This window comes from Myodes glareolus, chromosome 2, assembly GCF_982192425.1.
Source record: "Myodes glareolus chromosome 2, mMyoGla1.1, whole genome shotgun sequence".
Classification (NCBI taxonomy): Eukaryota; Metazoa; Chordata; class Mammalia; order Rodentia; family Cricetidae; genus Myodes; species Myodes glareolus.
Window position 1 is genome coordinate 116762000 of NC_142027.1, and position 144179 is coordinate 116906178.

At 47.8% G+C, this 144179-nt stretch overlaps 2 protein-coding genes across 11 annotated transcripts; both read right to left on the minus strand.

Annotated features, from left to right (window-relative positions):
• Nucleotides 1-11186: 11186 nt before the first annotated feature.
• Mmp17 (matrix metallopeptidase 17) lies at nt 11187-34453 on the minus strand. 2 transcript variants are annotated; one of them, XM_085681726.2, is made up of 11 exons: nt 34222-34453; nt 24132-24264; nt 23731-23860; nt 23135-23418; nt 22221-22397; nt 20229-20328; nt 16856-16938; nt 16612-16764; nt 14470-14720; nt 13666-13786; nt 11187-13113 (listed from the first exon to the last, which is right to left on the minus strand). In XM_085681726.2, the coding sequence occupies exons 1-11, from the start codon at nt 34375-34377 to the stop codon at nt 12824-12826; spliced, it is 1878 nt and encodes a 625-aa protein (XP_085537852.1). In that variant the 5' UTR covers nt 34378-34453; the 3' UTR covers nt 11187-12823. The 2 variants fall into 2 exon arrangements, with proteins under 2 accessions (XP_085537852.1, XP_048289961.2); XM_048434004.3 differs by lacking the exon at nt 14470-14720 and having other exon boundaries at nt 13666-13923; nt 34222-34449.
• A 9989-nt stretch (nt 34454-44442) lies between these two features.
• On the minus strand, nt 44443-119630 carry Sfswap (splicing factor SWAP). 9 transcript variants are annotated; one of them, XM_048433715.3, is made up of 19 exons: nt 119266-119630; nt 116723-116892; nt 116007-116138; nt 110585-110670; nt 103634-103859; nt 101673-101785; nt 100369-100504; nt 76681-76921; nt 75051-75179; nt 74393-74486; nt 73327-73408; nt 66590-66820; nt 65336-65526; nt 60293-60558; nt 55531-55683; nt 54405-54530; nt 46382-46555; nt 45250-45322; nt 44443-44832 (listed from the first exon to the last, which is right to left on the minus strand). In XM_048433715.3, exons 1-19 carry the CDS (start codon nt 119481-119483, stop codon nt 44767-44769), a joined length of 2907 nt encoding a protein of 968 aa, XP_048289672.3. In that variant the 5' UTR covers nt 119484-119630; the 3' UTR covers nt 44443-44766. The 9 variants fall into 9 exon arrangements, with proteins under 9 accessions (XP_048289672.3, XP_048289671.3, XP_048289670.3 ...); XM_048433714.3 differs by having other exon boundaries at nt 66590-66823; XM_048433713.3 differs by having other exon boundaries at nt 73243-73408.
• Between the last annotated feature and the right edge of the window lie 24549 nt (nt 119631-144179).

Genomic DNA, 144179 nt, shown 5'->3' on the forward strand with positions numbered 1-144179 from the left:
CCCTGCAAGAGCAATACACACTCTTTAATGGCTGAGCCATCTCCCTAGATTCCTGGCCTTGAACACTTGATCCTCCTGCCTCTAACTCACAAATACTGGGCTTTCAGGTGTGTGCCACCACACCGTGGGAAAAAGCACACCCAGAGCTCTGCGGTCAGGAGAGTTCTGCTTCCCAAACTGTCCCACGACAAAAGACGGGGCTGCGGCCTTGCGCCAAGCCCCTGACAGAACACATTAAAGATCAAAGAGGAGACACCAGGCTGAGACAGTTGGCGGCTTGGCCTTCCCAGAAGTCAGGATCAGATCAGAATGATAACCCCCAAAGTCCCCAACAGGCCTCACAAATGGTTCAACTGGCCTCACAATGAGGCTCTCCTGGTCTCCGTCTGTGTTGCTTCCAGCTTACCAGCAGCGGTCAATCGGTGACTTGCAGCGTTCCGTCCCCGCCTCCAGTAGAGAAGAACTTTGAGAGGTACAGTTCAGTTGGAATACAGTACTTGTCTAGTAGGCGTGAAGCCCTGGGCTTCATCCCCAGCACAGCATAAACTGGGCATGGTGATGCGCATCACAGATTTTATCACTTAGACCAGTGGTTCCTAACCTCCCGAATGCTAGAACCCTTTAATACAGTTCATCGTGCTGTGGTGACCCCCAACCGTAAAATTATTTTTGTTGATACTTCATAACTGTAGTTTTTGCTACTGTTATGAGTCGTAATGAAAATATCTGTTTGCTGAGGGTCTCAGGTGATCAAAGTGTCTTTTGATTCCGAAAGGGTCATGACCCACAGGTTGAGAAATGCTGACTTCGGGGTTAGAGGAAGGAAGATGGGGAGATCAAGGTCATCTGGCCAGCCTGGGTTACAAAGTGAGACCCTTCTAAAACACCAACACAAAACAAAACAAAAATACAATTCTCTGGAGGAGGGGGCGGAGCCTGATGTGGGGAGAGTGGTTACTAGGGCCCTGGAAAGAAGGACACTGACAACAGTGGCTTCCTGGGCTCCAGGAAATATTCCAGAGGCCGAATCAGTCACAGTCACGATAATAGGACACAGAGGACACATAGGAGCCGGAAGGACCAAGGGACAAGGCACAGAGCTGGACCGGATGCCTCCTGGGGATGCTCTGTGCTGGGATGGAAGTTATGATGTAAAAACAAGAGCCAGGGGCCTGGTTTCCAGCCTCTGGAGATGAGAGCGAGAGTCTCCTGTCCTGTCCTGGGCTTGGAACAAACAGGGCGGTCATGTTAGCCACACCTGTGTGCATCAGGACGTCGGGCGTGGCCATTTCACTTTTGTGAGCTTCGTCCTCAGTGGGGGTCACTCAGAGACTCCCGTCACCCAGAGACAGTTACTCCCACTTCCTGCTCAACAATGGCAACTTAACTTTTCTCCCCATTGAAATGATTTCCTCATCCACAGGGCGCTCCAGCTGTAGGCATTTCCCAGCTCTCCAGCCTCAGTGTTAGTGGCCTATGCTGCCTGTTCCTCAACGGCTGGGGTTACATGGGATCAGAAACAATAGGATACATGGCGTCCAGGCTCTGGCTCCCAGAGTCCCCATTTCAGGACCCAGCAGAGCCTCCGCCAGCCCTGCAGGGTCTTGGCTTCTGAAGCAGGACTAGGCTTGCTGGGATTTGGGGAAATGTTTGTTACAGCCACGTAACTCTGCCCATGCAGTTGGATACACTTAGGACCTCTTGGCTTGTCCTGTAGAGAGACAGAGCTGCCAAGGTAAAATATGCAGAGAGAGGCGCTCAGCCTGTAGTACATGGCTAACCCATGACTCGGAGACCCGGAGGTCACTCAGCAGAAATGTCCAGGCGAGCTCTGTTCCTTCGTTCATCCATCTCCTTCATGGTCTGGCTCCTATCGGTGTTTTGGCTTCACTCCTAACCACCCTCACATGCTCCCAGCACCATCCATGCTGGCCTCCAGCATCTCCTTCCAGAGGTGCCGGGCTTGCGCTTTACATCGGTGGGGCATAGGCTCTCTAGAGCTTTACAAGGCTGATTCTTTTTTTGTGTTTTTTTGGGATCTGGTTCAGGTATGGCCTGTCTGAGAAGCCTGCCTCGCCACACTACTCAGCTGTTGTCTGTCTTATTACTTTGTTCCTGTTGGTTTAACATACCTATTACCAGATTTGACAGTGAAAGGTCCGGGAGAGAGTGGGAATGTGGGGCCGGTGGAACTGGGTGATTTCCAAATGCAGCCTACAGTTACACATCAGAAGGCACTGGAAGACACTAGAAGGGTATGCTGCGAGGCATCCGCCAGAGAAGACTGCTTGAACACAGATTCAAGCCGATGGATAGTTTTTATTAGCTGACTGGTGACTACCCTGGGTATATGAAATCCCAGTGTAGCACTGAACCTTTCTCAGAGTGAGTTTTGAGCACAAAAACACATGTCCTGGGCCGACATACTTTAGTTTAACACAGACAGTTAGCCAGAAAAGGAACCACAGGAGCCAAAAAGCAAGGTTGGTACATTCAGAGACTTTCCCAGAATGATGGACTTTGGTGGATTAGGTCTTTGTTTTTGTTTTTGCAGGTGGTGCTGTCTACATGCTGAGTTGTCTGGCCTGAATGGTACTTCCACCATGGAGTCCATTGTGCTAAGGTCTAGGGGTTACTAAGGTCTGGGGCCCTGTTACATCCCCTACTGGTCTTAGTGAGTGAGTCAAATCATGGACTTATCATCCTGGGGTTGGTCCTAAGGACCATTAATTTTACCGAACTGATAAACAACTGGCTACATAGTTTGATGAAGGCTCCTGTTGTCCCGATCAATGAGAATTAAAGGTCCAGCCAGTGTTGATAGCAGAGTAGTTAGCCAAGTGTGTGTGGCAGGGTGGTGGGGGGGAAAGACTGGCATCTTTGATTTATGTCTCTTTCTCTTTTTGAGGTTTTCCCCAACCACGGCCAGATTTTCTTTAATCACTCCTGATCAATTGGCATAGAAGCAACAGGTGTCTCATTAAAGCCATTCATAGCCCCCGTTATCTCATGAGAAGTCAGGCTAATCCTCTCCAATTCTGTAGACCATTTCTGCAAGCAACTCTGTTGTTTCCATTCAGAAATGGCAGCTTTTAATACCCCTAGGTCTTCATCAACCTGTCTACTTAGTTTGGAATACATCAGAAGAGGCACATTTAGTCAAAACATTAGTACATGCCCTTCCTGTGTGTAGTCTCGGGGGCTCTGGCAATATTGCTGTTGTCCGGATGAAGTAACCCATAGCGGGCATCAGAATAAGAGGAGGTACCTAGTTTAAAGGTTTTGGATGTGAGACAAGTTCCGGACCCTGAGTAAGTCTTCTGATGCTAATTTGAGCTGTTCCCATTCACAAGGAATTTGCCACTCAATGGGCCGACAGTCTGTTAGTCCCTATTCCTATGTGGTATGGTGGCCGGGGATCTAAGCATAACTAGTAAGCCTTGCTGGTTTCTGGCTGGGAATGGTTAACTCTCTCCCTAGGGCTCTTCCTGTGGCATAGTCGGATTCCCCAGGTTTCCCGTTTTCTAAAAGCTGGAATCTTTCTTAGTGAATGTCCAGATTGTTAATTTTATGGCCACTGGATTACATTTTCCTATTGTGTATTTCTTGGGGGGGACTGTCTTTCAATATATTTATCTGTGTATTTTCAGGAAGCCTCTGTTTTACAATCCCCACTTTTGCAATAGAAACTATCTTGTTCTTGGTCACTAAGGGGCCAAGTCTTAGGGCAGGCATAGAATTGTAAACTCCAGAGACAAAGCCCCCCATCTTTCCTTTCTCCAGTGCAAGCAGATATTTAGAGTGGGCGTCAGGGAGCAAAGGTCAAGATGAGGATGGGTTGCTGGTCTGTAGTCACATTAGACCCCGCCTCTGTCTTCCTCGGTTCCCAAGTCTACACCCAAGGGTCATGGGGTTAGACCATGATGATGACGATGATGATGATGATGGTGATGATTCATACCAAACATGAGGCTTAGGAGGAGGTAGAGGGGCTGAGAGTGGAGGGCCTGGGGCCCGATGAAACCTTAATGGGCCCACAGTCTGGAGACAGTCACTGATCATTGTCACCCGTGGCTTCCCCGTTCTCAACCTGGGTGTAGCAGACCGTGGTACAATTCCAGCTGCCTTCACAGCTGCAATCATAGAGGGTCCTTTTCAAGTCGGTTTCAGTGCCTCCTTGGCTACCTGCCTGACCCAGATGGTATCACTGGACACAAACCGTTGGAGTCAGCAGGGTCTCTCCCACAATCTGAGGCAGTACCTACAGTTAGTGAGCTCTGCCAACCAGGGGTCTCTGAGCGGTGAAAGCAGTGGGGCAGGTCTTCCATACTTGATGTCACAAGAGGTAAATTCTTCCTTGTGTGGGGTGCAGCAGGCCCAAAGCAAAGCAAAGGGAGGAGGTCTTTCCACCGTTCCCTGTGTGCTAATGAGAGCTTTGGTACAGTTTCTTTTTTAATATTTATTTATTCATTATGTATACAATATTCTGTCTGTGAGTATGCTTGCGCAGACCCCATTACAGATGGTTTTGAGCCACCATGTGGTTGCTGGGAATTGAACTCAGAACCTTTGGGAGAGCAGGCAATGCTCTTAACCTCTGTGCCATCTCTCCAGCCCGGTATAGTTTCTTTTAATGTCAGGTTTTTTGTTTTGTTTTGTTTTGTTTTGTTTTGTTTTTAAACCTGCCCCGAACTCTGACATCTCTATGCACAGTGAAGTTTCCAATCTATCCCTAAAGATTCTATTATTAACTGAGAGGCTTTAGCTGTGAAAGCCAGGCCATTGCCAGAGCCTCTTGCTATCTGGGAGGCCAAATCAGGGGACCAGTTTCGGGAGGAGCGTCTAAGCTACCGTTTGAGCACTTTCAGTGAGTGGGGAATGTTTCTACCCGCCTGGAAAGGCACCTTTAAAAACTAGCAGGTACTTTTATTCTCTCCTAGCGGGCCAGATCTCTTTGAAGTTAGCTTCCTAGAGTTTGCCAGGGTGTTGGTATCTCAATTGGACCCCTTCCTGGGGAAGGGCTCTACGTCTTGAATTTACTTGAGCACAAACCTGGCACCTGGCTGAGACATCCCATGCCAGTCTGTCCAGTCCAGGTATAGTATAACTTGGTCTGAGCAGCTCAGAAGGGTTTGTGGACCCCAGATGGGTAGCCTTGGGAAGGTCAGTTACCTAAGTCCTGCCAGGTGTTTCTGGGAGAATGATCTTTCCTTGTGGTATCCTCCACTAACTGTGGGTTTGATCTGTTCATTCCTCTCGGCTGTACCATGGAGTCTCAGTCAGTAACAGGTCAGGGTGTGTCATCAGAGTATCAGCTGACTCACTGTCCTGAGGGCCATTTGTCAGGCAGGCCAAGTCAGTGACCCAGTTACACCCCTCTCTCCGGGATGTCACCGTTTTGATGTCCTCAGCAGTGGAGGAGAGCAATTCATGGGGGAACCCAAATATCATATCCTTTCCCCATTCTGAGAGGCCCTCTGTCTCTGTAGATAACCAAGAACATGAATAGCAGTAGAAGGCCAGCGACTGTCCATGTCCATGGTGGAAGATTTTCCTTACTCCCATCTGAGAGCCTGGGTCAGGTTGATTAGCTCTGCTTTCCAGGCTGAGGTACCTGACTTCGGCCCAAATCATTCCGGTTAAAGTAGCTACTGTGGCCCCCACAAACCTGGTTCTGGCTTTTATCTCATGACAGTCATAGAAGGGCACTCGCAGGTCATCATCAGGCGGGACAGTAGCAGGATTGATGGTGACAGGTTCCTCAGATCAGACTCAAGGGTGGTGAAGGAGTAGGGCTTGGTGCTGGGTCACACAGGCATCAGATGGCCAGCGTCCTGGTGTTCCTCTGAGGACAGGGCCTCAACAGTGTGGGATGCTGGTTGTGTAAGATCCTGACCCAGAGTTGTTGCAAGGAGGGGCTGTTTGTTTGTCCCGGCTGTCCGGCTAGCTTAACCCTGAAATAACCACACAGAAATTGTATTAATTAAAACACTGCTTGGCTCATTAGCTCTAACTTCCTATTGACTAATTCTTACATCTCAATTTAACCCATTTCTATTAATCTGTGTATCGCCACGTGGCAGTGGCTTACCGAGTAAAATTCCCAGTGTCTGTCTCTGGTGGATCCATGGTGGCTCTCTGACTTTGCTTTCTTCCTCCCAGCATTCCATTTAATATCCCCTGCCTACCTAAGTTCTGCCCTATCAACAGGCCCAAAGCAGTTTCTTTATTAACCAATGAAAGCAACACAAAGATAGAAGGACCTCCTACACCATTTCCCCTTTTCTGTTGAAACTATGCCCATATTTCCAAATATTGTTTATAATTGTTTGTTTACATTTAAAGGGGGATATGCTATAGAGATGAATAATTTGCTTTGGTATAGATCTTGGTTTATTGATACAAATTTAAGGTCACTTTTGCTATATGTATATGTATTTCTAATCTTGATTAAGGTAATGTGATTGTGTAGCTCATTTAAAAAATGTAGTGTATAATTACAAAATATAGGTTATATTTAATAGTCAAGCTTGTAGTCATGTTAGTTAGATTTTCTAGATATTTCAGTTAGATAGATATTCTTCAAATCTTTCAGAGGCCTTCAGAATATGGCATTTAAGATGTTTTAAGGAATTTTCATGACAATAAGACACATCTGCTCCTGGCAGCATCAATTAGTTTAAGAGGAAGATGGGCACTGAAGAGGCTCCTTAGATATTTGGGCAAGAAACTGCTTTTGCCTGGAGGACTGGTTCACTGGACATGTAGGACCCACAGAGAGATGACTGATGAACTTGCCTAAAGGTGAGATTGTCCTTCGGGGTTCCTGCTTCATGAAAGTCTGTGAGACATTCTGCAGGACACAGAAGAAATTGACTGAACTGTCTTTGAAATTTCCTGCTTCGTGGAGGAAAAGTCTGCTGGATACTATGGGCCTGCAGGCTGAAGATGGATGCCCCAACATTACAGAAAAACCTTGGGTGACTGTCCAGGCAGTGAGATGTCTCTGTTAATTCTAGAGTTTTGGAAGTTACTTACAATGCACTTCCTGTTTACTTAGATAATATTATATCCTTATGGAGTCTTTGATGGAGTTGAAGAATAGATAGTTATAGTTTTCCTTAGTTATGATAAAAGATAAAATAGATCTAAATATCGTAACTGCAATTCTTGCTTGATAACAGTTTTGTTATAGGTAATGTTACTATGTTAAAACCTTCCTTTTTGTTTAAACAGAAAAGGGGAAATGGTGTAGGAGGTCCTTCTGTATTTGTGTTGTTTTTATTGGTTAATAAAGAAACTGCTTTGGGCCTGCTGATAGGGCAGAATTTAGGTACGTGAGGAAAATTAAACAGAATGCTGGGAGAAAAGAAAGCAGAGTCAGAGAGATGCCATGGACCCGGCACTGAAGATAGGTGTGCTGAGACTTTGCTAGTAGGCCACGACTTCGTGGTGACATACAGATTAATAGAAATGGGTTAAACTCATATGTAAGAGTTAGCCAATAAGAAGTTAGAGCTAATGGGCCAAGCAGTGTTTTAATTAATACAATTTCTGTGTGATTATTTCAGGGCTAAGCTAGCCAGGCAGCCGGGACGAACAAGCAGGCCCTCTTCCTACACAGAGTCACCTTGTTTGCTTGTTTTCATTATATAAGCATTAGCTGCCACAGTTCTTAGATAGGTGGGCCATCCTGTGCTACAGGGTCCAGTCATTCAGGGAACACTGGGTGTTTTCCATGGCCCCAAAGTTTGGGTTAGAACCCCTTTTCTGGTATCTTTTGTTTCATAGACAAACATGAAAAGTTTCGAGACATCTGGAAGTGTTAGGGCCAGAGCTGAACTCGGAGCTGTTTCTAAAACTTCAAATGTCTTTTGTTTAGTCTCGTTCCAGATTAGGGGCTCAGTGTTCCTCTTCGCCAGACCCTGTGGGCTGGTGTAGAGAGGCCTTGCTGGTGTAGAGAGGCCTTGCTATTTCTGCAAATTCTGCTATTCAGAGGCAGCAATCACCTCCAGGAACTCTTGAACCTGTCTCTGAGTCTTTGGAGTTAGGAGCTGACGAATGGCAGCCATCCTACTCCGAGGAAGGCTCATTTTACCTCCCCACACCTGGGAGCCGGTAGCCTCTGATGCACAAAGTTAGGCTTTCTTACTACTATTATGTAGCCCAAGGCCTGTGACTCTTGCAGCAATCCCTTAGTGGCCCTTTTATAGTTTATTTTAGGTTTAGAGGCTAGAAGGAGGTTAATAGCAGTCCTGGTTGTCCTGGAACTTGCTCTGTAGACCACACTGGCCTTGAACTCACAGACATCTGCCTGCCTCTGCCTCCTGAGTACTGGGATTAAAGATCTGCACCACCACTGCCTGGTGTTATTTATATATTTTAAGAGTATAGTCTTGGAAAACCTCTGATGGAAGGGCAGGAGGTCAGCATTTAGGGCTTCATCAAGCAGGGTTGGAGAATCTTTTTTAAATCCTTGGGACAACCTGGTTCAGGTTAAGTTGCCTGCTGCAACCTCCCTCTGGGTCTGTTCATTTAAAAGCAAAGACGGGTTGACCTCTCTGTCAGTGGGAGGCTGAAGAATGCATCATTCTGGTCCATGACAGTGAACATCTGTTTCTCTCAGTCAGTTCTCTATTGTTAGACACCTTTTGAGCTGCCTCCAGCAACTGGAACTTACCTATACCTTTTTCCTTTAACCTTTATAACTTTTCTTCTAATATCTGGGACCAATTGGATGACAAAGGAAATCTTTTTAGCCGCTGTCTTTAATCATTCTTAAAAGGACTTAGCAAGGGTTGTTTAAAGTCTGCTTGGTGAGTGGACTTTAGTGGAACTGTGCCTCAGTTTGTCACTGGAACCTCCAGACAAGGACAGACATTGCTTACGTAGCCCCCACCAGGAAGGAATTTTAGCAACACTCTGCTAGTCCAGCTCTCAGGCACTGGGTACTTCAGGAGCCAAGGCTGACAGTTCTGGGGAGCTGTTTGCTTGCTCTGAGTAGAGTGGAAGGACCCAGACACCCGAACGGAAACAAGCATGCTGGGTCTACCTGAGTTTATTCAAGGCTGGTCCCTCAAATGACCACTCTTGAAGCAGAGTGACAGTGGCTGGCACAGGTGTCTAGCTCCTAATTGCCTTTCTCACCTTCCACATGCTGGCCCTGGATGCCCAGGAGATCTTGGACCCCAACTGTTGGGACTAGCAGATCTACAAGAAGACAAAAGTCCCCCAGAATCTCTGGGTGAGAAAACACAAGTTTTCAGGAGATGCCAGTGTCCAGCCAGCATGAGTCCTGACTCTCCACAGCCTGGAGTCACCTGCATCCTTGGAGCCTCGGAGGAATCAGGTTCTGGATCTATGGATTTTAATATGGCTGGGAGTCCATGTCTCTAACAAGCTCCGGGCAATGCCTTGTCAGTCTGCCAATGGACCCTATGGAGGAGTGAGGCCTCAGAGCATCCTAAAGGGATTGGAACGCCTATTTTGGAGGCACCATGCATTTTGAATACATTTCTGGACATTTGGAACTGTGAAAACAACTTAACAGTCGAGAGGAGTAAACACAAACCATTGTAGAAACCCTTGTGCTACTTGGCACACATTACAAGGCTCTCCAGGGAAGGGCAGAGGGGGCCATGCATGCTCAGGTACTGGGGGCGGGGCAAAAGCTGAGGAACCGCCATGTATAAGGTGTCCTGACCTCCCCACAGGAAGCTTGGACAAAACAATAAACTGTCCTGTTATTACCTCCTTGGTCTCTCTAGCATCTCAGGATGCCCGTGGGGACCCACAGAAGTGAGGAACAAGCCTCAGGGTCCGTCAGACTCCAGTTCCTGCCAGATGAGACCACGTGTTACACAGAGCTGGCCCTTCTTGCAGGTCTCAGCACCTGAGCTGATCGCCAGCAGATGCGCAGCTCTGAGGCCTTGAGCCACCAGGGAGGGTGTCACAGCTGGTTCTCAAGTGGTGCGGACTGTGGTGATGGTTCTGGGGGGTTCTGCTTATAGTGGTACGGAGAGAGGCGGAGCGCAGTGAGGGTCTCCAGGGTGTGTGCTTATCATCAAACCCAAGTTCACATGTTAACTGAACACAGCTATTCACATCTCAATCCTTTTATAAACATCTTTAAAATGCTAAGTGTCAGCCTGGCAGTGTGGTGCACGCCTTTAACCCCAGCACTCAGAAGGCAGATGCAGGTGAATCTCTGAGTTCGAGGCCAGCCTGGTCTACAAAGCGAGTCCCAGGACAGCCAGGGCTACACAGAGAAACAGGTCTTGAAAAACAAAAAAAAGTTGCTATATCCTTTCTATGAGGTAAAATGGGAGTTGGATTGGCTGTAACCTGGCCCTTGCAGTGACATGGTGGGGTACCTTGAACTTTTCCCCAAGCACAGAGCACACATTTGTTCTTAAGGCCAAAGCAGGCCCAAGAGTCCATGACTACTATTGTTGGGTACTGGACCCTCACTGGGGGGTAACAGGCCTCAGACCTTCCTAGGGTTTCCCCATGGTCACGGGCTGGTCATCACATGAGTGCTGACAGTCAGTTCAGCCTAGGACTCAGAGCACACAAATCAGAATCACAAGGGATATGTGTTTTGTTTTGTTGTTGTTGTTTTAACCAGCGATTTGTCTAGAAAAGGACACCATATGGTGTCATGCTGGATGCTGCTGCAGGACAAGAGCTGGATGTGACCTTAGGAAGCTTCAGGAATGTTGACCAGGACCTACAGTGTCAGCCTCCAGGGAGCAGTGCCTGGTTGGCAGGCAACTGAGTAGGAAATGTGGCACTGGGTTGGCTCCTTGCCCAGAGAGGGTGTGGTTGGGACACATGGAGACCATGAGGGAGTCTCAAAATGTGATGGCCTGGAATTTGATGACCCCCAGGAGTCATGTTCTATAGGACGCACGAGACAGTGTGAGCCTAGAGACCTCATCACAGGGGTCCAGCTACCCACACTGCCCAGGAGCCAGCACACTGGCACCTCCCCCCTTTTCTCTCCCTGGGAGACCCCCTGGCTGCAGCAATGGAGGGAGGAAGGGAGGCAGGGGTGGTTCTGAGAACTCTATGCCCACTGACTATTTCACTCAGGACTAGAGGTACACACAAGTGTTTGTACTGGTGATCAAGCCCAAAGCCTTGGGCACACTAGCCAAGCGCCCACCATTGAACTGTCACCTGTCCAGTGTAGAAAAAATTTTTATTAGCGTTTGGGTTTTTAAAATGAGTGAGACACCAGCCTCGGGACAGCTCCAGCCTGCAGGCCTGACTTTCAGTGCTGTGTGACAAGGGCCCTTGGGACTCTTCTCGCTACCGTACTGGACAGCTGTGGCCTGCAGGCTGGTGGACGACATGGGACATCATAGGAGCGTGCTGTGATACAGGGTAGAGTGGGGTGGCCCCTATGACACCGCAGACCCCCCACTCTGTCCTGTCTAGCCTGGCAGGTGGGTGTAGGATGGGGCAGGCTGCTCACTCCTCCCGATGATGCTTGAACCTGGGCTAGGAGGGAATGGCGCCAGCGTCGCGTCTGGGAAGTGTGAGCCGGGGTGTGCAGAAGCCTTTCTTACCTGAGGAGGGACCAGTTGCAGAGGGGCGTGTCATCACATGTCCAATGGCAGAAGCTGCCTACTATAATCCATGCCTACACGGGTGGCTCTGCCCCTGGACTGTATGTGTCCCTCAAGCCCATCCTACCCCAGAACCAGCTCCCAGTAGCTGATGGCTCCTTGGTCCTAGCTCATAAGTCCTTTCTGGACCATGAAGGTCTGTCACTCAGAGCAGCAATTCTTCCACAGCTCCTCCATCTCCAAGGCCAGGTTGGATCAGGAGGCGATATCGTCACGGCCCTGCACGACACCGCTATTAACCTGGCCGTGCATCCCCGCAGCTGCCCCTTTCCAGTCCCCTCTGTGCGCCACCTGCCAGGTTGCCATTTCCCTACTCAGGGCCTGGGGTAACCCAGCCACCCTTCCTTAACTGAACCCCCGCTTTGATTTCTGGTGGCAGAAGTCCCTCCCCAGCTGGGGAGGGGACAGGTACAAGTCTAAGTTGCAGGGTCTCAGCCCAGAACCAGATGGGGGCACCCTGCGGAAGCAATGGGCAGGAGAGAAGAGAGATGTCTCTACAGGCACAACCCCAAGCCACAGCACCCCGGGGAGACCCACAGTTCTCTCCGGGCCACGCAGAGGGAGATAACAGGACATCGCCTCCACTTGAGAACAGGTAAGATGAGGCGAGGCGAGTGCTCCCTGATGGTTGGAGCGAGGCGCCTGGCCGGCATCTGTAGATCCTGAGTATGACTGGTCCTCTGCAGCAGCAGACACGGCTCTAGCTGCTGCAAATGGCAGTGGATCAGACCGCTGGGCAGGTACCCTGTCCCCACTCTGTTCCCCCATCGGGCCATCAACTCGCTTGTGAAACCGGGGCCGTGGCCCCTATGGACACTGTGAGGAACTCCGGTTGTCCCCATCAGCCCACGTGCAGCCGACATCAGTGCTGCTTGGGTGCGGACAAGGCATCCCCGGGATGTGACAGCCAGGCGTGAGCAGCCCAGTAAGGTGCGATGAAGCAGCATGGTGTGCAAAAGAGGAAGGAGCACCGCCTATGGCTGCTCCAGGAGGGGAGGGCGCATGGATGCCACTGGTGGGACTTCCTGTCCCAGTTGGAGGCCACTCCAGCAGAGGGCACACCTCCCCTGGGTTTGACGGAAGGAAGAAAGGAAGGAAGGACCGGTTGCTTGGAGCACAAGTCCTGCTGACTACTGGCCGGTATGTCCCTGCCCTCCTCGGCTCCTTGATCCGCAAGGCCGGCACTGCCCTCAGGATGCCCTCGCGGAGACTGAGGTCCACAGGCCCCACAGCAGTGGCGGCAACAGCAGTAGAGATAGCGATGAAGACTTGTGTGCATCTGAAGTGCAGGAGCACACTGCCAGGCTGTCCTGGGCCCCACTGCGGCCTTGGGGCCCAGGCCCGACATCCTCCGCATCCGCCAGCGGCTCGCCACATACCAGCCAGTCCCGGGCTGTAGACTGGGGGTACCCAGGCGCTGCCTCTAGCTCGCCATCCAGCACCTTCCAGTACTCCTGGCCTCGGAAGAAATAGGATGCACCTGTAGGGTAAAGGAGGGTGGCTGAGCTGGTCCCTCAGACACAAGGATACTCTGCATAGAACTGCAGTTGAATACAGAGCTGGGGGGAGGGGGCGTGGGACACATACAGGCAGAGGTAGGACATCTTAGACAGGCTGTCTGGGCCATGCCTGTCAGAAGCATGAGCCTGACTTGGGCATCTGGAGGAGAGTCTGGGACACAGGGACGGACTGTAAACTTCCACTCTTCCTTGCTGGAGTTTGCCCAGCGTCGGTTCTGTGTGCATCTCTTTTGGTATCGGAGGGGAGTAGGGTACAGGTGCTCTAGGGACAATGTACAAAGGCTGGAAGTCCTGCGTGTTTATGGAGTGAAAAGTAGGAGGTCAGGGCGGCTGGCAGAAGGGAGCAGAGCCCGAGAGGGAGCTGAGGAGGAGAGAGGTGAGATCCTGGACCCCTCAGAGCTCACGACAGGTTAAGTGTGGTTCAGGGAATCCCGCCCCCACATCCCATCACAACCCCTTATCTACAGTCAGGGAAACATGCTGGACAGCACTGTCCCCTGCCTGGCGCTCACCATCAGACCAGCGCATGGCGTCATCCAGCATGCTGGGGACACCCCTCCACAGGGGGCCCTGGGCAGGGTAGCCAGGGTCCATGCGCCGTGTATGGTCATCATAGCGCCAGTACAGCTGGTCCTTAAAGAAATAAGTCCTGTCATTGTGGGCCCAGGAGAAGACAGCATCGATGCCACCTGGCGGGAGGCTGAAGTCGGAGACAGGTCGCGGGTACCCTTCCTCTACGTTGTTGTCCTTAAACACCCAGTATCTGTCTCCTGGTGGCGAGAGAAAGAGCCACAGGCTGCGGCAAAGGCTCCAGTCTTGACTTTCACCAGCGTCCCCCCATCTTCACCCAAGGGGCTGTACCAAGTAGTTACCCTGTGTCACCAAGCCAAGGAGGAGCCCTGCCTGACATTTAAGGAGCACCTACGACATACGTCTTGGTGTGCGTCGGAGAATCAGTTCCTAGTCTGGCAGTCACAGAGAGACAAGGAACCAAGACAACGTACCCTGCTCTGTGACTGTTATGTATGAGGGGTAGGAACGTTCCCTCCCCCGTTTTGAGACAGAGTCTCATTTGGCCCAAGCTGGTCTCAAACTCAAGTAGCCTAAGGGATGACCTTGAACTTCTGACCCTCTGGCCTCCATGACCTGAATTGCTAGGATTAAAGGCAGGTACCACCACGCCTTGTTTATGGGGTTCTAGGGATTGAACCCAGGTCTTCATACGTGCTAAGCAGATGCCATAACAACTGAGCCACCAACCTAAGCCAGGTATGGCCATGTTATGGCAGAAGGCATTCAGTCTGAGGCCTACTTACAAGTGAGATGCAGGTCTCTCTGTGAGACTTTATGATCCAAGACACTGAAGAACCGTTGGGGTTCCATGGGAACAAACATGTGTGGGCTGGGACCAGACAGGCTCCATCCAGGGGTACCAGTGTGCGGGGTGAACACAGGGCAAGATGCCCAGGTGGTTCTCGGCTGTTTCCACGGTAGAAACAGTATGTCCAGACCACCAACAAATGGGATGGGTCAGGACACCGTAGGTGATATTCCTGATCCACAGGACCTACAGGGCACACGAGGGGTAAAACCTGGAGTGGGTAGATACTGAAGGCCCGAGAGTATGCTCTAGATTGGAGACCAAAGACACCACCGTGTAAGGGAGATCCTGGATGGGACCCTGGTGATGCAGGAGTGGGTGTCTATGAACTAGAGGAAGATATAGCCGCTGTAACCTCATTGGCTTGGGTGGGGAGCAGTGCTTAGGAACGACTGGTATTGGGGTTCACAGCTCAGTCTCCACTGAAAGTCCCAGAGAGGAAAAAAAAAATACTGGCCACCCTGGGGATACACAGTGAACTCTAGACCAGCCAGGGCTACACAGTGAGACCCTGTCTGGGAAAAAAAGGAAAGGCACAATGATTATTAACACTGTCAACTTGACAGCATGTAGAATCAAGCCTCTGGGCGTGCCGGTGAGGGGTATTAATCTCGAGTGGGCTGAGGTGAGAAGACCCACCCTGAATGTGGGCAGCACTGACCCACGGGCTGGGGTCTCGGACGGAATAAAAAGGAGGAAGTGAGCTGAGCAACAGCTCCATCTTCCCTGACTAAGGGGAATGACGTGACTGGCTGTGACCGGCTGTTTCTTTCCTAACATGATGGACCGGAACTGTCAGCCACAACAAAACCTGAAGTTGCTGCTGTCGGGTATTTCATCACGGCATCAAGTCAAGTGACATGAGGCCATGCTGGCTCAGTGCCCTCAGGGGGACCTGAGCTGGGAGGGTGACCTAAGGGTGGTGGCAACTTTGAGCTGAGGGCGAGCCGCTGCTCACACCAACCCCAGGTTTGTCCGTCCATGTCTACCTGTGTGTGCATGGGCCCATGTACACACGTGTGCACACCTCACACGTGTTTCCCTCCCCCCCCCGCCTTAGCTTCCTCCTTCCTAACTTAGGCTGACCTCCAACTTGCTACCTGGCTAAGGATGACTTTACATTTACAATCCTCCTGCTTCTAACTCCCAAGTGTCGGGATTAATGCACCCGGTGCAGGCAATGTAGGGGCACAAAACCAGGGCTTTGTGCACGTTAAGCAAGTACTCAACTGATGGAATGATATCCATAGGCCCTCAGCACCCCAAGTTTTGGGAAACAGTCTTAGTATGTAACCCAGGCAGGCTGGGAATTTGCAGCAACCCTCCTGCCTCAGCTTCCCAAGTGCTGAGATTATAGGAATGTGCTACATTCCTGGCCCAGGTCTCTTTTCCCTTTCTGTGGGATAAAGGTGAATGGAAGAGACACATCCCGTCCGAGGCCAGTAGTGAAGGCTAGGAGCCTTGCTTCAGAGTTAGGGACAGGGTAGGGTGACCTAGACAGAGGCAGCTGCTAGGGGTTGTGGTCTCACAGTTCTTCTTGCATTTCATGGCCTCTCTGAGGCCCCCATGGCCTCTCTCTTAGTTCTCTGTACTCAGAAGGGATGTTTCTGCTTTGGGGGTCTTCACACTGGCTGCAGACCTGACCTGGACCCTGTTCTTGGGGTTTCTGCTCAATGCAGGTCCCTAGATAGACTTCCCCTGCCGCAGTTTGTCCTGTCGACTACCTCTACTGCTTCTTTGAATAAACTCTCTCCTGTGGAGGAGCTCTTCACACCCTACCTCACCCCCAACTTCAGCTCTACACTGGCCCCAGCAGAGATTTTCCTCTTTTTTTTCTTTTTTTGGCTTGCTGTATGTATCTGCAGCGCCCCCTACAGGATGAGACAACAGTAGGCCTCCATACACATCCAAGGAGTACAGCTGCTCTTCAGACCGGGGGAGCAAACTGCTCGCTCAACCAGGCCGGAGGTGCAAGGTTACAGCCAAGGGTTGGCAAGGTGCAGGGGAGGCTAAGGCAGGTTAGACGGCACAGGGGGAGGCCATGGTCAGCTGTGGCTCAGGAGAGACGCTCACACACCTTTGAAAAAGACAATCTTGTGATCGCTGGTACGCTCATACACGGCGTCCACACTGTCCAGGTGCAGCGGCAGGCCCCGCCAAAAGCGATGCATTTGAGCTGGCTGCAGGGACACCAAGTGCCGATCCCGGGTCAGCCGCCAGAAGTACTTGCCTGGGTGACGGAAGGGAAGGTGGCTGCAGGAGCCTGGCGTGGCTATGGGCATCTGTCCTTCCACTCCACAGGGCCCCCCAGGGTCGGTTACCTTTGAAGAAGAATGCTTCACCTCGGATCTGGGCCACCGCATCAAAGTGGGTAGTGCACCTGTGAGGCATGTCCTTCTGGGGCCTGCAAGGCAGAACATGAGAGGGTCTGTGAGGGAGAGCACCCGACCCAAGCAGCAGGGTGAGCTACGGCTGCCAGAATCATGAAGGGGGGCATCCTGGAAGGACCCACAACAACCCTGTGTCCACATGGTAGACGGAGCCCACCAGGCAAGAAAGGGCAATTAGAATGAGGGCCCATAAGGCAATGCGCTGTATAGTGAGTCAGAGGCTAGCCTACGCTATATGAGACTCACTCAAAACCCCAAAGCCAACTCCCCTAAACCTAAAACACCAGACGATAACAACAGCACCCCAAACAAATCAATAACCATGGCAAACAAAACAAAAGCAAAGAATGTGAGCTTCATTCGGGCTTGTGACCACACTAGGCCTACAGTCCTGTACTCAGGAGGCTGAGGTGTGTGTGTGGGGGGGGGGATCGCCATTTTCTGGTCAACTCAGATGCTGGGTTTCAATTGCCTGGGAAAGAGAAACATTCCCAGGAGGGGCAGTCCTTAGGACTTAGTCCTTAGGGGCAGACTCAGGAGGGAAACAAAACTCCCAAGTCTCAGGAAAAGTTCCTGAAACTTACAAGGGTCACAGGCCCCTTCCTAAGGTTACATAAGACGGCTGGGGCAGAGGAGATGTCACAATTGGCTACCTGCCAGTCACACAGAAGTTTCAAGGATACAGCTTTCTGAGTCCTCACCCAGCCTGGGGTGGGCTTTTCAGTAACGAAGCTGTCTTTGCATCACCTAGACTTTTCTAGCATGAAAGTATCCTTCATGCTCGCTCCTGTTACTGGCTCACCACGCTAGACCTTTCTTTGGTTTATTGTGGAGAGATGCTTTCCTAACTCCCGACGGAGTCATACAACACTGGGCTCCACAGTTAGACCTTGTCTAAAGCGAGAGGGAAAGAAGCTGGAGAAAGTGCTCAGTGGTTAAGACCCAGGTCGGTTCCTCGCACTCGCGCTGGGGAGCTCAGAACTGCCTGTAACTCCAGCTCCAGGGGATCCAGCGACTCTGGCCTCTGTAGGCACTACAGGACCATGCATGCAGCCACACACAGACACATGGTTCTTAAAAACCCTGAACGTTGATGGAAAGGCAGAACGGCTTCTCGGCTTCCCAGGTAGGTCCGTGTCTCAGCACACAGAGCCCCGTGGGTAGGAGTCGGGGTGTGAGTGTTCGCTGATGCACACTGCAGGCGGGAGAACCATGTCACACTCCCGAGACTGTGATCCTGTCGACCACAATGCTAACTGCACAAGCACGGGTCCCAGAGCATCACCCGACCCCAGGGGGATGGAGAGCAGAGCTGTGTCAGGGACAGCGAGTGTGAGGAACCCTGAGGACAGTGTGGTCCATTTGCTGAGAGGCGGCCAGTCCTGAGGGTCTGCGGCAGAGGGCTTCCCAGCAGACCACCTGCTAGGGCCACACACGGTAGTGTGCCTTGCATGAGGACACTCACCGTTTGTCACAACGCAGAACCCTCCAGCAGTGTCACACATGGGTGGCCTAGAGAGCAGGGTGAGAGGGGTTCGCAGGAGAGAAATGATTCTTGCAGGGACATATACTCAGTGATAGAATGTCCTGGGTTCAGTTATCACTTAAAAATGAAAGAGAAAAGAAAAAGAAGAAACAAGCAAAGCCAAGCTTTGCTTCACTCAGCTCACATCTGAACGCCAGCACGCAGGAGGCAGAAGCAGGGCGTTTATGACTTTGAGGTTGGCCTATGCCATGCAGCAAGTTCCAGGCCAGCCAGGGTTACACCACAAGACCCTAACTGAAACGAATCAACAGAGGGTCAGTGAGGTGGCTCGGTTCATTACAAGGACTTGCTGTCAAGGCTGATTGCCAGAGTCCGGTCTCTGAATCAACATGGTGGAAGGAGAGAGCCAGTTCCCACAAGCTGTCCTCTGACCTCCATACACACTGTGTACCCACACCAAATGTGTGTGTGCGTGCACACATGCACAATCACATATGCACACACATGCGTGCGTGCACACACACACACACACTGGGGATGTAGCTCATTTGCCTAGCATGCACAAAGTCCAAGATTCAATTCCCAGCACTCCATAAACCTGGACTAGCGGTACACGCCTGTAGTCTCCTCACTTGGAAAACAGAGGATGAGAGGGTCAAGGCTGCCATCATCCTTAGCGACACAGGGAGTTTGAAGTCATCTTGGGATACATGAGACCCTATCTCAAATACCAAACCAAACCAAGAAGTACCAACAAAACAAAAGCAACACGGGGTTTGGAGCATAGCTCAGTACACTTGCCTTACATGCACAAGGCCCTGGGTTTAAGGTCCAGTACAAGAAACACACACACACACACATTCCAACAGATAGGACATAACAGTGGGTTGAACATATTGACTCATACCTACAATTCCAGCACTTGAAGGTTGAGTCAGAAGAATGGCAGGGGTTCAAGGTCAGTCTGGCCTGCAGACAAAGACCTTGTCTCCCCTCCCCCAATAAAATAAGACAAACAAAAGCCCAGAACAAGCAGAGCGGTACTCGGACGGTGACAGCAGTTTGTAGTGTACAGCTAAGCCACAAGTAGAAACGTCCACCGCAGAAACAAAACCCGGAAGCCCGGATGAGTGTGGGCACAGCAAGGGGGCCAGGGTGTGGGGGCTGGGGTCAGACAAGAGAAGGGACGGGCTGAGTAACAAAAGGTTGTGCACTGTGCAAACTCTGCACACAGTCGCTGCTGTGCTGAGAGCCCAAGTCCCAGGGACAGGGCACAGACGTGCGCCCGGGGAACTGTCTGGATAAGCGCAGCTCTCGGTCAGCTCTGCAGAGGGACTGACGCTAAAATAAGGTGCTGAGTACTCCGTACCCCAACCAAGCCACCCGTCTGTAAGATCCCCTAGCCCCTGAGGTCCTGGGCTTTGTGAACCAGGCTATAGAAGAGTGGCTATGGGCTGGAGAGATGACTCAGAGGTACACGGTGGCTCACAACCATCTGTAATGAGTTCTGGTGCCCTCTTCCTGACTGTAGGCATACAAGCAGACAGAATACTGTACACATAATAAATAAATAAATAAATCTTACGGGGGTGGGGGAAGAAGAGGGGCTACTTGAGGTTCATTGTAGCTCCACAGGGCAGCGGGTCTCTGTCTACTATTGGGAGGTCTAAGAGAAGAAAGTGCCCCTCGGGCCCAGTCAGCACACACAGCAATGCCTTCCTCAGGATCCCAGGCTATACGGGGTATTATGTGCTCGGTAGGGACAGCAGGGAACTAGACCAGGCTGGCTAAGGTAATGCGACAAGGAACATGGCTTACGGGGTGCTAGACCGATTGCTGGGGGGATCCGGCAGGAGGGGTGGTTCCTCAGGCTCTGCAGTATCCAGCTGTGCAGTAGGGGACACAGACTCCCGCACACCTGTGGAGACAGAAAGTGTGTGTTCAATCCAGGGCCTTAGCCTTACCAGCCTATCCTGCGGCCCTGGGCTGTGAGGCTGAGCTGGAGGCTGGAGGCCCCCAGCTCTGCTCATTCAGCCGGATGGGTGTCTAGGTGGGGCAGACCGCAGCAACACGCCTGTGAACTCTGCTGTGCCCTGAGAGCTTGTGGAGAGCATCACTGTCCCTCACAACCACGCTCCTGTGTGGACACCCTGAAAGATGGAAGCCAGGTGATCCACAAGAATTCTGCACCAATGTCCGCAGCGCTGGTCACAAGAGCCCGACAGGGAAGTAACCCTGTGCTCAGTGTTGAGTTCATTCAGCCATGGAAAGGAACCGGGCCTGACTCTGGTGGGGGAGAAACCTTGAAAATATCACACTTGGGGAAAACAAACAATGCTCAGAGACAGTCCCTTGGGGTTAGTTCAGGGTAGCAAGAGTTGTGGATCTAGGTAGGGTGGCGCCTGAACAGCCCTGTGACACATGTGTGCACCCTTGGTGATGGGGGATTTTCCTGCATTAGAAACAGCACTGGGGCTGGAGAGGTGGCTCAGTCGTTAAGAGCACCAGCTGCTCTTACAGAGGACCTGGGTTCGGTTCCCAGCACCCACATGATAGCACACAGCTGTCTCCTAACTCTAGCTCCAGGAGATCTAATGCCTTCTTCCACCCTCCATGGGGCAGCAGGCATGCATGTGGTGCACATACATGCACGCAGGGCAAGAAATTCACACACATAAAAAGGAGTAACGCACAGGGTTGAAGAGGCAGCTCAGCGGTTATGGACGCTTGCTACTCTTGCAAAGGACCTGGTTTCAGTTCCCAGCACCCACACAGTGGCTCACAAACTGTCTGAAACTCTAGTTGCAGAGGGTCTGATGCCCTCTTATGACCTCTGCGGGCACCTGCACGCATGTGGTGCATGGACATATATTCAGACACTCGTACATAAGAAAGGAAATTCTGCAAAATAAACAAAACTACCACCACCACCAAAACAACAACAACAAAAAACTCCACACAGATGGGGTGGGGCATAGAAAAGCAGATTGGGGGAGTGCAGAATGAAGCTAGAGGCAGGATGGAGGGCAGGCTGGCTCTATTCAGGGAGGAAAATGTTTCTGTATATTAAACATCACCTCTGTATATTAAACATTACCTCTCCCACCCAATCCAGAGTATCATCTCCTGGATGAACATGGGGGCAGAGATACCTCTTCTTATTTCCAGATGTGTCCCGGGAGCAGCCCTGGACCAGATTCTGGTCCTATTTTGGCTGTTTATACTCCTGTGGGGCTACACCAGGCGAGCTGCCTGCCTCTCACTCTCACAGATTGACCCTGGCAAGCTATCTACCTCTTAGTCCTGTGGGCTATTCTGGGCAAAGTGCCTGACTTTTGGTCCTACAGGGATATCTTCATAGTCTTATGGGCTATCCTGGGAAAACTGCTTCTTCTGAATCCTGTAGGGATATTCTTTCATTCTTGTGAGCTATCCAGGACAAGCTGTCTGACCCCGGCCCACTCCAGGACCCTTCCTCCCTTGGAGTCATGTAATTAGATGGCCAATTTAGCACAGACCCGGGGCTTTGCTGGCCTGGATCTACCTTTACTGCTGACAAGGCTCTTTGAGAAGCTGACTGACATCCCCCTGCTCTAAGCACCAGGGGGAACAGCACTAGAAGGTCGAGACCTGTGTCCCACACCCTAGGCTCCTCTCCTCTCTCCACTGTTCTGCTTCCAGCAGATGTCACATGCCCACGGAGTTCTAGACTAAGAGGGCACAGCCATGAACAGAACATACAACTACCTGGGGCATCTGTTCCTAGTACCGCCCTCCATGTGCTCCATACTGGGCTTTGGGGACACTCACCATATAATTGCCAGACACGCACCCTGTCCTCGTAGGGAAGCCCGTAGCGGAGTGGGTCACCGACGGGGCCCTGGTAATACGGTTGCATGATGGAGCTAGGGGCAGCAACATGGCTCAGACCAATGGCGTGACCAAACTCATGGACAGCCACTGCAAACAGGTCCATCCCATGGGCATCTGGAGACAAAGAAGTTGCATGAGCTGGGGAGGACAGGACCCCCTCACTGATGATGGGGCTGGAATATAGAGCCGGTGCTCAGAGGGTCCCTGCATCCTGGCTGTGTTGGGGGCTCCAGCTAGCCATGTGAGTGCTGCAGGCCTGCTTATATCATGCTGGGTTCCTAGAGAGGCCATATGTAGCTGGAAGAGGCTTCCCAGAGGTCTCTTACACTTAAATGGTACGGAAGCCAGCCCTTTCAGTGTTAGACCATAATGGAGACATCCCAGGATTGGCAGGGTTTTTTAGGCTCAAATACAATAGTTGTCACCCCAAGGCCCTACTTGAGAGAGCTGGGTTTCAGCGCACTGGGCAGGGAATTAGCTGGTTTGCCAAGCCGCCTGCAGACACTTGGCGGATTAGCATCATGAGAATGGCCCAACAGGTCTCAGTTAGTGGCTAACTTATGAGTGGAGTAGGACTCAACTATTTAAGTCTAACCTGGGACTCGTTCTGGGGGACACAGCTGCACCTTTTTTAAAAAAAGATTTATTTATTCATGTATTTTATTTATAGGAGTGCTCTCTGTCTTCATGCATACCAGAAGAAGGAATCTGATCCCACAATCAGACGGTTGTGAGCCACCATGGTTGCACCTATCTTTAAAAGGTTCAGGGTGTTACTGTGGGGTCTGCAGGGCTCACAGGGGCCGCCCAGGCCCAGGGTTCCAAATACTCAGGACTGACCCCCTACATACCTGAGGAACGAAAGGTCCATGCCTCGTCATCATCAAAGTGGGTATCCCCTGCCGTGTGGTGGTCACCGGGGAAGAAGGCATGGGCCACTGTGCCCCCGGGACCATCAAAGGGGTAGCCATCGTTGTGGTCGGCCTTGGAGAAGTCAATCTGGATGTCAGCCGTGTTGCCCGCGACCTCGTGGAAGTTCAAGGGTGTGATATCACTCCAGACTTTGAGGGCGTAGTACATGAGGGCTCGCACAGTATCCCGGCCCAGGGGTGAGTCCCGTGGGAAGGTCCGGACCCTAGGGTCGGGGTCAGAGTAGAGGCCAGCTGTCCCTGAGGCCTTTACGGACCTCCCTCGGGGGTGAAATATTGCCCTTCTTTGGCATGAGTGTTCCCTTATCATCTGCCGTTTTCTAGTCCCCAGGAGATGAATGCAGGAGAGTCCAGGGGTAACACGCGAACGCCAGCTCCAGACCTGCATCTCAGGGCGTGCTCCACCCTCCACCCACAGTCTACACACTGGTGGGATCCTCTCTGAGCTGCTCTGGCCCCAGGGATGGTAGAAAGACAGAGAGATACTATCCTGGGGAGCCCCCACTCCAGCCACGCACCTCCAAGAAAGGTTCCTCTTGCTCCATTTGGTTGGTGGCGGAGTCTGTCGCTTCCTTCTTGCTTGGGCCCCAAGAGGCAGGTCCGGAAGGGAGCAGCGAGGGGTCTTCATCAGGGCCAGAGTGGCCTCATCTGCATGGTAGACATAGGTCAGTAGGTAGAACTCATTCCACCTCCCCAACGAAGACCCCAGGGCCCCTCAGAGCCAATAGCCTCAAGGCCAGGTGTGTTCAAGCCCCACCTATCCCCTACCAGCTTAAGGCAACATTCACGTTCATGACTCTGGCCAATCCGAGTCCTCAGTGACTAATTGCAGGGTCCTGAGTACCCAGGGTGGGTATGGCCAGGCTGTCACAGCCCTGATGGAACCAAGAAGTCTCCTGGTGCCTCCCGGAAAACTAACCCAGGATGCCGGTGGTCTCCAGGCCGCCAAACTGCTGCATGGCAGTAATAGCCTTGGACAGTTCCTCCTGGGTTTGTAGCTGTCCTGTTGCTGGGTCTGCAGGAGGCAGGTAGCCAAACTTGCTCAGCCATTCCTGGGGATACAGAGCAGAGGAAGAGGTTGTTAGGGTAGAGCCCACCTGTGGAGGAGCTGGCCAAGCTCATGACTGTTGCAAGGGAAATGCCTCTTGAGCCCTGGCCACCCCTACCTACCCACATCCCAACATCCCTGTCCTTTAAATCGGGTTATAAGAGCCAGGCGGTAGTGGCGCATGCCTTTAATCCCAGCACTCGAGAGGAAGAGGCAGGTGGATCTTTGTGAGTTCGAGGCCAGCCTGGTCTACAAGAGCTAGTTCCAGGACAGGCTCCAAAGCTACAGAGAAACCCTGTCTCGAAAAACCAAAATAAAATAAAATAAAATAAATCGGGTTATAAGCCATGATCAATGTTTGCCAGCAACCACTAGATGGTGCTGCAGTCCACATGCCAATTGTGACAACGACCCTGCCTGCTGCAGGGCAGAATGCTCTAAGCCAAAACCACCCTCCTTTTCAAGAAGGGCCCAAACACGGGGCCCAAATCAAAACGGAGACTTGTTTCCTTCCATCTCATCAACACACACACACACACACACACACACACACACACACAATTTTGAAACAGGGTCTTAATGAATAGCCTTGGCTGGCTATGTAGATCAGGTTGGTCTAAAAAAATCCCAGAGATCAGCCTGCTTCTGCCTTCCAAGTGCTGGGGTTAAATGCACCTGCCACCACACCCAGCTACACCACTCTTTTGAGACAGGGTCCCATGTAGTTCGCTCTGGCTTCAAACTTGCCTTGCAACCAAAATGATCTTGAACTTCTGATCCTCCACTGCCCAAGGGCTGGGATTACAGGCACGTACTACCATGCCTGTTTCGTGTGGTGCTAAGGATTGGGCCCAGGGCTTTGGGTATGCTAGGCAAGCACTATCCTTACCTATTTTTTTTTTTTTAATGTTTAATTATCCAGTTGTGGTGGTACACGCCTTGAATTCTAATACTTGGAAGGCAGAGGCAGACAAACCTCTGAAAGTTTGAGGCTAGCCTGATCTACAAAGGGAGTTCCAGGACAGCCAAGGCTACACAGAGAGACCCTGACCAAAAAAGACGACAAAAAATTAAGTTATGTACTTACGTGTATGTGTGTGTGCACATGTATGCAGGTAACCTTGGTCCCCTAAGAAGCACTAGATCCCCTTGGAGATGGACTTAACAGGCAGTTGTGAGCTGCCCAAGGTGGGTGCTGGGAGCCCAACGAGGGTCCTCTGCCAGAGCAATAAGTACTCTTTTTTTTTAAAGAAATTATTCTAAATTCGAATTGTATGTTTTATTTTGTGTGAGGGAGTTTTGCCTGCATGGATATATGTGGTCACATGCGTGCTTGTTGCCCACAGAGGTAAGATGGCATCAGATCCCCAGGGCTGGAGCTTGGGGTAGTTGTAAAGCCCCATGTGGGTGCTGGGGATGAATCCAGGTCCTCTGCAATAGGACCAAGTGCTCTTAACCACTATGCCATCACCCCGGCAGCTTGTCCACGCTTTTTTGAGACAGTGTCTCACCATGTAGCCCTGGAATATGCTATGTAGACCAGGATGCCCTGAACTCACTAAGACACTCCACGTCTGTCTTTGCCTCCCAGTGCTGGCGGGCACTGAAGTTGTGGCCATCATGCCCAGCAACCTACTTCTATTTTGATGGACACATAAAAATACCACCCTATTCAAGTCCTTCCCTGACCCCCCAGTCCCAAAGATGTCTCCCAGGCTCATCTCTTGTACTGGCTACTGCTGCTGACAGCTGTTGCTTGGGAGTCCAGTGGGTGTGGTTGGAACTGGGCTTCATCTCCCGGGACTCCTCGGGGCCTCAAATAGCAACAAGCTACCCAGGCTAGGAGGTCCAGCCTGGATGATGTAATTTGCATACATTTGCAGTGTGCCTGCCAGGTCTCTTCTCTGCATAACATGTGTCCTCGCTGGGGTTTTCTGTTTCACAATTCCCAACCCTTCCTGCATCCTGTTGGTGTGTATGGGAATGCCAGAGGCCGGTTTCTAAAGCTGAAGGGCAGGACCTTCAAGGACAGGACGATATCCCCAAAGCAGCCTGGAAAGTGAGAGTCATGCCCCGGGGTACATGCCCAGATCTCTCTACTATCCCATTTTGGGTTCTGTAAGGAGGCCATCTTGGTGAGACCCTGTTCAGATCTCACCTCTCAAAAACTATTTTAACATTTTAGCTGTTTTCATGTGTCAGAACGTACACGCGTACCCCCCCACGAGTATCCCCACGCGTGTACCCACATACACGTACCCACACACACGTTTTCACAGCTCAGACGCGGGGTTGGGGGGTCCCATGGCTGCCTTTCCTTCCTACAGGAAGCCCCCTGAAGCTTCCTCGGCCCATACATGGAACACTTCAGAGAGAATGGGTCCCCCTCCTTGAGAGTGCGCATAGATGGGGAACAGAGGCTGGGATGGTAGTCCTTGCCTGTCTAGAACAGACCATAATTGGGTTTGGCAGCGCTGCACCTGCAATCTCGGATGCCCTGCCCCCACCGAGAGAGAGCTCAACCCTCTTGCATGCTGGCAGCCCCCTCCCTGGATCCAGGAGCCTTCTCCTCAGTGCTGAGTCCTGGGAGGGGCTGACCACAGTGGGCTTTGGCTTGGAGAGGTGGGTGGTTGCCAGCACTGGCCTCAGGTGGACACCCAAGAGGCAGCCAACTGACCAAAGTCACACATCAGCAGAGGATGGGTGTGTGGAGGCCACAGACAGCCAGCCCATCCATCTCCATGCGGGTGAACCCCAAACGCTCACATAAGCTCCCCATGATCATCTGGGATTAGACCCTGATAAATGTCAGATAAGGATAATGGGCCATTGAGACGGCAGTTAGCCTAGAGGACTTGGGGTTGCCTGGCTGACAAAAGCCATCCAGAGGACAAGATTTCTGCAGAAGAGGCGGCCTTGACTGGCACCTTGCAGCTAGCAAACCTGGGCAGTCCCTCGTCACCCCATCTGACCTGCTCTGACCCCTGCGGGTGTGAAAGCCTCTCCCCACCTCGACATCTGCAGCAGGATGGCCAGCGATAAGACTTCCTTGCTTCCTCTCTCCTGTCCCCCAATACCTACTGAGCCAGGACCTCACACACCCTGTCCTGGACCGCCAGCTTTCTGCTTGCCTGCCTGGTCCTCCTTCCACTGTCGCCACGGAGACAGACCGCTGTCTCCAGGGCAACGGAGGCTGCAGCAGGCGGGTGCTGTGAGGCTCAGGGTGAACCTTCCAGAAGGCCACTGGGGAGGAGGGTGGGGCCAGGAGAAGGGGAGTCCCGCCCCGCAGGGCAGACACCCCTTCCTCCCAGCCCAGTTAAGGAACTGGACCATTACTGCAGACCATTACTGAGGCTGGCTGAGCAGTCCCGGGATTCCTGCACAGATGTAAACACACACAGTCAGCGCTAGCCCCCTCCTCTTTCTCATCTTCCTGTTGCGTTTATCACCATTTGACACAATGTGTATCTTTTTACAGCTCTAACGAGGCATAATATGTACAGTGTTACAATCCTTCAGATGGTTTTAGCAAATTTATAGAGACACCCCAATCCCTGCGCTGGCTTACTCAACTGTCTTACGGAATCTGGGCAGCTCTGCCCACAGCCTTGATCAGATGCCACTGTGGCCCCCAGGAGCCTGCAGACCTTGCCTGGCACCTGGACTATTACTAAGCTTACGACCACTCCTCATCCCTCTCTAACTATACCCACCAGTTGGAGGCAAATGGATGCCACCAGCCCCATCTCACAGGTAGGGAAACTGAGGCCTGGAAGCTGAATCTAGATTCTTGTCCTTCCAACCAGTGTCAGGAACAGGGCCAACTCCTGATAGATATATGATAATGATATATGTTATGTATCATTCATATCACACATGCTAACTGTAGGTGCTCCGGTCCGTAGGCGGTGCCACCTTTGGCCACTCAGTCTCACATTTACCACTCCCCCCATATAAAACCCCTCAGGCCCTTGTAAGGGCGATACCTTACAGGTGAGGCATCTGAGACCCCGAGGAGCAAGGAAACTGTCCACAGTTATACAGCCCATGGGATCCATGACTCATCCATTTATTAATGAGCATGTATGTGTGTGGAAGCCAGGGGACAAGCTTGGGTGTGACCCTCAAGGTACACTGTCCAGGTCCTTTGCAGCGGGGTCTCTCATTGGCCCAGAATTCACCAAAGAGGTAAGATTGTCTGGCCAGCATCTCCAAGAATCTCTTGTTTCTACCTCCCCAGTGCCAGAATTGTGGTTCACAACCAGGTGGTGGTGGCACACACCTTTAATCCCAGCATTTGGGAGGCAGAGGTGGATGGATCTCTGAGTTCAAGGCCAGTGAGGTCTAAAGAGTGAGTTCCAGGACAGCTAGGCTTACACAGAGAAACCTTGTCTTGAGAAATCAACCAACTAACCAACCAACCAAACCAAACCAAACAAAACAAAACAAAAACCAAGTATGTTCCACCAAGCCAAGCTTTAAAAAATGTGTTTTTTAATGTGTCTGTGAATGGGTAACTTGTCTGTGAGTGCAGAAGCCCAAGGAGGCCAGGGGTATCTGGTCCCCTGGATCTAGCCTTCCAGGAAGCGGTGAACCATTTGCTGTAGGACTGGGCCTCAAATGGACACGCTCCTAACCGCTGGGCCATCTCTCTAGTTCCATGACCAGCTTTTCCAGCGGTTTCTGGGGGTTGAACTTGGGTCCTCACGCTTGCCTGGCAAGCACTTACCCAACCAAGTGAAACTCCCTCCAGCCCCTGCGTGGCCCTTTTTAGAAAGAAAGATCCTAGCAGATAACCGGAGTGATCCCCTGCCTGGGCCTTCCTGACTATGCCAAGGGCTGGCTGTGAAGGGTGACAGGTAGACCAGGGCAGATCTGTCCCAGAGGGGAGGATTAGCAGAGACCATGTGCATATTGTCTCAGGCCACTCTCCTGATGGCAGCTGCTCCACCGATTCTGAGCTAAGGGCCACTGAATGTCTGTGAAAGACGTGGAAAGCTCCACGTGGCCCCCAGGATGTGGGGAGGATGGTGAGCACTGTTTTTTTTTTTCCTGCACTTTCCGTCATGCACAGTGGGTATTCTGTAAGTCACTGCAAGTCGGCCCAACGAAGTAGGTGCTGCTGCTACACCATTTTACGAACAACGAAAGAGAAAGAAGCACAGAGTACCGACCCCTGTCACACAGTATGGGAGTGCAGAGCTGAGGCTGGAGCTGTCTGGCTTCTGGGCTTACCCTGTAACCACTGCAAGGGAAGGGAGGGATGTGACAGGGGGGACAGTTAGATGGACACCCGGGGAAGTTGTTCTGGGCAGATATGGGGTTGTCATTGTCTATAAGGAGCCCTGGGGAGAGTATTCACGGTGGGAAGGTTTCTCTGTTTGGTTTTGTTTTTAGAGACAGGGTTTCTTTGTGTAGGCTTGGCTGTCCTGGAACTCACTCTGTGGACCCAGGCTGGCCTCCAACTCACAGAGATCCGCCTGCCTCTGCCTTCAGATGTTGGGATTAAAGGTGTGCTCCACCACTGCCCGGCCTGGTGTTAAGGTTTTGATGCAGGAAGTAGCTAGGTACTAGCACCTAGGAAGTGCTACTGAGGAGTCTGGGGACAGGGACAGAGTGGGATTTGGAGCTATGAGGGGACATGGGCTGCATGTCTATTACATAACCATCTCGCCTTTGCTGGGAGCCAGGTGCCCAGTGTGTACAAGATGTCTTTTCCTTCCTGGACCAGCACTGGCCTGTCACAGACCCAAGGCCAGGTGGTACTGAAAGTTTAAAGTTTACAGTTAAGGCGATAGGCATCTGACACACCCTGGGAAGTCCCCCAGCAGGCTCCTCACTGGACAACGCCCCGGAAGCCTTCTGAAGTTGTCCGGCTTCCCCGCAAGAACAGGCTGTTCCTATGGGCCCATTTGACAAGAGAGAAGACTGAGGCCCTATGAGCTGGTCACAGCAGCAGCCTGGGACTCAGCCTAGATCCAGGTAAAAGGGTCCCACATTAGATAGCCACAGAGTGGCCGGGTGTGGAGGCGCACACTTTTAATTCCAGCATTCAGGAGGCAGAGGCAAGCAGACCTCTGTGAGTTCCAGGGCAGCCATGGCTACAAAGACCCTGTCTCAAATGGAAGCAAAGCACAAAATAGTGAACACTGAGACTTGTTTCTCCCCCCCCCCCCCGCGCTTTCTCTCTCTTTCTCTCTCTCTCTCTCTCTCTGTGTGTGTGTGTGTGTTAGGACAGAACTCAGGGTCCTTCACATGTTAGACAAATGACCTACACGGTGTGGTTTGGATGAAAGTGACCCCAGCCCCCAGTTCATATGTTTGAACACTTGGTTCCCAGTTGGTAGAAACGTGTGGGGAGGAGTAGGAGGTGTGTCACTGGAGGCCTAGCTTGAGGTTTCCAAAGAATTGCCGTTCCTAGCGTGTTCATTGCAACCTGAGACGTGAGCTCACAGTCATTCCTACAACCAGGGCTTCAGCCCGGCCGTCATGAACTCTACCCCTCTGGAACTGTGCTCAATTAAATTCTTTCATTTCTAAGCTGCCTTGGTCACGGTGTTTTCTCAAACAGAGAAGTAACTATGACGGTATAACACTGACAGACAGCGTCATCTTCCATTTTCTTGAGACAGTGTCTCACTAGTAGCCCTAGACGGCCTGGGAACTCCCTATGTAGACCAGGCTGGTTTTGAACTCTCAGATCTGCCTCTGCCTCCTGAGAGCTAGGAGTATACGATTAAAGGTGCATACACTGCCATTCCCAGCACTGGTTCTTTTTGTTTGTTTTTTACAGAGCTTAAGGTTGCTCAGGCTGGCCTTGAACTTGCTATGTAGCCAAAGATGACCCTAAACACATATCCTTTTCCCTTTGCTTCCTGGTGCTGGGATTACAGGTGTGTGCCAACACGCCTGGCTTACTTGGTGGGGGCTGGGGCTGGCAGTCAGTGGTGTGTGTATGCCAGGCAAGCAACTAAGTTACATCTCTGGCTTTCCACCTTCTGAGACAGAGTCTCACTTGAGAGTCCATGCTGGCCTTCATATCACCCTCCTGCCTCAGTTCTGGGCAGCTGCGGTGAATGCCCGTAACAGCAGGTCTGACACTATGCTTAACTGCTGACAGGCCACCTTGGTTTGGGTCCATAGCGAACCGCTGTAGTTCCCAGAGTACAGCTATGGGCGTAGTGAGATTTCTCCGTGGGCCCAGAAAGAGTGCAGGAAGCAGGGAGAGCAAAGATCAGGACAGGAGGAGACTGTAGGCTTCAAGAAGGAGACACACAGGCAAACCCTGCACTCCAGTCCCTGTTTCTGCCTGCCACCATTGGCCCTGCCCCCAAGGTCTTTACTTAGCCATGGCCATCCTTAGTTCCAGCACACCAGCCCTTAGTCGTGGGCATCCATGAGATGAAGATCTGAACCTGCCCAGCCTGTGTGGTGCCAGCAACGGGAGAGACTGCTGTGGGAGGAAAACCCAGAGTTGAAACTTCCGGGGTTCATTTGTGTAGCTGCCAGCAGGAAAGAGGCTCTTTAGCAGGACCCCTAGCAGCCGCGGGCCCCCAGATACCTAGACTGCTTGGCGTTGCCGAGACACAGTCACACAGCATGCCCTACGGAGCCAGGCCTGGCTGAGCGATCTGACATTTGTGAATGAAATATAAGGGGGTGACGGCAAGAATCTGCAGAGCCAGTCAGTGGATGCAACAGTCTCCAAAGGCAGGTTGTGAGTGAGAACCGCAGGGTGTGAGAACTGGGGCCCGATCTGGCCGTGTGAAAATGGTCTACTTCCCCATGGCTACCCAGCTGGACATCTGAAAGGGCCGTCAGGACGCCACTCTTTCAGAACCTTCCCTGGGGTTGCACACTTTGCTGCGAGGCATTAACCATTCAAGAAACGGAATAACAAGACAAGGCCCACTAGGCTGTGAGGAGGCACATCCCCGGTGCCCTTCCAGGGGGCCTGGGGCCTCTTCTGGGTTTTATTCACTGACGTTGGCCCCTCCCGGCCCAGCCGTGGGTGCAGCGCTGTCTGGCAGCGGTTGATCACCAAAACAAAGGCGCCCTTCTCCTCGGAGGCATCCAGACTTGAATACGCTCAACAGCCCGCAGAGGGCGGTCTGAGGGGCATCAGAATGCTCCCACCCAAAGCCCGCCCATCTTTTGCAGCTCGGAGCCCCTGTGCCCCAAGCTCTTAGGTGCCATCTTCTAGAGGGCCACCAGAGGGCGCCCCCTACCACCACAGAAGAGACAGGCAGACGAGGGTTCCCACACCCGGGAGGATATTGTCCTGGGAAGGGGGATGATGCCTGCCGCACACTCCCGCTTTCCCCAGAACTGAACGACAGGGTTCTGCTGCCTCTGACAAAGCTGGGGTCACGCGCCCTGCTCGGTGAGACCTCCAAGGTGTGGATCGGCCGGTGACCCTAGGGTGCTCAGGAACTCAATAGGGGAGGGGAAAAGTGGATGAGGTCCACAGGTGCCAGGGGGAGGAGCCAGTCCCACCCCAACCTCCAAGGTCTGACTGTTACAAAACTTCCTAAAGGCACTGGGCCTAATGGAGAAGTTGGCCGATCAGGGGCTCCATCGCCCCAACTCCACCTCGGTGTCCTCTCTCCCTTAACGAGTTCTATTTGAGGCACCCTGAGAACTGGAACACGAAGGGGTATAGGCTCTACTGTCACCTACCCAGAACTGGGACTGGATGTCCCACGACTCGTGGCAGCGGGGGAGAATGGCTATGAATGCCCAGAAACAGGAGTGTGAGGAACCCCTATTTTAGAGACCACTGGAGTGGGAGGAAGCCACCCCTAGGGGACCCTCAGGCGTCTCTCCGCAAGTGGGCAGAGAAAGCATGGGGCCGCTGCCACCACAGATGCCTTGGGGTGGCAGAGTTAGCCTCTCACTCAGATCCAGGGGCAAGTCTTGCCAAACAGGGGGTTGCTCCCGCCCGCCTCAGTGTCTCCTCCAGCATGACATCTCCAAGGCACCTTGCCTAGACCTAAAGGTTTACGAGTCCCCACTGCCAACCGCCCGTGGAGAGGGGACTCTGCCAGGACCCCATTAGGATATTGGCTAGCTTGTGCCGGGCAAGAAGCCGCCCCTGGCCGGGTCTCTGGATCTCAGAAGATCAAGGGCGCCCAGGCCGGGGCCTCCTCCTCGAAAGAGGGCTTTATCCACCGCGCGCGCCTTTGCAGAGGCTTCGCGGGCCTGCGGAGCCATAAAGTCTGATCGAAACCTTCCGGGTCTCCTGCGGGGACTTGGGTCAGGAGGGCAGACGAGAGGTGGGGGAAAAGCCGGCACCGCGGCCCCCAAACAAGGGTACCCCGCTAAGCTCGGGGCTTAACGTAGCAGCAGGGTTGGGGAGTTGGCGGGCCAGGAACAGCAGCGGGCTTGACACGACAGAGGTTGCTACCCGCACCGGCGGGACAAGGCCGACCGCTCCCGTGGAGGAGGAAGGAGAGGGGGGTCCGCTCCACGCACGCCGAGCAGGCGGTTCTCCCAACATCGTCAGCAGAGCAAAGTCGGGAACCCCAGGCTTTCCGGACGCCCACATGCGCGTCCCCGGCTTGCGGTGCGCGCCTCTGACCTCCCACTCCAGCCGCGAAGCTCGCGGGGCGCACCGCTCCGAGCGACTGTGACGCCGGTCACCCCGCCAGAGGTCTCTGTGGAGCTGCTTTTAACCAGGGACCCGGCTCCAGCTGGGCGACCACCTCCCCGGGGCGCCCGCGGCTGCGGCGCGAGATCGCACCGAACGGGAAAGCGACCGCTGTCCTCCTACACCTGCAAGCGTGCGTCCCACTCTGCCCGAGTCCCAGGCTCAGTTTCCCTGCCTTGGAAATGGGTCCGCCGCGCCCGGGATCCGCGCACCTCTCCTAGAGGAACAAGGGAGAGTCTCCCTTCTCTCTTGCACCTCGTGAGAGCCCAGGGACTCGACTCCCGGAGTCCCGCGCCCGCGTCGCACACTCACCACCCCGAGACTGAGGTCCTCTGCGCGGGGCGCGGGCGCTGCGCAGCCCCCGTGGGCCGCCAGCGCGAGCAGAAGCAGCAGCGGCGGGAGCCTGGGCCCGGGGCTTGGAGGGCCAGGTCCCCGGGGGGATCCAGGTCCCCGCGGGCGGCGTCCCATCCCGCTCTCCGAGGCGGGGTGGCGAGAATCCCCGCGCCCGCCCGCAGCCGGCTCCGCGCCTCACTCGGCTCCGCGCCCGCTCCGCTCCGCGGGACTGAGCCGCGCGCCCGCCCGCCTCCGGGGCAGGGCCATGCTAATGTATGCTAATAACGCATCGCCCCGCCCACTCTCTTAAAGGGCCCCCCGCGCACCGGCGGGACCGGATAATCCGCACCGAGGGTTTTCCCTCTTTGAGAGCTGGAGCTCCGCTCCAGGTAGGGAAGCAGGAGAACTAGGGTGCGAGTGTTCAAGATCACCGGCAGCGTCCCCTGGTCTTCTGCTAGAGCTCCCGGTCCAGTTCCAGGTCACTCAGAACCTGGAAGACCGCCGCAGCGCGCATGATGGGCGCACGGGGGAGCCCGCGGGCCACAGAGTCCTGGGGCGAGAGGGAGTGAGCACCCCGATGCGGAGGGAACGGAGGTGGGGGGAGGGGATTAGTGTGATTCCGACGAGCGTGGGAAGGAGCGTGGGAAGGGATGGGTGAGCGTGGGTGGGAGTGGGGGCGTAGGATGGGAAGGGCAGAGGCCGAGAGCACACCTGAGTTCTGCAGGGAGCACGGAGCGGAGCGCAGAGCACTTTGTTACCCTGGTGCGCCAGGAAGCACCTGGCTTCTGCTGCTGAGTGTCTGCGGCAGGTGTGAGAGAGGAGAATTTGTGTTTTGAGGTGCGGGGAGTGAACCCCCAAGGCTGCCGGCGGCCTGGACCGGCTCTCTCTCCCTGAGCCGCGACCGAATTGGAGGCTATGAATAGCTCACATTAGCTGGGATCTGGCATCCGCTCAGCACTTTACACAAAAAAATTTTCTTTCTCACAACCCTTAAGTGGTGGAAACCATATTTCTCAATTTGTGCACAAAGAAACTGAGGTCCAGAGAAAATAACTCCTAAGCAGGTGACAATGTGCAGAGCGACAGAGTGGAAACTGGCTGGGTTAGGGGTCAGGGTTAAACCTCTCCTCCGCCCCCCAGTTCAACTTCTTATCACCTTGGAATGCAGCTGGATCCCATCGGTCTTCTTTACTGTTGGTGTTGTTAGAATTACCGCCTGTTGTTTATATAGGGAAACGGAGGTTCAGGTGATGCCCCTGAAGGGGAGGGTGGCTCCCTGCATCCCAAGCAAAGCTCCCTCCCCCAAGTCCTAACTGTGGGACTTGGACTGTGCAGTCCCTGCTCTATGCATAGTCTTGGACTATGCTTTCAGGGTCTGGGTGGTTTGGGGAGAGGTTTAGATTCTGCACTTACTTCAGCACTGTGTAGTGACAGCTGGAGATGGGTCACCTTTTCCAGTACAGACTGTGTGTGTGTGTGTGTGTGTGTGTGTGTGTGTGTGTGTGTGTGTGTGTGTGTGTTTGGGTATAGGATCTTGATGTGAGGAAGCCCTTGAGGGCTGGTGGACCAGAGGGTACCCAACCCAGGCATCCAGCAACGAGACAGTAACTTCTTGGGGTGCTTTGCTATGGGGAACAGACACTCCTTATCAGCCTATGAAACGGTGCTGTCCATATTTAAAAGTGGGTCTTCCTATATCTTAGTTAACCTAATCTGGGTAATCCCTTAAAGGCGTGCCCAGAGGCTATCCTAATCTAGCTAAACTCTCACAGGTGTGCTGGGAGACTTGTTTCCTAGGTGATTATAGATCCTGTCGAGTTTACAATATTAACGCATTAACATCACATTGGCATTAGAAGAAAACTCGGTCCCTATCGAGAAACTTTGTGCTCACCTGGTAGACGAGAAGGGGGGACTATAGAGTAGTATTTGTAGTTACTCTCTGTGAGATCGGCTGCAAAGCAATAGACCTCCTGTTCTGTCTGTACCGAGGTCTCTGGCCTCCCGTGCACGACATCCCCATGTGGGAATGAGCCTTGGAAAAAGGCAGTGGCTTCAGGCAGGGGTGGCTCCAGAGTCTGTCCCTGACTCTGCTAACTCCATCTGGTACCTTCTCCCAAGGTGTAACCCTTTGCCTGTCTGGCTCTGCGAGTTTCTTCCAGGGCTCCTATAATATGGCGAATGTTCACTTGGCATTATAGACATGCTCTTAGCTGGACAGGAATCTTTTTTTGTTTAGGACTCTGTCCTGCTTCAGCCTCCTGAGTGCTGGGATTTGGGGTGTGTGCTCACATGCCTGGCTTGCATAGGCGGTCTTTGAAGGTATAATTGGGTTAAAGACCTTGAGATGAGCTCACTGGGGATTGTCCAGGGGGCCTCAATCCACTGTCAAATGTTTTGATAAAAGCAGGCGAGGCTGGGCATGGTAGCAGGGGTTTGAAATCCCAACACTTGGAGAGGCAGAGGCAGGAGGATAGTAAACTCCAGGCCAACTTGGCCTACAGTTTCAAAAGTGTATTTAAAAACAAAAACAAAAACAAGCAAACAAGAGGACAGAAGAGAAGCCATAGGAAAGCTGACCACATAACCAGGGAGACAGAGGGTGTGATGTGGCCACAAATAGCAACATCAGGATTATGGTACCACTTGGAGATAGGCTGACTCTCCCTTTGAGTCAGGGAAGGAGCTGTCTGCCTATGGCTGTTTATAACGAGCGAGTCTGTGACCCTCTGCCCTAGACCCTAGGCACTTCCTACTCAGTCTCTACATCCGTTCTGGCCTCCGTCAGGCAGACTGAATCAGAGTCAGGCCCTTCTTCCCAAAGATGAGTGAGATGACACCACCCACGTCACGCTCTGGAAGACAAATCCAAGCTCCTCTTCCCAGCCTGTGGCATCTTGCTCTGTTCTGATTTCACCCTGTCTGTTTCCACCTGCTTCCCTCATCTGGTAGAGTCTCTGACCTCCTCCAGTGGCCTCCAGATGCAGAAGGACCTTTGCACCGGCTCTCCGTGTGGGGTGGTCTTGCCTTAAGATTCTATGCCTCAGATCTCTGCAAACGATTCGATTCTTGCTTCATCTCTAAAAAGCATCCCTTGCCCCTGGCACCCGCTCACTTAGCACCGTCTCATTCGCACGCACGGCAGCTCTCCCCCTCTGCCATCTGGTGGAGCCTCCTCTGTTCACTGCTTGCTTCCCGGAGGCGTCAGCCCAGAGGGCAGAGATATCTGTTATCGGGCTCAGTAGTTTGGTAACACCGGGTCCTGCTCTGGGTACAGTGGGGATGGGTTCAGTAGGCCGTGTCTACCTTCAAGTGGACCCCGCTCAAGCCAGTGTGCCCTTTTGCCCATCTCAGGCATGTGAGGGGTGGGAGCCTGGTGGTGCCATTGTCAGCACCCAGCTGGCCACTCCTCTGCTTTGACAGGAATTATGCTAGTCCATCCCGGTGCTGCCAGATCTGAGCTCTGGAGTTCCCAAGGCTTAGGGGCTTGACTGGCAGACCCAGAGGCTTAGAGCTTCTGAGAGCCGGGTGGCCTATCGCTCCAGGCTTTAGACGCCAGAGACTCAAGAGTCTCAGCCTGGAGGCTTATTGCTCTGGGCTTTAACCACTAGCGGTCTTGACACTTGGCAGCTGATGTAGGTAGCTTCCAGCGCTAGTGAGCAGCGGGCACCATCTCCAAGTGCTGCGGTTCGTGAGAAAGGTGTTGGGACTTCAGCTTCCTGGCAGCTGATTTTGCCAAGCTCAGGCCTTGCCCGCTGGGGATCTTGGGCACTGGAGGTGTCGCAGGACTCCAGGATTCTCCCAGCCTCGGCTCTCCAACCCCTCCCCTTCTCCCGGCTTCTGCTGTCCTGCCTTTGCCTCTGCTGGCCCACTTCCTGCGGTTCTGCTCTGGCTAGCCTTTGGAGCCTCATGTGTTTGTAAATAAGATGAAAACTTGTGGGAGTCAGTTCTCTCCTTCCAGAGTGCGGGTTCTGGGGAATTAAACTCAGGTTGTCAGCCTTGCGTGAACGTGCCTTTATTTGCAGAGCTGTCTTGCTGGCCCAACATTTTTTTCCCCTTTAGACAAGATTTCATGTAACAATTCTGACTGTCCTGGAACTCGAGTTTGTAGATCAGTCTGACCTTGAATTCACAGAGATCCACCTGCCCCTGTCTCCTGAGTGCTGGAATTAAAGGTATGCGCTACCATGTCTGGCACATTAAAAAAAAGATTTATATTTATTTTATGTGTGTGTGTGTGTGTGTGATCCTGTGTAAATTCATGTAAACCATGAGCATGCAGATTTCTGAGGAGGTCACAAGAGGGCGTCTGATTCCTTGGGACTTGGAGTTGCATGTGGTTTGAGCTTCCACATGGGTGCTAAGAACTGAACCTGGACCACGCTGTTGACCACTGAGGCTCAGCGTCAGCTCCAGCCATAAATCCCCCATTCCCCCACCCACCAAGGTTTAAAAAAATATTTATGTGTGTGCATGTTTTGCCTGCATATATGTCTGTGTATCATGTGTGTTCTGTTGCCTGAAGAGCTCAGAAGGCATCCAATCCCCTGAAACTATGAATAGTTATGAATAGTTGGGAGTCACCCTATGGGTGCTGGGAATCAATCCAGGCTCTCTGCAAGAGCAACTGTTCTTATCCACTGAGCTCTTTCCAGTCTCCCAACCAAGGTTTTTAACACCTTATTGAGTGACTTAAAATGGACTCTCAAGCCTCTGGCATTGGCTATCCTGTCTCTTTGGACTTGCTGTCCACAGGGTCCTTCCTCATGCTACTGAGACACTGCAGGATTTGTCCTTCTGTGGCTGCCTTGTTTCATTGAGCATGTCAAGGTCCAGCCACCCTGTGACCTGTGTCAAGGTCCCCCACGCCGGGGCCAAATAAGCTGGGTGGTGGTGCTTGCCTTTAATCCCAGCACGTTGGAAGCAGAGCAGGTAGAGCTCTGGACTACAGAGCAAGTTTCAGGACAGCCAGGGCTATACAGAAGAACCCTGTCTAGAAAAACAAAAACAAGGCAAAGCGAAAGGCTGAATAATATTCCACTGTCTACAGGGACCATATCCATGGCTGTGGGTGCACATGTGGGTTGTGCCTACCCTGTCTACTCATGTTATGCCCCTTCATTTTCTTGGTATCTCTTTGGCAGCGTCTTTTATCCTTGGGTCCCCTGCAAGTCTCCCCCTTGTTTCTGGTCCTGGGCCCCATTCTACCTCCCCCATCCTTCTGGCTGTTGTGTGTCCCTGCTGTCCCAGCATTGGCCTCAGCTTGATCTCGCACTGGCTTCCTGGACACTGCTGGTAATAAGAAAGCAGGCCTTCCAGCCGACTGGCCAACTCCAATGCCTTGCCTCCCTCCCTTACTGCCCAGATACCTGGTAGACAGTGCTCTCCACTCGGAACTGTGGCCATCCCATCCACATCTCTTAACATGTTATTCCAGAACTACTCATTCTGCACAATAATGAGAAAGGAAATATCTTGCCCTCTCGCCTTCATTAAAGTCAATATATAAATACTGCCTTTCCAAGGGTTCTGTCCCCACAGTTACCAGAGATCTGTTGTAGAGGAAATAACTGAGTATCAATCCTAAGACGTTTTGGAAATCAGCTTTTAAGTTCAATCATGGGAGCCCTGAGGCAAAACGACATCCACCTGGCACGTTGCCAACAGTACCACGCCTGCCTCACTCATGTGGAACTGAGGCCATGTGTGTCTCAGCGAAGCCACACCCCCATCCTCCCTACTGTGCTCAGGAAGCCTAGGTTGTGAGCAGGCCGGGTGGCTCTGGAACACCCACTACATGGGTGTGGGGTTGTGCTCCTGTCTCATGCTTGACAGCCTTGGAATGTGCAGTTTGTGTTCATGTGCTTGATGGTTTTTTACAATAAGATTCTAAATTTAGACTGTTTAGTCACGGAGATATTGTGGAGCCAGAATAGTGTATTCTGGGCATTGTCACCAATTTGTACCACAACCACTTATACCACCACTGCTCATGGGCAGTTAAGGGCCCTTCCATCAGATTTAACCAATAGTGGTATATGCCTGGAATCCCAGCACTTGGGGGATTAGAGGCAGGTGGATCAGGAGTTCAAGGCTAGCCTCAGCTGCGAAGCCAATTTTAGATCAGCCTGAGCTATGTGAGAAAATTAAGATTTAACAAATGGTTTTGTCAACCGAGTTTCTGCTCATGTCACCTGTCTGAAGGTTTCCTCCAAGCAGGACATGATGTTTAGTGACTGCCTTTCCTTGGCAGCTCAAGACTTACTTTGGGGGAACTGTGTGGTACAGTGTTGCTAACTCGGACTTGGCTCCTATTTTTCTCACCACCAACCCAGTGCTTTTCTGAGGTGCACTATGAGTTTGCCGAAAAAAAGTCATGACAGAATTTATATTCCATTAGGCAAGAATCTGTGACTGAGCAGGGTGGTGGTGGGAACACATGCCTTTAATTCTGGTATTGGGAAGCAAGAGGCAGGTGGATCTCTGGGTTCAGGCTAGCCTGGTCTATAGAGGAAGTAAGTTCCAAGACAGCTAGGGATACACAGAGAAACCCGGTCTCAGAAAAAAAAAATTGACTTATCTTGGAGGATGGTGGCCCTGACCGCCTGGTCAGGGTGTTTGTGTCTCTGCCGTGTGATGTTCACCTGGGCCCATCCCTCAGAAAGGAGGAGTTGCTACAAGGGGGTTTGTGGCGGGGGACACTGCCTGCAGGGGTGTGGGAGCAGTTCCCAGGTGGTCCCACACGAGTCTGCTGCACAGCGATGTCGTAGCTGTCTTGAACATGCTCAGTGATGTTCACAGGGAGACAAAGTGATATGTGATGTGCGACTGGGTTTGAGGGCCATCGACCCCTGGCTGTGAGCTGCCCTGAGGACAGTAGGTGTTCATGCGAGGGACTAGCGCCCCCACATTTGTCTCTTTCCCATTTACTTTGCTGTCCTTTATGGGCATCAGCATGGATTCCCGGAGATGGACTCACGTTGGAATCTAAAGCAATGTTAATTATGTGGCTCTGCTTGTGAAGGCTCTCAAGGTAAGCCCCGCCCACCTGAGGTGTCAGTCACTTTGGGCACTTCTGAATGTGGCTTCCACCATGCCCTTTCCTGCCCAGTTCTTCAGGGAGTCCCATCAATAGGAATGGACACAGGGGCTACAGTGGGCGCTGGATGTTAATGCTGTTGAGGGTTCAGAGCTGGGTTTCTCTTACCCTCACCTCCACTGCTTTCTCCCTCCCTCCCTCCCCTCTCTGCCTGTGCCACTTTTGCTCCCCCCCTTCAGTTCAAGACCTGCCCATTGTTCTGCATCCCTTTAGAATGCTTTCATGGCTAATGGGCTGTGCTGGACGCTGGCCTCCCACTGCCCTCGTGGGGCTTTCTGAGGCGGGCACAAATCTGAGGCTGCTGTGTTTTTCTGTGGGAGATGTGCCCGGCTGGGGCTATTAAAACCGAGCAGAGGCCATGGGCAGCACAGCCAGGCCTCCCCTCGATACAGGAGCCCTTGGCTGCCAGGTGTTGTGCTCTGGGGGCTGGAGATTTGCATGCAGACGAGGGAGGCATCCTCAGAAGCTGAGCAGCTCCGGAGGTTCTGCGGTCTAGTGTAGCAGCTATTCCATTTGTTTCTGTTTGTTTCTTCACATATTTTTGAGTCGAGAAGGATGTTGTATCCCAGAGGGAACCTGGGGTCATTTCAGGTCATTAAGGGCATCATCCCGGCCTCATCACCATGGGATCTGTGCTGGGCAGGACACAGGGTTCTGTTCTGCTGTGTGAGATGTGTGTTGATCGGGGAGCCCTCTAAATGCTTTCTCCAATCTTCTGCTTCTAATGTTCATGTTTCCCTAAACTGCCCTCACTGAACAGCTTATGAGCCTGTAATTAAAGCAACTTTTCACACTGCTGAAATGAGATGGTGCAAGCTGTCCTTCAGGGGACCTTTGCAGTCTAAGATGACGGAAACCTCAGTGGATACGGGGGAGGGGGGGAGCTGGAGACACAGGCCCACTGACCCAACCTAGGGCCTGGGCAAGTGTGTAATCATCAGCCCTCATATGATGGGGTGCAGTGAGCCCTGGGTGTCTGTACTTAGCCTCCTTGCACTTTCTTGGGGAATAGCACCTCATTTTCTCTCAGACTGAATGTCCTCACTGGACACAGGGTGGTGCTTGCTGTACCTGAATCCCAAACAATTGGAAAGGGCAGGTATCACTTGCTGCCAGGGTCTGGCAGGGCCACCAATATGTATACTCTCTTGGGGACTGGGAGATGGTTTTACCCTGGGCAGAGCCAGCTGCTTACAGCCATGAAAGCCTAGATCAGATCCTCAAAGATAAGATCAGAAAGGAGGTGTCTGGGTAGGGGACAGCTTTGTCCTCAAAAGGGCTTTGCCTAGCTTGAGGTCTGTTTACAAAGGAGGGCACTTGGGGTCCTGCTCAAGTAAGTACAACAAACACAACCCACACGTTCCCAAGTGCTCTCTTGAACCTAGGCATTACCCTAGGGTTCCTGGATGTCTCAAAACAGATATTGTGAAGCTCCTCATTCTGTCATGAGCTGACAGAACCACACACAGAGTTCCAAAAGAAGAGCAGGAGTTATTAGCACCCACCGGTGCCCTCACACGACAGACAGGCACATCCATATCAGAGATGAGATTGGCGTTGCTCCCGCCGTGGACTCCCATCTGACTCCTTCCCCACTGACACAGCGGTGTAAGGGGAATGCCCGTGAGCACCCAGGAACTGGCACTGAGCAGTGGCCCTGCCACCAACACAGAATGCAGAGCACAGCTCAGTAGTACACAGCTAGTGAGCAGTTCATGTACGAGCGACACAAATGCTTCCCGTTTTTAAGAACATATAAATTATTTCACTTTTTGTACATGTGTTTGATCTGCATATATGTACCATGTGTGTGCCTGGTACCTGTGGAGGCCAGAGACCTAAGACTGGAATTACAGACCACTGGGAGCTGCCATACGGGTGCTGGGAATCAAACCCGAGACCTTTGGAAGAACGACCAGAGTTCTTAACCACTGAACTCTCTAACTGCTCCCCACGCTTTTTTTTTGGACACAGGTTCTCACTGTGTAGCCCTGGCTGGTCTGGAATTATACAGACCAGGCTGGCCACTTCATTTTATTGATCACTAAAAAATAAGAAATTAGAAGGTGGCACACATCTGGCAACTTGGAATGTGGAGGCAGGAGGATCAGGGAGTTCAAAGTCATCTTTGACTACACAGTGAGTTTGAGGCAAAAACATACAGTAAGTAAATATTAAAAAAAATTCTACAAACATGTAAAATCCTTTAAAAAGTTAAAAAAGTTCAAGGCCAGCTTGTCTACACAGCAAGACCCTGTCAACTCCCAACAAATCAACAAACAAAACACACAGGCCCCTTACATCCACCTGACGCAGGAGTCTAGAATCACGAGGGTGGCGGTGTCTGTCACACGCGGCCAGCACTTTCACTCTCCTGAGTTAGCCAGTGCTCAGTGGTCCTGGTAGACAGGCGTGGTGTGTGATGTTTCCTGAGGTCTGGGCTGTGGACAGGGAGGAGCAGCCCGGTGGGAACCAGGTATGCTCAGTGTCCCGAGTCCTCTGAGGACGACTTTAGCACAGCAGTTTATAAAGTCACCATTCGTAGCTGAGGCGACTGGGGACGGGACAGGGGTCCGACACTGACAGAACCTCACAGGCTGGTGAGGACGACAAGGCACACCCAACAGAGTGGGGAGGAGGAGCCCAGCAGGTGCCTCGAAGGCAGGTGGGGGTTCTGTCTGCTCAGGAGTGCTTGCTGGGCCATCTGGGGGGCCATGTCTCACTGACACCCATTTTTCTAGGGCCACCAACTCTATCATCTGCCCTGCCCACACCAGCTTCTGGGGACTGAGTGTCCTGAAGGAAGCATCAGGACTTGAGTGGGGACCACTGCAAGGAGGGAAGGAGCCCATTTCTGGTCATGCACAAGGCAGAACCTGCAAGGGAAGTCCAGCTAGCACAGAATAGTCTGAGCACACTCGAGTGTCAGGAAGACCCTGTGACTGGCTGGTCTGGCAGAGTCCCACAGAGGACACAGGTGGACCATCTCGGAGCATCCCCTCCACAGCCAGAGAGAAGCCACCACTGGAGGGAAGTCCCGTTTTCCCCACAGGCTGACACACATTAAGTGGCAGAAAACCAAAAGCAGGAGCCGCCCCGGCTGCTAGCTAGAAAAGGTGTTCCTCCCATTTTATTTGATAATACATTTTCACAGAAACATGATATATTTACAAATATACAGGTAAGAGACTGCTGGTCAAAAATTTGAAACTGAAAATATCACCAAAAATTTACAAAAGCCACCGACTGAGCCAGGGAGTCGGGCTGGAGAACCTGGAGGGTCGTGTGGAGGTCGGCATGGAGCTTGCAGCTCAGCTTCTGGCTGGGTTGTGGCTGCTCTGAGCTGAAGCCCAGCACCTGTGACCACAGCCAGGGCCATAGCTGCGCACGATGCTCCGCTTGGGGCTGGCTCCATGGCTGCCATCTCAGGATGCACTGGTCTGCAGGTTTTTTGAAGCTGCGAGCATTGCTCTTACTTTGGCCATGAGATCCTGTGTAGGGAAACATGGAGGGCATTTCAGTCTCCTGCTAATCAGACTTGTAAGGAGGTTGTGGTGAGGACAGGCGGCAGAGTTTCCTGCAGCCTAGCTGTGAACCCGTACCAGCTGCACAAACCTCCCATAGCTCTGACCCCACATGGCCTGGGGGTACAAGTAGAGCCCAGGATGTGTCGGTCACCTGTGGAAGACGAGGATCCATAAGAAGTGATTTCTCCCCGTTCCCTGCCTCATGGGCTCTTACTTAGTGCTTGACTGTGGCAGGGCCCAAACCATTGAGTCAGTAGGTGACCAGCCCAAGATTTAGACCTGGGTCAGTACTGGAGCAAGGTGTGAGCAGGGAAATTATCAGAAAACAAAAATGGGGCCCCCATTATAAAATCTGAAAGGAGAGGGGCACTCCCATCTTACCTGAGTTATTTTGCTCTGCACAGAGGAAACGATTGCTGAGGAGATCTGGCCATCTTTTTCCTGAGAAACCCCCCTAATGCAGAGGAAAGAGCGGAGGCTCAGATACACTCAAGAATCTGAAGGCTGGTTCCCACGCCCCATACTCTCAAACTTAACTTGGAAGTAGCAACAAGCTTAGAAACACACCATGTGTGCATGAGGGGCAGGGGCTGTGCTGGGTGCCTTCCTCTACTGCTTGCGACTCTTTTGTGAGATAGGGTTTCTCACTGGCTGTTGTTCATGGGTTGATGCTGGATCCTCTCACCCCCACCTCAGCCTGCTGGACCTGCAGGTGCATGCTGCTGTGCCCTGCTCTTCACATGGATTCAGGGACCAACTTCAGGTCCCCATGCTTGTGCTAATAAGTACTTTATCCACCGAACCATCTTCCCATGCCAGGAACATGCATTTTTCTACCCACTTCATAAAGAACCTAGCTTACATCTTAACACCACTACACCAATGCTTGTGAAGAGCAGACTAATGAAGGCGGCACCTGTCAGGTAGGCAGGTAGGATCAGAACCACAGCCCAAGTGCTTCTGTGGATGTGGACATCACCCTTGTCCTTGTGGTCGGGGTTTCCTACACTCACTTCGGGATGGCCCCCGTCAGATGCAGAGCCCCTTGGTGAGCTGTGTTCCTCACAGAGTGGCCATGAACCTGTCTCAACTGAGTATGCCCTGTTCACGCTTACGGAAGCTCCTACCAAGAACACACACTTTAACCTCACACAGCCAGTCCTAGACTCAAGATTCCCTAGACTTCTAGGCCTGATTGTTTGGTAGATGCAATTCCAGCGTGGATAGCCACCTGAGACCATTGTCACAGAGACCCACTAAGTCTTGTATGGTACCTCAGGTGCTCTGTTACTCACGGAAGGAATCTGAATGTCTGATAAGGCAAGGATTCGGAGGTGCACCCACACGCTCCTGTCTGAGGTCACCCACTTCAGGTCACTTGGTATCCCCTATTCCCAGAGAAACAATGGGGGTGGGGGCGGCTCCACTGAGGCACTCACGGCCAGTGCTGGCCAGGTCTCACTTGCCTCCCCTTGCTTTTTCCCACGGATTGCCGCCCGGGGGTCATGGTTACCTGGAGCGTTCCTGGGAAGAACCTCGGCTCTCCACAGGAGAGATGCTGGCCGAGTGGGCTGAGTGCGCTGAGGGACGCTGTGCTGTCTGTTTGCTCGGGGATGTTGACTGGGAGCGGGCTTTGGCCTTAGTGCGCGACCGTGATCTCCGCTTCTTTTTCTTCTCATGGGGACTTCTGAAAGGGAAGTGCTCTTGTCAGGGAATGCAGCATGACGAGAGGGCGGTCTGAACTTGTTTATTTCAAGGGCCCCTCCTGTGGTTTTTTTTTTTAAATTGTTCTTTTATATTATAGGCTGGCTTTGAACTCGTTCTGTAGCTGAGGATGACCTTAAACTTCCCATCTCCTTCCTCTACCTCCCAAGTTCTGGAATTAGAGGATGTACCACCAGGACTGGGGTGTGTAACACCCGCAAATTGAATGCAGGGTGTCACGCATGCCAGCAAGCACTTTACCAGCTGAGTACATTTCCAGCCTCACGTGCATGCCTTAGACAGCTGTAATCCTTCAGTCAGTTGAACCTGTATATCCACAGGGTACTGAGCTTTAAAAGAACCATCCAGAATCCAGCTTTTCCATAGGGGAAGCTTAGACCTGGGGAAATGTCTGACATTTAATGTACAATGAACAATCTATTTGCATTGAAAATACCAAGATAACTACCAAGGGCAGCCTGTAGGAAAGTCTATACTGCTTTCTCATTCATGCCAAAAGATAGGGAATTATCAGCCAAATCCTGTATATACCCCTTCATGGATGATAACTCAGGAGGAGGCAGCCTGGCCTGCTCTGCTCTGCGTGTCTGCTGCACCCAATGTCAGCTCAGCTCTGACCTGTGCCCTGCTCCCACCACAGGACAGGCTGCCAAGCAGCTCTCACTCCTTCTGAAGGCTCTGCCATTGCCTCACGGTTTCTACCATGTACAGATGTAGGCACACACACAACACACACAGGAAGACTGTGAGGACATATACTTGGTAAATGCAGTGTCTCCTCTCAGATCCATTCCCTACACACAGGACAAGGCCACTGCCAGCCTGCACTCCACCTCCCACTAAGCCTGTCTTGAGATGCTTTGGAGCTCTATCACTGACTCCTAGGGTCTTTCCTCCCTCCTGGGCTGCAGGACACTGCCAGGCAGCTCACTGCTTGGCTGTATCTTTCCAAGTGTGCCCACTTTAATGGGAACACTGGTAAGTCACTGTCGCCCTTTTCTCTTTTGCAGTCACCAGGGACCCAGGTCTAGGCATTTGGTTTTCACAGAGACACAAAAGCCTTTCCCAATCTGGTCTAGCCCTCTGTCCTCCAGGAAGGACGACTCTGTAGATAGTTCTTTCCTTCTTCCACGTTTTCATGAGTCTTGGGGCTCAAACCCAGGACGTAAGGCTTGCACAATAAAGCACCTTTACTTGCTGAGCCATCTCACCGGCCCTGTTTAATCTGAACAGTTTGACCTCACATAAGAAGTCAAGCTTTTGCTGGAAAAAAGCAGTCTGCTTGCTTCTGAAGTTGCTGAGGTGCACTTTGCAACCAGGTCCTCCGTGCTGTTGCTGAGTGACCAAAGCAACACTGTGGCCTGCTGTTCTGGAACATTCCCTCAGTGTACTTTTCGGCCTATGCCATCGTCCACACTCAGCTTTATAGGAACCGACACTCACATCACTGTGTGGGTCTCAGCAGCACTCCCAAGTCCCCTGTAAACCTGGGCATGTCCCTACATGTTCTTATACTAACAGTAGCACTTTCCAGACACAGTTAGTAACCTCACACCTCCTTGCTTCTATGGCCAAATGTCCCCATTGCACTCTGGGGAGAAAAGTGGTGGTGAAGTCTGGCAGGTGCACCTGTAACCTTGTAAGAAACGAAGCTGTTTCTAGATGGCAGCCTCAGCTGTGAGGACTGGCTGGTGAGCACCCTCGCCTGGCCACACTAAGTGAGGCCAGTGAGCAAGAAGGAGAAACTTGCTGGGGCTCCCTTACTCTGGACTGCTGATGCTCAGCATCCTTCTTGAGTGTACCCTGCTAATGTGTTTCTCTGTGGAGTCGCTGGCCTCTGGTGTTGACACGGACTATACAGAGACGGGCACCATGGGTGTCTTTTTCACTGGGAGAACAACTGTTCGGTCTCTTAACTGCCCCTGGAGGTAGCTTCTGACTTCAGTGATACTGACTTTATTATGCTTTCCTCCCACTGGTAGGGTCTTCTGTGGGTGTGTATGTACGCATATGTGGGAAGACAACCTAAGGGGCCTGCCTGTTTCCCCGGTACTGGTATTACAAGCACGTACCACATGCCTGGCTTTTTGTGTGGCTCCAGTGGATGGAACTCAGGTCCTACTGTTTGTGTAGCAGGTACTTTTCTAACAGAGCTGTCTCCCTAACCCAGCAGGGATTTTTGTATTTGGATAGCTGATCTAAACAGAAGCAACGTCTGCAGTTTTTTCTTTCTCATCTCAGTGTCCATGGGTGGAGCAGGTTCTGCTAGAGGACTCTCCTGCTGAACGCTTCAGTGCTGTGGTCTAGCGAGGTCACGCCACAGTGTGGGCTTTAAGAATGTTGCAGTCCGCTCAGTGTTTACCATAAAGCTGGACTGTGGCTTCTACCAGGATCTAGGTATCTCCAGGCCAAAGTCCTGCACCTTAGCGCTTTGACAATCATTGTTTCAGTTTGCCTGCCAGTTCTCCAAAAGTCCTAGGATGCACGTTGGGGTTGGACTGGATCTACAGATCATAGAGGAGAGGAGGTATGGGCAGCAGTTTGCTAGAGAGTTGAGGAAAGGCTCCATGTTTCTCAGAGCACTGGTCTGTGAGCACAAATATGCAGAATTCTTGCTAGCCTAGGGATTAGTCATCTGGTCTTGGGGTGACTGGGGAGTGGCCACTTCTCTCTGCTGAGAAGGCCCCTGAGTGGTTACCTCATCATTCCTGTATGCTGGATTCACAGAGAAAACTGGTTTGGAGCTGGGAACCAGGTCCTAAGACTGTAAATTCCAATTTCTAAATTGGATTTTCCCAAACAGATCAAATGATGTCCCTTTCTCCTGTGTTGGTCTGGGACTCTGTCCATCTCTCAGAGAGACAGAATTTCCTTATTATCCATTATAGGTCTGCAGGCCTTTCCTGCCTGATTAATTTAACCACAGAATGGCCAATTCTTTGACCATTTTCCACAACCATCCTTTAGTTCTGCTTCTTTCTTACGCTGCTGTTTTTTGTTTTACAAATGTCTCATTTCACTTTTATAATTTCCTTGCTTCTGCACTGTCTCCTCAGACAGTGAAGATGTGAAACTGGGATGTTTCTACACCGCTGCTCTCCTGTAGTCTAATGCTAACATTACAGAGACTCATTTGCTAGCTGGTGCCCTGCAAAGAAGAAACTTTCCTATCACTTCCATACTTCCACACCACTCCCTTCCAAGTAGGACTCCTCTCGGCAAGGGTACGGGGAAGTGTGCTGCAAACACACCTGTGGCTCTCCATACTGTTACACGTCTCTGGCACACTGTCAGTGTTGGGCACCCATTTTAAAAGCAGGTGCACCCTTGGGACACTGGCCATGGCTGTGTCTCTTCTGTCTGCCTGTCTGCTGCAACTGTATTCAGCTGTTTCTGTTCTGAGTACTAAGCACTAAGGTTCCATTTTGCACATCACATCCTGATGCTAAAACGCCTGCCTCAGAGAGTCAGCTGTTGCCTTCACTGTTATGAGAATGGGAAAGTGGATCTTCCTTGCCTTTTAAAATCTTATCTGTTAGTATATTTATTTTTAAAGCTTTTTTATAAAAGAAAGACAAGTCCCACAAGATCCAGGCGAGTTTCAAACTGGTCACGTAGAAGAGATGGCCCCTCTGATCCTGCCAACCCCATTGCCACTAGGCATGCCCAGTTCATGTCCAAAAGCTGGGGACTGAACCCAGTCTTGAGTCCTCTACCAACTGGACTGCAGCCCTGGCCCTAAAGTGTTTAAATAGAGTGGGGGTACAGCTCCACTGTAGAGTGCTTTGTTTAGCCATGTGGGAGGACTTGGGTTCACCTCTAGCACTGCTCAAACACCCACGTCCTAAAAGCCCACTTTATAAACACGTCTAAGATCTGTCTGACGTGCTTGCATCCAGAAAGATTTGTCACAGAGCATTTTTAACTAGCCACCTTCTCATGGCCTCATTTGTCTTCTTTCCCTTCCTGAGCTTCTGCTTTTTTTTAATGAAGCATTTTAAATGTTTTATATCTCAGCTTTTATTCATTTACTTAAAAAAATCTTGTTTTGTTTCTGTTTCTTGAGACAGGGTCTTATTATGTAGCTCTGGCTGTCCTGGAAATATGGAGGCCTGGCTGCCTCTGCCTCCTGAGTGCTGGGGTTAGAGGTGTCTGCCAGTGAGCCCTGGATTCTCCTCCACTTTAAAAATAGATTATATTTACTTATTTTGTGTGTGCATGCAGGCACTTGTTTGTGTGTGGGCCAAGGCTTACATGTGGCAGTCAGAGGACAATTGTAGGAGTCAGTTCTGTTTCTCACCATGTGGTTTTTAGAGATGTCAGGCTTAGTGGCAGGGAACCTTTACACACTGAGACATCTTGCCAGCCCCACCCTATATGTTTTTCAGCTACGTTTTCCCCAGTTGTTGAGGAACTGTAACATATATCTCATTTCCCAAATTCACCTTGAATGAGTAACACTACACACCTAGCAAGGGCTGTTCAGTGCTGTGCCACATGCAGTGTTCTGCACAGGGAACACAATGGCAGGAAGCCATTCCTACCGATCCCTTCCTTACTGCAGTGAAGTAACCAGGACATCCTGTTGACTACAGTGCCATCTTGTGCACTCACTGAAACACAATTCACCATGCACTCACTTGCCGTGTGTGGATGCTGCTGCTGCTTGCTTTTATGTTTTGCCAATTTTGGTGTGTTATTTTTGAAACAGGGTATCGTGAACATGTATAGCTGAGGATAACCTTGAACTCTTAATCCTTTGTCCACCTCCTGACTACAGAAGGGCTGGGCCACAGGTGTGCACTGCCATGCCTTGTCTACCAGATTTCACTCTAGAAACGGGCAGTTTGGAAAGCTGGTTTCCAAACTTTCACTAAAAGGAAGCAGGTTAGGCTGGAGAGATGGGTCAGTGGTTAAGAGCACTGACTGTTCTTCCAGGGAACCTGGGTTCTGTTCCTAGCACCAATATGGCAGCTCACAACCATCTGCAACTCCAATTTTCTTGTGGCCTCCACAGGCACCAAGTACACGTTATTATGCACAGACATGCGTGCAAGAAAACACTCATACCCACAAATAAAATAAAAAATAAAAATGAAATGGAAAGGAAGTAGAGTAACAGAGAAAGGACAGACCCCAGAGCTGCAGCATGAAAGGTGGCGCAGCCTAGACATTTGTATAGAGAAGCTGGCTAGTGTTTGAAGAGCACCCCAGAGTCAGAACAATGTGACAACTGGCTTGGAGGCTTTTGGAGTCTGTCACAATCAAACAGAATAAGGGAATGGGAAATGTACAGTCAACAATGTCCAGAGTAGTGCTAAACAAGAGAGGGGCTAGCTAATGACAGAGGAAGAGACAGGACCAGAAAGAAGCCATTCTTGGCATCACCAACTGACTTGGCAGAAAACTGGGAACAGAGTTCACATGTGTGCCCAGGGTCCCCTAGAAGGTGACCTGCTTGTACAGAGACAGAGGCAACTTTAGATGAAGGACCAGGTGTAGCATCACTAAGGATGCATTCTTCAGAGTACTAGGTGTTCCTTCCATGGACAAGTACCATGATCCTGCCTGTGGGTCTTCTGCAGCACTGCTGGACTCTTTAATACATGTGGGAAGGGCAGTGGACAGAGACAGAGGGAAGCAGGAGAGGGCATGCAGCTAAGTGAGCTGCTGACCAAATGTGTGTGGGTGCTCTCAGTACCACGTTAAAACCCCCAGTTAGAGGGCTAGGTGGTGGTGGTGTACACTTTAATCCCAGCACTCAGGAGGCAGAGGCAGGTGGATCTCTGTGAGTTTGAGGCCAGCATGGTCTACAGACTGAGTTCTAGGACAGACAGGGCTACAAAGAGAAACCCTGTTTCATAAAACAAAACAAATCAATGAAAACCCATTCTAGTTAGTTTAGTGGGTGGTAATCAGTCTGCAGGAAACTACTTCAGATTGTGCTCTATCAGAGCAGTACCATGCCCCTCCGTCTGGGTGATGTATCATAGCATCAATGAATCAGCACAGGCCACCACAGACTGAGAGGGAAGGGTGGAAGGAGAGGGTTTGATACAGGGTTGAAGGTGCTGGAGGGCAAGCGGAGCAGCTCCAGGTCTGGGTGGAGGACATGGTGGCTGGCAGCTGCACACTCTTCAGTGGCTGCTCCTGGAGGCCCCACAAATTCTGATGCCTAAGACGGGGATAGACGTCCCAGCACTGCCCCTCCACTACCTTCTCCCATCGTGTCCCTCTGAATGCAAAGGTTAATTTGAGGGCAAAGCAAGAATTCTTCTGTTGAGAGAGATCTTTTGCTGTAAGAATTAATTTTAGACCATGCCCTTTACATATACCAAAGGTGATGATGAACTTCAAATGTTAAACCACTTGCTTAAGGAATGAATTCTATGTACTGCAATAGCTGCTAGGATTATAAAGGTTGGAATGTAATTTATAAATGTGAACTTGTATTGGAAACCAGTCTCCTGGCTTGTCTGCTGGCTTTTCAGGTTAAAGAAAGTGATCTCCTTTTTCCAATCAACAGCCATCCTGTGACCAGCTAACAGGCCGTTTTGTACTGCTCCACCTTACGCTACCTCCAGAGGGGGAATTCTATGGCCAGTGCTCCTGCCCTAGGATTAGCATTTTAGGCAATAGCTGGGGCCCCAGATGTGTCCTGCTCACCTGTCCCATGGTCTGTCCCCTAAAAATTCTAGCTTTTCTGGCTGTTTTGTCCCAGACAGAGAGCAGTCTGGTGACTCCTGCTCACTTGGGAACTAAAGAAACCCACCAGGAGACACTGGCTGTTGCTCCAGGGTTGCCCTGGAGTGGCGACACCCGCTGCAGCCATAGTCTAGATTTTCAATGTCCCCCAAATGTCTATACACAAAATATTTGGTTCCCAGAGTGGTGCTTCAGGGACAGACTGGAACCATCAAGAGGGACTTAGTGGAAGGCTAGTAGGTCACTGGGGACATGCCCCTGGAGAGGATAACAGGGCCCAGCCCTTCCTTTTTGCTTCCTGGTCACAAGGCAAAGGGTTTGGCCCCAACACGGGCATCTACCACAATTCACTGCCCCAGCACAGGCCTAAAGGAACAGGACTAATCAAAACAAACCCTCTCTCTTTGTAAGCTATTATCTCATGCACTGGACTATAGAGATAGAAAGGTGATTAACAGGAATGGAAGCAGGCACCACAGAGTGTAGACAAGCTTCCCCCAAGTTAGAGATGAGCCAGAGAAGGCGCTGGGGTCCCAGTGTGATAGGGGAGGCCAGGGTAGCCTGGTCCTCTCACCAGGTTAAAGTGCCAGGAAACTATGGCTTACAGGGTTAAATGGGCTATCAGGGGCCAGGCTCAAACCTAGCAGCTGGGATTTCTGCTCTATAACTATGTTGGCTGACCTCCTCCCCGCCCTGCTCACCATCGTATGCCACCCAGTCTCCAGTGTCCACCACTGGAGAAAAAGCAGGACACCTAGACAAGGAGTTCGTACTTTCAGCATTGACACCTCTGTTCCCTACAGACACGTAAGAGGAACCAGTGCAGCTCCAGCAAAGATAGCAAGGTCCCTGGGCTGGTGTTAAGGAAAAACAGGGTGCAGAGCAAGGTCATGTGATAGCTCCAATGGCATAGACACAACTGTGCCCTGGATCTCCATATGCTCCTGGTAGCCCACTGCCCCAAGAGACACTAACCACTCCTAGGTGAGCCTGGGTTCCCAGAGGAGACATTATCACTGAAGTTACTTGCAACTGTCTCACACAGGTGACATCAAGACTTCAGACATACATCCCCCCCCCCCCCCCCGTGAGACATGACAGCCTACCTGGAACGGGTTCGTTTCCTGCTGGCTCCAGGGCTACCACTCATCCGGTAGGCAGTAGGGACACTCCTGTCTTCCCGTCGTCTCTCAGGAGAGTGTGCTCTCCTTCTTGGGGACCGAGAGCGTGACCTAGATAGAGAACAAGGTGAACTTTAGCCCTTATCTGAGGCCTGGTCTGTGTGGTATGCACCTCCCTACCATGAGGCCAGAGAGGCCCCTGTCTGAGATGCAGGCTGCTCAGGCAGGCCCTGCCCTACTGACACCAGCTTGGAGGCATAGAGCCTCTCCCCACCCCTGCCTGGCTACAGCACAGCGCAGGTCTCCAGGAGGCTGCACTTGCCCTGTGCTCACTCACGGCCTGAAGCTTTCAGTTCACTCAAGCTGTTTCTACCCTTGGGCAGGGAAAAGCACTGACATTCTGGTAGAAGGGAGAAACTAAAGGTGGAGAAGCCGAGGACTGCAGGCTGCATCTGGCCGTCCCTCCTGTCACTCATCCCAGGCTACGTGGCAGGAGGGAACAGGACCATGCTGCAGGCCCACTGGCATGAAGCCCAAACCCTGCACCTCTCAGAACATGATGCCCTTATGATAGACTGATTAAGTTTATGGGAGGTATCATGGACACAAAACCATCTATTAATACTTATTTTTTTGTTTGATTCATGCTCAGATTTACTCCACATATGACAAGAGAGACCCTCAGACCCTCTCACCCTTTGTGGGTGTAGAGGTCCTTAATACAGGTTCCTCAATGAAGGCTTGAGACTTTTTTCATTTCTCTGTCCATTTGCTATTTCAGAAAAATCTCCAATAAGCAGAAATTTAGGGGGAAAAAAACCCTACCAAATCCAAACTCCTCTCTTTGTTCTGTTTCCATGACAACCCACTCAAAAACAATATAAAGAGAGCAGTTTGATTCCACCATCTGAAAAAGTTCTTCATTAACTCATTCTAAGCACAACGAATTCCTCCCTCCCAACAGAAACAACACACAAGTTGTTCAGGAATCAAGTTCTGGTCACACCCTGGCCCCCATGTGGGGCCTCTCCAGCAGGGCTGGCCTAGGTGGTGTGCCTCCCCAGACCTTCCCTAGGCTACACAGACTACAGAGGTGGGGGCAGTCAGACACCTTGACGGTTTACCAGGTTTCCCCTCAAAAGAGCTCCAGGAGTCAAAGCTGCTCGAGGCCGAGGCTGCCTGATACCTCTCCTGCTGTGCTGCCGCCACTGCCGAGCTGCTGGGACAAGGCTCCACACTCAAGATCCCTGGGGAGGCTGAGGGCCTGCGGTGGAGGCACATACTTGACATTCAGAATGAAATGTGCCGGGCGGGGTGCTACCAGAGCCGTGAGAAAGCTCCGCTCACTCAGAGCTTAGCACCTATGGATGCTTAGCATAGAATTCTACAATAAACTCAACAGTTAGGAAAAATAAGTTAGTTTTGAATGCCTGCAGATTCAGAATGTTGAAGTACAATACCGTTTTGCAGTGGCTATCAGCATTATGAATTCATCAGAGCACATGGCTGTTCCCAGTAGAGTTCCAACCTTCTGGGAAGGAAGCCCTGTTCAGAACAGGGCAGCAAATAACAGCCGGTAATTCTTTAGGTTTCACTTTAATTAAGTAGGTCTTACTGCTTTTAATCTTGTTAACCAGGCTCCTAATGTTGATGCCAGGACAGTGCAGGAGCCGGGAAATCCGGCTTAAAGTAAGTCAGTAGTTCAGCGACACCATAGGCCTTCTTAAAGAAGACAAACCAGCCACATGTAAAAACTTCCAGGCATAGTGAGTGCAACGAAGATATCCCTTCTTGAACGACCACAATGCTTTGCTCTGGAGGCAGGAGACTTAATGATAAAACTCCAAACTATCATCTGAATGCCAGTGTCTGCTCCTCCCTGCTCCTGGGTTTCTCACAGCTGTGGGCAACAACAGGAGACTCGGCAGCCAGGGTCTGGGTCTAACCTACTGGAAACTGGTCAACTGGATGGGGTGAGGTCACCTCAACATAACCCACAGGGGGAGCGGACCACACAGGAGGGCCCAACCATCCTCCTTCCTGGTCTGTTTGTTACATGGGTTATCGCTGGGAATAGGATAGTAAAGACTCACCAATTCCACACTAAAATATGACTTCAATTTAACCTGCACAAGGTCTTTCTTACTTTTTTTTTTTTTTTTGAGACAGGCTGTCCTGGAACTAGCTCTGTAGAACTCTACCTCTCACGTGCTGGGGACTAAAGGTATGTGTCACCATGCCCAGTTTTCTTAATGAATGCTAAATAAAACTAGCAAAAACCAACCAACCAAACAAAATCCCCTTAGCCTGCACTCTTCCCATGCTAGAAGGGATTTATGCAGAAATGTCTTTATCACACAGCCATCCACACTGCTGGGCTGCCCACAGGCCTTAGCTCAACACTGAGGGGATCTGACTTTGGAAGGTTAACAGATAAGCAACTTCACACGTCACTGGTGGAAGTTAGTGCAATAACACCCAAACCATTACTGTGACTTAGCTGTGTGCCTGCTGCTTCGCCTCAGGAAGAAAGAATGCTGGACACAGCACAACTGAGAGCTGGAACCTGGACAAGTCTTATGCTTTGGTCAAGGATGACTCAAATCCCTCATAGCCACTATGCTTTTGGAGGTACTGGGCATCACTATGAGACTAAAGAATTTTGTTAAGAATTTGTCTTTGCAGATCCAAAGTCACCTACAGTTTGGACACATAAAGAAAGCAGTTTGTGCTCTACAAGCACATCACACAGTAAATGAACATTACACTGTCCTGCATTTTATATCAGACCAGAACCACTTAATATAGAGAACACACTTCAGTTACAGTATGCTACCACAGGAGAATGCCAACGACTGCAGCATCTTACTTTGAGCTAGCAGTCATCATTTAAAAATGACCACTTAGGATGTGCCAGGCCTGAAAAGTACGTCTAGTATGTCTTAGTGTAGATGTTGCCATGGCAATGGGTTACTCTACCTGAAAAGATAGTTAAAGACAAATAATGACAGTATCGTCAGCACTTTCTGCACTGTGGTTAGAATGTCAACAGCACATAGCATGAACCTGCCATCCCATTTCAGTCACAACTGCAACGTTTTATTTGGTGTCTTTCTGTCTTCAAGATATTGTCTTAGTATGAAGTATGAAGTGAAGACCCTGCACATCCTCTCTTCTCCTGCCTTGGTCTGAGTGCTGGGATCACAGGCATGGCTACTGCACCTGCTGTAACCATGGCTTTCAAACAGCTTTGATCCTGGGAACGATCATGTTGGCAGGGCCTGGATTAGGCAAGCAGCTTTGCTTTCAGCTTGGGAAAATACAACCCTAACCCAGAGAGCATGCAGGAACAAGAGCAAGAGGATAAAGGGAAGACCAGAGGGTGAGGTCCATGTGTGGCCGAGGACAGCAGCTTCTAGGATGCATGTTCCAAGCTCTCGGGGTGTTTTGCATACAGACAGTAGTTAGAAGGTGGGTCACATTACCAACACTCTTAATCTGCAGAAAGGCTGTACTTGTCTTGATATTTTATCTAAACTGTAAAGTCAAACATCAAAGATCAACTTATCCAATGCTGTAAATTATGTGAGTTATTTAACCAAATTATTCAAAAGAATCTTTCTGATCTCATCAGCCCCTGAGGTGGAAGTTTGGGGAGCTTTGAGAATGACCAGCTGTAAAACATTAAGATCAAATTAAGATAAAACTGAAGGCCTACCATCAGAGAAGAAATAATGGTCAGAAACATTTCAGCTTCATTTTGTCTTTTAACTGACAGTTATACTAAGGAGCAGGATTTTGCTCCTGGACCTGTAGGCACTGAAGACATAAAGTGTTATAAATAATGCACTTGTATAAAATATGCAAACCTAAGTCTATTGCAAACTTAAAAACATTTTAAAAGGTAAGATAATATATAAAATAAGCTAGTCCATTATAGTTAAGGACTACAGTTAACTGTAGCCAGGAACTTACAAGGCAGCCGTTAGGTGAACACCACTACCTGGGGACAAGCTGGCAGGCAAAGCACAAGGCAATCTGTCCTACCACACACTGAGATTAACGTGGGTGCCTGAGGGGAGGAAGGGCCTGGGCAACCCTCTCTACTGGCTCAAAGCCTGGGAGTCATGAGGAAACTGTTTTCCCCCTTGTCTGAGCTCAGGAGTAGAGGAAATCTGGGTGAACTGACTAGCCAGAATGAGACTGAAGGATAGGTACAGCCTGTGTTGTTTGGATCTGTGACACAAATTCTAGGAGCTTAAAAAAAAAAAATCTAAAGCATGACCGCAACTAAATGACAAGCTTTCTGGTAATGGTACAAAGTGCTGAACTTCCAAGAACTAGAACCAAAGGCTTACCATGAAGACAAACACACTCTGTGAAGACAGTCACAATAGTGACTGCTGAACCTCATTTTTAAACCTTTTAACACAAGAGGTATGCTCTGGGACCTATGAAGTTCAAGTTTACTAATTCTGTTTCCAGAAATGCTAAACTGCTTCTTTAACACCTGGCTCCTTATCAAGAGGGGTTTTTGGTAGAACATTTGGAGGCAGCAGGCTGAGATGAAGAAACAGATCCACACAGCTGCCTCATCTACACTCACTTGCAGACACTCTGTAGAACATCTGAACACAGACTGAGTGGGAAGGGCTGCTGTACCACTTCACACTCAGAAGCTATCAGCACAGGAAAGTTCATTCATACAAAATAACTCCAGCATGCCAGTCTATGAATTTCTACAACTCAACACGTGTCACTCCCTTTATGAGTTGTAAAGCAAACAATCCCCCCACTCTCTACAAGGCAGTCTCATGTTCTCAAATTTGCTATACAAATATAACCTTGAATGCCTTGATCCTTCTGCCTCCATCTTCCGAGCGCTGGGATCACAGGCATGTCTTACCATGCCCACTCACAACTTCCTTCTTCAAAAATCTTGGTGGGAGGGAGAGGATAAGTTTTTTGTTGTTTATTTTTCAAGTCAGGATTCTCTGTGGAGCCCTGACTGTCATGAAACTCACTCTGTAAACCAGGCTGTCCTGGAATTCACAGAGATCTGTCTGCCTCTGTAGGCGTGCACCACCACCCAGCAACTCATTTTGTGTGCGTGTGTGTGTGTGTGTGTGTGTGTGTGTGTGTGTGTGTGTAGGTCAGAGGGCAATGCTCGGTGGTTTTCCTCAGCAGTCATTCACTGTGGGTTTTTTGAAACTAGTCTCATTAGCCCAGAACTTGCTATATAAACCAGGTAGGCCTTGAACTCAAGAGATCCACCTGCCTCTGCCTCCTGAGAGCTGGGAGTAGAGGCTTTTGTCCACATATCCATCCCAGTCACCTGATTTTGAGACAGTCTCTCACTAGCATGGATTTTGCTGATTAGGCTGAGCGGGCTAGACAATGAGCCCCAGTCTATGCTCGAGTTAGAAGCACACACTATCAGGCCTGGCTTTTTTCAGCCAAGTCCTCATGCTGTACAACAAATTGTACTGACTTGAGCCAGTACCCTGGTGTAGCTTAGACTGCCTTGAACTGGAGATCCTCTTACTTCTTCTACCTCCAGAGTGAAGAGTGAAGTATAAATAAGCTATGCAGAGATAAGAAGCATAAATAAATCATTTAACCTATAGTGACTGATGAGCTTTGAAAAGCCTCAATAATATTTGAAAGATTTTGTTTAGATTTGCAGGATGACACACATACACATCCTAGTGCATTCACCAGCCTAGTGAACACTGTGCTTATTTTAAACATACACAAACACACATATCCCTAGTGTGTTCATCAGCCTAGTACCCTGTGCTCATTTTAAACCTTCTGCTGGCTCTACAGGGTGCCAGGAGGAGGCTCAGCACGCAGGGTGCCTGCACACCCACCTGGACCGCCGCACTGTCCGGTAGGCGCTGGGCAGGGAGTGCTTGGCTTTTGAGTGGGATCTAGACCTGGGCTTGGAAGACGAGTGGTACTTGGGGGAGCGGGACCTCGTTCGAGACCGTTTTTTGTGCTTCTTCTTCTTCTTTTCTCTTTCTTCTTCTCTTGGTGGGTCTCTACATCTGCTTGAAGGCCTTTCTGGAGGCTTCACTTCTAACATGGGAAGAGTTCTACCTCCAACCAGCAGAGGACAGGGCATGACACCGGTTTCCTGGAAACATAAGTGAATGTGTGGATGTCAACAGGAAATACAACACTTAATATGTAGATAGCTAGGGGACTGTTATCTATAAAAATCCCCCTGCTGGGTGTATGGATTACACCTGTGATTGACGCGTGTAGAGGGCCGAAGTAGGGAAATTGCCTTAAGTCTGAGGCCAGCTTGGGCTACAAAATTTAATTCTAGATTACTCTGGTATATAGTAAGATCCTGTCGTAAAAGACAAACAAACCTTTGGCCTTTCAGGAAAAATATAGTTTTAACTAGTCATCGGTTGCTACACATGGAAGATTTCTCATTTTGTGCCTGGAGGATTTAGCAGTAAGGTTTATGGGAAAACTCAAGGCAGATGCTCTGTGTGAGCAGCCTCTCATACTGCCCCAGATGTCTGGGGGCCCTGGAATGGGATGGGGACAGAAGTAGTGTGCACATGCATTTGTAAACCTGCAACTGTGGGTATGGGGGCTCTGCCATTGGGCTCATTCTGGCAGTTGATTAGCATCCCTGCACACGATTCTTACAGAACTACCAGCTCACGATGAAGAGCTATGCCCAGTAGGTTGAGCTGAGGCCAGATGGCTACCTGCAGTTGTCAGACAGGAGGGAGAGCTCTCAGTTTTTCCTTGAACTCACTTCTGCTTAGGCCACTAGCTCACAGGCTTATCATCACTGATGTAATATTCTTAGCTAGTGTATAGACTGCTTAAAATTTTAGTATACCATTAATCTCTTTCTTCTTTTAGATAGGGTCTCACCTATGAATTCCTGGCTGGCTCGGAACTCATAGAAAATGCTGCCTGAGTGCTGAGATTAAAGGCAATTTCTGTGAGTTCTACTATATCCATCCAGTACTAATTTTCTATGTCAATGAGTACATTTAAAGACATCACTTAAGATCACACTTGGATATGTAAAGCCATCTCTAATGGCCAATGGCACTGGGCAGACTAGCATGCAGAAAAGGACCATGTACATGTGCATGGTGGAATGCTACCCCGTGGGTGCCTGCCCATCCCAAGGATGTGACTTTATCCCATATACTTAAAGAGCCTGTAAGAACTCTTATCTACAACTAGGTGGTTAAATGGGTGAATGTGCCAACATTTGTGGGCAAAGAGCACATCAAGTTACTCAGCAAAGTCAACAACAGCCTATCCATGAAGTTTCTTGATAGTGACAACATTTTGGGTTTGACTCTCATTTATTAACTGTCAATTTATTATGCGTTCTTCTGTTTCAAAGCAATCAGACACTTATCACCATCTGCTCCTCATGTTCCCTTTCTGTTGAAGCAGCTCTGCTGAGATAATCTTTGTGTGTACACACAATCAAGGAGACCATTCCAGAGCCAAACATCCATGGATTATAGACAGGGCTAATGTTGGCAGACAAGAATGGAGTCATCCTGAGAGCAGACTTTGGTGCTGCCAGCAGGCCGATGACAAACAACCCACATCAGAACACAGAGGCAGTTTTGCAACCATGGATTGTTCTTAATCTATCTGCAGATATGGCTTTACATATTTTTTATTTTTTGCTATTTTGGAGACAGGGTTTCTCTATGTAGCCCTGGTTGTCCTGGAACTCACCCTGTAGACCAAGCTGGTCTTGAACTCATAGATTCATCTGCCTCTGCCTCCTGAGTGTTGGAATCAAAGGTGTGTGTGTGTACCACCATCACCCAGTGGCCTTATATTATTTCTTAAAAATTAATAATAGATTAAAATATAAAATCATAAATATATAGTTATCAATAACATGGAAATACATCTATATATTAATTATGAAAGGTTATAACATAATTTTTTAAATTAATAATATAAAAATAAAAATGAATGATATACAATATATTTATATATTATCTGTCTCGAGTGTGGAGGTCAGAGGACAACTACTGAGTCTGTTTTCTCTTTTCACTATGTGGGTCCCAGGGATCCAACTCACGCTTACTAGGCTTTGCAGCAACCATCTCTACTTACTGAGCCTTCTCATGCTGTTCTGTCTGGCTTCCACCCCCACTTTGAGATGAAGTCTCATCTAGTGCAGGCTGACTCTGAACCTGCCATAACTAAGGATGATCCAGAACTTCTGAACTGCCTTACTCCCAAGCGCTAGGATTATTGGGTGTGCTAACATGTATCAAAGACAAAACCTAAAACTATATACATTCCAGGGAAGCATTACGGCTTACAGATGTGTCTTAATGAATCTCTTTGTTCATTGTACAAATCAGAATGAAATAAGAGATTCAAGCAAGCTTCATGCATGCCTGCCCATGCATGTGCTGCCCATCTCCTTCCATAACTGCAGAGTTCACATTCTTGCGCTCCTTCCCTCACACTGCATGCCACAGTGCCAGATGAATGCCCTCAGCTGGGGCCACAGTGTACCATGGCTGCCTTCAGCTGGGTATACTCTGTTCCTACTTTCTGCAGGAACAGGCCTTGTGTGAGGAACCAGAAGGCAGTCCACCTTTGTGGGGCTCTGGAAAATGGGGTTGCTATGTTCTGCCACCTCCCTGAAAAGCTCATTCTGGCAAAGACAGGACAGAAGTCGACATGAGGACAGGACCACTGAGAACACGTGAGGTGGACACAGAAGCAGCGGGTCTTGACATCCAGAAGGTGGAAAACAAGTCTCTAACCACAGACACACTGTAGACTCCAAAGGCACTTACAAGTGTCAATACAAGTTAAAAGGGAGAAGGAGCCAGGAGTGGTAGCTGAGGAAAGAGAACTGATATGCGGTCCAGCCCCCTTTCTTTTTCCAACAATAGCAAACCAGAGCAAAGGGCTTGTTTTGAATTATGAGGGAAAACCAGGTGTGGAAGTCCGAATGAAAATGGCCCACAAAAGGCTCACAGGAAGTGACACTATTGGGAAGTGTGTCACTGGGGATGGGCTTTGGGGTTCCAGAAGCCCAAGCCAGGCCCAGTGGCACTCTTTCTTCCTGTTGCTTGCTGATCTGCATGTAGAACTCTCAGCTAACTCTCCAGCACCGTGTCTGCCTGCACACTGCTATGTTTCCTACCACGATAAGAAACTAAACCTCTGAACTGTAAGTCAGACTCAATTAAATGTTTTCCTTTAAAAGAGTTGCCAAGGTCATAGTTGTCTCTTCTCATCAATAGAACCCTAACCAAGACCAAGCATAATAGATATTTGAAGATACCTGGAGACAAGGTCTTGCTATGTGGTCCAGGCCGTCTTCCAAGTACGAGGATTCTAGGGGCATGCCTAAGAGGTTGTTATATTTTTCCTAAATATTTTAATTTTTAAATCATATACGTATGTTTGTATCTGTATGTGGTATGGCACGCAAGGGTAGCTGCTTACAGAGTCCAGAAGAGGACATCAGAGCCTCTGGAGCAGGAGTCACAGGCTGCTGTGAGTTGCCTGCTATGGGTGCTAGGAACCAAAATCAGGCCCTATAAAGCTGTATGTACTTACTTTTAAGCACTCCTACCCCCAAATCAAAGTTTAGGATAAGAAAAAGAAAAAGTGGTCACCATCCTCCCTCAGTCTCCCAAATATGATTACTGATGTGAGCCACAATGCCCAGGTGACATTAAAATTGTTTTTTCAAGATTTATTTTATGCGTATAGGTGTTTTGCTTGTACATATGCACCGTGTGTGTCTGTGGAGGCTAGAAGAGGGTGTCAGAGCTCCTGAAAACTGGAGCGATGGATGACTGTGAGCCACCATGTAGGTGCTGGGAATTAAACCCTAGAAGAACAATCATTGCTCTTAACTTGTGACCCATCTTTCTAGCCTCCCAAAAAAGATTCTGAAATGACCACTTTGAATTGCTCTTCAGAAGGACTGAGCTGCACCTTTCTGGCGACTGCCGCTGGGTCTGCACTCCAGCTGTGCCACCCTTCAAGCCTTGAGGCATTTGATGCACTGCTAGTTTTCTTACTTAGAAAACTTATATTTCTAAAAGCTTCTTGAACTCCTCCATGAATTCCTAGATACCCATGAAGTATATTTTAACCCCTCCCCCTAAAAAAGTCTTAAAAGATACCTATCAAGAATCTAGAAGAGAAGACCCAGGGTTGGGGATGCAGGTCAGGGTAGGGCACTCACCCGCTACAAATTTGGCCCAGGGCTTCTTGACCAGGTCTAGATAGGCATGACCAGAATTTTCACTGACTGACAACTGCTGCAGCCAACAGCATTTACTCAGAGTTCCTGGTGCTAGGCATTGCTTCACGTCAAGGTACCCTGTGATGATCCTGTTCAAGGCCACCACTTAGGAAGGAGCTGCCTGGGCTCTCTATGACCTCTTGGTGCTGAGGATGAGCTCAGGGCCTCCCACACCTTAGTACTCTCCCACTGAGCTGCACACCCAGAGAAGACAAAAGAGTGGCTGCAGTTCACTTTTTCTTTTCCCTAATTACAACATAATGCAGATACGGGTGATCTCTGCCCTAGTTTAAGCTCAACAATGTGGCTGCATCCACTGAGGACCGACCTAGCCTTATCTGTCTGACCACATGTAGCTGGAGCCCCTCCCTGCAAGGGTAGTCATGAGCTGAGCTTTCTAATCAGGATCTATGGCTGTGTTCTAAGACTGCAGTCTGTCTTTGGTGTGTTTACAGGTAACTGTCACGGCATCTCTTTTCACAGACTCAAAGCTATCAGCAAAGCCTGTGCCTCTATGTTGCTGCCATCTGACTCAAGGCTGGGGTTCCATGAGCAGAGCAGGGCAGAGCCAGCTCTCATCTACTACAAACCCGAGCACGCTATCAGGACTTCTTATACATACCTCTACACTGAAAGCACTCTCCTCAAGTTTCCCAATTTCTGTTTCTGGAAGAGGATTTTTTAAGGTTTGTAAAAACAAAGCTGCTTTCCTTTTACGTTCGGCCTGAAGCTGCTTCTCCTTTGATTCCTTGGATGCCTGGGCCAGCTTTTCCCGTGCAGCAGCAGCAAGGCGGTCCTCCAGCTTTTGTTTTGCTATAGAAAACAAGGAAGGCAGAGTTTACGATAAGCAGTGTTTTACTCCTAATTCTCACAGGCACCTTTTGGCTTTTCAACAGCACTGCCATTTCAACAGCAACCTCAGAGCACGCAGACACCTGGGAAAGACCACAAGTTTGAGAAAATAAACTTACTATGTTTATTATTTTTATGTTTAAAGGGATGTCTTTTACTCCAAAGGCAGCAAAGCAAGGCTGAAGGGGGTTCCATGATGGTAGAAGCTGGGGCTGGATACTGGGAACCGCAGAATGGCTCTCATGCACAGGAGCCACCATCACTGCAAGTGGGAAGTGTCTTAGTTCAGAGGGCATGACAAACTGCTGAGGTCACCCACAGAGTGCAAACTTAAACACACAAGTGTGACTGTAAGTGAACTGAGGGAGAGCAACTATGGACCCATTGACATGCTCTCCTCTGGAAGACACTGGCTCCAAGAGCATCCTTTAATCAGTGCTGTATGGTCTATTCATGCATACCCAGACATTGCAATCCAAGAAAACCAGTAAGTATAGTACAGGTAAAAGTACAAATGCATTTATCAAGTAACTCCTTCACTATGGAATATGACTTATTTTGGAGGTGCAGATGTCCCCATAATGCTAAGCATTTTACCACAGTTCCAGTCCCAGTCCATGTCCCTCACATGCTGTTGGCCATGCTCTGACCCATGAAGATGAGCCAGAGAAATCAACTCTGCCAGGCATCATCTTCAAGGGCTGATGAGGGCCTCTCCCAGTTTGGTGCATTAACTGGAGCTAGGAATCCAGGCCTGGTGCCTCACCCCGGGGCTGTCGTCCAAGTACAAAGTGCGTCTCCATTAGAGCTGCCCACTTAGCGCATTAAGCTGCTCTGAGTACAGATTGCCAAGGGCACTGCATCAAGCTAAGGAGCGCACAGTGCCACACAGCACTGCATACAGGACTTTCACAGCTCCTGCGTGGCTCCAGGCTTTGGTTCGTAGTCTTAGAATTTCTGGCTTAGCACATAAATCTTATATTTGTCTTTTCTCTTTCAAGAACTTTAAAAGCTATCAACAAACCTTGCTTTGCTTCTAGCTCCTCCTGGGTGAGCTGGGGTTTCTTCTCCTCCACGACCACACAGGGTGGGGCTGCAGCTGGGCTGGGGTTGGCCACGCTGTTTGTGCTTTCCTGGCATTCCCTGCTTTCTTCATCTTCTTCACTATCATCGTCCAACTTGACTCGGTTTTTTTCCAGAGGAAGTAGGTCATTTTCTTTGGCCTTGATGGCAAAGCTTATTGGAGCAAATGAAGCTGCTGGGAAAAGGTGACAAGTGTGACACATTTTTAGGCACCAGAGCAAAATGTGCAGACTTTATCATAGGCAGAAAGCACTTACAAGAGAGATGGCTGACAGGTGATGGCACCTGTAGTGAAGGCACCCCCGCCCGTGTTGTGTGTGGTCTACAGGTGGGGCTGCTGCAGTGTCAAAGGAGTCTTGTTTAAATACTCGAGGCAAGTCATCAGACTGGGGTGTGTGTCTGAACCACGCTTAACAAGGGCAGTGTAGTGCTGGTGTCATAGCAGACATACACCCGCTGAGTATGAAATGGTCACCTTTAGTCTGAATAATCAATTTTTGTCATTTTCCTTTTTGTAATGTGTGTGCTTGAGTGTGGCACGTGTGCAGGTCAAGGTTAGAGGACAACTGGGAATCAGTACTTTCCTACCACATGGGTTGTGGGCATTAAACTCGGGCTGGCAGAATTGGCAGTATGAGCCTTTACCCACTGAATCATCTTGCTAGATTGCCATTTTTCTTCAAGAAAAAATTTTTCTTTTTTAAAAAAATCTGGTATGTAGCTGAAGTGGTATGACTGAGCATGTGACATGGCTCCACTAAGAAACAGTGTCTAGAAAACCACCAGTTACATTAAAAGAAAAAAAAAAAGCCTATTCTCCAAACAAAATCCGAACCAAAACAAACACAGAATTCATTCTTTTATTCAGTGAACACGGCAAGCATCCTGTCAGACCGTGATCTACACCTATCACAAGTATTTCAATGTGTAACAAAAATTTAGGTGATACCCCAAACACTTGAGAGAAACGCAAAGGCCTTAAAGGAGACCTGTCAACACTGAGTCTCTCTGTCACTTACTACACTGAGTGACTTCTAGCAGCCACAGATGAAGTCAGACACTACAGCCTTCATCCATGATGGGCATCAAGAAGCTACACTGAAGGGCATCTGCACTGCACTGAGAACAGCTGCCTCTGAGTGAGGCGGACTGCGGGAAACTTACTGCAGTTCCCCTGCACCTCTCCCCACCCTGTCCCCCAAGCTTCTCAGGGCAGGACACTTGGCCATGTGCTGGGCTGAAGAGAATTTATACCTGTGACATACGCCCCATTTAATACCCAAGAGTCAGGAGAACAGACTTCCATGCGACCCCTGGTAAGAAGCAGAGCGCACTTTGAGCTGCTGCGGTACTGTAATGCTGATCCAATATTAACCAAAGTCCTCATCTTTCATAGTACAACCAAGATGTCTATGCTAATGCCATAATGAAGATCTGCGGCAGCAGATTCTGAGTGGAATGGAAGACAGGGACAGAGAGATGCAGAACAACGCAGTCCAAGGGCCGACTGCTGAAGGTAGTGGTGAGTACTTGGTGAGGCCATGTGTTGTTTTAGTACATGTCTTAAGGTTCCCTAAAAAAACTTAAGTTTGCCAGGTGGTAGTGACGCTCACCTTTAATCTCAGCACTCAAAAGGCAGAGGCAGGCAGATCTCTATGAGTTTGAGGCTAGCCTGGTAAACAGAGCAAGTTCCAAGACAGTCCAGGTTACACAGAGAAATCTTGTATAGAAAAAGAAAAGGAAAGAAAAGAAAAGAAAAAGAAAGAAAGAAAGCTAAGTTAACAAAGCAAACCCTTTACTGCCTGTGGTAACATGGTCTCTTTAATAAGCAGAGGGTCAGGGACATTTTTAAAAGAGAAAATTCATAAAATGTTAATGGGCTCACTCATGAAGCGAGACAAAAAATACAAGATGATTTAAAAACACCTGTACTATTTGTAGAAAAGGACAGGCAGATCATGACAACGGAAGTACGTTGAACACTTTGTAACGCTCAGTCTGGAGAGCATTCACTTAGACACAGAGCCAAAGCACCGTTATTCCCACACAAGGAACCTAATTACAGAGCCACTTAACCTGCGCGTCTCAGTGTCCTGTCCCACTGTTGACGATTGATTAGATTATCAGGGGCCCTGTACCCCATGGCACTGATGAGAACCAAGAGGCCAAGGTCAGGAAGCTTCCCTAGGTAAGTCAGTACAGCCAAAGGCCCTGAGAATTCTGGAATATTCCGATTACACAATTTGCACACCACATCTTGCATTACCACTGATCCTAAGCTCTTTCTCCAGGTGGCCCATACCTTGTATGTCCTTCTGCACTGTTCTCAAGTCGAGACAGATGTCCTTGCCTGTTGCCTGTAGGATCTGTTCCTTTCGGCACATGTGACCCTCAAGGATGGGTCCAGTATCCCTGGCCTCACAGCTTCTTCTCCACTTCTGGGTACTAACTGCATGTATGTGTACACATATATGTGTGTATTTTGAGATGAGTTCTTAGCTATGTTGCAGGTACCTGACACTTTGCCTAGATGAGTGGTATTACTATTATTACTAATTATATGTTGTTCTTATGGTGCATTCATGTGCCCAAATGTGTGCAGATGAGCACATCTGTATGAGGGGAACAGAGGTTGATGTCTCTGGCTGTTGTTCTCCACTTTGTTTTTTGAGACAAGATCTTTCACTGAAACTGGTATTTATCAATGGCTAGCCTGGCTGGCCAGTGAGCTAGGGAGTCCTGTTCCTGGTCCTCCTCAAACCACACGCTAGGGTTACAGCCATCCCTGGTTTTTTGGTAGGTACTAGGGATGGGAGCTCAGGTCCTCATCCTTGCATAGTAAGCACTTTACCCACAGAGCTGTCTCCTCATCCCTGATACAAGTTTTTTTTTTTAAATCTGTTTTTAGAATTATTTTAGATTCATTTGTGCGTATGAATGTTTTACCCGCATAACTGTATGTGCACCATGTGCATACCTGAATTCCCTAGGACTGGAGTTATGGGTGGTTATCGATACTAGGAGAAGACTCCTAGTACTATGTGGGAAGCCAACCCAGGTTCTCTGCTCTCCAACCCCAGCATTTTGTTTTCCTCATATGAAGAATGGCCTCAGTCCATTTTCTGACCCAGAAAAGCTCTTTGTACAGTAAGGACATTAACCCTTCATCGTCCAACTTACTGTCACTTGCCTTTTAACTTTACTCTGGCTCTGTTTTCTAGATCTGTAAGCCTGATTTCTGGCTTCAATTCTCTGATTCTAAGATCATATACATACATATATACATACATACACACACACAGACACAGACACACACACACACAGACACACACAGACACACACACACACACACACACACACATATGTATATATTAACAATTGCTTTCCTTTCCTCCTGGCTCTTCCTCCTTCCTCTCTCTACAAGGTCTCCTGTAGGCTCACAAAGTTGGTCTTGAGCTCCAGATCCTCCTGCTGCCTTCACCTCCAGCGCTGAGATCATGGGCATGCACTATCCACAATGACTACATTTAGAAACTGAACTTCTGGAATCACTGCTGTTAGACACCTGAGTCTTATTAACTCTTTAAAAGTTAAGGTGGCTTACAAGATGGCTCAGTGGGCAGGGAGCTTGCTGCAAAGTTTGACAACCTAAGTTTGATCCCAGATACACACACGTTGAAAGAGGAGTTAAAGAGGAGCTTGCCCGCCCAGTTTCAGTTATCATTACACTACTGGAGTTTCAGAAGACCAGCACTTTCTCAGAGCCTACTGAGACAAGACCCCAGAAGTCTGCTTGCAGACAGGTGATGGAGAGGCCATACCAGGGCCCTGGAACAACACCACTGCTTATTCCTGTCACCGCTTTAGTACAGTTGGAGTCCACTTAATATTTTAACATCATGCTTCTAAGTGCTGAGGTCTATAGATCGCTGGGCTCTGAGAGCTTCTTAATTCTGTCTCCCGTAAGCCCCGGAGAAGCTCTACTGACAGAGATGATCTAGTTCTCCAGGGTAAATTAAGCCAGCCTTTAATTTGTTTTGGCCTATTGCCTGGTTCTAGAGGCTGTGCACCAACCAATATTTTAAAAATCTGCCAGACTAAAAATCTGTCAGTTTTCCTTTCTTTCTCTTCTTTTCTTGAAATAATTTTGGCAACCTATGAAATGGTATTTTTCAGTGACTTCAGTTCATTTCCATTTAAGGTTATGTACATGCCATCGTTGTATATTTTGAAAAAGATTTACAACTTTGTGTTCATATCTGCATTCTTCTCTTGAGCACATGCAACGTATTTTACTAGTCTTTAAAAAATTACTTTCTCAGTAATTTCTTAATTTTTATTCCTTTGTTTCTGCTTTCCTTATAAGCATTTTTTAGATTTTGAGAGGTTCTCACTGTCAGGAAGCTTGTATTGAAAGTACTGCCTCAGCTTCTGCAGCATTGGGTTCTAGGTCTGTGCTGGGCTTCCATCCTATATCCTGCTCTCTGCCTCTCCCCCCCTGCCCCCCCGCCAAGGACTGAACATGCCCAGGCCATGTTGTACTGCACCCCAGCTTACTTCCTAGTTTTCCTAATTTCTTGAGTTCAATGTCCATTTATTTTTTGTTTGTTTACCAACATAAACAAGTAATGCTATTGTCTTTTTTTGCAATAGTATCTTATTTTATTTTTGCCCCCAGCAGTGTAGGGAACAGAATCCAGGAAAGTGCTCTACTGCTGAGCTATGCCCTAATCCATAAAACTTCTTTGATGTTCTTACTGTTCTTATTTCTGTGGACTCAGGACTTTGGGGTGCTGCTATGCCTATAGGCCTTCCTGTTCTAGCATTCAGAGGTACAGAGAAATGATGCACTGACTTGCCCTCTCTCCTCTTCAGAGAGAAGCCTGGCTGTTTCCACCTGGACGAACTTCTACATCTGTCCCTATCTTTGAGATTTCTGAGAACTTCCCAGGCCGTCTTCTAGTCAGTCTGACCTCGGTGACTTCATCATGCTTAACCTAGCAGCATTTCTGAGCAGTCTTCGGAAGCTGTCAGATTATTGGCAGCCTCAGTTTAATAACATCCTCAACTCTTTTGAACATAAAGACCTAAGAATCTGTTCTGATACTTAAGGCCAGCGGCTCAGTTGTTGTCTTCTAGATCTCAGCCCCTCAGCAGGGCTGTGCTTTTCTATCCTGAACTGCAGAGGAGCAGGCCTGTCTCTTCCAGGTCTCGCTGTGGGAGAAGCATATCAAACACTATGCATTTCTATCCTTACCTCTCTGGCTTCTCTTACCAGGGTGGGCAGGCTGGTGCAGCAACTGAGCCTGGAGCTCCTTTCTCTGTGGCTCTGCAGCCACTCCAGGCAAAATCAGTCTAGAGGGTGCTTCCAGGATAACAGCCACCTCGTGGATGCCCCCTAGTTTGTCCCAGTCTTCCACCTTCTCCTTGCTGGCAGTGGATGTCCTGGGACCACTGTCCTCAGACATCTCTCTTCCCCTTAAAAGGAAGTCCCAGATGGGCTGCTTGTCTTCCAGCATGGGACAGCATCTCAAATGGTTTCTACGCAGAAGGTGCTGCTCTGCTTGGTTTGTGCCTTTGCTTATTTCAGCAAGAGCAGGAGGCGGGCAGTCACCTGGCTTTCTAAACAGTGCTCTCCTAGTGATAACCAGATTACTGTGAATCCTCTCCATTCTCCCTACCCACCCGGAAGGCCGCTCTAGGTCAGGAAAGAGATTGCTGCCTGTGTCCGCTGTCACTCTTCTACTAGGAGCTGTGGGCTTGTGCTTCTATTGCTACCACTCTTGCATTAGCCACTGGGCCACCAAAGGCCCCCAACTGTCTCTCTATCTTAATCTCAAAAAGCCAATGCTAACCCTAGTAACCACAAAGGCCTCAGGGGAAGCAAAGTCCCAGATGATGGGCAGTACACCTCTCCAGACTGAATCACTACAGCCACCTGTCACTACACCAAAGCAAGAACCTCACTTATCTCTGAACACTCAACACAATCTTTTCTGCAGTCTCTTTTCCAGTAAAGGAAGCAACGACTTCTTCACAGAGTTCTGCTAAGCGGTCTGAAGCAGTCTTTCTTCTCTCTTCTCTGTTGCACCAGCCAGTTACATACATCTGTCCTGATAGACCACATCATCTCGACAGGGACAGGGCAAGGAGACCAAATGTGAGCGAGCGCAGCACTGACGGACAAGGGCTCTCAAGGGAGCTACTTGGACAAGGAAAACAAACCTCATCACAATAGTTTGCACTAAGCTGGGACCTAGTGGAGAGTATTTGCTCAGACGAGCAGTGGTGAAGACCCCAGAACCACAAATAACCGAACAGTTTCAAAGGTCTGGGTGAGGATGAAATACTATTTGAATATTTATAAACATGTTTACTAAATGGCTCGAAATAGGCTAAAAGCTGCTGGATACTTGAACTAGCACGCGTTTACAGGGTTCCAAACATGATGTTTGGAAGCAGGATAAGGTGAACATGCTTAAATATAGCAGCAGTTCAAGAAGCCAAGCCCAATCAGCTCCCATGGTTGAGGTACTTAGTTCTGTCCCTCAGGAGGGAAGTCCATGAGGCCTAGGCTTCACCTGGACAGCGCACCTTTTACCAGCTTCCCGTCCACGGTGCTCTTGCTGGACCCAGCCTCCTTCTTCCCGCTGCCTCGTCCCCCAGTCTCTGCCATACCCTCAGCAGTGCCGTCCTCCCCGGCTTCACTCGACTCTTCAGCAGCAGTTTCTGTGGAAGCCTCTTCAGCTGTGGATGCTACCTGGAAAGAGAGACACACTTGCACTGTTACATGACAATTATGCAGGTTTGTCAGTATATTCCACAGTACATGCCCATAATCTCAGCACCAGGAGGTAAAGGCAAGAAGACCAGGAGTTCAAGAGCATACTGGCCAAAGAGAGTCTGAGGTCAGCCTGTGCTTCATGAGTCACTCTAAAAAAACACACTGAAACAATCTCCCAAACCGCCAAAAATAGCATTTCCACATTTCAAATTCTGACTTGTAGTTTTATTGTGCTTTCGAGTGTGTGTGTGTGTGTGTGTGTGTGTGTGTGTGTGTGTGTTTTACTGGGGACTGGACCCAGGGCCTCTGATATGCTAGACAAGTAGTGCTCTGCCACTGAGCTCCATCCCCAGGCCCGCCTGTATGTTTATAAAACAAGAGACTAAAGTGTTGAAGAAGTACCTTTTCCTTGGAGTCTGGTTACTGACAATACCTTCAGAATAGAATCCCCCACTGACTATGGATGAGTGAGCAGCTTCAGTTTCAGCAATCATTTCTGGCAGAATAAGCTCGAAAGTGCAAGGAACTATGCAATGGACTGTTGTACTTGGCAGCTAGGCTCCAGCTCTGCCCCTGGAGGGCAGTGAACAGCTCCAGCACGTGCACCATGAGGTGTGTTACATGTAGTCAAAGTAAACTGGGCACAGTGGCACGTCTGCAACCCCAGCACTTGGGAGGCAGAGGCAGGCGGATCACCTGGGACACATGAGGCTATGTTTCAACTCCCCTCCCCAATATTGTTAAAAGTAGCCTCCGATGCTTGAAGCAAGTGTTTTCTGTTTGGAACATGCTGGAGAAGTGGTCACTAAGGCACAAGTGAGTGGGTGCTTCAACAGATCTTAGACAGCTTCACCTCTGAAGGGAAAGGTTAGACATAATGTAGACTTGAGAATAAACAGGAAGTCATTTCTGCACTTGTCATCAGAGTTGTTTCATGCCTTCCCCACCTTCAGTGAATACCTGTGTGCTACTGCTTCCTTCCTTCTGCAGGAAGAATTGCTTCTTAAACTCATAGTAGGCGTTGTACTGGTGCCAGGGCTGAAGAAACTCAAATCTGTGAATAGAGAAGCATTCAGTATGACCCACACGCAGGCTTCAGTGTTTCCCACATGGTCTGCACTGTCATGGACATCTCACAGACACTGGTCATCCCAACAACTTCATAGATTCCACATGGATCGGTCTTGCTCTATCCAGTAACATGTGAGTCGGGCAGAGAGTTACCTGTTCTCCAGGATCGTATCACAGGTGAAAATGCAGTCCATGTTTTATGGACACAGTCACAGGTAGGGGATAAGGACCCTTGAAAAGTGTGAATTCCAGTCTTTCAGGCACCTACATTTTTACTGCACAATAAAAACAGCAAAACCCCTCTTCATTCAACTCTTAAGTAATTTAATAAGATGTACAAAAATGTCTATCTAAAGATATTCCAGGGAAGATGAAAGAGTAAAGGAATAGTGACAGGGTTTAAAGAATGCTAAACAAAATCATAAATCTCAAAAACCTGACATGCTTAAAGTTTTTTGAGTGTTTTGCAACGTGGGAGCTTGAGCTCAGAAATTCAAACACTGGCACTGAACCATACCCTAGTCCAACCTTCAGACCCTCACCTCACCTTTGATCATTCTTGGCTCGAACACTGGTCTCAAATTTAAGGCCGTTCCTAGCGACGTACTCTGCCAGCTTGTCGATCACAGGCTGGATGTCAGGGGGCGGGGGTATGATGGCCACGGGAGCAAGCGCACTGTGGAGAAGAGCTGGTGAGCAACCCTGACTTCAGCGTGGCTTGAGCCTGGCAATGGCAGCTGGAGGGTCCTTTCGGGCTCAGACATGAAAGAAGACTCTTGGTCTAAAGCAGTGGTTCTCGACTTTCCTAATGCTGTGACCCTTTAAAACAGTTCCTCACGTTGTGGCGACCCCAACCATAAAATTGTTTTCGTTGCTACTTCATAATTGTAATTTTGCTACTGTTATAAATCATAGTGTAAATATCTGATATGTGACCTCTGTGAAAAGGTTTTTCGATCCTCAAAGGGTGGAGAACTGCTGGTCTAAAGTCAAGAAGCCTTCTAACTAACCTAACAAAGCCAGCTCCTGAGCACCACTGTCAGTGACAACACAGGAGGCTATGTGTGATACCCTGTAAGCCCAATGCTAGAGCCTGGCCTACACAGCTAGACCCTATCTCCAAAAATGAACTAACAGTTGGAATTTACTAAAGAATGATGTTCAAAGACCCATAAGTAGGTTCAGTCTTCCTCTTAATTAGCATTCCCTTTTAATTACGAGCTACTTCTTAGGAACAAAACAAGGAAAAGTCATTAAAAACAGCTGGCTAGTATGACTCAACCTCCCTCACTCTGTGTTTACTTCTCAGCAGTATGGCTCTAGGTGTCATTTCTCAACTCCTAACATATGCTAGGCTAGTGATCTGAGTGATACCCCCAGCCCACAGTTGACAGAAAATTTCTAAGCATTAGAGAGAGGGGCTTTAGTCAAGTTTTTCTGCTGCCTCTATTAGACTTGAGACACACACAGAGGGCCCTCCATGGTGTGCTGAACACTCCTGTCCTTCTGCCATCGTTGGGTTTTACACGAGATGCCAACTGTGTAACTGGTGGTCTCAAGGAGTGGTCAACAGAGCCCTACCCTCAACAACTATATAAAACCCACAAGCTTGCCAAGTTCAGTCCACCTCACTTGGACCCTGCCTAATACTGCCCTGCTGAGGTATCAACACTCTGAACAAGAGCAGCCCAGATATGGCTGCCCAACAGCCACATTTACACATGGCTAGATTTCACTGCTTAAGAACCACTTTCAGTGCTGAAATAAGGTCTTGCCCTGCGGCGGCTCATTATATAGCTGAAGATGACCTTGAATTCCTGACCTTTGTTTCTACCTCTACAGTGTTAGAATTATAGGGCTGGAATACCTGTAATGAAATATTTAGCTGGTTTTGAACTTCTTTTTTTTGGGGGGGGGGCAACAGGGACTCATTGTGCTTCTCTGGCTGGCATAGACCTCACTGTATAAATCAGGATGGACTTGAACTCAGAGACCGCCTGACTGACTCTGCCTGGTCACTTGGTCCTTGAACTTTTGGTCCTTCTGCTTCAGCTTTCCAGAAGCTGCGAGCACAGGTGTATGGTACTAATATATGAATAACTATACTAATTATGGAGGCACATGAAGAAAACTGGTGTGCTGCAGCAGTCACCACGCTGGGCAGGTGGCGCACGTACCTTGTGGTGGTGGTTGTGGAGGTAACCCCACTGCTTGTTTCAGCTGTGGTTGGGGGTGGTGGAGGGGTGGTCCCAGGAGGTGGTGGTACAGTGGTAGTCACACCAGGTGAGCTGGACACGGTCACTCCAGCAGGAAGGGTGCTATAGTAAGTGGTCACATCGATCCCAGGCGGGGGTGGTGCCAGGCAGTAGGTGCCGTCTGGTAGCATGTAGTAGCTGTAGTACATGGCTGCCACAGTTGCTGTAAGAAACATGTTTGTGAGCAAAAGGCCAACGACAGGTGTCACAGTTTGAATCTATAATGTTCCTCATAATCTCATGTTTTAGACACTTGCTCCCCAGCTTATGGTCATTAGAGAAGTTGTGGAACCTTTAGGAGGTAGGCCTGATTGGCTAGAGGTCTGTTATTAGTAGCAGGTTTTTGACAACCATTTCTTGGCTCCTGGCTCTGGCTGACTCCCTGCTTCCTGCTCCACCACAATGTGAACAGCCTCATCTTCAAGCTCCCACATTCCACAGTGAACTGAGACCCTCAGAAACTTTGAGGTAAAACAAATTCCTCCTACTTTACGTTGTTTCCATCAGATATTAGATCACAGCAATGTGACAATTACTGATATAACAGGATAACAAATGACTAGTAAAGAGATTCTGGCCCAGTGCGGCATCAGTTCTGTCCACTCCAGCCACACTGCTTCTGTATCTCTGATGGGTTCACACCCTGGAATGAGTGGACAGTAGACAGGCACAAGAACACTCACTGTAGACAATGTGGGTTTTCTCTAAACAAACCCATTTTCTTTGTGCAGTAATGGAAGGTACGGAAAGCCTCTCAAATGTGGAGTGACACCCCCACCCCCTGCAGGAATAACTGATGGGTGGCCCTCTTCCCAAGAGGGCTGGCCAGGTAACCTGTGCTCACAGAGCGAGTGGACTCCCTAACTCGCCCCTGTGTGGACACTGACTATGCTTTCTGGAATCTGTTTTTCACTCTACTGTTCCTTTAGAAACTACTGTCTACACATCCTGCATGGAGTACTGCATTCAGCTCAGAAGTCCAATGCCTCTGCAGCTGCTTCTGACCTTTCCTGTCAGGGGCACGAAGGCAATGGGCAGGCCCTAACAGTGGCATGAGAGCCAGGTTTCTCAATGTCTTAAGCCTATTAACTCATCCTGCACACTTGAGCCCCATGGACTTTTGGGTCTTACCACCCCAAAATCACACAGGCCCTGTTGCTTCTGTCTCTGTTACATATGTGAAATATCTCTGCTTGTCTTGAGTCTCCTCTTAGATTTAACTCACTGGCTCCTGTTTTTGGAAATCCTCCCATAGTTCAAGATAGAGGTGGGAACATATAACCTGTGGTAATTCCTTGCAATGCTAAGACTGTGGGCTTGCTATTGTCCCAAGGGTGACATATCTCAGAAACAGTGACAAGTTCTTGGCAGCTCCTGATGCACTCAGCAAGTAGAGCTTAGCTGTGCTGTTCTCAAATAACCCAGTGCTGAAATACCGCCAGTGACTATAGCTCACATTAGCCCATTCCTGCTGGCTCTGTCTCCTTGGCTACACACCCTGAGGCAGTGAAGTCTGTAGCTCAAGCATCCTATAGCCTTGTCACCAGCTGACTCCAGGACACAGGTTCCCATGCAGCTATTATACCAACATCATACCATACTAAGTTAAAAACAAAAGTCACACACACACAAATGCCCCACAAACATACTCACAGACTTTCTGATTTTATAATATAAGTTACAAATCACTACTTGACATTTTATAATCTTACTTTAAAAGCCTTCTGGTAGTCTCTTTCAAAAAACATTAATACTACTACCAATCAAGTATTATGTTTGTATTATCTTTGCAAAAGCTTTGCCTACATTTAAAACCACATAATGATTTAAGGTTTCACATTTTGCAAGATTAAAAAGGGTGTCAGAGATTAGGCAAATAACAGTGTAAACTTACTCAACACTACTGGACTAACCATTCAAACACAACCTACAACATTATTCAAAAAAGTCACACATAGAACACAGCAAACCATGAGGTTAAATAAGATGTTATTACAAGAAAAAGAGGGGGCTGGAGAGATGGCTCAATGGATAAGAACATACACTGCTCTTGCAGAGGGTCCAAGTTCTGTTTCCAGCACCCACACTAGTCAGCTCATAACTATCTATACCTCCAGTTCCAGGAAATTCAACCCCTTCTTGTGGCCCTCACATGCACAGCACACATACATGCAGAGAAACTCACACACATGAAAGATCCCCCCCCAAAACCAGAAACCAATAACAAAAACTTTAAAAGAAAAAAAAAAGTGACACCTACAACCCGCGATCTGAGTAGGGGAGCCATGCAACACGGGTGCCTGGCACAGGGAGCTACCTGTGCTCTTCAATGCTAGGCTGCTACCCCCAGAACCCCTCTCCAGAGGCCTCTGCTGTTCTCAGCACTTTATACTGAACTTTCCAAGGGTACTGCTTTTCCCCATCTTGACATGGGGTCTTGCTCTGTTTCCAGGCAGGCCTCTAGGCCTTGGAGTCAAATGAACACCCTGCCTCAGCTTACTGAGACAGGACTACATGAACACAGAACCATGCCTGGCCAGAACTGGGTTTTTAACTGAGTGAAACTGTGATGTGACATTATGCAACTAAATGTATTACATGAGAACTAGAAAAACACACACTAGATGAACTGAGAAACTCCAGCAGGTGCCAAGGCCATCTAGACAGCAACACGAAAGGTGAGCTCATAACATGGAGACACACTCAGGAGCACGTCTCCAGCTCTGCACAAGCTTACATGAGCGACACTCCAAGGCAAGGCTGGTGGAGTCTGCCTAATCATCCTTTACTCTGTTCTTGAACTTGCTGTATTGTGAAGGATGGACACAAACCCCTCACCATCCTGTCCTCACCTCCCCAGTGTGGGACTTACAGGTGTGTGTCAGCACACTCAGCTGATACTGTGCTGGACACCTAAGCTAGGGATTTCTGCGTGAGGCAGCCACTCTACCAACAGAGCTACAGCCCAGCCCTATCTAACCATCTTCTAGAGCCATTTAATTCTTGCTGACAGTCTGAGCATAGGTGTGTGGAAGAAAATGCCACAGCTTTCCTGAGACCTTAAGGCACGCCTAGGACATTAAAGGAGAGATGTTTAAAAGTTAATAGGTCCTGAGTCCTTCTGAGATGCAGCAGTGACCCACCCTCTGGCTGTCCCTGCTGACACACCCTGAGGTCAGGTGCCAGGCCACTCTGACTTTGTCCTGAGGCTCCGTACCATTCACACAATGTCCTTCAACTTCCTTCCCACCTTCAGCTGGTTGGCAGGTAGCCCTCAGGCTTTTCTAAGGTCAAAGGCTTTGTATTCTAGCCCTCTGCTGATTGCACAATTCCCATCTCCAGCTCTGGGCTGCATCTGTCTGACAACTGTCCACTCAGCACTCTGATCTAGAGAGTTCAGATATGTTCTAAACCAACTGTGTCCAGAACCGCCTTGGCTTTTCATCTAAACCCTTTTAGCCTGCAGTTCTGGACAAGAGAATGCCATGCCTCCAGTCAATTTCCTGAACCTCTTGGTAATACCTGTGCCTGGTGCTCAGACAAGTGTCTCTCTGGGAGGTACTCCCAACAGTCCTTCCTCCCTTCTTCTGGGGCCTCTTAAGAACCACGCCACCTCATCCCAGGTTTCTCTAAGTCTTTGGTCAACCACTGATTGACCTTCCTAAAATCCATAGTTGGAATCAGCTGTTGTGGGAACATCTGCCACTGCAAACAGCAATGAGTCTGCAAGGCCGTTTATTAGTGCACACACGTTAACACTCATGAAGGTTTAACTTCCAAATCAGTCACAGTAAGAGAGTGACAGCAGAATTAACAACGAAATGGAACTACTACAGTAATACATGTAATGGAAGTGAACAGGATTATTCTGCAAACGCCCCACTGTGCTGTGCACATCCTTCTTGGGGTAATAAATGAACCAGTCAGTATCTATGTGAGGCATTAGGTGACATAAGCACAAGGACATAGCAGTGCCAGACTATTTTAAAAGGGTCATTTGAACATGAACTCCGTGATCTAACAGTTGATGATAATTCCTAAGTAACCAGCAGGAGGATAGCATACACAATTGGCCAAAGGGACGATCAAATCTGGATGGAAAGGACTAAAAAACGTGAGATCTTATCATACAACTTATAACAGTGCACAATTTAAAACTTTTGAATCGCTTAGTTCTGGAATTTTCCACTGAATATTCTCAGACTGTAGATCACATGGAAAGCAAAAACGCAGATGCGGGGCCTGCTGTCTCTTCACTGTTGGCCATCTGTTTTGTTCTCTAGAATGCTAGTGCCAAATGGAAGGACTCCGTCCAGGCATTCCTGAGATAACACTGGCACAGCACACTGTTAAGTGAATGTACCAGTCGCACAGGAGAGATCAGGGAGTCTTAGCCTAGGCCAAGGGATGGGAAGTGGGAGCACAGAACACCCCAAAATTGGAGGGAAAAAACCACATCCATATCATAATTTGAGGTCCACCCACTATCCAGAAAGAGCAAGAGTCTTAGACATCTAAGGATTAAAATAAGAAATATGCCTCCCTGTGAAGTCTTTTGTGGCAAGTTACTGGAGGGTGTGCCACAGCAAATAAAACAAGAACCCCAAAAAGACTGTATGGAGCTAATCTAGTCAGGTGATGGAGAAGCCACAGGAAGGCCTAGGGCTGTAAGCTGAGAACACAGTCTCAGACTAGAGTGGCAGACTAGGAAACAGCTGCCAACAGCCAACATACAGGTGCACACTGGCTGATGGGCCTACTCACCGTCCTCAGCTTCAGTAGCAGTCACTGAGACTTTAGTCACTGAGCGGTTTAGAGCACTGACTGCTCTTCTAGAGGACCCAGGTTCAATTCCCAGTACCTACAAGGCCAACTGTCTGTGAGTCTAGTCCCAGGGCATCAGACACCTTTACACAGACATATATACAGGAAAAATACCAATAAATAAAATTAAAAAAAATCTTGATTGGTGGGTCTCTGAGGGTATTTCCAGGAAGGATTAAATGAGGGGAGAGGACCCCCCTTGACCAAACAGGAAGAAGGGGTCCAGAGGAAAAATCACTGCTGCTGTGTTTGCTTCTTGCTAGTGAGTGCACCCAACTCTCCTGTTACTGCTGCCATCACCCGACTCCCTCTTCTTCAGTCTTGCCACATAGGTGGAAGATAATAAGTCCCCAGTATTCTTCCAGGCTTTCAGTTGGGACCTCAAAGGCATCCAGCCGATTGGTAAACTGTGCACCTATTTATTTCTCAGACTCTTCAGCAGACAGCTATTATGGGACTACCCAGACTGATCTGTGCCAGGATAGCGAATCCTCTTTTGTAACATACACACTGTATTCTTTTGTCAAGAGTACCATGTTAATACAGACTGTGGTACCAGGAATGAGTCCAAAACAACAACAAAAATCTCTGAAACAAGTCCAGGCTGCTCTGCTACTTGGGCTATATGATCCAGCAAACTGATGATAATTAAGGTGTCAGTGGTAGGTAAGGATGGTGTTTGGAGCCTTTGGCAGGGCCCCAGAAGTGAATCACAGTGGAGGCTTTTGGGATTTTGGGGTGAGGCTTTGTTGTCGCCTATAAACGAGGATTTCTTTGAGAGACAGCTCTAGGCCTGCTACTGGGTCTTAGTGGAAACTGAATATTTGACAATGTACTACCAAGTTACCACATCACTTGAACAGCCCGTCATAGCCTGGGCATTACCTACCAAGTCATGAAGTTGGATATGCAAAACAGCAATCCATCATCAATTGAAAGTGGTATTTATGTGACTGAGCCCCAGCAGGGCTAAAATCACATAAAGAAGTTGCCCAAATGCTGATGGTTCCTATTCCTGCAACAATGCCTCTTCTCCCCAAGCATGATCTCATAAGGTGTGCTCTGTGACTGGATGACCAAGGAGGGCAAGAGTCCATGAAGAATACAGTAAATGAAAATCTTTGTAGTAGGTACAACTTTGGGCAAAAGAGTTATATATTTTTAATATGATTTTTATTCACTATTTCATTTTTTTAAAATTATTTCTCTCTGTATGCATCCATGCTACTGTTGTGCATTGAGGTCAGAGGACAACCTGTGGGAGATAATTCATTCCTCCCACTATGTGGGTCCTGGGGATTGAACTCAGGTTATCAGGCTTGGTAGCAAGCACCTTAACTCAATAAGCCATCTTGCTGGCCATATACACTTTATTTGGACAGATGTGCAATTATACAGTGATTGCTAGGCCACACCCAATGGTTTAGATTAACAGCTGGGGACTTGGAAGGAACATAATTGGAAAATTGGTGAGAAAGACATTTGGGGAAGAGGAATATAGATAGATCTCTTCAAATTAAGTGAAGATACTTGTGTCCTATGTAAATGCTCATCAGATAGTGGTATCAGTAGAAAAGAATGTCAACAATCAAGTAGGATAGCCTGTTCTGTAGATGGAGGTCAACTCCTTTCCCTGATCATTCTTGTCATTACCCAATGGACCCATGAACAAAGTGGTCATAATAGCAAGGGTGGAGATTATGTATGGGATCAACAACATGGACTCCCATTTGCTAAGGCTGACCTAAATACATCTGATGATGAGTGCCAAGGAACTCATTTCATACTCAAAGTGTGGCAGTAAGCACACACTCTTGGAATCCACTGGTCTTGCCATCCTAAAGCAGTTGGATTGATAAAATGGTTGAATGACCTTTTCAAGACAAAGCTATAAAGTGGCAGTAGCCTCAAGGACTGGGATAGGGTCCTTTTGAAGACTGTATATGCTCTGATTCAGTGTACAGAATATGGCAGTTTTTCCTGTAGCCAGGATTCACGAAGAAAGGGGTAGAAATGAGTACCACTCACCAATACCACTAGAGGCTTTCTAGCAACATTTTTGCTTTCTGTTCTTGCAATCTTATGTTCTGCTAGCCTAGATGTCTTGGTTCCAGAGGAAGGAATGCTTCTGTTAGGAGACACAAGAAGCACTACAATGATTCAATTAAACTGGAAGCTATGACTTTTCCCTGGTCACTGAGGCTCCTGATGTCCTCTGAGTCAACAGACTGAGAAAGGAGTTAGTGTTATTAGAAATGATTGATCAAGACATCATGAAGAAACTGGACTGAAATGGAGGAATGGAAGAGAAGGGTCTTTCTTGGTGTGACCATGTTTTGAGTAAGTAAGAAACTGTAACAACTCAATCCAGGCAGGATGATAAATGAACTAAAACCTTCAGGAAGCTGAGGCAGGAAGGACAAAAATTCTAATCCTTCCTGTATCATGAAGGATGTTTCAGGCCACACCCACAGGTTAAAAAACCTGGGCTTGATGAGTATATGAATAGGTAGTAGAAAAATATAAACCACTATGGCCAAGAGACCAATCACAAAAATGAACCAAGCACGCTTCTGTCTGACACTGTTAAAATGTTCATAGATTATTTATGTTTTCTTTCTTTTCCTATTCTGTTACAATATAACATTAAGAAAATGTCAGAATCTAAGTGTTGTATTATACTTTAGTTATACTTTGAAGATAGCATTCTTCCAGGGTCTTTTGTTATCTACTCCGGGGGAAAAATGAATATGTTTTTAGTTGTACATAGTACACTTATGTCACAGCAGGTCGAATTAGGACTTTGTTATCATCGTCATTTGGAAATTAAGCATGATATAAAAAGTGGGGGGCAAGTTGACAAGGGTTAACTTATGATGTTTAATCTTGTCAACTTGATGGCAAGCAACTTGACAGAATCAAATGAGAAACACGTCACTGGAGGCCTGTAAGTGCATTTCCAGGAAAGATTAACAAAGTGGACAGCATCTTCTAATGGGCAGACCAGATAAAGATGTCTGAGGCAACAGTGCTGCATGCCTGTCCATCTTCATTTCTTTCTCTCTTAAAAAGTTTTATTTATCTTTATATAGATGGGTATTTTGTCTATATGTTTGTCTGTGAACCAATGTGTGCCTGGTACCCTCAGAGGCCAGAAGAAGATGTTAGATCTCCTGAGATTGAAATAACAAGTGGCTTAAAACTGAACCTTGGTCCTCTGGAAGAGAAGTCAGTGCTTTTAACTGCTGAGTCATCTTTCCAGGCCCCTGCCTTCATTTCTTGCTGCTGAGTTCATCTAACTCTACTGTTGCTGCAACTGCCATCTTTTGTTGATATCAGACTCCAGAGTCTTTGGCCTTCCAATATACACTGAAGACAAGCAACTCTGGAATCTTCCAGGTCTTCCAGTTACATGCATTCTGCAGTTAATTCTCATTCTCTGCAGCATGTGGAGAGCAACTGCTGGACTACCCAGCCACTACTTTGCAAGTCATTCTAATGAATCCTTTTTAGAATATACATTTACATACACACCTTCAACCAGTTCCATCCCTCCAGAGGGATAAGACAACCAAAAGAGAAACCACCAGGTTGGACATGAGGAAGCTTGAGGAGCACATGTGAGTGAACTCAGATTACTGTCACAGAGGAGGATCTCAGAGCACCTAACTTCAGGATGTGGAGGAACAGAGGTGTAGCCACAGCAGGGGCAGGTAGAGCCCCACCCAATACCAGAGACAAATGCTACAAGTAATCTTGGAGCCCAGACTGGCACTGGGAGGGGGAGAGCAAATACTTCATAACAAGTGTGCACTTGACTTTCAAACTATAGATATATTCTACTCTAATTAAAACAAAAATTTAGCATATACTAATTATAATCAAAGAAATGAGGAACATCTTACCCTACTCATCACATTTTTGAGCTTACAGCAAAGAGGAAGCACATTATTGACACCCCCCCCCTCAATACTGGTGACTAAACAAAGAGTCTTGTGTGTGCCAGGCAAGCACCCTATCACTAAGTCACATTTCCAGCTCTTCATTCATTCATTCATTCATTCATTCATTCATGGTTTTTCAAGACAGGGTTTCTCTGTATAACAGCCCTGGCTATTCTGGAACTAGCTCCTGTAGATCAAGCTGGCCTCAAACTCACAAAGATCCACCTGCCTCTGCTTCCTGAGTGCTGGGACTGAAGGTGTGTGCCACCGAGCTTATTTATTTATTTATTTTTATGTGTGGTATGTGTGTGATGCATGCACGTGAGACTATGAGTCGGAGCAAGACTGGGTGTCATCCTCAGTTGTTTCTGCTTTACTAAATCAGCTCATCATTTCGGCTAGGCTGGCAGGCCAGTGAACTTCCTGTCTCTAACCCTACACTGTGATTACTGGCATGTGTAGCCACATCTGGCTTTTATGTGTGGACTGGGGTTTAGACTTAGGTTCTCATGTTTCCAGACCAAGGGCTCTTTAACTACTGAGCCACCCATCTCTCATTTTTTCCTTTATTATTTTGAAACAAGTTCTCAATAAGTTGCCCAGGCTGGCCTGAAACTCACTCTGTAGCCCACGTGGGCCTTGATCTTACACTTTTTTCCTTAGCCTCCTGAACAGCTGGTGTGAAGGCCTGAAACACGAAACACAGTTGCATGGTCCCTCTCAGTGACCTTTTGCCCTCCACCCATTTGCTAAGTACTGATTTATGTTAGCCAGCTGGGCATTATAGACATGCAACTGACAGGGTGAGCCACTTCAACAACAGGACAGTTTTTTAAGATGGAGCCATGGGATCAGGAGCTTTGGTGAGATGGTGGTGAAGTTGTTGCTCCTATCAAGATGTGAAGAACTGAAGAAGTCATCTATTAAATGTGTGGGGCACACGGCTGCTGACACAGCATTGATGAGGAACAGGCTGGCAAACACAGCTGTACTTGGGAATTTCTACCCAGGACAAATCAATTCACTCTGAAAGCAGACACAACTAAAACGCTCCTCTGACGCAGCCCTGACTGTGTCTTGATGACTGCCGACAGACAGAACAGCAGAATGTGCTGGAAGGTTTCCTGCTGCTGTTTAAGATGACGGGTGCGCTAGTCTACAGCTAACAGCTAATGACAAGAGCTCAGCAGCATCTGGAGTTCATCCTCCCAGATCCACAACCCTCTGGTATTCCTAGTCAGTTTTTAGCGAGCAAGCATCACTAGCAATCTTGGCTTGACTGCTAATCCCTCCTGACTTGGCTCTCTCCTCCCATCTGTTTTGCCCTCAGCCATTGGCTCCTATTGATTTCTGTTATACCTCCTCTGTCATCCCAAACAAACTGATGAATTTTCTGCATAAAGCTAACAATAAAATATTTTATGCAAGTGCCAGAAAAAAAAACCAATACCAAGTGTTTCCCCAAGAAAAATGGTATACTGAAAAGGCAGTTTCTTAACAAAACAGATTTTTAATAAACTAAAATGTATAGGGCTCCATATAAAACTAGGGAAATGAAAATGCAATCTCATGCAAGCACATTTCTAAGTATAATCATGATGCAAAATTGCCTAAAATTGCAGTCTTCAGAATGCACTACTGTAGAAGAGTGACAGACACATGGATACTCAGACAAGTTACCTCACTATTTAGGACCAAGAGTGGGGGGTTAGCAAAGTTTTGTAGGAAGGCAGATATTGGAGAGTTGGAACGATGGCTTAGTGGGGAAGGGTGTTTGCTGCCAATCCAGACTCACAAGACCCACACGGTAGAAGAAACCTGATTCCTGCGAGTTGCCCTGGGACTTTCATTTTCCTGCCATGCATACCCATACCAGTAATACAGACACACAAAATCAATTAAAATGTAATAAAAAGATAGACACAAGCTGTGTACCTGCAGGCAAAGCTGTAGACAAGACGTAGCTCCTTGCACAATGTGAGGAAATGAGAACAAACGGCTATTTTCCCTTTTGTCAGTAGCAGGGGTTGTCTGGGACCTTGTCGTCCTCCCACCTTAGTCTCCTGACTGCTGACAAGGGACTGCTACTTCCGGCTGTACTACTGAGGAGACTGGCATTCTTCATGGATCACCCTCACCTAACATACTCTGCACCACACATCCTGTGCAGGCATGGGCTGATGGAGCTCGCTCTGGCTCAGCTGATGACAACCCTGGACAAAGGCTGCAGTCTTGGCACTTTCTACAGAAACACTTGTCTGTCTCCCCAACACCACAGGTTTTTATTTCAGAAAGCCAACTTAAAACAAACAAATAGACCAAAAACAAAAGAAAATAAAACAACCAGCCAAACAAATAAACAAAAACCTGGTTAAAATGCTTTTACATTTGGTATCTGAGAGTGTCAAAGTCTTTCTGAAAGCAGGGAAAGTCAAAGGAGTAGCACTCGTCTTAACCCCACAGCCAAGACTCTTGATTTTGAGAAAAGGTCTCGCTCTGTAGACGAGGTTGGCCTTGAACTTGTGGTAATTCTCCTGTATCTGCCTCATAAGCATGGAGATTACAGGCACAGACATGAACCACCATACCCAACTTTTGGTCTCACACTCTTTTCTGCCCTCTTGATGCAGTGGCTGCACTGAAAGGATGGTGAGTGTGTCCCTCCCTCTTATGGATCTACTCCTTACCACTCTGCAGTACTGTGCTGAATTAGTCTGCACCACTGTGACCAGAATCCCAGACATAAAGAATGTAATGGAGGAATGAAGCTAACTTGGCTCATGGTTTCAGAGATTCTCAGTTCACATTATAGTAAAACAGAAGTAAAGAAAAAGACTACAGATAGGAGGCAGGGCAAACCCCACATTCTTCAAAGGCTCTATTGGCTTCTACTTTTCATCCCCTCCCAATAATGCTGTCATATTAACAGGACATCAAGGCAATGACTAACTACTGATTAGATCAGAGTCATCATGATCCACTCAACATGGAAACATCCACAGGTATGTTCATCACTTTAACACACCGTTTCCTGTGGTTTCTCAGGAAACACACTCCCAAGCCAGCAAGCAGTATGCTTCATTTATCTCCTGTAATTAGTTTCTCAGCACAATCAAGATGGCAATCTTTGGGCACATGAATCCCAACACCATAGTTACACTCACTCCATTTTTATCTACAATGCAGTCAGTTCCACTGGAGGTCACCACAAAGTACAACTTAGGCAAACCTCAGGTGACAGACTGCCTGGAAAGACTTGCTCTAATGCAGTGGTTCTCAACCTGTGGGTTGTGACCACTTGGAAGGGGTGGAGGCCTAATGACCTTTCCATAGGGATCACATACCAGATATCGTGCAAATCAGATTTTTACATTATGATTCAAAACAGTAGCAAAATTGCAGTTATGAAGTAGCAACAAAATAATTTTATGGTTGGAAGTCACCCTAACACGAGACACTGAATAATGGTTGCAGCATTAGAAAAGTTGAGATCTACTTTAGAGCATTACATTCTGGCTTGCTGCCAGAAGCTGGCATTTCTCATGGATGTGTTTTTCCAGGACCAGTGTCAGAATGATTATTACCATAGTAATCTCAGTGTCAATGAGATCATCATCTTTTCCCTGACAACAGATGCCTGTTGCTATCTGTGTGCTGCAGCAGATATTGTAAGGTGAGTAGGTTCTCCCTTGCCTCCGCAAGGCCCTGCCTCCTTCACACTCAACATGAACACTCAGGGGAGGTCAAAGTGACTTTAGCATAAATGTTGGCACCAACAAGTCACTGTCACTGCTGAATCCTTCCTTTTCAGATCAGGAAAGTCTGCACACTCGGTGGATACTGAAAACCTTCAAAGGTCTCCAGAGGCGGAATGGGGAAAAACTGAACCGAGAATCCAAGTTTCTCTTTTTCATGCAGAGTTGTTAGTTCAGTTCTCTGGAGTCCTTGCTTCATCCTCTGAACTCAGGTACCTGACTGTCAGGAATTCCCAGAAGATCCCTTCCTAATCTAAAGCAGTCAGCACTTTCTAATACAAAATCTTCTATTACAGAGGAGAAAAACAAAGTCAAGCAATCTCAAAACTCCTTAAAATGCATTGCCTACAGTTTTTAAATAGAAAAATGTCACTGTCCTTTTCATAATAGGCTCACCACACTGTCTCGAGGACATCCCATCACAGCAGAAGGCTGCCAAGGTCTGCCAACAGGACACATGCACCATGATGTTTGAGAAAAGGAACATCATATGCCACACTAGTTTACCCGCCCTGTTGAAACTTCCAGACAACCTATAAAATGTCTCCATGGCTGGGGAGATGGCTCTGTTGTAAAGCGCCCAGAACCTACAGGAAAGTACAGTATAGTGGTGAATATTTATAATCTCAGCGCTAGGGAAGTGGTGACAGGAGGATGGATTCCTGGGGCTCTTTGGTGAGGCTGTCTAGCCTAATTGGTGAGTTCCAGGCTAATTAGTAACTTCATCTTAAAGGACGTGGAGTATATACATTTCTAAAATCCTCTGACAAATTTAGGAGCACACATATACATAAACGCATACATGCATGTGCACCCACAAACACATTATATTTTTAACAAGTGTCTTTAAGAAAAGACTTACTTTGATCCCACCGAGGGGGAAACTGGGAAGACATCTGCAGTGGCACATGAGGTCACACCTGGGAAGAGCCACCAGATGCATCCATTGCATCCAGTATGTTTAAAAATTCCTTCTTTCCTTGGAGGATTAGATTTTCTTCTAGAAAAGTCTCTCTGAACTAAGAATTCATGTGTGCGCATGAGCAAGTGCACACATGTGGAAATCAGAGGTCAACAACAGGTATCTTCCTCAGTTCACATCTCCCTCAACTGCCTTCTACCTTATCATTTCAGATTATTTATTCCCTAGGCAGGATTACTTCTGTCCCTAGGTCCTGGACAGAAAGTCAACAATTGAACAGGTCTCTGTTCTGGACGGTGGATGTGATGTGATTAGCTGCTTTAAGCTCCTGTCACTGTGCCTTCCTTGCTATGATGGACTGTGATCTGGAACAGTGAGTTGAACAACTCCTCTCTCCCAAGTTGTTTTTCATCAGAACATTTTACCACAGCAGCAGAAAACAAACTAGAACAAAGGGTAAATGTCTAGAGACCAGGACATTGTCAATCAAGCAGGGGTCAGCATAGGCTTGCCATCTGCTTTTTTCACAGGCTCCAAGTGCCAAATTACACACACACACACACACACACACACACACACACTAAACATTAAAGGGAAAAAAATCAAGCAAAATAGTTGTTTTACAATAGAGAAAATATATGGTACTCAAATCCTGCTGGCTACACACAATTTTTATTATTGTTTCGGTAGAATCTGTGATCCTCCTACCTCTACCTCCGGTCCATATAAAAATATTGTTGCCCAGTTATCTTGTCTATGGCCACCTTCATCTGACAATCACAGAGTTGGGCAGCTTGGTAGACACACAGGACCTGGAAAGCTGGCAATGTTTACTCCTGATATCTAAGAAGTTCTGGCCCTAGCCCCACTATAGAGCTTTAGAAAGCAGACTGAAACACTAACACAGAACCAACACAGATTGACCACAGAAGACAGAAATAATCAGCCGACACCAACGGGAGGCAGAGCCACAACCAGGGAACAGAACACTCACAGGAAAAAGTGTCCAACAAAAGGGAATGTGTGCCTCCCACTGAAGGCACACATGGGAAATGCGAACTAACTAAGCAATTGACATTTAACCTAGCAGCATGCCCCTGGTGCTCAGGTGAAACAGCACATAGCTAGCTAGTGGGCAGGGAAGCCTTTTCCTGAAAACAGGGCTGAGTCACTATCTATGCTGTAGGTGAGTGTGGCTCAGTAGATGCTGTTGCTATCTATGTTAACAGGCAACAAATACTCTCAATCATAAAAGAATTTAAGAGAACAGCTCCAGAGCCAGCAGACAAAAACTAGTCAGGCCGGCTGTGCCATCCCAGGGTTCTCTGTGGTGTTAAGGGTTACGCTGGGCTCTGGTTCGCAAAACTCTGAGGAACAGAAACGGATATCTGAGAACCTCACACCCAGACCAAGACATGATCTTCTTTTATATGAAAGTTGAAAGCTGACTTTTTTTCCTTTCTTTTTAAACTGAGTCTTGGTCTCTATATATGTCAGGTTGACTTCAAATGCAAGAGCTTTCTGCCTCTGCTTCCTGAACGCTCCAAGTACAGAAGCTATCGGGCAAAAGCAATTAGGTACCAGTGGGTATTTGTTTTTCATTTATGCAAAGATGTGACAAGTTCTAAAAAGTCCTTGCAAAAAACTAGCTATGAGACACAAAAACATCCAAGAGATGAATCAATGGAACTCAACTGGAGACACTGCAGGGGAAACACTCTAATCAGCCACAGAACTAAGGCTAAGCAAGCAGGAATTACAGTTATAGACAGAAGACATGTAATGCTCATAAAATCTTACAACATGAAGCTAATACTCCTAACAAAAACTAGGAATCAGGGATGAGTAAAGGGAACACGGACCCAGGTACACAAGAACTTTGTGCTTTTACCACTGAGCTATAAAAGCCAGGGAAGAAAACAATTTCATTGGGACTCATTCCCTCCAAGACAAAACCACGTAACTTTCCTCCTTGTCCTTACTGGTGTTGTGACTGAACCTGGGATTCTGTGCCTGCCATGTAACTGCTCCACCTCGGATCTCCAGATCTCTACTCTGAACTAGAAAGACTTCTTTCAGGGCTGAACAGCTGGACCTACAGTTCTGCACTGAGTTTAAACCACGGGGTCTGCGGCAAAGCTCAAGTAAAATCTCCTTCTCACCACAGCCCACGCTGCTCAGGTTCTGTTGTGCAGCCCCAGCTCATCCCTCTCCTGTGGCACGGTAGTGGCTTGGGCTTGAGCCTCATCAAGGATGCTCACGAATGCCAAGAGGCGCAGAGCTTTCCTTGCTTCTTCCTAGCTCCCTTGTCTAACAACTACACTCCTAAACATAAGAAAATGCCACAGCTAGCAGCAAACTAACTGATAAACACTGGGATAGGGACCAGTGAGATGGCTGAGTGGGTAGAGAGGATTGCTGCCAAGTCTGACAAGTGAATTTGATCCCTGGGACCCACATGGTGGATGGACAGAACTGATTCCCACAAGTTGTCCTCTGACCTCCCTGTATGTGCTACATTGCACATGTGAGCATACACATAAATAAATTTTAAAAATATAATAACACAATTTAAACCAGGATAAAACTAGAGAAATGATTTAGCAGATACAATTGCCTGTGCACAGGACTGATAAACTGATTCCATAAACTTGTCCTTTGACTTCCACAAGAACACCGTGACACACACATCCTGTGTGTACATGGAGAATATTTACTCACAAGGAATACTTTAATTTTAGTTATTTATAGAACATTATACAAAGTATTGTTGGTTCTGACAGTGGACAGTATTTCAGCATAATGCCTCTTGCATAATTTATTTATACCATTCTATAAGGATTTACTGCTAAGTAGCAAAGTAATATAGAATAGAGCTTAAAAAATGGTTCACTACCAAGCTAGAAATAAAAGAAATTGTTAATTTTATACATCTACATTTAGAGTTTCTAGAAAAAAAATCACGAAATAAAAATCAGCTTTTCTATTTCATAGACTGCCCAAATCCAGGAACATTAGTGGAAAGTGAATCACAAGGAGCCTGGGTGTATCGTGAGTTGCTGAGTAAACACCACAAGGAGAGCAGAGTCACTGGCTTTGCTAGCAGAGACCTACAGGGCTGAGTGTCTAGACAATAGCTGGCTGTGGAGGCAGTTTTGAAGTTGTACATCAATGTCACAGCTGTGAAAAACCCACTCTGGTCAGTAGTGGAACCCTAATCACCACATATACCTGAACACCTAAGGCTGGGGAATGCAGCTCACTGGTACACTGTTTTTCTAGCGTGCATGAAGTCCTAGGTTTGTCCCCAGCACCACCTAAAACCAGGTGTGATGGTACACGTCTGCAATTCTAGCTGGTGATGGAAGCAGGAGAGTAGGAAGTTCAAAGTCATCTTTGGCTACAATACAATAGTGAGTTTAAGGCAAGTTTAGGTTACATGAGACCCTGCCTCAAAAAACCGAAACAAAGATCTGCATGTCTGTTGGGCAAGGGGTCCACATCACTTTAAACAAGCAGCTCTTGAAAGAGGCAGGCAAAGCAGCCACCACTCCACCTCAGTTTCTGTCTCCCAGTTCTCAATGGCACCACACAGACATCCTCCCCTCCACCTCATGTTGGCCTTCTTCCACAGCATCACCCCTTCCTCAGAAGCTACACACTCTGTGGGCCCCGCAGTAGTGCAGGAACTCTGCTAGTATCAAGCTCCAGTGCCCAGGGGGTGGACAGGGGAGCAAAACACCCATGTACTTCTTGCCATGCTCTGGTAAACTACCTCAGTCTTTGGCTACGTCTAAAGCCTTACTTAAAATGGATATCCTTAGAGACTATGGGGATACACTGGACCAAAGGATGTGTATTTTAGATTAATGCCATTCATACTGCCTGTTCACATACATGATCCCACTGATAAAACACTGTCTGTCAGCTTCCTATTCTCTGCTTCAGTGATGTCTACTTTTTTATTCATTTTTGTTAAGATGCCCATGACTATGAGTAAAATATTTCAGTGGCTCCAATCCAACTTTGCCCTGATACACCGTAGAAACTTCCTAGATAAGCCCTTGCTCAGTGGCTGGGGAGCAGCTGAGCTGAACCTTTAAAATAGAAGCACAGTCATTTTCACCTCAGAGCTATTTGTACCAATTTCTGAATAGAATGTCACTTATTTCTCATTTGACTGTGAACATTAGTGTACATTAAACACTTCCCCTATTTTCTCATTAGTATCATAAAATAAAATACCCATTCACAGATGTAATCAAGTGTTGGCTCCTGGCTACTTCTCCTTAGCTGGGAACCTCCCCCATCTGGCTCTCGAATACAGAAGTCAGTTGCTGGCCATCCACACACTCTAGCTGGCTCCATTTTCCAGACACTACTCTTGATGCTGTCTCCTCTCCAAGGACTCCTGGCTATGCCGGCCTTCAGGCTCTCTGTGCTTCCCTCTGCAGAGCCAGCCAGTGCTGCTTCTCTGCTGAGACTGCAGGAGCCCCCTGAGCAGCAGTGGCTCCACCTGACCTCGGCAGCCCATGCCAGGACACACCAGGCAGGGTGAGCTCCTCTTTGGAAAGTTGAGATTTTGCTTTTTACCAGTTTTTCTCTTAAACAGTTTCTTTTTAGTTAAACTTACTGTAATTATGTATTGTGTTAAATTTTATGCCAACACACAATTAGAATAAGAAGAGAATTGTTGTTTCTGTGATTATAAAGTTGAAAGCTTTGGAAAAATTGGATAAAAAGTCAAGTGTTTTCAAAAGCTATTATACAATTACAGGAGAGGAAGAAACTGTTGAGGCCTCAAAACAAAACAAAACAAACAAACAAAAAAACAACCTACAATGTGGTACCATAGTACTTGGTGCCTGCTTCCCAGGACAAAAACCCTAAAAGAGATGGAGGAGGGTAAGGAATGGGGAAACATGCTTTGCTGGAGTCCAAGAAGCAGCTATGACCCAGATCTGAAATGATGGAGAAGAGCACATAGGAACTCTTATGAAAAAGAAAGAAGGGAGGAAGGAGGTGAGGGAGGGAGGGAGGGAGGGAGGGAGGGAGGAACAAAAGAAAGAAAGAAAGAAAGAAAGAAAGAAAGAAAGAAAGAAAGAAAGAAAGAAAGAAAAGGCAGAAAGAAAAAGAAAAGATTGGGCCAGTAGGACAAGGAAGATGCCTGCTCAGCCTGCAAGCCTAACAGTCAGTCTGACCCCAGAACCCTTGTGAGGGTGGAAAGAGAGAACCAACAGTCGTTCTCTTGCCGCCACACATGTGCTGTGGCGTATGCAGTGTCCATGCACACACGCTGTTTTACTTACAGACACACACACACACACACACACACACACACACACACACAATTAAAAAGATAAAGATCAAGCCCCCAGGGAAAGTCAGTCTGGTGATGGTGAGACCTTCTTCCGAGGACTGATTTCAGATCCACAACTACCATCTTCAGACCTATTTTTACTACATACTTGTTTAAGGCATCAACTATTTCATGGGCCTCATAGCAAAATAACATTTTATTATGTTAGCATATGTTTCCCTATATTAAACTTCTTTTCACATTTTTCATGTTCTGTCTTACTATTGTTTATATAACTAGGGAAATTTTTTACAGAGAGAGAGAGAGAAAGAGAAAGAGAGAGAGGAAGAAACCATCATCGTAAACCACCCTAAGTTTCACTTGACCATTATTGCAATGTGGAATCTTAAAATACTATGGAAATAACTATCTTCAATGTTTCACTCAGAACATAATAAATTAACATCCTAAATCACAAATGGGAAAATAAAGGCCTGCAGAAGTAAAGACACTCATGCAGACAGGGTCTCACTCTGCAACCCTGGCTGGTCTGGAACTATATAGACCAGGCAGGCTTTCATTCACAAAGATCCACCTGCTGGGAGTAAAGGCATAAGCCATCAGGCTTGTGGTTTAAGATGTGCTTTTGTTTATGTGCGTATGTACATGTGTGTCTATGCCTGCCTGTGACTGCAGAGGTCAGAAGAAGGTGCTGAATCTCTTGGAGTTGGAATTCCAGTCACTGTAAGCTACATGACATGGGTGCTGTGAAATGAACTCAGGTCCTCTGCAAGAGCAATACGTGCTCTTAATCACTGAGCCTTCTCTCCAGTGCTCTTCTTAATGTTTTAAAAGTTACTCACTAGTAACCACCTCTGAGAGTCCTGTGTATCCCTGGAATAAAGCAAGAGGGCACTGCACTAGCAGGTCAGGCATGACCTTTATCTACACGTACAGACACATGGCTATTTAACACACTAGTACAATAGCCTCTGGAATACCAGTACAGCAAACACCAAGCGGGCCAGCTTGGTAAGAAGGGCATATATGGGCCTGGACAGCAGCATGATCCCCACAACCCCTTGACCACAGTAGCCTTGCATTCCTTTTCCATGTTCATATTCATTAGCCCCTCAATCTGTCAGACAAGTTCATTCTCTTTATAAGAACCAAAGGCTGTAATCTTACTAAGCCATGAGGCAAAACAGTAACTCAATGCATCACTGTGGTCCTGCGCAAGAACCACACCAGGCAAGCACCCATTCTTTGACTCAAGAGCAGCAGAGACCAGGCACTCACCTTGCAGTGAGTCCTGACACTGCTGCCCAAGACCCCAGAGTCTCAGGCACTCCCTGCCACTGTCCTGTCAGCTAAGTTCTAAGGGCTGGTGGGCATGAGCAAGGTTAATGAATGATGGATGGTGGTCAGTCACACAGATGCATGAGTGGGAAAGGAGGAACTCTGAAGAATCTGTTGGATCTGACCCTGATACATACAAACCGAGATAAGTCACAGGCCACTGTCTGTAGGCAATGCTCTAAATATTATAATCAGTTACCAACCTTTCAAAGTTTAACAGTAAAACACATTTGAAAGAGGCAGACTATATGGGCCAGGGGGAGGCGCGGTGGGTAAAGTGCTTGCTGTGCAGTTTTGATAACTTGAGTTCTAGCCCCAGAGCCCACATAAAGGCAGAACTGTGCACCACAAGCATGTGACATGCGCACCACTCCACCATGCACACACATTAATAAATAAAAGGAAAAAGTGTTGAAAATAAGAAAAGTAGAAGGCAAAAAGGCTGACGACACTCTGCACAGGGCCCCAGCAATTGCTTGACATTTAAGCAATCTAATTGTTGTATATGGATGAATTTACCACAAAAGAACTAAAATCAACAGCTGTGATTGGTTTTCTTCTACTTGGCTGCATTTGTAAGCACTGTTTTAATGCTTGGCTACAAACCAAGTGTCACCTAATTGAGCAGAGCCACAGCTGCTGTGAATGACCACCATCAATGGGCCAGACGGAGATTTGGATTCAAGCAACTCTGGCAGCCTACAGCACCATAAGACAAGAGCAACAAGATGATGCAGATACTCAAAGACAAAGAGTACAAAGGGAGGTGAGAGTTTCAGGCAGATACCCAGCAGAGCTGGAGCCCTGGAGAGACCAGGGCTGTTCCTAACTGCAGCAGTCTTACAACCAAGGATGCTAGGACTTTTCTGATGGTTTTTGAGCAGTTTCATTGAGAAACAGATCCTAGGGTCTAGCCCCTGGGACTGGCTCTGCTGTAAAACCACAAGTTCACCTGTTGTATCCAATGATCTTTTAGATCCTGGGCAGGAGGCTGTGTTGGTGGCTCTGAGGGCTCTGGTCTTTGTATATAGATCTGTTTGTTCTTACAAACTCCAGATATCTAAACAATATTCTTCCCTGTGTCCAGGAGGCTTCATCAGGGCCTGATGTCCTTTTTGGTCCTTGAGGGCACTGTAGGCAGGACTAGCCCTCAAGCAGAACATAGCAAGCCTGGGATTTCCTCAGATGCTCAGGGCCCTGTCTTGAATCTGCATGATCCTTCGACAATCTACACTGCCAAAGTTTGCCTCAGGCCACTGTTCTTACCAGACTGGGAATGATGAGTCAGCTTGTCCCACCATCCTGCCTGGCCCACAGGGTCTGTGCACCACTACAGCTGACCTCTGTGTCTAACTGTCCACCCTTTACTGATAGAATTAGTTTCCCTACCCCCAATTTCTATTGCTCTCTTTTATGGCTATAAAAAGATACAGGAACATGAATAGACAATGCATTTGATTTAAGCAAATTCAAGATAGTCTTGGAAGAGGAATGCGGGGGATGGGCAAGATGGATGGCTGGGTCAGTAAGCTGCTTGCTGTGCAAACACAAAGAAATGACTTTGGGTTCCTAGCACCCATGTAAAAGCTGGGAGCTGTGACTTGTGCCTGGGAGGTAAACACTGGCCAACCAGTTTAGTTAAACTAGTGAGCAATTCTGTCTCAATCAAAGTAAGGTGGAAGAGAGCAATCCAATCCAGAGAGGAAACCAACATATGCAGGACACACAGACCTGCTAACTTTATACACACATACAGAAAAAAAAAAGGTAGAGCAAGCAATCGAGGATAGTCAACACTGGCATCTAACCTCCACTTGTAAACAAGTGTGCAAAGACATGAACATGCATTGCATGCACACATACACACATACATACATACACTCACTTAAAAAACCAAAAAAGCAGAAAATAGGCACGCACGAGGTAGGGGTGGTTGGCAGCACACCATTCCCTCTCTGGAGTGCAACCAGACTGTTTGGCAGAGCCTCCTGGTGCCACTGATTAGGTCATTCATGAGCTTTCCCTTGGGCTACACAGGGCATGGGAAACAGGCAGGCTATGCACATGGATCACTTCCCAAGTGTGTACTTGAGCCAACAGAAACCTCCTGACGGCTGTAAGATGGCTGCTTGTGGGATGTGACAGCAGGACATGTAACACGCAGTCCTGTAACACAAGTTCACCTGATTGGATAGTCCAGATTGATGTCGATCAATTTGATTATTTAAAGATTATTATTTAAATGATCTAAGTTCCAGCCTAAGTTTTCTAGGAACAGACTCACAAAGTTCACTCAGAAACTGATTTATTTTTAATGATAGGGTCTCACTATGGTAGCCCAGGCTCACCTTGAACTCTACTTGTCTCTGCTTCCCAAATACTAAGATTAAAGGCCTGTGCCACCACATCTGTGTGGAGACAGAGTACAGAGAAATGTGTACATGTAAAGAATGTCTACCCTCGGTAAATGGCAGCTCTCTTTCTAGTGCAAGACCCATCCTCGAGGCAAATCGCTTCATTCGAGGAATGGAGTCTGCAGCAGGGCAGCACAGCGCAGGCTGATCCTTCTTTGCTGAAGGTTCCTCTTTTCACACAACACTCATGCAATGCTGCTTAGCCTCAACAGCAACGAGACCTGACACTGAGCCTAAGGTTAGATATCCTGGGTCACTCTGCAGAGCGCTCCCCTTCAATTAGAAAGTTTCAAGTGCTCAGAAAGGTAAGAGAGCAGCAATTCTTAAAAGCCAAAAGAACATAATACCTGTACATCAACTAATAGTAGTCACACACCCACTATTCAAGCAGTTGATTCAAAATACAAAGGGGAAAAGTTGCATTTGTATGAACAGTCACTAATTTTTCCCTGTCATGACCCCTTGAACAACACAGCATAGCAACTATTCACACAGCATGTACAACGTATTGTAGGTTCTCCAGAAAGGATTCTCTTAAAGGCTGTGAGAGAAACCAGGAGTTTTACTATCTGTGGGGAGTAAGAGGTAACCCTGAAACTAACCCTGTAGAAATAGAGGAATGACTGTGCATGCTAAGCAATCATGACAGGCAACCCTACATTTCCCCATCCCTGCTTGCTGTCCTTCTTAACAAAATGGTACCCAATCTGATGCCAATACCAGGGCATTTTCATGGCACCAAACAACTCTACAGGACAGACAATGCTGTGCTGTCTAACGAGTCTCTGCTCTTCCCATTCTTAACAGGCCAGTGCACTGCTCAGTGCAGCAAAGTTCTGAACCATAGGTGTCAGTTCCCAGCCCCCACTGCTCTAGCCAATCATGAGCTAAGGGAGGTGTCAGAGTGGCTTTGGGAAGCTGGGTAGGCTGGTGCTTACTCTTCTGCCCTTCGCTGACTCTTCCTTTCAGGAATACAGAACCACGGGCCAGGCAAACATGCTCTCCAGGGCCACAACGGAAGTCTGAAGTGAAAGCATGGGGGGTGAGGGAGAGCTGCAAGCTGGACACAGAACAGAACACTCTAGGTACTCACAGTCTGCCGTGTACTCCACCTGGGAGGGCTGTGCAGGTGTGCCGTCTGCAGTGGGTGCGGCTGGAGCAGAGCTGTCAGCCTGTGCTTTACGGACAAGGGCTGCTAGAGGGTGATCTGGGTCCACCACCTTCAAGGGCTAAAGACAAAGAAGACACTGGCTTTAACATTTTCTATGTTCTGAACCATGTAAAACCTTCCTTGAGAAAAGACTCAACTTCACAGTATTGTGGGTACGCCTCAAGAAAAGCACAGCACACGTCTAGACACAGTGAAAGCTGCCACTGCAGAGCCACTATGTCAGACCCTGAACAACAAAAAAGGAGAGCCGGGAGGTCATGGAGGCAGAATTGCATGTATGTGCCCAGTGATCACAAGAGATCTGTCAGAACCACACCTGAGCGCAAGAGCGCTGCCAAAAGCTGCTTGCTCAATGCTGGACTGGTTCTAGTATGCTCCTGTGACTCTCCCCCTGCACCTTTGAAAACCACCATCCTCTGTCTTTCCTCTGAACATGCCACCTCCGTGAGAGCACACACTCCCAAACACAACTTTCTTGCCAAGAGCCATTGTTATTTAGGCGGAACACACACACACGCACAGGTCCTGTCCACGTGGGGCCAGGTGCTCCAGCTGGCTGAGAGTACTAGAGGAACTAAGCAGGCTTCAGTTCCATAACAACTTCTAAGCAAAGGGCGGAGGGAGCATCAAGACCAGATAGCTACTCAAAGTATAGGCATCCAAACTCACACAAAACTTCAAACTCCATCATTCCTCACTGGGACGTAATTTCTCATCAACAGCTCTTACTTTCCCATTAATCAAGAGCCACTCTTCTCAGACATCAACTACACCTGCGACTATGGAGAACCAAGCTTCAAATCTCATAAATTCTGTCCTCTACATCACAAATGGCAGAGTGAAGTCTCCTCGTAAGGACGAGGGGAGGGCCAGAAGGCCAGAGGTAAAAACACGTATTTAGAAACTGTCTATGAAAGGAACTAAGGCTTCATGAAGCAACCATTTAAAAAGCATAGAATTCAATCCTAAATTCCAATCTACACAACAAAATAACTTCTAAGTCTTCACTAACACTACTTATATAATAAAACAACAAACTTCTGCTTGTGCAACCTGTAATGTGGGGACTTAGGTAAGCAAATGATTCTATACCACATGGAACACAGACGTGCAGACACCTCCGTGATAAAACAAGATACAGCTGTAGCACAGGAAATAGTAGTTTTGTGTTTCCATATGTAATTTTGTGACAGTGTAAACACACAGACTAGTGAGAAGATAAAGACCTTCATCAGCTCTTCCAGGCGGCTGCTCTTCTTGGAAGCAAAGAGAGACGGGTGTAGGTAACTCCCATCCTCCTCCTCATCTTCATCTTCATTGTCAGAGGTCGCCCCCAACTCTGAAATTGAATTCAAGATATTGCCTATCAGGTATGACGGCACACACCTGCAATCCCAGCACTCAAGAGCCAGAGGCAGAGGGAGAAGGACAGCTACAAGTCTCAGGCCAGTTTGGGATACATACTGAGATTCTATCTCAAAAAATTTTTACTTTGGTTCAATTGCTTAGATGTATTAAACTATCACTGTATTCTATAAATATGCTCATTAAAATCATATTTAAAGAGAGTCTCCTGGGCATGGTGGCAGATCTTCTAATTAATCCCAGCACTTGTGAAGCAGAAGTAGAAGAATCAGATTTCAAGGATAGCCTGGGCTACTTAAGAAAGAATTTTAAAGACCAAACTAAACATGGGGCTAGAGAGATCGCTCAGCAGCTAAGAGCATATGTTGTTCTTCCAGAGGACCTGTACTGGGTGCTCACAACTGCTCCAGGGGACTCAAAACGTTGGCCTCCACAGGTACCCAAATGGATGTGGCAAAGACTCACAAAGATACAAGCACATACATATAAAATAAAAAATAAATCTTTCTTTTTTTCTTTTTGTTGGTTCTTTGAGACAAAGTTTCTCTGTGTAACCCTGGCTGTCCTGAAACCTGCTCTGTATACTAACTCAGAGTTCTGCCTGTCTCTGCCTCCCAAGTGCTGGGATAAAAGGTGTGTGCCACCTGGTCATATAAGAAATAAATTTTGAGCAAACAAACAGAAAAATCTTAAGTTAGAAAAAAGACAGACCAAGTCTTCTTTTTTCCCAGCGAGTTTGACCCCAGAATCCCCATGGTAGGAGCAGAAAACTGACTCCTGCAGGTCACGCTCTGAGCCCCAACAAGTACGCCATGGTCTGGGGGACTCAGACACACAGTATGAGTAAGGAAGCACGGAAGGGTACATGGGCTGGACATGGCGGCACATGTGGGAGCAAGAGGCAGGTGGATCTGAGTTTGAAGCAGTGGGGTCTACATAGTAAGGGGAGGGGAGAAGCTGGGAATGAAGAGAGGGGAAAGGAGGAAGGGGGATGAACACAACGAGCTGTGGAAACACTTGAAAGCAGACAAGGGCAGAGTCCTGCAAGGCTTTTTCTTGGTTACCCGAACACAAAACCCATGGGGGAATATTCTTTCTGGTTATATAAGCTGCTCAGATAAAAAGCCAGATAGGAAAGAGTGCCACCTCGTCACCACACAGGAAAGAGTGCCACCTCGTCACCACACAGGCTCCCTGGCATTTACTGCAGTGCTGTAACAGGTTTTTATTTTCAAAAAGGGCAAAAACATTCTTTATTCATGAAAAAAAATTACCAACAGGAAACAAATGAAAACAATGAAAACCCAAAACCACCACCAAGGTGGAACAGATACAATGAGCAGGTGAGATCCGCACAGCTGGGCTGGGCTGCAGGATGGGAAGACACTGCTAGGGAGACTTGCCCCTGGGTGTTACTCAAAAAGGAAAAAGCTGGCTTTCTAAGAATCTGGAATGGAGACACTTGAAAAACAGTTTCAGATAAGTAATTCAAGACCAAGAAAGCACCATTTTGTGAATGTGTGGGATTTAACTTCCTGCCCCATGCAAGCATGTGCACTGGAGAGTGAAACCATCTCCTCTGTGGACTGTTATGCTGCCAGAATGAGGGGAAACATTTCCAGCCTAGGCATCAACATTGAATTGTATTCTAACAATCTGTAAAAGCATGAACTAAGGACTTAGAAGGGTGTGCTGGCAGGCTATCAGCAGTTCACAGGCACCTGAGAATTCAAGCCTGCATTTCAGTCACGTTCCTCTGAGAACAGGAACCTTTGTACTGACCATCCTCCCAACCCCGAGAAGCCAGGAAAGATCCACATACTTTTCTTCTCCTCATTCTTGTTTTCTGCCAGCACCGTATACCGTCCTTCCTTCATGGCTTTCTGGATAAATTTGTAGTAGGGGTTGAGGTAGTGATCAAACCGCAGGAAGTCAAACTGCGAGTTTCGTGCTTGCTTGGCCTTCAGCATTATCTCAAATTGTGCTCCCTGTTTGCACACGAAGTTGGCTGTGCGCTCGATGATGGCATGCATTTTAGCTGTTGGTGGCTGGAAAAAAACAGTCATGTGATCAGAGTGTGTGCATACAGACGTAAATAAACTACACAATTTAATTAAAAGAAACAGCCTGGTTTTACTGTCTCAATTTAAGAAATAAGACATTTTAAGGTTAGAAGGTGAATATGCTCAACACCATGTCTGACAACCTGAATTCATTACCAGGATCTATGTGGTGGAAAGAGAGAGCTAACTTGAGAGTTGTCCTCTAACCTCCATGTGTGTATAATTGTACATGTGTGCTCCCAACGCCCCCAAATAAATAAACGCTCAATATTTTTAATGCTAACAAAGATATTAACATTAGAAAACTACATGGAAAAAAGACTGAAAATTATTTACACTAAGAATGGGTGGTTAAAAATTCAAAATGCAGCTGGCTCTGGTGGCTTTAATCCCAGCACTCGGGAGGCAGAGGCAGGTGGCTCTCTTGAGTTCAAGGCCAGCCTGGTCCAGGATGGCCAGGACTCTTACACAGAGAACAGAGAAACCTTGTCTCGAAACACCCACCCCCTTAATATCAAGATGCTTACATAACTTCAGGACCTTATCCTTTATAAAATAAAAAGTTTAATTTCTCCAGTTTAGTTCCTCATTAATACTGCTGACATAGTGGGTAAAGGTGTCTGCGGCTAAGCCTGATGACCTGAGCTCAACCCTAGAACCCACATGATAGAAGAAATGACTCCTACAAGCTGCCCTCTGACCTCCACACAGACGCAGTGGTGCACGGTGACCCAACCCCCCTACAAACAAATGAACTGTAATAAAACATTTTTTTTTAAAAAGAGAAATGTTTGCAGTTTAAGCTATTTGGCTCCTGAATAAATTTTGTTCCACGTTAAAGGGAATCTGAGTGCACTGGGACATGGGCCCTGATCCAGATTTTCACCAGTTTTGGCTTAACAGAAAGACTTGTTTGTAAAACAGTTCATTCTATAAACACACCAAGGATCAAGGATCACTTCAGCACAACCCATAAAGACTGGCATGGTGTCACCATGCAGGCTCTTAGTGGACCAGCTCAACTGTTGGCCTCCATGACGTAAAAGCAATACTGTGATAACATCACGACTACCGTAGCTCCAACACAGCACCAATCATTGCTCAGCAGAGCAACCCCCTTCACACTCTTATTTATTTTCTGTATGTGTGTTCTTGTGGTCAGAGGACAACTTGCAGCAGTCGGTTCTCTTCTCCCACATGGGATTGAGGAATAAAACTTAGCTTGTCAGGCTCGATGGTAAGCAAGTGCTTTCACCTGGCCCAAAGCATCTTATGATACCTTAAGAGCTGCTACCAGGATAATAAAATAAAACTATTTCTCCTGGAGAAGGCCATTTATAATGGTTAATTCTGTCACCTTGACAGAATCTAGTATCATCTGAGAGATGGGACTCTGGGCATGCCTATTGGGGATTATCTTGATTACTGAGGTGGGAAGACCTGCCCAAGTGGAGAAAGGAAGCTGAGCAGCAGCAAGCATACATTCCTCTCTGTTCCTGATTAGGGATGTTATATGACCAATTGCTTCAAGCTCCTGCCACCTGGACTACCCTGCCAACTTTGTGAGTGAGAATAAACCCTTTCTCATTCTTCTGTCAGGGTATTTCATCATAGTATCAGAAACTATGGCAGCATTCTCTGCATCTTTACTGTGCGGATCTTAAATTCTCTTTCATTTAGGACCATCATTACCATTTCAGCACTACAGAATGATATTTTAAAATATACTTAGTACAATAGGCATGTGGTATTAATTCCAGCATTCAGCAGAGAGAGGATCGCTATCCAGGCTAGCCAAGGCCATATAGTAAACCCTATCTCAAAAACAAACGAGTCGGGTGGTGGTGGCACACGCCTTTAATCCCAGCACTTGGGAGGCAGAGGCAGGCAGATCTCTATGAGTTCGAGGCCAGCCTACAGAGCTAGTTCCAGAACAATCAGAGAAACCTTGTTTTGAAAAACCTAAAAACAAACCCACACAAAAAAATAAAACAACAAAATTAATTAATAAGAACTAAGGTACAACTCAATGGCAGAGCACATTCAGGCCCTGAGTTTGAACTCTGGCACTAAATAATCACACATGAGCCCCAAACAAACAAACAAAAACCTCAAACTAAGAAACATGTTAAGTATGCATGTCACAAAGCCTACATAGCAGAAGGAAAATGTTCTTCACTCTCATGTATACCTAAGTCCTGTGTTAAGATCCCTTCTCCCTGGAAACTTTATCAGTGTGGCCCTAAACTCAGAGTAAGAACTGAGAAATGGGACAGCCAGAGGTCAGGAAGCCCACAAGAGCTCTGAGAAGTTCTGGATAGGTTCAGCCGTGGGAACAGTAAGAGATGGTTCAGGAGGAAGGCAGAAAGAGGTGAGGGGGTCTGTGAATCGGCCCAAAGAAAGAAAAGAAACACTCTGTTTGCCCATAGCTTCAGATAAGCACGAGATCAGTCACACAACAAACAAAACCACAGAGGAACTAGGAAGAGAAGCAGCAAAAACTTTCCCATCAATTGGAAGTGAAAAAGAGTTTTCCGAAACCAAGCTTCAGAATCCTGTGGCACAAAGGAAAGACACAGGACTTTGGCAGGACATAGAAATTACCTGGAGAATCATACACAGACAACACAACACCCAGTGGTACAGCAGCATTCCCAGGAGGCAGACAAGGGTCCCTCTTTTTTCAGAGGTAAGTGGACAACAAAGCTACTCAACACTCAGCTCTTAGAACCCAGGGTTTCTCTAATTTCAGTGACTGGAATTTCCAAATGAGGAATACAAACAAACACAGAGATGCCCTGGCACAGACCAGGATCACGGCATGTCCACAGGAAGTGATTACTGTCCTATAACAGACTAAATAAAGCACAGAACATCTAATAAAGCCCTCTCTCCTTTCCCACTGTGTACTCTTCCAGAAACATGTCTAACAGCCTGCTAAGCAGCAGAACTTCTGGACCCTAGGCCTGACCAGTGGTGGGTGGCAGAGCCAGCTCTGAGGCAAGCCCAGAAGGCCAGGAGTACGTGGCAGACATTCGCGCTCAGGAATCATCATGCTAGGTGCAGACAGCCATGTCAGTCATCTTTAGTGTCTCAGGAACAAGGAGAGCGTGAAAAGATGGGCTGAGCAAAAGATTCTGCCCTTCACCCCATGTGTTACAGGGATCCACGGGTCTACACAGCCAGAGGAGGCAGCTAGCTGATGTGTGGAACTCAGGGCAAGACACAGGGTTATGGGTACCTGGAAAGGGACAGGTGAGTTGGAACACATGATGCATAAATACATAGTGAAAGGAAAAACAGGTCTTTTTGTTTCTCTTTCCTTTGAGCAAAAAGACACACCTATAACAGTACTAGAAAAAAACAAAAATCCTAAAATCCAAAGGGCTTGAGTCTAGAAGCAGGCATGAACCAGTGGCTGCAGAGTCATGGTGGCACACTGGCTGGCAAGCATGCAGCAGGTGGCAGGCAGAGATCCCAGGTGCCTTATGTTCACTAGGCTCTCACCCAACAGCTAATGTAAACCAAAGAGCTCTGAGAGCACCTACCTCCTTACCCACCCAACTCAACCTTCCAGATCAGGATCAATAGCAACACTCAGGCATGTAACCAAGCCATCATGTATGTTTAGTCACCAACCAGAACTGCTGCTACAAATACTGTCCCCTCTCATTATCTGTCAACAACACAAAGGTTGTATGATCTACACAGTACCCTGCCACCAACACTCCACAGTTTAATGGTTTTCCCAATGAATGTCCAAAGCCACAACTGAGAAGAATGAGATATTGGCACTGTCAGAGGGGGAAAAAAAGAGAGGGGGGAAAAAAAAGCAAAGCAGACACTCAGCCAAGGACGCAGGGACCTCTCAAACCTTGATACTGGAGAACTGTGCCAACAGAACAAGACTTAGTGATGCTTATGTTGAGACTACACAGCTGTTAAATCTAACAACAGGAGCTTAGCCATCAACATTCTATTATACCTTTGTATTTTATCTGAACAGACATTAAAAAAAAACAACTTGTGTCAAAAACAAAAGGGCTGAGGAGAAGGTTGAGTCGACAAAGCACTAGACTGTACAAGCATGAGGACTTGAGTTCAACCCCCAGCAGTCAGGTGAGAAGCTGAGCACAATGGCATGTGCCTGCAATGCCAGGATGAAGAAGCTCGAGACTATCCAATCTAGAAGCTCAACAGGTGAGTCCTGGGTCCCAGTGAAATACCCTGTCTCAAAGAATAAAGTGGTGAACGAATGGTTCCTGAAAAACAGCTGACTTCTTGCCTCTACTTGTAGGAGTACATAAGCACACAGAGACCTCACACTTGGAAGATAAAAGAAACAAGATCACACGTTCAAGGTCAACTTAGGACATATGTTGAACCTACCTCAAAAAAGTGGGGTAAGGAGAGGCTGGAGAGATGGCTCAGCATTAAGAGCACATATTGTTCTTGAAGAAGACCCAAGTTTGAATCCCAACACCATTGTAGGCAGGCTTACACACTTGCCTCTAACTCTTAATTTCCAAGGGAATCTGATACCTTCTTCTGGCCTCCTTAGGCACCTGCACACATGTGTAAAATGCATCCTCCATACATATAATGAAAAAATTAAACAGCCAGATGTGGTGGGACACACCTTTACTACCACTTGGGAGGCAGAGGCAAGCAGATTTCTGTGAGTTCCAGGACAGCCAGGAATATGTAAAGAGACTGTCTCAAAAAATCAAAACCAAAACTAAAAACAAAAAAAACAAAACAAACAAAACCAAAACAAACCCCACACAACAACAACAAAAAGTCAACCTCACTCCTGCCAAAAGAAACAAATTGGGGAAGGGGACATGGAACCCATAGTTAATCTTAAATACAAGTATTTAGTATAAAATACAGATAACGCAGCAAATGATTTTTAAGGTTCAATTTCAATAGGTCTCTGATGTAGAATAGTCTGCTTTGGAATGTGCAGAAACAAAATATATCAAAACAAGAACATAGGGCTGGAGAGATGATGGCTCATTGATTAAGAGCTCTTGTTGCTTTTCCAGGGACATGGGCTTGATTCCCAGCATCTACCCATATTGGGCAAGTACCAATTGCCTGTAACTAACTCTAGAAAAATCTCATACCCTCTTTTAGCCTTTGTGGCCATCTTCACTCATGTGCACAACCCCCCACACAGATATACATAATTTAAAATGAATCTCGGAAAAAAAAACCAACTAAGAATATATATTAATGTAATATTTAGGACATTAGCTTTTTAGGTAAATGTATTTAGCTCTAACCGTAGCAAAGCAATCAAAAGATAGAAATAGGGAAGCAAACAGAACTGCAATCACACAGAAATTTCTACCCAGATATGTAAAAGATGTCAAAAGGAAGAGCCAGGCACCATTCTTTCATATGATGCAGAAGAGGAAAAGAGCAAGAGCTTCAAGTCCATGCTGAACTGAGGGTGGCCACTATCAACAGGGGTGTCAGAGCTGTTGTCACTGTGTGTGGGTTATGGTGTCTACTGTCCTCCTGGCTACTTTGCCAGGCACAAAACCTGGAACCTTTATACCTCTGACTGCCACTGAGTGAGAATACTGTCAAAGCAAACACGTTTTCCTGAACATAATCCCTTAGGAACCCTTTTCAAACATGACAGAAATGCTGGGCTGGAGGCACATGCCTGACATCCCAGCACTAGGTGGGGGTGGAAGCAGAGAGGACTGGGAGTTCAAGGCCAATCTCAGCTATATACAGAGTCTGAGATCAGCCTGAGTTACATGAGATTCTGTCTCAAAAGTAATTTTAAAAAGTACTGGCAAGGTGGCTTATCAGACAAAGCACCAAACTGGCATCTCGAGAGACACAAAGCACCACAAAGCTCTACCTCTGCTTTCTTCATCCATGGAAAATTAGCCTGGACACGCCCCATGGACCCAAAAATGTCCAGTGAATGTAAGGTAAAGAGCAAGGGCCTCCACAGTTCATACTAGAAAAGCCAGAACCAGGTACTTTGCTGAAAACAAGACTGCCTTGGGCACAACTGTTTTCACATCTGTATGAGGACAGCAACATCTCAGTCCAGCCCTGACTTGGCTGATAAAAGAGAGATTCCCCACAGAACTCCACACAGATCCAACACAACTCGCTGGTATGCTGAGCTGTTCATGATGGTGTACTTCCACTCTCTCCATCCCCTGCCTCTTCCTTTTGTTTTAAAGTGTATGTTCTTAAAAAGTACAGTTTGTATGTATGTATACATGTATGTATCTTCATGAGGCTATGTGTACTGTGTGCGTAGGAGCTGGCAGAGGGTAGAAGGTATGTGTGTGATCCCCTGGAACTAGAGTGCACGTGGTTGTGAGTCACCTGATATAGCTGCTGGGAACTGAACCAGGGTCCTTTGCAAGGAATGAAAGCAATCTACTAGTGAGTCATCTCTCAGCAACACCCTCCTTCTGTTTTCTGATAGGGTTCCTGTTTGGAGCACCCCGGCTGGCTTGGAACTTGAGATCCTCCTGCCTTATCCTCCCAAGTCCCAAGATGACACCTGGCACCCATTAACCTTCAGAGGTAAGTAGGCTGTGCTTGCTTCACCTTACAAATAATCTTGCAGCACAAAGGACCTAACAGCAGCTGTGTTCTACTGTGCTCTCACGCACCACACACAACAGCAACAAATCACAGTGCAAAGGCTTGTGAACCAATACACATACCAGCTCCACGTCAGACGGAACACTTAATCCTAACGGGGCAATGAAAGGCTCTTCATTTTCGTCCAAGTTTTCAGCCTCATTTTTTTCTGTTAAAAAAAAAAAAGGAAAATTAAGAACTGCAGTATGATGCCCCACCAATAGTAGATAAATATACAGTGTGGACTTTTCCTGATTCTTCACCTTTTCACCACAATTTCCAGAAACCCCTTCCAGCTTCCTGCTCTATCCCATTAACTTGATTATCCTCATTCAGGGACTCCAAAGAGGTGGTGGTGGAACAACTACATGAGCATGTTTTTGGAGCAGGTGGAAATCTGAAATCCAGCCTGGGTATTTAAGAACTCCAAATCCTGGGATTTTTGGCATATGATTCTCTTACATCTATTTCCATGCTTGCTTCAGTGCAGCACAGTTCATTTCCGTGGTGTAAGGGAGCTAAATAACATGGTCACCTTTCCCTGAGCAAAATGCTCAAAGCTTAGTACTTAATGTTCTTTTAAATGTTTTAAAACATTTAAAAGCAGGGGTACGGGGTGTATATGTGTGTGTGAGCATGTGTAAATGTGAGCCAGTGTGCATGTGGACATCAAAAGCTAATCTTAGGAGTCAGTTCTTGCCTTCAGCCATGAGTCGGGCTCTTTGCTGTTTTTGCAGTGTTCAGGCTAGTTGCCCTACAAACTTCCAGATTCTCATTCTACTCTACCTCCCACAGAAGTGCTGGGATTATAGACATTCTTCCTATTGCTTCCCAGCTCTTACATGGGTCCTCACAGATGTGCAACTAATGCTTTTACCCACCAACCCTCTGCCTTAGCGCCCTGATGAATGTTCTTAAAGTCTATCCCCCTCCTGCTATTAATATAGACCTAGCATCTTAGTCTGTCCTGCGCTGAGTGGGTAATTTTCTTGCCATCCTGGGAATGGAGCCCAGGGCTTTCTCTATCACTGAGCTACACTGGCCTTTCGCAGACCCTCTTTTATGGAGGCATTAACTGGCATCAAAAGCATCCTCCAACTGTTTCTGTGGATCCCAGATAGTAACACAAGGTAATCAATGTCTGGAAAAATCAATTATAATCACAAAGTTGTAAAACAACCAAGCTGTCTCCACACAAGCAAACCACCCTGTTTAAAAAAGTAACCAGATATATTTTTTTGTATTTCTATTTTTTTAACTGTGGTTCATTTAACATTTTTCTGCTATATACTGGACAAGGTCCCATACACCATACCTTTTCTGAATTCTAAGGTACCAAATACATCTCCGTAGCCAACTTAATTGTTACCAATTTATTTATTTTATAATTACATTATCTTGTGTGTGAGTCTACATCCAAGCCAATGCATGTGAGTGGAGGTCAGAGGACAACCCGTGGGAGTCAATTCTTCCTCCAAGTGGGTTCTGGGGCTTGAACTCAGATTGCCAGGCTTGGTGGCAAGCACCTATATCAGGTGAGTCATCTGTGAGCCTCATGATTATTAATTTAAAAGTGCATAGCAAGAGCCAGTGAGATAGCTCAGCAGGTTAAAAACACATAGTGAAATGTACAGAAATCAGCACAAAACTTTAGAAACCAACACTTCAAGGAATGTCAGTGTTTACAGTTTTTAGTCCAGAAAAGAAGAAATGAAAGAAACATCACTCTTCATTGTGCGTGGTAGCACAACCTGTGATCCTAGTACTCAAAAGGATAAAGCAAGTGTGTCACAAGTTCAAGGCCAACTAGAACTACCTATTCCAGCCAAGCCAGAGCTACATGGTGAGACCTGACTGCACACAGTACAGCCCTCTGGACATCAGGAAGCTGCAGATCTAAACCTGGCTCTTCAGCAGGGCAAAAAACTCAAGTGTTTACTTCCAGTGAGATCCAAGGTGACTATAAACTCCTACCAGGTAGGAGATGCTGAACACTGCCCCTCTGTTCCACATGTGTCCCTTGTTCTCCACTAAGAACAGGGGTTAACAGGAGAGCAAACACATCCTGCTACCTATACTTCTTGAAGCTACCAACCCTGCTGCTGTGCTCACCTCCAGGAGTTACAGAGTGGGACTGGAAGGATCAGAAACACTGGCTGTACAGCTTTCCTACTAGAAATACCAAGGAACAACTTAGCTTCTGGAGATCTCTCTGGGGATGAGTCCAAATGCGTGAGGAAAAGACTGCTCTACATGAAACAAGACTTCGAGCAGTCTCTTCTCCGTGTGGCAAGGAGTCCACACATACAGGCATTCTAAATAAAGGAGCTTTTGAAGTAGTTGCCTAAATAGATCCTACTCTTATATGAGTCTTTACAAAAAACTGCACTCAAAGTATGAAATAAAAACCAATCATTAGCTGGTTGTGGCGCACACCGTTCCAGCATTCGGGAGGCAGTCAGGTCTACAGAGTAAGTTCCAGGACAGTCAGAACTATACAGAGAAACCCTATATTGAAACAAACGAAACAAAGAAACAAACAAGATCCACAAAACCAATGACAAAAAAACCAACCAATCATTGTGGTACAAAACCAGAGTCACCCAAAATGTTAAAAACATGTGTAAGAGTGAAAAGCTGTCAAAGTGTAAGAGGACCCCAGGCTAACCAGAGTGCTGTGAAAGAGGGAGGAATCAGATGCAGAAACAGGCACACATGCACTCAGCTCATACAGCAAGGTTGAAAATGCTCAGCAATAATGAGAACACTTAATCTTGAAAGTCAAGAAATATTTACACATGTCGCTGGCTCAGAAAAACCAAATATCTTAGTATGTGACACTTGAATTTTACAATCAGTGGTACTAGGTTCCACATGAATCCTACTATGTTTACAGTGTTTTACTAATTAGTGCAAACTAAAAAATAAAAAATCATCAGCTAGGCTGGGCCTGGTGGCAAAAGCCTGTACTCCCAGCTTCTAGGAAAACTGAGACGTGGGGGGGGGGGGTGGCGATGACAGGGACACACACACACACACACACACACACACACACACACACACACAGAGATACAACAGTTCAAGGTCAATCTGGGTTAGAGTTCCTTCAAGGTCAACTTAAGCAACTTAGTGAGACCCTGTCTCAAAATGGAAAGGGCGGAAAAAAAAGGAGTCGGGGATGTAGCTCAGTGGTTCAGTGCCTGCTAAGTTCAATCCCCAATACTGAAAGAAAATTGTCAGGTTCCAGGAACTTGATTTTATGAAGAAAAGAACAGCATGAAATACCAAGGAGAAGTGTACAATGAGAGGAAGCCCATGAAGCCACACTGGTATTCACTACCCTACTCAGTACTAAGCTGCAACAAATCCAAGCCCAGACCAGGGTCAGCAAACAGTGCAGAGGGATACCACCAACAGGGGTCATACGCTCCGCCCCAGCCACTCCACTCTGCTGAAGCACACCATTCCGGCTGAGCTGTGATCCAACAAAAATGCCTTTACACAAACCTGGCACCTGGCCTGTGCGCATGGCTAAGATGTTAGGAATACAGTGTTCCTTTCTAAAGATAGTTGCTGTAATCTTAAAAAAGAAAAAAAAAAAGCATGACCTCTCTGTATTTCAAAGTTCTTTAGTCAGAAAATGGTTGAGATGCTGGGCAGCAGTGGCGCACGCCTTTAATTTCAGAACTTGGGAGGCAGAGGCAGAAGGATCTCTGTGAGGTCAAGGCCAGCCTGGTCTACAGTTCCAGGACAGTTAGGGATGTTACACAGAGAAACCCTGTCTCGAAAAAACGAAAAGAAAAGAAAGAAAAAAACAAAAGAAAATGGTACCAGTATGGTGACAGTATGTATTTTCTCCTTCTGTTGATGAAACAAACAAAATACCCAAAACAACGTTGAGCAGAAATAATGTGGTCCAGACAAATCAATGGGTTTTAGTTCTTAGACCTGCAAGAATTCCAGCACTTCACAACCTCCATAGGACAGTTAATTTCAGAAGCCAACGCAGGTGCCAGCACTTGGGAGGCAAAGCACTGAAACAAACTTTAGGCCAGCCTGGTCTATGTAGTGAGATATAGGCCAGGCCAGCCAGGGACATACAGTGAGAGTCTGCCCAAATTTAAAAAGCAGGACACACACACACTCTCGAGGGCAGCACAGATCGCACGTGGTTCTTTCAATTGCCTTTCCCAACAGTCCCAGCTACACTTGCAAAGTCTCAGCAAGTCTACATAGCAGCTGCGTGTGTTAGTTACATTTTGCCCATAAGGTGGTGAGTGTGACTAGCACAAGGGCAGGAAGAAAAGCCTGCATGGACATCTGTTTGCCTGCTCTTCTGCTACACCACTCAGTGGGTGGGATGGGGTAGGATTGAGCTAATGCAGCTGCAGGACACAAGGGTGGACAGCGCCTGTTTGAGTATGTAGCTGTGATCTCACTTCATCACGTTCAGGAGCAGATTCAGCTCTGACATAAGTCTCTGCAGGATGTGATCTAGTTTTCTATTTTAAATATCTGACTGGCTTTCCAACGTTAAAGTTTTTCTCCAAACAGAACATCCTGATTGTCAGAGAACTATCCCTAATGGCTTAAGTTTACATCACTGTTACTGACAAAAAGCTAATAGGTATGTTCTACTGTGACAATGGTCTTCTAGGGCTCACAGAAGTGACCAAGGGCTCTACTTACACTGCAAGTGCTTGGAGTTTTTGATAGCACTCTTTTTTTATGCTCAAAGGTGCTGCATTAGCTTCAATCTTTAATGCTACACTAACAGTCTTCCTGTTAGCAAGCCCCTCAGGTGTCTTTCCACTGGTCAGGTCTGTGGTGGATAGGCTTTGCAGAGGTTCATGGGAAAGAAATGGACATTAATAATTCCTAGGCAAAACTGACTTTCCAGAGACCCCAGAATGAATATTGAGGCTATGCAAGTGTGGCAGTTTGAATAAGAATGGTCCCATAGGCTCATACACAAAAACACTTAGCCAGCATGGAGGGGCACTATTTGAAAGGATTAAAACAATTAGGAGGTGTGACCTTATTGGAGAAAGAGTGTCACTAGTGGTGGGTTTTGAGGTTTCAAAAGCCCAAGCTAGCCTAGACAGAGTCTCTCACTTTCTGCCTATGGATCAGAATGTAGTTCTCAGCTACTGCTCCAGGGCCTGCCTCTATGCTCCCTGCCATGATGGAAATTGACTAATAAGCTTCTGAACCTGTAAGCAAGCCCCAAATGAAATGTTTTCTCTCATAAGATTTTCCTTTGGTCATGGTGTCTCCTCCTACACAGCAAAAGAACAATGACTAAGACAGGAAGAGTGTGTGTTTGATGCAGAAGCATGAAGAACTCCATGAGACCCTAAGAGGAGTAATCCAGGTAGCTAATCAAAGTCAGAAATGTCTTTCCACCACCACTCACAATTCATCTTCTAGCTTTCAGCTTTGTTCCAACAAAAGGCACCTCAATAGTGTCCCTGTAGGACAAGTGGCAGGTTCCTTTCCCCTCACCTCTCTGTTTCGAAGGCTCCTCCTCTTCCGTGGGCTCTGATGGGTCATAATAGTCACTGCCGTAAGTGAACCCTACGGCACTGTAGTTCCCATCCTCTGCCAGAGCTTCACTCAATCTTTTGTATTCTTCCTCTTGAATAAAAACGAGAGTTTTATTAACAAAAATGGACGTTTACTGAGAAAAACTTCATACACTTCTAAAGTGCAGCTATCAGTAAAGCATAAAACACTTTTTTCAATCTCTTTTTGAGGAGAAATTTTTTCTGGAAATGCACACTTGGTATCTATTGTTATGTACTTTTGCCAGTATGTGTTTACCCACAGACCGCAGAATACACGTCTTTTATGGAAAAATTCTTCCTGCTGAGGAAATTTTGGGATTAAAAACTGTATTAAAGATAATTAAGGCAAAGACAAGAACATCGATTTTAATTCATACGATACTGTTAAAGAAGAACAGTTAAAGAGTTTTGTTTTTTGTTTTTGTTTTTTTCAAATCCCAGTCTGCCCTCAAAAGCTGGGAAAATTCTCTGTGGTTCTACATATAAACTATCCTGAGGTCCTCTCAGAACGCAAAGACTCCTGTTTTTCCAATCCACTGGGTACTGTCAAGATAATATCAGAAAGAGTGAGTATAAAATAAATGAATGGGAGTAACGTTTTAAATAGTTAAATTGTAAAGGGTGTGGCTGAAGCAGGTCTTTCTTGAGCAGTACCTTGCCTTGCCTCCTCCTCAAGCAAGTCCGTATGCAAGGCTAAATACCTCTCCTCATCACACAGCGCTTCTACCCGCGCCTCCTCTTCAGACAGCTGGTAGTCTCGGTTCCACGTGGCGTACTCAGCATCGTACGCAGAGAGGTCATGCAGGTGACCACGCCCGTCGTATCTGTAATGGGAACATGCTGGTCAATGGATGGAAGTCTACACCCATGCTGGTTGAGTGTGACAGTCTATGCACATACTTACCAATTAAAATAATGAAATAAAAATATTAAATCAAATGCAAAGCTTCAGATCTATATTTAACAAGACTAGTCATAGCTCACCTACTTTTTAAACTGAAGTAATCATAACAAAGACTAAGCTCCTCTCTATAGTACAACAGAACTTAGAGCTAAAGGCAGACAATCCTTTAGGGCAGAAAATGTATCCCCCTTGCTAGCAGTTCTTACCATGTATGCTTTGGTAAACCATTCAATGCCACTTGCAAAAAAATATCTGTTCTCAGCAGTTAAATATTACAGCTTACATTCACACAGACCGAGTCCATAAATACCTATCCGACAGAACCAAACGGGCGATATTTCCTCGCTTCTTCCTGCTAGTCCCGAACTCTCAGGAGAGATCTTCACCAAAGAAACTTGCGTCCATTGGAGGTAAAATCTTGGCTAGGCTCGCCCCTAGCCACTTGGCTGAGGAAAGAAGTGCTGGGTTATGTGGTAGAGAGACACACATACAAAGGAACAGTGACATATACATGCAGTTTAAGGAGGTTCACGGCAAACACTGCAAAACCACCAGAAGGCGCAGCATCAGTAGGTCCCTTAAACTTTAAATCCCACAATGAAGACACATCATTGAAGACCAAATTAGGAATAAAAAGATCACTTTCTGCTATGTTTGAACACAAGATCCAATACAGATGCTGTCAATGTACAACTGCCAGACAATAAATGGCTTAGTGACGTTTAAGACTCAAATTTAGGTTGCAAAAGTGAATGTGGGGCAATAAACAAAAGTTTGCATGATTTATTAATGTTGACTTCTGTAATGGAGACCAAATTAAGGAAGGAAAAAGTGCACCACAGGAAAAAGGCCAAAAATTCCTGGGACCCCCAATGGCTGTGTTTTTATTAATTTTCAAAATTTGCTTTACTTTGATGTAAACCTCCTTAACTTACAAATGTATTATTTTCCAATATTACACATATTCATGTGTGGTGTTTGCTCCCCACCGGTTCTGGGAGATCTAACAACTCATGCACAGACTGGTATGGAAACTGCATATGGAGCAGCGGCTTCAGCATCTAGCCCACTGTAACAGCACACATCACAGTGAGGGCCGGGGAAGCAACATCTCTTGCTACCAAGCGAGGTTCAAGGCATAGCACATTCCAGCAGAGTGGACCATCAGATCCAGAGCCCATCTGATCTGCAACACTCCCTTCGTGAGTCCTTTTTTTCTAGATCTGTCTCCAAACACAGTTGGAAGGGATTGGAAAGGTCTACTGGTCATTAATGTGTCCGTTCTGGCCAGCTCAGAGGTCATCCCTACAGTCATGCATGTTCCAAGTCCTCGCAGAATCCAGTTTTACTTGTCTCAAACGATGGGTTTCCTTCACTCGGGGAAAACCACTCCACAGCTTAATGGTTGGTCACTTAGCCTTTCAGTCCTGGCCTCAGAAGCCATCTTACCCAATGGAAGGTCAAATACCCAAACCCAGGATGGTGGGGAAGGAAAAGGGGACTGAGAAAAATGAAAATAGAGGTGGAGAGCAAACCACCCACATCATGTAATGCCATCCTTTTCAAATCAAACACCGTGTTTAGATATCCACAGCCCCACCCCTTTACCCTCAACTCAGGGCACCCGTAAGTGGGTGTGATTTGAAAAGAAACAACACAAAGGTAACCCAGCTCCACCCTTCAATTTTAGGAAACAGTGAAACCAGCTCTAAGAACGCTACCCCTAAGAGCAAGGTCCGCACGGGGTCGACCGGCCTCCAACAGACGGCAACTTCACCAACTACCGCGGTGGGTCAAATGGTCGAATAACCGCGGGGAGGGGCTCGCCGGACGCCAAAAGTCAAGCCGGCCAGAGACGGTTCAGGCTAACTCACGGGGTCCAAAAGAAGCTTCTACCCACGGCCTCGGCGTGCGGCGCTTCGGAGGAACAAAAGCGCACTCCCGGGCTCCCTCCCGCACAGCGAGCGGAGGGACAGCGGCACCCGCCCCACGGCGCGGGCGAGAGGCCCGGGCAGCTTCCACCGCGCTGAGTCGCTAGCGGCAGCCCGGGCTCGAGGGGTTGCGGGAGCAGGAGTCGATCCCTCCGGCGACGGCGCGGCGCCAGCTCTGGCCGGAGCCTTAGGGCCGGTTTCACCGTCCCCTCCCCCCGGATGCCGGGGAACGTGGGGCAGGGAGGCCCCCGGGTCCCCGGGCTCCGCAAAACCCCCTTTTCGGTCCTGGCCATCAAGTCAACATCAGGCGAAATCAAGCGGGCGAGGGAGGGGAGGGTCGACGGGTGGGGGGAGGAACCGACCTGTCGATGAGGATCTTGTGGTCCCCCATCCAGGGGATGAGGTGCTGTCCCTGTTCCTGGGCCAAAGCCCGCTCGTCGTCGCGGAACAACTTGCAGGCATAGCCGAAAACCAGAAGCTCCACCCGGTTGCCCCCAGTGCCGGCGCCGCCGGGCCCGGCCTCCTCCTTCGCTCCTCCTTTCCTCTCTGGCTTGGCGCGGCCCCCGCCGGCACCGTACATGACAGCGTCCCCGACGTCCGGGCCGGTCTGCTGCTGCGCCGCACAACGTCCCAGATGCCTCGCCTGTCCTACCCCCTTAGTCAAAGGAGCCGTATCCCCGTCGCAACTTCAACACAGCCGCCATGGCGGGCAACAAAATGGAGGAAACGCAACTTCCGTTGGGAAAGCCGCACTTCCGGAAACAATAGTGGTAGATTCGTCACGAGTAACCGGGGCCACTTGAAACTCTAAAAAAAACAATACGGACCTTAGTTTTCGTAATCCGATTCTGTATTGCGTTGGAAATTTCTATTGATACAAAACTTTTATTTCTAATTTTTGGTGGCCACCTAGCGTATGGCGAAAGTGCGGTTTGCGGTCGCGCGCCGACTTTCGCTGGGACTGGAGAGGCTGTGAGACGTGGAGGCTGAGTGGGATATTTTTGGGATCGTGTCGCTGCTGTCTTAGGGAGGCCAGCGGGGTTTTGCTCACTTCTGACACCCCCTTTTTTAGATCACTAGGAAGCCAAGGTCCTGGCCGTCTGACTCAGAAGGTTTTCAAGACTTGTGAGCCAAAATGTTCGAGGGGGCGTGCTTTCAGTGCTGGGGGGCTGCAGTGGGTGAGGGAAACCCTGTTCGGAGACAGCGAGGCTGGTTGTTTCCTTCTGAGAAGCAGAGTTTGTTTTGGGGGGGGGGGGTTGGTTTGTTTGTTTTTCCGAGATGGGTTTTCTCAGTGTAACACCTCTAGCTGTCCTGGAACTCACTCTGTAGACCAGGCTGGCCTCGAACTCACAGAGACCCGCCCGCCTCTGCCTCCCGAGTGCAGGTATTAAAAGCGTGCGCCACCACCGTCCAGCTCAGAGTTGGGTTGTTTTTTGTTTGTTTGTTTGTTTTTTAAAGTGAGGGGTCTCACTGTGACCCACGTTGGTCTCGAACTGTGACAATCCTGGCTCAGCTGATTTGCTGTTATTACCGGCGTGAGCTCTACTGAGCTGCAATTTTTCTGGCATCTGGATCAGATTGTTGGATGGGGTGGCACACCGATGGTCTTGCTTAGGAAAGGAATCTCCGTGTTTCTATTTTCATCTGTTCCCTTTCAGTTCTTATGTGAATCCAGGGCCTCAACACTTGCTAGGTAAAACACTCATGTCACTAAGCAATGGCCCCAGCCCTTTTCTTGCTCAGTTTCCCAGGTTGATATTTATGTTTTTCATTACATTTTCATTTACTTACTTTGTGTATGTGTGTGTGGACTGCCCGAATTAGATCCTTGGACCACCGTGATGGAAGGAGAGAAGCCCTCCCGAGCACCCCCTCCACACGCGTGTACGCAAGTGTGTGCGTGCACACACAAACACAACTACATTTTTTAAAAGTGGATAGCAATTGAGGAAAACACTAGATGTTGACCTCTGGCCTCCACATGCATGTGTATTTGAATAAACACGTGCACACATATACGCATGTACACACACTAGAAAACATACTAAGTGAAACTAGTCAACGATGTGGAGAATGTTGTTTTGCTTAAATATGTAGTACACGGGGCAGAATATGTGTGTGTCCATTGATCCCAAGTCAGAGTTCATTTAATAAATTTTTAGTGAAAACGTTAACAATTACCCCCCCCACACACACACACACACAGTTTCTCTGTGTAGCCTTGGCTGTCCTGAAATTCTCTCTGTAGACCAGGCTGGTCTTTAATTCAGAAACTGGCCTGCCTCTCACTCCCAAGTGCTGGGATTAAAGGTGTGAGAGACCACTGCCCAGCCTGAAAACTATATAGTATAAAAATACTTCTATTGCCAGATGGTGGTGGCACATGCCTTTAATCCCAGCACTCGAGGCAGAGGCGGGCGCATCTCTGTGAGTTCGAGGCCAACCTGGTCTAGAAGAGCTAGTTTCCAGGACAGGCTCCAACGCTACAGAGAACCCCTGTCTCGAAAAAACAAAGAGAAGAGAGAGAGAGAGAGAGAGAGAGAGAAAGAAAAGAAAAGAAAAGAAAAGAAAAGAAAAGAAAAGAAAAATGCTGCTATTCTTACCGTGCAGTGGTCTCAGTTCTGAGCTGTCATGTTGGATCCGCTCAAAGTACAGTTCACATGTGTGCTCAGAACCAAGACTGCAGCACAGCCACACACAGGTCAGCCGAGCACTGTCAGAAACATCTTGGGTACTTGACTTTGAATTTTGAAAAAGATTTTGCATTCAGAAACCTTTTACTATTGCCTCTGACACCTAGTTCAGTTCCTTGCCCCATTCAAGGTATCGAGCCGCAGTTTTGAGAAGCAGTTGGGGCTAGGAAGATGCCTTGGTTGAGACAGATTGTTCTATTGGACTTGACAGCCAGCTAACCTTGTCAGTTGGTGAGTTTGAGGTCAGTGAAAGGCCCCATGTTATAAAAAGTGGATGACACGTGAGAAATAACATCAGATGCTCTTTGGCATGCTTATGTACACACGTGCCATCTAAGCCTTCCCTACGAACCAGACGCCCTTCAACACTGTAGGTTAGAGACTTGTGGCCCCTATAGGTCACTGCATTAGAGTTTCTGTTGCTGTGAAGAGACACCATGACCATAGTAACTCTTTTTTATTATTACTATCTTTATTTATATTTTTGGAGGCACGATTTCTCTGTAGCTTTGGAGCCTGTCCTGGAACTAGCTCTTATAGACCAGGCTGGGCTTGAACTCACAGAGATCTGCCTGTCTCTGCCTCCTGAGTGCTGGGATTAAAGGTGTGCCTCACCGCCATCTGGCCTGACCATGGCAACTCTTAAAAAGGACATTTAATTGTGGTGACTCCTTCACAGTGAAGAGGTTCAGTCCATCACCATCGTGGTGGGACATGGTGGCGTGCAGGCAGACATGGTGCTGGAGGTAGCTGAGAGTCCTACATCTTACAGGCCACAGGAAGTCAACTGTAATAGTGGAAGTAGCTTGAGCATAGGAGAACTCAAAATTCACCTCCACAGAGACACACTTCCTCCAACGAGGCCTCACCTCCTAATAGAGCCACTCCCTTTGGGGGCCATTTTCTTTCAAACTGCCGTAGTCACACATCCTATAGGTATATAACATCATGACGGCTGCCTTTTGGAGCCACACATCTGTGGCGTAGCTGATGCTACTTCTTGCCCTGTACTGCTTGCTGTCTGAGCCTTGGCTCATAGGTCTAGGCGTCTTCTGTCCCTCGGGCCTTATTTGTGGGTAATGAGTTGTTTTCATATTACTTATTGCATGAGTATTTTCTGCCTCCCTGGGTTTAGATACACCGCTAGCCAGTGCACAGTGAGTGTGCCTGCCTCACACTGAGCTTTTGAGATCTCTGTGTCTTGCTGTGCTTTGGAGGCCACCGCTGGTCAGTCCCTAAGGTCAAGTCCCACAATGTATGTTGTGCTCTTGAGAACAATTTCTTGGCGGGGAGGCGGTACAAGCTGGAATGGAAGTCTCCACAGAAAACCACCCTGGTTTTATCCAGTGGAAACCTGGCTGAATTCATCAGGAGCCCTCTGTATAGAAAATTACCGAAAAGATAGGGAATCATAGGCTGGTCTTGATCCAAAGGTATTAGACTGTCACTATGTGGAACATAAACATGGATGTGCACATAAGAACTATAGGTGCAGTGGGCAAACTCTGCAGGTTTGCTTGCTTTTGTTTAATTTTTGAAACAGTCTCATGTGAATGAAGAAAAATAAAAGGAAGGACATGACTGCTCCTAAGGGGTTGCAGTTTTTATTTTAGATATAAAGGAAAGCACAGGCATCTGGGAGAGTCCAGAGTGGACATAACTGGAAGACTGTGAGGAGAAGGGAGAGCCAGGAGACTAAGAGGCCAAAAACGGAAAGGAGATGTGGGATTCCCCTCTGTTGTATGCTGTTGTATGTATGTTTTATTGCCATTGCTTAAGAAAGAAGCTGCTTTGGCCTATGGCAGGGAGGAATATAGGTAGGCAGGAAAACTAAACAATGCAGGGAGAAAGAAGGCAGAGTCGGAAAGACACCATGTAGCTGCTAAAGGAGAAAGACACCAGAATCTTACGTGTAAGCCAGAGCCTCGTGGCAAAAAGATTACTAGAAATGGCTTAGTTTAAGATGGAAGAACTAGTTAGGAATCTGCTTGAATCAGTGGCCAACTAGTGTTGTATTTAATATAGTTTCTGTGTTGCTATTTGGATCTGAGCGGCCAGGAAACCAATGCACAGTTTCTGTCTACAAAATGGTACCCAACATGGAGCAACTACATCCACATGAAACCTGGGGGGAGCTTGGGAAGGAATTCTAGACACAAAAGAACAGAGTTAAGCATAGCTTCGTGATAGTAGCATTTTCTCAGGTGGGCTCTCCTTTAAGCATCTCCTTTAATAGAGGATTCCTGACTCGATGTTAGCAGCAAAGGCCTCGCAGCTCTTTTAAGAGACCCTGCTACCAAACACTTAAATGGTATTTATGAGCAGCCTTTGACATGCTTCTTGATGATGGCATGGAACTAGAAACTCTACTGAGTTGTGGTAAAAAAAAATGTGGCTCCTGCTAGTACCTCCACCATGGAGCTAGACTCTCAGGGAGTCAATGCGTGGGGTGGGTCCAGTAGCCAAAGCTGTGGCTTTAATCCTAGCCATATGGCTTAGCAAATTAAAGGCTCATATGGTTAAAAAAAAGTAAAGGTATACAATAAAGACAGATTCAGACAAAAGAAACTATAAAAGATTTGCAGTGTGTTTAAAAATACACATAGGCTGTCGGGTGATGGTGGCGCAAGCCTTTAATCCCAGCACTCAGGACGCAGAGGCAGGTGGATCTCTGTGAGTTTCAGGCTAGCCTGGACTACAGAGTGAGATCCAGGACAGCCAAAAAATCCAGAGAAACCCTGTATCAAAAAACCAAAAATTAAAAATAAAAGCAAAAATAAAAGAAATAGTGTAAAAAAAAGCCATGTAAAGATGGAAAATGCATAGAGAATCTGGATACTGTATGTTATTTTGTTGACTTTGAATTGTTAAAGACTGCTGAGGGAAGAGCAACAGCTGCTAAAAGACATTTGGTTATAAATACTGCTGGTTTAATCCAACCTATATATTTTGAAAATGCCTTGACTGTTGCTTTGGAGAAGAGGTTTTGCTTTTGTTTCTACAGGAAATGAGAGGCTGTCGATTCATTCTTGGTTAAGAAAAATAAGGTTTGATTGATGAAGCCCCCTGAAAAATCTCCACTGGAAATGGGTGGCCCAGATGATCCAACATTTCAGAACACCTCTGTAGCAGTTCTTAGTTCTGCATCCAGAACAGATTCAAGCCTGCTGGCTGAAATGATTAAGCCTCAAAGAATATTCCAGTCAGGACTTGACTGTAATCCTAAATTTTCTTTGGGTCCCCGTAAGGTTACTACTGCCCCCAATCAGCAGGAAGTAGCCTAGAAAACTACTCCCACATTCCCCCAAAAATGGATTATGAGAGTGTTGGTTACAAGTTGTTATGGAAAATGGTCAGGAAAAAGTTAAACAAAGGAGTTTAGATTCAGAGTTCTTGTTTTCAAAAGAAAAAAGAGGAAGTACTGTGGGATAATCCTCTTGTACCCTGTAAAGATTCATCACTTGTATTGGTTTAATAAAATGCTGATTGGTCAGTAGTCAGGCAGGAAGTATAGGTGGGTGACCAGACTAGGAGAATTCTGGGAAGAAGAAAGGCAGAGATGTAGTCATCAGCCAGATGCAGAGGAAGCAAGATAAGAATGCCTCACTGAGTAAGGTACCAAGCCACATGGCTAAACATAGATAAGAATTATGGGTTAATTGAAGTTATAAGAGCTAAACCTGAGCTAATAGGCCAACCAGTTCATAATTAATATAAGCTTCTGTGTGTTTTGTTGGGACTGAATGGCTTCAGGACCTGGTGGGATAGAAACTTCCATTTACAGATTAGGGGGACAGGATATGCTATGAAATATGTTTACACTGTGTGACTATATGTCACTGTGATTGGTGTAATAAAGATGCTGACTGACCTGTAACTAGACAGGATAAAATTAGGGAGAGAGCCAAACAAAATGCTGAGAAGAAGGGTGGGGTTAGAGGAGTAGCCAGTAGATGCAGAAAGAAGCAAGATGGACATGCTGTATAGAGAAAGGTACTAAACCATGTGGCAATTCTGTGGGATAATGCTCTTGTACACTGTAAAGATAAGTCACTCATATAGGTTTAATAAAACACTGATTGGTCAAGGAAGATCCCCTGAGAAATCACCAATAGGATTGGATGACCCAGATGTCTGAGTCCTACAGCCAGAACATTTTCAAGACTGCTGGCTGAGATGATCAAGCCTCACAGAATATTCCATTCAGGACTTGACCATAATTCAAAATTTTCTTTAGGTCCCCATAAGATTATCAGTGCCCCCAATCAGCAGGAAGTATCCTGGAAAACTATGCCCACATTCCTGAAAAAATGAACTGTGAATATTTTACTTTGTTTAGAATGTTGGTTACAAGTTGCTATGGATAATGGTCAGGAGACAAGCTAAGCAAAGGATATTAGATTCAGAGTTCTTGTTTTGTTTTTTAAAAAGAGGGAAGTGCTGTGGGACAATGGTCTTTTATCCTGTCACTTGTATTATTTTTAATAAAATGCTGATTGGCCAGTAGCCAAAAAAAGAGGTAGCTAATAACAAGACTGAGCTATAGGTTGAACCAATATTAAGCCTCTATGTGGTTACTTGGGAGTGATTGCAGGACAGAAACTTCCACCTACAATATACCAACCAGACTTGGGAGTGATTGCAGGACAGAAACTTCTACCTACAGTATGCCAGCCAGGAGGATTCTGGAACAGGTAGGACTGAGGGATGCTGGGAGAACTTGGCAGCCAGTGTCAGCTTTGATATGTTAATAGGCACCTCAGCTGTTGAGACCTAATATTATGTAGCCCAGGTTGGACTTCAAACTTGTTATGTAGCCAGGGATTACCTTGAACTTCTGATCTTTCTGCCACTCTCCTGAGTGCTGGGTTTATTGGGGTGCACCACCATAGCTGGTTTCTATGGTCCTGGAGATAGAACCCAGAGTCTTATACATATATGAAAAGTACTTTACAAACGGAACTATCTCCCTAGCCCTTCATTTGCGTTTACAGCTTTAGAGACACCTGATTTAACCAGACCCCTGGAGCTTGCTAAGGCTGCTGCTTTCGGAATATGTGACCTATAAGAGAGCCAGGAATTTTGATTATGCATAAGGGTATGGTTTGAGCCCTCTGTCATTTTGGTGTGGCCAAGGACGCCCCATGGGTCATGCTCAGCACAGGAACCAGAGCTCACTGTGTCTATTTTCACAAGGCTTAGAGTCAAGCTAGGGAAACAGAGGGTAAAAGATGGGTGTTGTAACATTTTATAACTGCATGGTTGATGTGGGATTTCCCTCTGTATGCTGTGATTACCATTAATGAATAAAGAACTACTTTGAGCCTATAGCAGAGCAGGGTGGGGTGGAGCAAAGCTACATGGGGAGGACTGGACTGAATGCTGGGAGAAAGAAGGGCAGAGTCAGAGAGGAAGCTATATATCCTGCCCTAGACAGATGCTGGGAACTTCACCGGGTAAGCCACAGCTACGTGGCCATACACAGATTAATGGAGATGAGTTAAATTAACATGTAGGAGTTAGCCAGTAAGAAGCTAGAGCTAATGGGCCAAGCAGTGATTTAATTAATACAGTTTCTGTGTGATTATTTTTGGACTAAGTGGCCAGGAACTAACTAGAAGCCTCCTTACTTGTGTTTCCCTGGCCTACTTTGACCTCTCCCTGTGGAGGAGGATGGCCTTGAACTTCTAATCCTTCTGCCTCTACCTCTCAAGTGCTGAGTTACAAGCAGGAGTCTTGCCTGGCTTCATGTCAGTGGTTTCTCAACCTTCCTAATGCTACGTTCTCTCAGTACAGTTTCTTGTGTTGTGATGACCCCAACCATGAAATTATTTTTGTTGTCACTTCATAACTGTTAACTTTGCTCCTGTTATGAATCATAATGTAAATATTTGTATTTTCTAATGGTCTTAGGTGACCCTGTGAAAGGGTTGTTTGACACCCCCACCAAAGGGGTCACAAACTACAGGTTGAGAACCTCTGTGTTATGTGGTATTGGGGCTGTAACAGAGCTTTGTGTGTGCTAGGCAAGTGCTTCACCAGCTGAGTCCCAACATCCCATTTTGCTGTTTTGTTGAGATGGGGTCTTACTACCATAACCAAGGATGACCTTGATCTTCTGGCTTCAGCCTCCTGAGTGCTGCAATCAGAGGTCCGTGACTCCACACACATCCGCCACCATGTCCTTAAAATAAAAGTGTCATGGTTGCAGTGTGCCCCAGGCATCTCTTTCTCAGTGTGGCATTTTAACAGCTTAGTTTGGAGATGAATGAAATGGAATTGTGCCAGATACAGTGGCTGCACACTGGCTGGCAAAGTGGAATTTTATTTCTGAGGTAGAGGCAGGAGCTTATCTCAAATCTTCACGGTGATTTCACCTGCCCCTCCTCTCTCTCTCTCTCTCTCTCTCTCTCTCTCTCTTTCTTTCTCTCTCTCTCTCTCTCTCATTTCTGAGAGCTCTAAGCCTCAGGGGAAGATGAATAAAAACAAGGACAAAAACTCCAGGTTCTAACAATCACCTTAAATGTCCTCCCTTCCCCTGATCACTGGTACTGTTTTTTAGGTTCAGAAGCAGCTAGAGAGAGGACGGGGTAGAAATGTAAACCTGCACTCAGCTCACTTTCTTCTTTGTATGAAGTCTGGAACCCAGCCCATGGGATGGTACCACTCACAGTTAAACTGGGGTTTCTCACCATCTTGATTAGCCTGATGTGGAGAGTCTCTCCCAGGCATGCCCAGAGGTTTGTCTTCTAGGCGATTTTAGAGCCTGTCAATATTAAGTTGTAAATCAATATTAAGTATCACCCCACTCCATCTTTGAGTCACTAACATGAAGTTTACATTTAAATAGAATGGAAGAGGTATGCATAATTAAGCAGTCCTAGCTGGGCTGTGGCAGCACACATCTTTAATCCCAGCATTCGGGAGTCAGAGGCAGGCAGATCTCTTTGAGTTCGAGGCTAGCCAGGTAGGTTTACAAAGCAAGTTTCAGGACTGCCAGGGCTATCCAGAGAAACCTGTCTTGGAAAAAAAATTAAACAGTCCTGGTCAAGGGATGATCTTGACCATCACTGACCCATCATTGTGTTGGTTTCAGTCTGTCCTACAAGGTGGTGGACAAACATTATTAGAACTGTGTGAAATCTCTGGGTTTAAATTTCCTCCTTTCTCATCTGCAAACCTGTAGTTCTTTTGTGAGAATCTCACTGACAAGATTAGGAAGTTCTTTCACAATGAAAACACATCAACTTCCTTTTGACTTACATATATGAAGAAGTTCTTGACTCTTTTGACCTGTTTTTGTCGTATCAGCCAGCAATCCTGTCTAGTGCTTCTCAGAAGCCATTGTATGGTCTCATTTGTGGAAGCAAGAACAACAATTCTTTGAACAATGTGACTTTGGAAGTCTTAAAGACCATATACACAGGTATTGTGTAGACAGTCAAGGCTAGCTCTCTCATGACAGGTCCATACCATTAGTTGTATACTGTGTCTCACTTTTCAAATCTATTCTAAAACGTTTTCTCCCTTGCTCCTCTCTCTCTCTCTCTCTCTCTCTCTCTCTCTCTCTCTCTCTCTCTGTGTGTGTGTGTGTGTGTGTGTGTGTGTGTTTGGTTTTGTTTTATTGAGACAAGGTTTCTCTGTCTAACAGCCCTAGCTGTCCTGGAACACACTCTGTAGACCAGACAGGCCTCCAACTCATAGAAATCTCCCTGTCTCTACCTCCTGAGTGCTAGGATTAAAGATGTGCACACCACCACCGTTCAGCCTAAAACCTTTCCTTAGTAAATTCCAGTCCTGTTTCCTACTGGAAATCCTTTTATAGGGCAAAGCCAACAACCTCATTTTCACCTGAAGGAAGTCACTGGAGAGCTCCTCAGGTTCTGTATGGGGTTGCATCTTTGGCTTTTGCAGATGGAATTATACGAGTCCCTTGGTCCCTGTCCCTTTCCAATTTAGCTGCAATACCAGAGCTGGATCTAACTTGTGCTGTGGAAGCACAGAGAGAATTAAATTCACGTCAGATCATAAAAGAAACTCCATTACTTATACAGTGGAGGTGGAGGAGAAAAATCCCAGTTGTCTGGAAAAGAAACTGTGACCTGCAAGTCTTGGGTCAACTGTGTCTTTGAGGCTGCACACATAAAAGCCAAGATCAAGCTCGTCACTTGGGTCTTCAAGTGAACCCAGCATGCCCTCCACCCCACCACCATCTCACCATATAGCCCAGTGTAGCCTCAGACAAGGTGGCCTCAAACTCAGGATCTGAAGGGTAATAGACTGAGCATGCCTGGCTCCAAAGAGCTTTCTCCAAAATCCTGTCAAGACGGTTCTTCCTTGATGCGCAGCTCTCCATAGGTGTGACAAAACACCTGAGAAAATGAACGTAAGCTGGGCAAGGGCTGTGTGGACTCATAGTTCAGAGGTTTCAGTTTATGGCTACTTGGTTTATTGTTTCTACATAATTGTGAGGCCGGAAAAGATAGCGGCGAGGATGTCGGGAGGGCCGGAGCTGCTCACTTCGTGGTGTCTGGAAAGAGGGAGCAAGGGAGGGAGGAAGAGAGAGAGAATGGGAACACAGAGGAAAGGAGTGGGGACCATACATACTCCTTAAGGACACGCTCCCTGTGGCCTTCTTTCTCCAGTCAGGCTCACATCTCAGAGTATCCCCTATCTCCCAGCAGCCTGCAGTGAAGCTATGAATCCACCAGAAGATTAATACACCTTTAGGGCCAGAAACCTAGCTATGACAATTAACACAGTGGAGACCATGAGCCTTGGGGAGTGGGGGGAGGGGGCACTTCAGATCCTGTCCTAGCGTGTTTTCTGTTGCTGTGATAAGCACTGCAACCAAAGCAACCGTGGGAGGAAAAGGTGTATCGGGCTTACAGGTTAGTGTCTATCATTGAAAGCCAAGGCGGGCACCCAAGCCAGGCAGGAATGGAAACAGAGATCAAGGAGAAACGTTGTTTTGGGGCTTGATCGCCAGTTCAAGTTCAGCAACCTTTATTATACAGATTACCCAGGTCCCCATGCTCAGGAATGACATGGCCCGCAGTGTGCAGACCCTTCTGCATTAACCAGCCATCAAGAAAATGTCCCACAGCCACCCCCATAAGTCAGTCCGAGGGAGGCAATGTCTCAGCTGCAATATTCTCTTCCCAGGTTGACAAAAACTTTAACAGATCCAGATTATAACACCTGACGACAGTTCCACTTTCAGGAAGGAAGGCCTCCAACTAGGGCCAGCTGGGCTGGAGGAGGGTAACTAGGAGGAGGGTCCTGGGCAGCAGCTCCTCCCTCTCCAACCCTGAGTGAGGACAGAGGGGAGCATGGTACACTCCTTATCGGCATAACAACACAACCGTGTAGGTCCCCTGGGTTTCTCTGACCTCAGATTCCTCCTTTGATAACTTGGCCAGAGTCCTTGTGTGTTGACACCCACCAATCACAGTGCCTTTATGCAAATTAGAAAAAGCATCTACTGTTCATGACGCTTGACTCCTTGGTGAAGGGACAATGGGCTCCCCTTCATCCTCTTCTCCCTTGTAGACAGTATACAACCTTTGCCACCATCCAGGGTGACCCTGACTTAGGTTTCAGGAAATAGGCTCCAACCAGCTAACGTTAAAACGAGTTTACCCAGCACTTCCCTGTAGAAACTCATCCACAAAAAAAGGAACCAGACGTGTGTGCGGAGATACATGGCACAGCAAACTTATTTAGGATGGTGGAAACTCGGGAGGCAAGGTAAGTGCTGGAAATGGAGGATGTGGTTTGTGAGTGATTGTACATCATGCTCGCTGCATACCAAGCAGGCACTGAGAAGCCTGTAATGTATACAAAGACACTGGAACAAAGACACTCATTATGGTGCTGAGTGAAATAAAAGATCGAGATGAATGCTTGTAGATAGGAAATTGCTTAAGTAAGTTATGGAACATCTCACAATGGGGCACGGAGCCATTAAAAATAATGAGGGCACTGAAATATAGCCATTTAAAATCATGTAATATAAAAATGTACTAAAAATGCGGCCATTTGTGTGTGTGTGTGTATGCCCACTGGGGAAACAGGTGTGTGTGTGTGTGTGTGTGTGTGTGTGTGTGTGTGTGTACGGGGACAGGTCTGTGTGTACTTGTTTATATCCACATTCTCCTGGAATGGGCCTTACAGACAGGGTGATCAATGCTGTCTTCAAATAAGCTAACGATGTTTTATAAAGTCAAAACAACAACAATAATAACAGTGGAGTTCAGGGGGCTGCTGGGAAGGCTAATGGTTAAGAGCCATTACTGCTCTTCCAGAGGACCCAAGTTCAGTTCCCAGCCCTACATCAGGTGCTTACAGCTGCCTGTAACTCAGTTTGAAAGAATCTGGCTCTCTATTCTAGCCTCCATAGGCACCCACACATGGAACGTGCACAGATGCACACACGTGCCCATAAATATAGATAGAACCCTATAAAATGCAACTCAGCTGGCGAAATGTTTTCCAAGCCTCAAGGGCACTGAGCCCAATTCTCAACACAAAGGGTACATGGTGGTGCATGCCTTTGGAGGTAGAGTCAGGAGGGTCAAGAGTCTAAGGCCAGTCTGAGCTCCATAGCAAGTTGGAAGCCAGCCTGGTCTATGTGAGGGCTTGTCTCAAGCAGAACCAAAACCAAAACCAAAAAGGAATCCTCTAGCAAGAGAATGAAGTTTCTTTTTCTCCTTGTTGTCCCCATTTCGTACTTCACCCCTTTGAGCCTTAGGCCTGCCTCGTTTTGGGAAATTAAAGCAATAAATAAAAGTGTAACAATTGCAGAACCAGATGCACATGCAAGGTCCTTGGTGAAGCATCTTGGTGGTGTGGGAAGTTACCCACTCTGGGTCCAGATGTTCACACCTCTATTACACCCAAGCTGGGAACCACTGTTCAGGGCCTGCTGTGTTTCTTCTCCAAATCTGTAGTCCTCTCACATTTGTCTGTTTTTTGTTGTTGTTTGTTTTGTTTTCGAGACCAGGTTTCTCTCTGTAGCCCAAGTTGGCTTGGACCTCACTATGTAGCACACACTGGCCTCAAACTCAAAGTAATTCTCCTGCCTTAGGAATACAGGCATGAGCTAGCATCAATACACTATCTTCAGGAAGTTGTAACTGTTGAGAACAGTCTGGGTTTGCTGGACCAGAGGTGCAGTGTGTAATGGTCTGTCCTGTCCCTTTAAGAGACAAGCCAGGCCCACTCCCTCCCCAGGTAAGCTGATTTTCAGCTTTCAGCCTGAGTCTCTTCCTCTCTCTCTCTCTCTCTCTCTCTCTCTCTCTCTCTCTCACACACACACACACACACACACACACACATACACAGAGCTTCTGTCTCTCCCTTCTCCCCATTCCCCCCTCTGTTTCTCTCTCTCTCTCTCTCTCTCTCTCTCTCTCTCTCTCTCTCTCTCTGCTCTTCTCCACTTCTCCCCTTTCCCCTCCATAACCCACTAAATAAATATCCAACCTCAGAGCATGGTGTGCCTATCTGTCTCTGCCTTTCACCCACTGGGGCTGTGCCATCTCTGCCTGGGACTGGCTGCTCTCGGGACCCACTGCCCATTGCAGCCGCTCGGAGACTTGCAACGTTTTACTTTTACTTTTACACAGAGTCTTCCCATCCCTGCTCTCTTCCTGACCTCACAGTTTACCAGGATGCTAGGTCAAAGCTCGTGATCCTATCTCTGTGCTATCATTTGCTCACTCTGCATCACCCACGCGTGACCAGAAGCCCCCCAAGCCTCTCTTCTGTCCCAGGGTCCCCCACTGTTTCCTCGTGCGGTGCAAGTTCTGCCACCTGAGGCCCTCTTAGCTGTAACTGTCCCCACTCGCCTTCTGTTTAATGATTCTGGCAGGTTAGAGATGCCAAGTAATGCAGTCCCCAATCCTTGTCCCCTTGGGAAGGGACATGGTCAGTTCCATGTTCTCATCTGTGCTGGGCCAGGAGAGCTTGAGTAGGGGAGAGGGTTGAGGTCAGATGAGGAGAATGGTGAGTGGGGGGCTGGCTCAGGTGGGACCTTGTTGTGACTAGATTCCACTTTACTGGTCACTCAACATCTAAAAGCAGCCCAGAGTCCATAGTCCTGAGTAGCTACTCATTGGGGTTTTCATAACAGCTTTCAGGGACTCCAATCTCACTGCAGCACACTGCTTTGAACCTGAGAAGACTCAGTGATCAGCACTCCCTCCCGTTTCCACCCTCTTCTCATGTCTCGTCCCCTCTTCTAGGGCACAGACCACTGTCTGTGCAGCCTGGAGGGACTTGGCCTTTCAGCTTCCCAAGCAAGGACCCTGAATCCCGAGACAAGGCAGTGAAGCTGGTAACTCATCCCAGAGTATCTCCAATACTTACTGGAATGTTCTGGAAGTTTTTTGAGTCCCAATGTGGTTGGAGGCATTCAAAGGCTAGGCAGTACCGTCTGAAGGAACGTAGGTTATGTCACTGTTTTTTTCCTTCTGAGGACAGACACAGGACAGAGGCAGACAGTCCTAGAAGTCTTCCAAGATAGAGATGAGGCCCAGTGGGCCTTGGGGCAGACACGTCATTATCAGATGCAAAGACAGCCCTGCTAGGAGATACCTACCTGTCTTCGTACTTCGTTTTCCAACTGTCTCCGGAATGTCATTTGGAGAGGTGTACGATGCCACTGCCTCCCTGCACTCTTCCAAGAGATGAGGAATGCAGAAAGTTAAGATGGAAGGAAGGAACAACGTGCTAGCCCTGGACAGTGTAGGATCTCCTGGCGCTAACTCCAGCCCCTGCTCTGTTGCTTTGATAAACTTCCTGATTAAAATCAACTTTACGGAAGGAAAGGGTTTATTTGGCTTATGCTTCCACGTCATAGTCCACCACTGATTGAGGAAATCCAGGGCACAAGCTAAAGGCAGGAAGTGAAGGCAGGAACCTGGAGGAAGGAACCAATGCTGAGACCCTGGAGCAGTTCACTCATGTTCTTTCTTATTCTCCCCAGGACCTCTTGCCTAGGGATAGTACCTCCCATAAAGGGCTGAATCCTCTCACATTAATCAACAATTAAGAAAATGCCACACAGACATGTCCACAGGGGATAATTCCTCAGCGGAGGTTCCCTATTTCCCAGGAATATCAAATTCACAACAGAGATTCCCTCCGGAACAGCCACCTCCTTGCTGACTTTGGTTTTGCCCCTTCCCACTTCTGGAATGCTCCTTCAACGCCTCCCTTAGAAGGTACCTTGTCTGGGAACAGAGATGCAGAAGGGAAGATTGCCCTGGTGTGGGTTTGGGGTGGGAGGATGGTCGAGGGGAAGTTAGAATCACCACCTCTGGCCCTGGGAATTCTAGATGCCTAAGTGAACGTTTTTCAGAGATCACAGGCTTGCTTCCACGTGTGTAAGAGATGATGAAAGCCTTGGGCTGTTTCACCTGAGTCACAAGCACAGCCTCTGGTTGTGGGGACTCCAGCTGTGCAGTAGTGGCTTAGGCTGTGGCCTCCGGATGAGGAGTCCCTGGCTCAGGCTGCAATCAGAGGCTCTCTTACCGGTGCCTGCATTTCTCCCCCAGCCAGGCTTCCAGCAGTTTTCACCCCTAATTGATGCCACACTGTTTTCTTTTTGATTTATGTCCAGCAAGGTGGCTGGATGGGGGTTATAGGGTCACGACACAATCATGGCTTTACTTCAGTACTGGAGTCCAGTCATATTCTGGGGGCAGGAAGGGAAAGTCCTGTGGCTGGACTCGGGCAGGTGGGCTTTGGCCTTTTCATACTGGAGGGTTGGGGAGAGGCTTGGGGAGTACCTACCGCCATCTCCAGGAGTCTCAGACCTCAGAATGGCACAGGATCTTCCCAGGCTGTCTGTGTGGCTCAGATTCAGTTTTTCCTCCCAAAATGCAGACAGTCGTCATGGATTCGCTATGGCCTCTTAGGAGGGAGTTTGGTGGCCCCCTGCTGGCAACTAAGACCTGTGTGGGCCCTTAGTATTTTACAGGAAGTTGCTGATAGGGCTGTCTATGTGCTTGATGACAGACAGTGCTGTTGTTTACTCTGAGGCTGTCTGAGCCTTTGTTCTCCCTGCCATCTTCTATGTCCTTTCACCTTGAGGTCCTAGAGAGAGTCAGGCTGGGAGGGATAGGAGGTGTGAGCATTGTGTTCCAAGGGCGGTGTACATTTGTGTGGTGGACAGAGGTTAACGTCAGGTATCTTCCCTACCTTTGGTTTTGGTTTTGTTTTGATTTTTGAGACAGGGTTTTTCTGTGTAGCCCTGGCTGTCCTGGAACTCACTCTGTAGACCAGGCTGGCCTCGAACTCAGAGAGAATCTGCCTGCCTCTGCCTCCCAAGTGCTGGGATTAGAAGATTGCGCTACCACCACCCGGCTCTTATGTTTTGAGGCAGGGTCATCAATGAATCTGGAACTCACTTATTTGGCTATACTGTTCGGTGACCTCCAGGGATCTGCCTGTCTCTGCTACCTTAAGGGTGAGATTACAGGTACATGTGACCATGCCAGCTTTTTCCTTACCTCAAACATGGGTACTGGGGAGCTGAACATAGGTTCTCATGTTTACAGTGAGCCTTTACCTTTTTGCTTATAATATAATATAAAAATATTATATTTAACTATCTCTCCAGTCCCTCTCCTTTCTAACTTTAGAGTATCTCACTTTATAACTCAAGTTGGACTTGAACTCATGGCAATCCTCTTACCTCAGCTCCCATTGATTTGTTTATTTTTTTTAACCTGAGTAGCACAACATGCCAGTCTGTCCACTCATGACTTTCTACTCATCAGTTCCTCTGCCCACCTCCCGAGTGCGCATGCACAGAGGTGGCCGTGACTAAAGATGTTGATGGCATTTAGACAGGGCGTCTGTCTTTGTATGAGTTCTGTCTTTCAGCAGCCCATGGGGACTGGCCTCTTAGTTCCAGTCTGGCCTCGTGTTCAAGGTGACTTTGTGCTGGATTCCCCAGGGGAAGTGTGTCATTAAACTAACCTCAGTTCAGGCCTTTGCCAGAGCCAGTGTGGGGAGCTGTGGGTGGGTTGCCATGACACCCACTCCCATAACTCTCCACTTCCTTAAGACAAATGAGAAACCAGTCATTTGTCCGAGGCTCCTCTGGGAAGTGACCCCCTTACTCTAGCCACAGGGACATGTCTGTGACATGCTGTTAGATACCTGAAGGAAGCAGGCTGTATGGAGGGTTTTCCCGGTAAGGGAACAGCATGGACAAAGACCCCCAAGGTGGAAGCGCTAGCTTCTGGGGAGATCTGGGGCTGCTGGTGGATCAGAAGAGAGGAGTGAGCATCAGTACATCAGAAGGCCACAGCACAGGGGATTTTGAAGATTTTGACCCCTAAACTCTGGAATGGACTATAATCTCAGGAAATCAAAACCACTGAGGTTGGTTGGACTAGGGAGGGATGGGGTCTTTGGATCCTGGAACGGTTGCTCTGTGTCCCACCCCTCCTGCGCCAAGACAACCAGTGCTCTAGCTTGGCACAATGAGAGTCTGTGCTCTTGCGGGACTGCCTGCTCCACAGACACTGGACAGGGAGCTATTTTGGTCCAGCTCTCAGGTTACATTGGGTCTAGTCATCACAGTGCAGCGGGGAGCCTCCAGTGACCCACAGGCTGAGTCTCAGCCTCAGCAATCATGGCCTTAATGAGAACTAAGTTCACGCAAGTGGAGTTCTGAGATGCCAGAGGGAAGGGTAGTCTGGGACCCAGGGCTCCTGGAGGGAGGTCTAGGTGATGCCCCACACTTTAAGATATCTGGAGGTGCTATGTGCCAGGTGGTGGTTGACAGTGATGGAACAACCTTTTTATAGAGAGCTCATGTTAGGATAAGGGACTGTGACTGCCCCGACTCATTGACTGAAGCCTCCGTGTCAAGACACCTGCCTAACCTTTCTCTGTATACACGGTGCCTGAGACACAGTGATCATCTTAAATGTTTGTTACTGGGAAGCACAGTATATTAACCATGTACGTGAGAGATACCTGGGATATGTTCACCCCACCAACAACCTCTGTCTCCATGGATCAACCCCCAGCCCCTGTCCTTGGCAACAACACTTTCTTCACTGTTTCTCCAGGTCTGGCCACTTTAGACACATTGGATAAGTATAATTGTGCAGTTCCTTCTCCTTTAAGACTGAACACCATTCCACTGAATGGACGTACCACATCAGTTTCACACATTCAGGCCTCAGGATATTTGGGCTGCATCGAGATCTTGGCTCATATGAGTGAAACTCTCCAGATCCTGCCTGCAATTGGTTCTGGATAAATGCCCAGCAGTGGGATGTCTGGGTCACAAGCAGACCTGCTTGTAGGGTTCTGGGGAACCTCCACACTGCTTCTCAGGGCAGCTGCGCTAATTTTCATCCCTATCTCTCCAAGTCCTTGCCAACTTTTGTTACTTTCTGATTTCACTTTTTCATAGCGGCTGCTCCAATAGGGTTAAGCGATGGGGCACTGAGGTTCTGATTTTCACTTTCCCAGTGATTGGGTGACCTTGAGGGTCTTTCAGTGTGTCTGCTGGGCATTTATGTAGCTTCAGGCAAGTGTCTAAGTCCTTTACCCATGTCACTGGGGTGGTTTGTTTATTTTTCCTGTTGACTAGCAGAGGCTGATTACACATCTTGGAATTAACCCCAATTGCTTACCTGGCAGGCAGGCATTTTTTTTTCCATCATGGGAGTGGCCATCTCCTCTGATGACCCCCCCCCCCCCTTCTATATACAGAGAAGTTTTGCTGTCGCTGTCTGTTTCATCAGCTGCCACTTATGCTGACTGTGGAGCATCAGGCCCAGGACATCATCACGTAGTCAGGATTGTCCATCATCTTTCTAGACTGTCTTCCATCTTCCCTGAGAAGTCTCACAGCTGGGCCCGAGAGCGCACATCTGCCCCATCTGTGTTCATCTTTCATGTTGTGTGAGGTGCGGGTCCAGCTTCACATCTGCACATGGATGCTGAGTTTTCAGGCACCATGGCTGGAAGTATCTGACTTTGACATCTCTCCAGAGTCACCCCATCACTTCTGCGGGGCTTTCTTTCTGTGCTCTCCAGTCTCTCTGGTTGATCTGTCTGTCTGTTTGCACGTCCACAGCCTCTGACTTGACTCCTGAGTCTTGCAGTCTTTCAAGGTCAGGAGAGTGAAGCTTCCTGTATTTTTGTTCCTCAAGACTGTTTTGGATCTTTGGGGGGGTCCTTTGATGTTCTGTATGGATTTTATTTTCTAGTTATAGTCTTCTCCTAAAAAAAGAACCTCATGGGTCCTTTGAGATTCTGCATTGATTTTATTTTATTTTCGAGATCTGCCAAAAGAAAGAAAAAGAAAAAAAAAAAAAAGAAAAGAGGCTTGTGATGTTGGCAGGGATAGTTCTGATTATACACATCGTTTTGGGTAATACAGCCATTTTTCAATACCAATCTTCCAACACGAGGCGCCTTTCCATGTGTTTCTGTTTTCTCTCAGCAGTGTTTGCAATCCTCCATCTAGTCTCTCTGGCCAAGTCCCTTCCTGGCTGTGTCCTCCTCTTCACTGCTACTGAAAGTGGAATCCTTTGCCTAATTTCCTTTAGGGTTGGTCATGTTGCTGTCTTAGAACAAGGCATGTTTTCACATGTTGTTCATTCTGTGGCCTTGCTGCCTTTGTCCATCCTTGCTGACATTTATGGTCACGTTTGGGGTTTTCCCTGCATAAGATTGTGTCGTCGGCAGACGCATTTTACTCCTAGCGCCCTCTGCTGTGGTGGAAGAAGGAACCTGGCATAATCTCAGTATTTTCTCATGTGCAAGGCTCTGTTCTGGGGCTTATTATGGGATGTGTCCTGGGGTAGGTTTGTTGCCTCGGGAAAAGGGTGAGTTCTGATGCTATGTGTGGCATTGTGTCCATCTGGGCAGCAGTGTCTTCTGGGGCTTTTATTTCCTCATGGTCTTTCTGGCTGACCCACTTGTTCTTGGGGTTGCTGCTGTAATCTGTTGCTGGGGTATGTGGTCATGAGACCCCTCAGTAGTGCTGAGGATGCTTCATCCACCGTGGCTTTTCTGGCAGGTACCATCATAGTCACCCATTGACTATGTGTGACTCCTACTGAGTCCTCTTATGCTAGGTTCCCCCTGCCTCATGTGGCAGGCTTTCCCTGTGTCTGCTTTGTCTGATACACCTGTGGCCCCCTCTGCCCTCCCTGCAGTTACCTGTATGGGATACATTTTTCTGTCTTTCCCTTTTAAATCTGTGCATTACAGAATCTGTGTATCTAAAGCAAGTGTCTTCCCACATATACACACAAAGACTTTCTAAAAAGATAGAAGAGATGGGATATGGCTCAGTAGGCAAAGTGCTTGCTGTGCACACGCGAGGACCCGAGTTCAAACACACATAACTCATATCAAAGTCAGACATGGCAGAGCACCTGCAATCCCAGTGTTCCTAGAGCATGATGGGAACCAGGCAAGAGGATCCCCGGAGGCTCCTGGACCAGCTAGGCTGGTGTACACAACAACAAATAAGAAACCCTGCCTCAAACAGGTGAGAGTGGGGACTTACATCCAAGGTTGTCCTCTGACTTCCACACGTGCACTAGGACACTGGTGTACCCACACTTATACACACGTGACACAATCATAATGAGCAAAATAAAAGTGTAAATAAAAAAATAAAAGAATCAACAAGCCAGGTGATGGTGGTAGCACACACCTTTAATCCCAACACTCTGGAGGCAGAGGCAGGCGGATCTCTGAGTTCAAGGATGGCTTGGTCTACAGAGCGAGTTCCAGGACAGCCAGGGCTACACAGGGAAACCCTGTCTTGAACAACCAAAACAAAAAAGCAAAAGAAAGAAAGAAAGAAAGAAAGAAAGAAAGAAAGAAAGAAAGAAAGAAGTTCAAACAAAAGCACTCCAGCTGTGCGTGGCCACTGGCTGCTTAACCTTCTGCCTTGTTCCTCTGTCCCTCCCTCCCTCTCGCAGCTTCCTTGCTGTCTTGTTGATTTCATGTGGACATCCCATGGCTTATCCTTCCTGCATCTTCTGTAGCTCCTCTCACGCTCACTGTGGGACCCACAGAAAACACTTTCGAGTTGTAACATCGTGTCTTAACTGCCAACAGCCCGACTTCAGTCGCTCTGTCCTTTCACGTCCCCTCGGCTTTATGTCGACTCATCACAGGTCGGCACTCTTTGTACTTCACGGCCATTAACACGGAGGCACAGTGGCCTCTCAAAGGCAGGACCAATGACAGTTCTTTTATTTCTTTCTTTGTGTGTGTGTGTGTGTGTGTGTATTATACACTCATATGTGAATTCATATTCACATGTATATGGGTGCATGCATGTATGTGAGTGTAGATACTGTGTCTACAAGTGCATGCAGAGGCCTGACATTGGGTGTCTGAGGTCGGTTCTCTCTGAATCCAGAGCTTGCTCCTCCAGCTGGTCTTAAATAGCTGGCTTGCTTTAGACAGCTCCTGTCTCTGTCTCCCAAGTGCTGCTATTCCAGGGGACTGTCATGTTTGTCCAGCATGGGTCCTGGAGATCCAAACTCTGGTCCCCATTCTTACACAACAAATTCTTTATACACTAAAGCTCCCCGGTGTACTGATGGAGTCCCACAGGTCACCTGAGGAACCAGATGAGGACCCATTGAATGAGGTAAGGAGGTTGAGTCTTCCTTCTTGGGAGACAGTGCCAGCTCTGGACCCTTCACTACTTACAGACTTAGCATCCATTTGATAGGTTCAGTTATATGGAACCCCCAAATTCTTCAAACTCGGTGGTCACTGACATCCCTTAGCACCTGTGTACTCTTTAAACAATGATGTGACTCCTCACTCACTCACTCATGCCCTCAAACTGTGCCTGGCAGCCCGGCAGCATCACTGCTCCTGCCTTGTGCCCAGAAGTAGTTTCTCATAGTAGATGGGTCAGCGATAAGTTTGAGACCCAGAATGTGGGTTCACTAGTGACACTGGACAGTGCGAAATGATGAGGGAAAGTGGCCATTCATTCATTCATCTCTTCAGTTTTCACTCTTTCATTCGGTTACAATGTTCATCCTTCAGATCCCCTCAGGACGGGGCTGTGAGTTTAAATGTCCCCTAGGTACCAGCAGAATTCCGGGGACAGCAGATGCCTAAGAGTGAGCAGTAGAGAGAACTGGGGATGGTGAGTGCATCTCAAGGACAAGGGCACCGCAAATCTAAAAGCCAGCGTGCTGGCAGCAGCCCCTGTGGCAGGTCAAGCACCAAGTGTTCCCCAAGGAAGGCGAGGCTTCCAGGAATCACACTGGTCACCAACCTGGACATTGTTCTGTAGAGGGCGGCTCTTATAAAACTATCCCATTGAACACAGAGAGGGTAGTGGGCTTAGGACGAAGATCCTTGGTGAAGTATCACAGTCTCCATGGCAACTACGGTTGGAGGTTCAGATAGGGCAAGCCTCTACCTGTGCCCAGCAGAACTGCACCAACTGCAGCTCACAACCTGGCAGCCTGTTGCGATGAGAGATAGAGTTGGAGTGCCGGCTAGCACGATCCTTACTGATGCAGAGGATCTCTACGGGAGTTCACTGTACTGTGGAGACAAATAAACGAAGCCCAGAGTCCAGATGAAAGCTGGACACAGGGGTGTCATATCTTGGCCGCCTCAGGTCTCTGACTAGTGGAATTGTGTTCAAGGATCAGCAGAATTTAAGTGATGTGGGGAGTGGACAGGAATGAGTTAAGATATGGGCTCTGGCTTCCCTTCAGCCCTCCCAATGGGGTTTGAAAATGAAGGTACTGAGGGCGGTGGCTGCCAAGACTGATTCCTTGGCTTTGCATATAGGTGAATCAGCCATACACTTGAGATCAGTGTCCTGCTGTGCAGTGTGGAATGCCACCAGCTTTCCCTTCTGCAGTCACGGTCCTCGGCACTAGCCTGACCTGTTCCTTCCTGGTTCCCAACTGGACTTTGTCTTTGTGGTCACAGTCCTCTACTCTAAGCTCAGTGACCTTAAGTCATCCATCCGTCGTCTTTCCATCACCCGTTCATTATTTCCCACCTGCCAATCTACCTATTTGATCATCCATTCTTCCATCCCTTCACTCAACAAGGCTTGAGGTGTTTCTACCTACCAGGAGTTGCTCCGGACTCTAAATGCTATCGGAAAACTCTCCCTTCTCCACCATGTCCTCTCCCCTGGAGCTCCCCTTTGTGGGAGAAGAAACACAAGCCATTGAGCCTTTGAAGAAATGAGACAAATGTAGGGTTCCAGGGTCATCAAGAGGCAGAAATAGAATGAATGGCATCATCAGCTGGAGACCAGAACCAGCTGGTCCAAACTCTGTGTGCACCTCTGTAGGAAGAGTAAAGGACAAGATGGGACACCATGGGTACAGGGAAGGATGGGGGCAAGGGTCATTGACAGAGACAAGAGTGGGGGCAGCAGAGGGGCTTGCCAGGCATTCACTCTGCCCTGCATACCTGAGGACTTTGTCCCTCCCCATCCAGCAGTTACAGATTTAAGGATGCAGGCTTCTGGTAGTTGTTTGGCAGTAGGTAGGGAGGTAAGCATCCTGTCCCCCCCCAAGTCTCACCTACTGTGGTAATTTGAATAGGAATGACCCTCATAGACTCATGCTTGGTCCTTAGGGAGTGGCACTATTAGGAGGTGTGTGTGTCCTTGTTGGAGTAGGTGTGTCCTTGTTGGAGGAAGTGTGTCACTGTGGAGGCAGACCTTGAGGTCTCATATGCTCAAGCTATGCCCAGTGTGGTACACAGTTCACTTCCTACTGTCTGCAGATCAAGATGTAGAACACTCGACTTCTCCTCCAACATCATGTCTGCCTGTGTGCTGCCATGCTTCTTGCTATGATGATAATGGACTAAACCTCTGAAACTGTAAGCCAGCCCCAATGAAATGTTTTCCTTTATAAGAGTTGCCGTGGGGCTGGAGAGATGGCTCAGTGGTTAAAAGCATTGCCTGCTCTTCCAAAGGTCCTGAGTTCAATTCCCAGCAACCACATGGTTGCTCACAACCATCTTTAATGAGGTCTGGTGCCCTCTTCTGGCCTGCAGACATACACATAGACAGAATATTGTATACATAATAAATAATAATAAAAAAAAGAATTGCCGTGGTCATGGTGTCTCTTCACAGCAATAGAAACCCTACCTAGCACCCCTACTCAATACATGTCATAGAGCCTGAGATGCAGCGCAATCCACTGTAGTAACAGGCACCCTACAACTACTTTGAGAGCTGCCTAAACTTTCAGTGCATACACATCATCCCTGCCATCCCCATACATGACTTGCAGGTTCAGAAGTCCTGTGTCTGAGCGACCTAAGCAGCCATGGGAAGGCAATGGCGGTATAGCCTGTAGGACAACTTCAATGGACACCGGGTTGGTCTTGAGTGTACTGGTTACAAATCTTGACAGCCCTCGCCCGTTCCTTGGGTGATTGCATCTAATTCTAAATTGTCATCTCCCCTCGTAAGGGCTTATTATCTCAATTTGCACATCTGTTAATGTGCTTTGAATTATTTGGCCCTAACGGTTTTCACACCGCCTTCACTCCCATTATGTGTGCGTGCG

Coding starts and splice junctions, on each gene's coding strand:
- Mmp17 (XM_085681726.2), bottom strand. CDS start 34,377: ATGGGACGCCGCCCGCGGGGACCTGGATCCCCCCGGGGACCTGGCCCT. Junction 23,861..24,131: donor GGAGACCACCGGCATCCTGG/GTTAGTTTTCCG, acceptor TCTACCATGCAG/ATGAGGCCACTCTGGCCCTG. Junction 16,939..20,228: donor AGCAATCGGTCTAGCACCCC/GTAAGCCATGTT, acceptor TCTGCCTTGCAG/GCCCCAGAAGGACATGCCTC.
- Sfswap (XM_048433712.3), bottom strand. CDS start 119,483: ATGTACGGTGCCGGCGGGGGCCGCGCCAAGCCAGAGAGGAAAGGAGGA. Junction 45,323..46,381: donor TCTTCCCAGGAACGCTCCAG/GTAACCATGACC, acceptor CCTCTGCATTAG/GGGGGTTTCTCAGGAAAAAG. Junction 44,833..45,249: donor TGCAGAGCAAAATAACTCAG/GTAAGATGGGAG, acceptor TTCCCTACACAG/GATCTCATGGCCAAAGTAAG.